Source organism: Nomascus leucogenys, chromosome 4 (genome assembly GCF_006542625.1).
Source record: "Nomascus leucogenys isolate Asia chromosome 4, Asia_NLE_v1, whole genome shotgun sequence".
Classification (NCBI taxonomy): domain Eukaryota; kingdom Metazoa; phylum Chordata; class Mammalia; order Primates; family Hylobatidae; genus Nomascus; species Nomascus leucogenys.
The window spans coordinates 1,814,104-1,958,282 of record NC_044384.1 but is presented as its reverse complement, the minus strand read 5'-3'; positions in this window follow the sequence as shown (position 1 = coordinate 1,958,282).

The window sequence follows — 144,179 nt, the reverse complement described above, 5'->3', positions numbered from 1 at the left end:
TAAAACATAAAGTACGTGACCGGGTCCTCGCGCCCTTGCAATTCCGCCGCAGTGATCGTCTTCACAAACTCTGTAAAAATAAGCACGCATGTGCCTTCATATTCCGAATGGTTCCTTCACTTCCTGTCTGTCAATCAGACCTCTTCAAAAACGCCCCTGCCCCCGCCCTCGTTCCTCATCTGGATTTGCCATTTGGTTTCTTTTCTTCACATTCCTCAAATAGCACAAGGCCACCTTCTGAAGGGCACTGAAGTATGTGTTTTACATCAAGGATCATGGCGCCCACTTGGTTTGGAACTTCCTTCTTTGTTCCACCTGTGATCCCGGAGTCATTCGATTGCTCAAAGAGTCATACAGTCATAGAGCTCACAGAAAACCTGTGACATTCCACTCAGACCTTCATTTCACAGATCTCTTAAACTCCGTGGCTTGCCCAGAACCACATAGCTGGGGAGGGGGCGGTAAGGACCCAGACCAGGGCCCCTTCTCCTCTCCAGGCCTCTCCCCTGCACCGCGAGCAGAGACTGACCTACTACTGTCTACTAAGGCTCTAACACCACCCACCACCAGTCAGAACAGGAGCAGAGCAGAGCTACCCCTTTGCCTTCACCTTATTAAAGGTAGTAGAAAAGAAAAGGTCTCCAGGACTCAGAAGTACTGTTAATGACACACCAATAGAGCAAATGCAAAACCATTAGATTTATACTGAAGCTGTTCTTTGGCTCGGATGTGATTCACTTGCTTGCCTTTGGGCAAACAGGCTGCTAATATCCTCCTAATCTCTAACAGGCATCCTACATGGTTCTACAGGGAGCAGTCGTCTGATTTTCAGCTTTGCAATGAATTTCTCCAAATATGGTTTAGTGTCAAAGAAAATTCCGGCTTTACTTTTTTAGAACAGGAGAGATGATATGACACAAACTCAGAAACGAAGAGTCTATGCTCACGGACCTGCCTGTCTGTACTGCACCATTTTCCCCTAGCTCTTAACTGATATCAAAACTGAACGTGAGGCATGACTTAGAAACCACGGAGGGGAAGGACAAAGATCTATTATACATATACACACCTCACACCAGTATTCCCAGCAAGGCCAGCATTGCTCTGATCCTGAATTAATGTATCACATTGAAAGGAGGAATGTAATAACAATATAAGTGTAATTTTACCACAAGATGCACTGACGTGACGAATGTTTTCAAAAGACACCTCTGTATGAAAGTATCTGTGCTACTATATCCTTGGTGGCATTGTTCTTGCCATGATTTGGCATATTTAAGACAAAGGTGTAAGGTCTTTTTCAGACAGCTACAATTTTTTTTTTTGTGAGATGGAGTTTTGCTCTTGTCCCCCAGGCTGGAGTGCAGTGCTGTAATCCCAGCTCACTACAACCTCTGCCTCCTGGGTTCAAGTGATTTTCTTCCTCAGCCACTCGGTTAGCTGGGACTACAGGCATGTGCTACCACACCCGGCTAATTTTGTATTTTCAGTAGAGATGGGGTTTCCCCATGTTGGTCAGGCTAGTCTTGAACTCCTGACCTCAGGTGATCCGCCCACCTCGGCCTCCCAAAGTCCTGGGATGACAGACGTGAACCACTGTGCCTGACCAGACAGCTGTAAGTTTAATCAGTTCACACAATGGAAAAGGTATCAGCTGGAGATGATAAAACACATGAAGATAGGGTTATCTAAATATTAAAATATTAACCCAAAACTTTAAAAACATTTATTTGGATGTATGTTCTTAGGGTACCTTTTAATCTTAAAAGCATTGCTTTAAATATGAACCCTCCTATTCCTACCCAAGTGAACCATTTCCTTCCCACTTCTATGAAGCATCATGCAGAAACATATTATATATTATTAATGACATAAACCTTATAAAATAATTTCAGATTAACACAGAAGATGAAGATTAATTTAATAGATATTCCTTATGTTCTTATTTAAAAATAATGAATGGTTAATATTTTAAAAGAATGAAATAATTTGCCTGTGGTCACTAATGAAATTAGATAATACATATATAATAATGCCTTTTACAATTTACACTGAAGGAAATAAATGTGCTTTGAAAAGTAAAGTCTGATAAAGACAGGCAAAGATAGAAGCCTGGTGTCTAGGTGAGAGATGGACTTAGACCAGCTGCAAACTTGGAGAACTCTGAAAATAAATTCTAAAGTTTTATTTTTTCTCATAATAATGAACTGCAGCTGTATTTTCAGTTGCACGGATTCTCTCGTTTCATTGATAAAAATGAGAAATGCGGCACTCTTGGCACCACAAAACCTTCTTCAACCCTGATACTCTTGCGTGGGTGAAGTCGTCTCTATTTATTTATGCTTTGTCCTGTTCCACAGGATGCATGAGAAAAGCACAGACTTTAAATCATTGCCTTCAACGCCCTCATTTTATAGCCAGGAAACAGACAAATGCAGGAGCAAAAATGGATAAGGGTTGGATGACTTAGTGGCAAAGTCAGATATAGCCAAGGGAATCTGATTTTAAGTTTGATATTTATTCCAGTTTTCCAGGCTGCCTTAATTATATCGCAGTAAGAGAAAAGAGGAAATTTTTCCTTCAATGATGTTTTTCTGAGAAAAGTGGGAGAGTTATACACTATTAAGCAGGATGTAATGAAATGAATGTTTGAAAAATGGGCAGCATGTTTAAATGACTCTTTGACCAGAGAGTCCTGACTTTCTCTATCAAATGGTTTGTTGGGCAACAATTGGTCCAAATATTTCAGGTGCTATAAACACAATCATAAAATTAGTTAATTCAAGTATCATGAACATCATCTTCTCAGCATCATTTGCTGGGTGGTTTTTGATGAGTTTTCTATGGGTTGTGATGATTTGCTGCTGCACTGTGATGTTTATGGGCTCAATAAAGGGAAGGTTCTAAAAAGATTATAGGCACTGAAAAAGGAAATATAACCTTTTCTTTGGGAGAATGGAGCAAAACCGACCAAACAGTTTTGGAATTTCTTGCCTGCCATGAAGAGGTGATGGTTCCCCATTGACATCCTTAGTTGTTTTATATCCTCAACAAAAGTCTTCAAGGGGCAGAATAAAAGTTCCAGATAGAAGACAAACTCTGTTCTGTTTTCAGCGGGAAGCTGATATATCTTGTCAGTTTGAGATCCATGAAGAAGAGTCCTTCATTGAGTAGACACAGAATTCTAACCGGCATATTTTGAGTTGACTGGGTGCCTCTGCAACCATCTAGCTCCTGAAAGCACCAATATCCTCTCTATTTTTAAAGTCCTCTCTGGATCATGAACATATGTATAGAGATTACAAAGAAGTATTGTTTAGAGTTTGATTGGTTCTAATTATGCAGACTGTAGAAGCCGAGTAGGGATTTGAGGATGTTTAGACCCAGGTGGTAACTCCCAAGCTTAGAAAAACATAACGCTCATGACTTTGACTTTGGTGTTTGGGAATTATTCTTCCTGGACTTCATGAGGATGAAAACAAGAAAACTTAAGAAATGAATTGTGTCAATGTTCGAGGTTGAGTATTTCAGTTTTGGTTTGTTTGTAAAGAGTTTTGCGGTTGAACTCCACCCTGGTTTCTCATCATAAATTATCTCCCAATGGGTGGAATGCGATGAAAGATCGCAGGTGATAGATTTTCCTTGTACCTGGCTGATGAAGCCTCTCCATTTGCATGGCTCTCTCCTCAATGACTTTCATGTGCTCTGCTCCAAGGCTGCGATTTCAGCTTTCTCCCTCCAGCAGCCGTACTGGCTGTGGAGTCCACGTGCAGCTCAGGGCTGTTTCCTATTCCCAGTTCTTTTGCGCAGCTCCTGTACTAATTTTTCAACTTGGTGCCAATGCTCTCCCCAGAGATATCTGGAATATTTTCAAGATTTTTAAATCAAATTGTGTTTCTTGCATTGATGGATTAAGTGGTTTGTTTAAACAGCACATTGCAAATTTTATTCTCCACCAGAACACTTAGGAAAGAATGTCCTCCTAAAATCAGTATACAAAGATTTGGTTTTGTTTATGATTAGCTAAATCAGAAAGTTTAAAAAGTACTAATGCAAAACTACTTTGTATGATGGAATAATGGTGGATCCATGTTATTGCACATTTGTGAACCCCATACAATATGCTGCAGCAGAAGCGAGCCCTCACGTCAGCTATGGATGCTGGGTGATGGGATCTGTCAGGGTGGGTCCATCCATGGCAGCCATAATGGTGGATCCATGTTATTACACATTTGTGGAACCCCATAGAATGTGCCGCAGCAGGAGTGAGCCCTCTTGTAAGCTGTGGACGCAGGGTGATGCCATCCATCAAGGTGGGTCCATCATGGCAGCCAGTGGTGCTGTTTTGGGAGGTGGATCATCAGGGAGCCTGTGCACCCTGGGGGATGGGGCCGTATGAAAGATATCTGTGCCCTCTGCTCCATTCTGCTGTGGACCTAAAACTTCTCTTTAAAAAAAGTCTTTTTTTTTTTTTTTGAGACAGGGTCTTACTCTGTTGTCCAGGCTGCAGTGCAATGATCCAGTCTTGGTTCACTGCAACCTCTGCTTCCCGAGTTCAAGTGATTCTCCTGCCTCAGCCTCCCAAGTATCTGGGACTACAGGCCTGCACCACCAAGCCCAGCTAATTATTTTGTATTTGTAATAGAGATGGGTTTTCACCATGTTGGCCAGGCTGGTCTTGAACTCCTGACCTCAAATGATCCCTCCGCCTTGGCCTCCCAAAGTGCTGGGATTACAGGCGTGAGCCATTATGCCCAGCTTAAGAAAAGTCTATTTTTAAAAGAACACTGACTTGAGAGAATGAAGGAATGAAATAGTTGGTTTGGTGGAGTCAACAGGCTCAGGACAAGGTAAAATGGATAAAGGAATATGGCACTGTTGCTGCAGCGTGAATGGCCGTGAACGGCGCATACACCAGCTGACGTGGTGTGGGCATCCCCAGCTGTGGCACCAGGGACAAGTGGAGAGCTAGTTTGTCCAGGATTGAAGTTTGACCAAAGAGTAGGAGATGCACAAGCCTGGAGGAAGATGAGAGTCGTTGCCTGGAGACAGCTGTAGCGACTGGCCTGGAATTGAGGATGGAAGTGGAGGGAGGGGTGGATCCTGTGGAGGCGAGGGGAAGTGGCGTGGTGGCTCGCTCCTCCTTCACCTGCACACCAGCCCTGTGCTTTCTGGATGTGTTTCCTAGAGCTGCTGTTACAAAGTAAAACAACATCAATTTCTTCTCTGAATTCTGGAGAAGTCCAAAATCGTGGTCCTGGCAGGGTGGGTTCCTTCTGGGAGGTCTGAGGGAAATCTGAGGCTTTTTCTCCTGCTTCAAGACTCCTGGCTGTCCTGGCATGACTTGGTCCCTATGGCTGCGTTACTCCAGTCGTGGCCTCTGTCTTGGCGTCACCTGCTCCGCGTGCATCTCAGTCGTGGCCTCTGTCTTGGCGTCACCTGCTCCATGTGTATCTCTGGGTGTCTTCTCTTCTTACAAGGACATCGGTCATGGGGTTCGGGGCCTGCCCTACTCCAGGATGCCCTTTTGAGGACATCTGAAAAGAGTCTTTCTCCAAATGAGGACCATTCGGAAGCTCCAGAATTCAGGAAAAGGAATGACGACTTTGTGTATGGATTTACAAGTGCCACTTCTGGAGTAGACAGGAATCTTCTCAGCCTCTTTCCCTGACACACATGAGATGCTCCCTACGTCATGCTCAGTGGATCCCTGGATGCACAGAAGGCCTCAGCTGGCTTTGCCAAACCTCACTCCTGAAGCTGGATGATGGGCGCCTTTCTTATTTTTAGAGGAGTCATTACTGTCTTTCAAGCTTTTCGAACATATTGTACAAGCTGTAAAATTAAATGTAAAGCTATAAATACATCAAGTAAGACATTGTAAGTATTTCATCAATTCTATGATACATTATTTTTTCCACATTTTAACCTTTCTGAAAAAAAGAAGGCTTCTCCCAGCCGCCAGCACCTCCAGGCACAGCAGTTTTCCCGACCCGGCGGTCGTGGCCCACACGTGCACCTGCCACTTGCCCTGAGCCCTGAACGTCATTGGCTTTATATACCCTGCATTTAATCAGGGTTTAAAATGTTCAATATGTCTTCATAAAAATTACAACCTGGCTGGGCATGGTGGCTCATGCCTGTAATCCCAGCACTTTGGGAGAGCAAGGAAGGCAGATCTCTTCAGGTCAGGAGTTCGAGACCAGCCTGGCCAACATGGTGAAACCCCATCTCTACCAAAAATATAAAAACTAGCCAGGCATGGTGGCAGGTGGCTGTAATCCCAGCTACTAAGGAGGCTGAGGCAGGAGAACCGCTTGAACCTGGGAGCTGGAGGTTGCAGTGAGCCGAGATCACAACACCGCACTCCAGCCTGAGCAACAGAGTGAGACTTGGTCTCAAAAAAAAAAAAAAAAAAAAAAAATACCATCGCAATTCATCCTTGAAACAGAAATGTATTGTGTACTAAGAGAAAATCTTGTTCAATTGTACAAGTGAATTTATACTCAGAGACAAATAAGGTAATTGATATTTTGAAGGAAGTATTTATTATTAAAAGACCATCTAGATTTTCTATTTCCTTACCGAGCAAATCACATGCTTCCTGGGACTGTGTAAGAAGAAAGACAACCACAAGTACACTAAGCTGTGCTCCCTGTGAAAATATTCTTCTCACTCCTGGGCAAGGCAAAGGAAGGCAGGGAAATTCACAAAATGCCTCCAAATAGGTGAAAGAACATTCCCGATGGGGAGACGGGTCCGGCGGACTCATGCGTCCACTAAGGTGTTGGAAGACAATTCCTCAGAAACTTCCCTCTGTCTTTGAACTGAGTGGCTTAAACTCTGGCGCCGTGTAATTCAGTTCACAGGATGCATTGTTTGAAGCTAGTGGAAAATGCTCACCAACCAGGTGCACCAGAACCTGTGGGATGCTGAGGCTGCAAGTGATTCAGAGAAGTCAGAGGCCAGATGTGAAAAAGGGTCGGGAGTCACTTCACTGTTCCATTTTCTCACCGTTATTCATTTCGCACACTCATTATCGTGCAATATGATCAATGTCTTTGTTTAAAAAAGACCAAAACAACTGTTTCAGTAAGTAAAAATAAAAAAATCATAATAGTAATTTCAGTGATTTTTGCCATACTTTTGTTGAATTCACAATATCTTTCTTTCTTAATGGTGCCAAAAACAATGGCAGACCTCACAATTCATAGCTCTATTTTATGAAACACAAGATATCTTCTGAGTTAGAATATTGAATAATGAATCTCTGTGCGATGTTGCTCTGTGAAGAATTCTACTCTCTAGAATATTTTTGTTATTGTTGTTTTTAACATTCACTTTTGCTCATTTCATGTCACAGAATACACACCAAAAAATCATTTAGATTCAAGTTCACACCGTAAGTTTATTCATAACCATTCATCCACGTGGGAGCAGACAGGAAGGGTGGACAGGGAACCAGGTGGCCCCATGGCCCGCCACGCTGACCCCGGAGAGATCAAGGCCATGGACAGGAGGAGCCTGCAGGGACAAGGCCTGCGTCAGCTAAGCCACGGCCACGTGCCCCGTTCAGATGGCACTCTGTGTTTCTCTGACGTGGTTGCTCCTGGCAGTGCCGGGCTTTAGGTGGGGGTGCAGGATGTTAACCAGAGAGACCATCCCCTGGGATTCAGCCGGGAACACCCGGAGCAAACAACAATTCCTGTCTCTGGAGGCAGTTCGAGTCACTGCAGCTGCGAAGGGGGCGGAGGGGGTGGCGGAGGCACCAGCACAGCCTGAGGAGGGGTCTCCCCTTTCACCTGCAGACGAGAGGAGCCAGCGCAGCCCCAGGAAGGAAAAGAGCTGGAGACGCTTCCTTCAGGAGGTCTTCGGCTCTTCACAGTCCAGCAATAGGCAGAGCCCTAGAGCTCACTGACAGGGTTCCTCCTCCCTCCCTCCCTTCCTCCTTCCCTTCCTCCTTCTTTCCCTCCCTACCTTCTTCTCATCCTTCCCTCCCTCCCTTCCCTTCTTCCTTCCCTCTTGCCTTCATTCCCTTCTTGTCCCTTCCTTTCTTCCTTCCCTACTTCCTCCCTTCTTCCCCTTCCCTTCCTTCCTTCCCCTTTCTTCCTTCTTCCCTTCTTCCTCCCTTTCTTCCCCTTCTTCCTCCTTTTTCCTTCTTCCCTTCTTCCTCCCTTTCTTCCTTCCATTCCCTTCTTCCTCCCTTTTTTTCCTTCCTTCCCTTTCTTCCTCCCTTTTCTTCCTTCCTTCCCCTTCTTCCTCCCTTTCTTCCTTCCTTCCCTTCTTCCTCCCTTTCTTCCCTTCCTTCCCTTCTTCCTCCCTTTCTTCCTTCCTTCCCTTCTTCCTCCCTTTCTTCCTTCCTTCCCTTCTTCCTCCCTTTCTTCCCTTCCTTCCCTTCTTCCTCCCTTTCTTCCTTCCTTCCCTTCTTCCTCCCTTTCTTCCTTCCTTCCCTTCTTCCTCCCTTTCTTCCTTCCTTCCCTTTCTTCTTCTTCTTCCTCCCTTTCTTTCTTCCTTCCCTTCTTCCTCCCTTTCTTCCTTCCTTCCCTTCTTCCTCCCTTTCTTTCCTTCCTTCCCTTCTTCCTCCCTTTCTTCCTTCCTTCCCTTCTTCCTCCCTTTCTTCCTTCCTTCCCTTCTTCCTCCCTTTCTTCCTTCCTTCCCTTCTTCCTCCCTTTCTTTCCTTCCTTCCCTTACTTCCTCCCTTTCTTCCTTCCTTCCCTTCTTCCTCCCTTTCTTCCTTCCTTCCCTTCTTCCTCCCTTTCTTCCTTCCTTCCCTTCTTCCCCCCCCTTTCTTCCTTCCTTCCCTTCTTCCTCCCTTTCTTCCTTCCTTCCCTTCTTCCTCCCTTTCTTTCTTCCTTCCCTTCTTCCTCCCTTTATTCCTTCCTTCCCTTCTTCCTCCTTCCTTCCTTCCTTTCCTTCCTGCTTTCTTTCTTTTTCTTCCTCCCTCCCTCCCTTTCTTACTTTCTGTACCTTCTCTCTCCCCACCCCTTTCTTACTTTCTTTTTGTTTTTAATGGGTCCTTTCACAGTGTAAATAAAAACAAAATCTATTAATGGGCCAAAATTTATATTTTTATACAAAGGATACATACAGTTTTCAATAGGCAATTCCCTAAAGCAAGTTTATGCTTCCCGAATCACCCCCAAGCAGCCCATGCCCACATCTGCCATTCCTGGGAGATGCCCCCAAATCCCTGTCTGTGCATCTTCTAGGTTTAGGATAGAATCTCACCCTATGTTTTCTTTTCAAGATGGTTTATCTTTGACTTGGAACCTGTGACCTTTTAATTCACATACAAATCCTCTTCCTCCTAGCGAACCAAAGCCAAGGCCACCCTCCTCTCCGCCTCTGGTGCTCCCAGCTGAGCTCTGCAGCTCCCTGCCGCTGGGTCTGAGCAGGGTTTGGGCACGTTTAGGTAGGGACCACATAGGGGATGGGGCATAAGAGTCAGCCTGGAAGCCAGGTGGCAGGGAGCTCAGACGCTGTCTCCTCCCCACAAAGCCAGGTGACGTGGTACGGGGAACAGTGGGGAATCCAGGGCAGAGGGAAGGATGCTAGACTCCACAGGAGCCAAGAGTGGTCGAGTCAGACCCTGCACTGGTTTTTGTGGAAAATATTCCTCTAAGAAAGGACCACGGGGTGCAAGGGGCGGAGGACAGCATCTCAGCGGAGAGCTGCAGCAGACCCTGTTTCCCAGGCCCTTCACCCACCTGAGGCCCAGAGAGGTGGCCCAGCAGCACTGCTGTTCCTGTATTCCAGTCTTCCGTCCGGCCCCAAGGTCCAGAGGAGAACCACAGCCCCATCCCAGGGCTGCACGAGAGGTTTTCGGGGCATGGGGGAGCTTTTCACGCAGCGATAGCACAGGGACACTGTCATGCTATTGAACATGGATTTCAGAGGCGTGAGCCGGCAATGGGGGCGTTCCTGTGTTTCCAAACAAGTTTCACGGCAAACCCCAGGCCTAGGTGCCTCACCTGAGGCTGTCAGCAGTGCTTCCACCTCCGTTCAGACCCAGCTCATCCTGGGGCCCTCTTCACTTGCTGTTTTTGCTAATGGTTTGGCTCTGCCCGCCCCATCCAGCATCCACACCCTCGAGCAGCTGATCTGTGTCACTTCCATCTGACCACACCTGTCCCCTCAAACAAAGCCCCACATCCTGCTGCAGTTAGAAAGGAGGCGGCATCTCTTTTCCCTAAAGCAGTCACTTCCCTAAACAAGTTGGCTTGCCCTGCATCCCAGGGACTTGCTCCTTCATAGAAATCCCTTCTATGTGACTCTTCCTAGGAAATTGGCTGTGAGCTGTGGGTGCCTGCATGGCCTCAGCCCTGCAAAGGCAGGTGTGCATTCCTGCCCACGGTGGGTGATGCTGCTTCCCTGGCAGTCACGCCGCCATGAGTAACCACCTGTGGAGAGTCCCTTTTCAGCACCCTTCTCTGTTGTCACCCTGCATAATCTCCGAGAACGCCCTAATTTCTCTCTTCTCTAAGCCTGCCATCAGGGCTGAGACAGGCTCATCCCTCTGAACAGATGAGATTAGTCGATCATGTAAAGTCAAAAGGGGGATTATGATGCTTGTAATACACTGAGTCAAATTAAATGCATTTTGTTTGCACATCAGAAGATCCTGTTGCTAGGCTTCTGTGTCTTCCACTGGGTATAATAAATTGCCAATAAAACACAAGTGTATGGGGGGAAAAAGCCCTCAAGCAGAGAGTAGGAACAAAGTAAAGATGGTGGTTGCTTTCTTTTTTTTTTCTTGTCTGTTCAACCTAGTCAATGAGATGCTTCATTCCAGCAGTGCCTCTCATTTTTAGTATCAACTGGGAACTAAAGACCAGAGAGCTCTGTTCTGGATGGCTGGTTCTGGCTTTCTGTCTCATGGTACTTCGCACTCAGCATCCTGTCTATATATGGCATGCGTCTAAAAACATCCGTCATTAGAGACCTGCAGAGACTGTTCGGAAGTTTGTTGGCCCACAAATATAGCATTCATCCCAGGATATTTATAACACCTCGTCTGCTCCTCTCTCAGCCACTCCTGTCTCTAAATGCTGTCTCCCATATTATCTGAATAAGATAAAATAAATCCCTTTCTTTGAAAATTCTAAGAATTCTCCAAGAAACGAGGAAGACCAGAGAATACTCCCAGGCAGGAGAGACCCTCCAGAAAATGTCTCAGGCTTATTCAACGCAGATCTTGGCACCGGTGAACATAGACAAAATCTTTACAAAGACATGTATTAGTAAACTTCATGTCTCTGATTTTTCAAATGTGACAAGGTCAGAGTCTGCATGGATGTGGATGGCCCCTGCTCAAACGTCCCACTCTGGCGTCCCCCGGCATCGCCCACATCCTCGGAAGCCCGACCATCCTCCAATATGGCCCTGGCCAGGTGTGGATGTGCTGTTGCACTTGACGGCTAATTACTTCTCCTGTCAGTGCCATCTTGGTGTGTTATCTAATGTGGTTCTTTCCAGGATGATACATCAAGTCTTTTGCTACAGTAATGGCAGGTAGCTTCTTGGAGAATTACATGAAACAAAAACCTTAATGAGGACTCCTGGCTTCCATTTGGAATGTCGAAAGGCAGGAAGCACCTCGTTCTTGCCACACAACAACAGCGATGGTGGGACATATGCGAAGTCACAACTTTTATTCTGAATCCATAAGAGAGCTGAGGGCAGAGGCAATCGATCAACTCGAAATCCAAGGAGCGACAGGCGCCTACAGGGAAAGACGGACACATTTCTCTTGCTGGCCAGGTGGATGGCAGCAGACAACCGCCAGGAGGGTTCAGCTATGTTGTTTACTGAACAGCTGAAAGCCATTTGTTGGCTGGCGGGGGTGCAGGAGCCCAGGGCTCTCTGGAACAGGGGGACTGCTCCCATCCATGGGCTCTTAACTATGTACCTCACTGGGTGTTCACAGAAACATTTGGCCAGCAGGAGTCCCAAGGCAGCATCCCTCAAGGTGCGTGTCGGGGGAGGAGGGGGTGGCAGGGACCAGCATCCACCGTGGGGAGTCCCATCTCTCCTTTGGGGCAAGGCCTTCAACCGCTGGGGAAGGCCACACACACGGTCCCTCTCTGGGGACTGAAAGAAGCTGATTGCAGATGGGAGAAGAGAAAACTTAGAACAAGCTACCCCCATTTAAAGCAAAAGCAGTAGCAGTGAATTATGCGTTTGTAGATATGTAAAAGTAAAATATATGAAAAAGTAACACAGAGGATTGATAGGAGGAACTGACTGCCAGGGGCGAGGAGGTCCACACATGTGGCAATGACACACTTTCAGGGGGCCTTAACCAGAGACCTGTGCTGCAAACACTAGAGCAAATAATGGAAACAGTATAAAATGAGATACAAACCATAAGCTAACAAAATAGCAGATTTTATGTAACCACATCAGTAATTACATTAAATTGAAGCAGGCTAAAGACATTGATTAATGGAGTTTATCATATTAGACAATGAGTAAGTCCTGACTGTATTCTGCCTACAAAAAATCCACTTTAAATATAAAGAAAAAGATAGGTTAAAAGTAAAAGGGTAGAAAATGATGTACTATGCAAGCACTAATTTAAAGAAAGCTGGAATCACTATATTAATTAATATCAGACACAGTAAATTTCAGGACAAGAATATTGCCAGAGCTAAAGAGGGGGATTACATGATGGTGAAGAGTCAATTCTCCAAGACAACAAATACAAATCCTGAATGTTTCTGAAGTTAAAATTCAAAGTTCAAAATGCTTATAGCAAAAACTGGTAGAACTGCAAAGAGAAATAGATAAATTCAAATTATCCTTGGAGATTTCAGCAGACCTTTCTCAGTAACTGGCAGATGTACTAAACAGAAAGTTAGAAAGGATAGAGAAAAACTGAACATCATCAACCCCAATAGAATTTAATAAACATTTGTAGAACACCCCAGTTAAGAACATACATATTCTTTTCATGTTCACACATTTACCAAGATAGACTATATTCTAGTTCTTCAAACAAGGCTTAATAAATTTAAAAGTATTTAAATCATATGATGTATGTATGTTCTTTGACCAAATGTAATTAAGTTATAAATCGGTATTCTCAAAAAAATGCTAAAATGTTTGCAAATTGAATGAAACACCGCTAAATAACCCATAGGTAAAAGAAGACATCATAAGGAAAATTAGAAATTATTTTGATCTAAATGAAAATAAAAACACAACATATCAAATTTCTGGGATGTTACTAAGGCATTACTCAGGGAGAAGTTGATATCAAAGTGCATTCACATTGGAAAAGAAGAGATGTTTCAAACCAGTCACCCCAGTGTACACCCTAAGAAACTGGAAAAGGGAAGCAAATAAAGTATGAAGTAAACAAAATAGTGGGAATGTAAAGATCAGCGAAAGCAAATAAAATAGAATAAAGGAAGGCAGTAAGGAAATAAGAAAAAAACCAAAGCTGATTCTTCAAGAAGATCACTAAACTTGTAGAATCCCTAGACAAAACAATTGGGAATAAAAGAGAAAGACAGAAATTACCAGTAGCAGATAATAGAGGTGGTTCTACAGGTACCCAAAGGAGAATAGGGGAACATTACAAACAACTCTATACCCATATATTTAACAAATTAGATAAGATGAACAACTTTCTTGAAGGACACATACTTCCAAATTTTTTGCAGGAAAAAAATTGAACAGATAACTTTAATAGCCCTATGTCCATTAACACAATTGAATTGTGATTTGGAACGTTCCCAGAAAGAAAATTCCAGGACCAGGTGGCTTCCTGGGTGAATTCCATCAAACATACAAGGAATAAATAACACCAGCTTTAGAGAATGTCTTCTAGAAAATCGAAGAGAAAGGAATATTTTTGTACTCGCTCTGTGAAGCCAGCTTTACTCTGATACCAAAACAAAGACATTACAAGAGAAGAAAACTATAGACCAATATTCCTTAATAACACAAATGTAAAAATTCTAAACAAAACCTTAGCAAATTGAATCTAAAAATGGATTGTATACAAAGATGAATAAGGCCACATGGTCGATTGGAGTTTTTCCCAAGAACGTAAGTTTTATTTAACATTTAAAGAGAAATCCAACATAATTCACCATATTAACAAAAAAAGAAAGAAAAGCAACATGGTTATCTCTATGGAAGCAAAAATATTATTTCACAAAATCTGATATCAATTCATGATGAAAAACTCTCAGCTATCCAGAAATAGAAGGGAACATCCTCAACCTGATAAAAGCATCTGTGGAAAACCTACGGCTGACATCATACTTCATGGTCAAAGACTGTTTATTTGTACGTGTTGGCAAGGGAAGGTTCATGGAAGATGGGCCAGGGAAGTCTAGACCTCGCAGTAATTATGCACTTGTGGCCATCTCATTTTACATCTGCATTTATATTGGGAAGGGCAGATCAACCAACCAGCTTTTGCTGATAAATGATCAACACGTTCATGTATTAGACCTACGAATTTGGGTCTTATTGGTTTATTTTTTAAACTGCATTCATCAGGACCATTTGTACATCCAAACTATGTTTAAAGAAAAGTAATTTGCCTTCAGAATAGCAGAGCAAACATAAGCATGATATGTCACTGCCAAATCGAACAAAAACCATCTTGATATACAAAGACCTCCTAATAAGCGGAGGGGCTTTCAGCTAAGTAAACAGCTTAAAAGACACGCTACAATAACGGGGAGATCGTGAGTTTTTTGGGGGACAGACAGTTGTATTCTCTTGAGCTATGGCTTCCTTGGTCTTAAAGCAGAATCAAAAAAGCTCAGCAGGGTTCTTGGGGCTGTCTGTAGAATTCTCAGCAAATGAGGGCTGATACTTTGGATATGGTTGGTAAGCATGGTCTGGCTTACTGTATGCCTGGGTGTGTCATATAGATGAACCCGATGTGAAGACAAGTTCTCTGAAAAGAAATGTGGAGGAAAGAAACTTTATTCAAGTGAACGGTTTGCAGACTGGGGAACCTTTGGTGTAGAGGTGCATTCCAGAGCAGACCAAAGGGAGGATCTGGCTTTTAAAGAGAAAGTTCTCACCCAGGTTCCCAATCAGGTCTGTTTATGTAAATGAAAGATTCAGCGTTGCTGAGTTTAGATCAGTCTAGGTAGCTGAGCTCTGGTTCACTGGGGCAGCTGAACTCTGACCAGTTGGTTTAGGTGAGTGCTGACAGTTCCCAAGTTGAACAAAGATGTGGGTTTTCAGGGAATTCAGCCTGTGTGACCTCCAGCCACCAAATGGCTGCTTGTCTCTATTTTAGATTTAGGTCCAGTTAGCCACTCGCCATCCATCTTGAAGGATCAGCTCTTTCGGGTTCACAATTGTTCACCAATTGTGGTGTGTGGTGTGTTTAAGAAAGCCCAAACATGTAAGTCTGAATTTTAAAAATTAATAAATTGGGAACGACCATTTACTTTACAAAAATGGCTTTTATAAGCATTGTTTAATCGTTGAGCAGTAAATCATGATTTGATTTTTATATATATACAAATTTTGAGAGATATATGAATCACACCAGAAGGGCTCATATCTGTAATGGAACTTTATATGAAAACTGTGTACTTGGTCATCAACCAGCAAATGAGTTGTATTGGCAAAGTCCTGTGAAACTTTGAATAGATCGATTTAAAAGTGGGACTTGTAGGGTGCTGTCCTTGTTAAAAAACAAGCAGACATCAGATAGAGGATGTCTTTCCTGACTGCCTCCTTCTCCTCAAAATCAGTGCCTGGAAGAAAGTTGTACCCTTTTCCGTTGACCCCCAGTGGCTACTGTGGTCATTGGGCATCAGGGCCATTCAGCGCAGATGACATGGAGGGGCTAAATAAAATTGCTCTCCCATGTCCCAGTTGCTTGGGACATGACTAACATTTTTTGGCAATTTCAGATTGACTGGTAGACAATGTTTTAGACACAATTTTCAATTCAGATTGCAGTCAACCCATTCAAAATACATGCAATAAGCAAGTACTCAGTTGAAATGGACAATTTCTAGTGCGTATTTTGCTAAATTGTGATCTTCGTTCCAGAGCATAACAGTTTTCTGTTATGGAGTGTGGCGGTCTCATTAATTTATGCTTAGAACTGCTCCTGACAGTGGATTCCCTTTGGCTTCCCTTCCCTTTGGCAAAGAACCTTTCATTGACTGTTTTAAGCTTTAAACAAAAACACTACCAAGGTAATGTGTGTCATCTACTCTGTACTCTCCACTGACCCCGTTTCTTATACTTTCTAGGGGGAATGAACCAAAGCAAAATTACAAAAGGGTCTCTATCAAGGCCGGGGTGGAGGGGGGACAAGAGAGAAAGAATAGCTTAGAAATTAAGTCCCTTCAAATTAATTTGTGCAGACACTTTGGCTTTGGATCAGATTATCAAAGTGTTTAGCACTTATGGCTCAGCTTCCAAAATATGCATGCCCAATTTAATTAGGGGTAATTTTCATTCATTACGCACTAAAGGCTGGTCAGGCTGCTGGTGGCCCAAAACTCTATTCTAACAGTGATATTATATGAAAAGCCCATAATGTCACTATGAGTTGACCCAAAGAAGAGCTGCCACCTAGGTAAGTGAGGAGACAGTCGCAGCCCCTCCCTGGCCAACCCATCCCTGGGCTGAAGAACGTAAACTGTTGGGATTGGATCTGACATCGCGAGTCAAGGCCACTGCATCCACAGTGCATGCATCTCTGTCGATTAGAGACCAAATCTGTGGCAGCGTGGATATTATTAGTCATCGGAGGGGGGTCATGAGATCCTTATATGATTCCAGAGTGGGGTACTGTGTTCATACATGTATGTGTGCATGCATGTGTGTGGTATTCGGCGTGTACACATGTATGTTTATGTTTATGTGTGGTAAGTATGTATTTTGTCGTGAGCGCATGTGTGTGTGGTGTGTAGGTGATGTGTGTGGTGTGTATGTGATGTGTGTGGTGTGTGGTGAGTGTACAGTGTGGTGTATCTGTACATGTGTTTTGTACATGTGTGTAGTATGGTGTATGTGGTGCATGAGCATGGGTGTATGGTATGTTTATGGTGTATGCCCATAAGTGTCTGTTCATGTGTGATGTGTATGCAGTGGTGATGTATCTGTGTGTGTTTTGTGTGTAGTGTAGTGTGTGTGTATGTTTGATGTGTGGTATATGTGTGGTGTGTGGTGTGTTTATCTGTACATGTGTGGTGTGTGGTATGCAGTGTGTGGTGTGTGTATCTGTACATGCATGTGACAGTTTGTACATGCATGTTGTGTGTGTAGTGTGTGTGATACATGATGTGTCTAGTGGTGTGTGTGTATGGCATGTGGCATGCATGTGCCTGTGGTGTGTGGTATGCACGTGGTGTGTGGTGTGCTTTGGTGTGTGGTGTGTGGCACATATGTGGTGTGTGGTATGTGTGTGGTGTGTGCATGTGCCCTGCTATGTGGTGTGTACTGTGTGAGTGTGTGGTGTTCATGTGAGGTGTGAGTGTATGTGTGTGGTGTGTGTATGTGTGTGGTGTATGGTGTGTGTGTGGTGTTCATGTGGTATGTGTGGTGTGTGGGGTGTGTGTGGTGTGTGGTGAATGTGCTGTGCATGTGCTGTGTGGTGTGTGTGGTGTGTGGTGTGTGTGTGGTGTGTGGTGTGTGTGTGGTGTTTGTGTGTGGTGTGTGTGTGGTGTTTGTGTGTGGTGTGTGTGTGGTGTGTGTGTGTGGTGTGTGTGTGGTGTGTGGTGTGTGGTGTGTGTGGTGTGTGTGTGTGGTGTGTGTGTGGTGTGTGGTGTGTGTGGTGTGTGTGGTGTGTGTGGTGTGTGGTGTGTGTGTGTGTGTGTGGTGTGTGGTGTGTGTGGTGTGTGGTGTGTGTGTGGTGTGTGGTGTGTGTGTGGTGTGTGTGGTGTGTGGTGTGTGTGTGGTGTGTGTGGTGTGTGGTGTGGTGTGTGGTGTGTGTGTGGTGTGTGGTGTGTGGTGTGTGTGGTGTGTGGTGGTGTGTGGTGTGTGTGGTGGTGTGTGGTGTGTGTGTGTGTGGTGTGTGGTGTGTGTGTGGTGTGTGTGTGGTGTGTGGTGTGTGGTGTGTGTGTGGTGTGTGTGGTGTGTGTGGTGGTGTGTGGTGTGTGTGTGTGTGTGGTGTGTGTGTGGTGTGTGGTGTGTGTGTGTGGTGTGTGTGTGGTGTGTGGTGTGGTGTGTGTGGTGTGTGTGGTGTGTGTGTGGTGTGTGTGTGGTGTGTGGTGTGTGTGGTGTGTGTGTGGTGTGTGGTGTGTGTGTGTGTGTGGTGTTCATGTGGTGTGTGTGTGTGTGTGTGTGTGTGGCGTGTGCCGTGCATGTGCGTCCCGTGGGCGGACGTGAGAGGAAGGGCAGCGGGAACCGCGGGCAGGCGGCCGGCAGAGAGGCCTGCGGAGGCGGTTGGGGGCATTCGCTGGAAACGGGCCCCTCTGAAGGGCGTGGGCAGCCGGTGCCTGCAGAGCGTGGGGAGCTGCGGCCGCGTCACCTGACACAGTTGGGCCGCGGTTTCTCTGGTCCAAAGAGCGGACCCGCGAGCAGTTTCCTGACAGGACTCGGCAACATCAGCGACAGCGGAGCCTGGTCTCAAAAGACCGACCAGGCGGCCCGAGAAGCAGGAAGGAGGCCGAGGCGCCGCGGGGACCCTGGCACCTGCCCCTGCCGCAGGAGGGGAAGCGAAGGGTGGACGTGGGGCGGAAGCTCGGGAGCGGCGGGGAGGCGGGAGTTGGCAGCTCCAGGCCGGCTCATGTGGAGGAGAGGGGGGGGCCCTTCCACGTGACTCCGAGGTTGGAGCCCCCCTGACTGGGGGGCGGACAGCAGGTGTTCACAGAAGGCAGGAAGAGCTGGAAGCTGGGGTGAGCCAGCCCGTGCGGGTTTCCGGGGGCTGTGCAGGTGGAACCATCTAGAAAGCTGAGGAGTCTCACACCCAGAGCGTTTTAGACCCAAAGTGGCCTTCATGGCTCCCACAGATCCCTTCAGGGTTTAGAAGACAGCAGCTCAGCAGAGTCCAATGCCTTCCCTTAGTCGTGCCAAGGGGGCAGCGCCAGGTCTCCTGGGTCAGAACCACGGGAAAGCCAAGGGCATTCTCAAGGCTGCCAGCCTCTGGGTGTCGCCTGGTTCAGCCACTTTCGGAGGAAGTCGGTGGGGGACAAGACCCATGTTGCAGATTCAGAAAAGGAAGGCAGAAGTGCCTGGGCGTGCGGGAAACGCAAAGACCTGCTGAACCAGTTCATTTCTAATCAAAAGGAGCGCTGGTGTGGGGTATGAAGGGCACGTCTTCATGCCGTGTCGGCATCTGCTATTAGAAAAACCTTGAGTTCTATTCCCACCTGTGAGTGAGAACATGCGGTGTTTGGTTTTTTGTCCTTGCGATAGTTTTGGCCACAGGAAGGGGAACATCACACACTGTGGCCTGTCCTGAGGTTGGGGGAGGGGGGAGGGATGGCATTAGGAGAAATACCTAATGTAAATGACGAGTTAACGGATTCAGCACACCAACATGGCACATGGATTCATACGTAACAAACCTGCACGTTGTGCACATGTACTGTAAAACTTAAAGTATAATTAAAAATATATATTATATATATATATATATATATATATATACATATATGAAAAACCTTGAGTTCTGTTTGGACAATGAAAATGTGGGACAAACTCGGGTGAAGAAATTCAGCCCAGCTCCCTCGTTTCACAGGAACATCCCAGAGTTCACAGCACAACCACTCCTCCTGCCTGATTACAATAGGTTGATCGGAGAAAGAAAAGGATGATTATCTCCAAAAAGGATTTGGTAGACAAAATCAGTTATTTAACAAGCCCATTCTTGCTAAAGCGCTGTCCATTTTACCCTGGAGAGCTTTGCAATAACGCTCTCGGGGAATTCCTTAGGACGATGGCTTTCCTGGGCACACGCTCACGTGCTAAGTAACTTGTCCAGGGAAACGCAGGGGGATAATGGCAAGGTCTGAACGAAGCTCCTTCTCCCTGGAGTTTTCCTCTAGTAGCTTAGTGTACTGAGCCAGAACGCTTCCCTGCATGAGTTTCTGGATTAAGAATTGATGGTGGGTGAAAGCGTTAGAATAAAATAATGCAATGCTGGAATACATTTTCTAAAGGCTACATTTCATTAAGCTTTAAAATCCAAAATGGAAAGCATCTAAAAATATATTGTTTGCTTGTTTAATTTTTTAATTTATATCTGACTTGAAACCAAATAATGACATTTTACTTTAGAAAATGAGATCCCCACCGCTCAGCACAGCTCCATTTACTGGGATGTTTCCATAGAGAGAGAAGGAAGACAGTGACCGCTGGCTTGTGAACCCGTTCACTCAGAAGTCACTGCCTGTGTGCGTTTGGGACACAGTCAGTCTGGCCTCAGATCTAGATACACTGTCACAGGGCTACCTGTGTTCAGAGCACAAATGTGTCACACTTCATGGCCGGCTTTGAGGGACACAGAGCCCAGTGTGACAATCTGGCTTTGGATTTATTAAATGGTGCATTTGTTTTCTTCCTTTAAGCCCCACTCGTCGGATGGTGTTGAGTATCTACTATGCACCAGCACTGAAACAGACACGGGGTCCGCGGTGCACCACAATGCACGTATGTCCTGGCCTCACCGCCACGCGTTTCTTCCTGCTTCCACACCAAAAGAATGCATCAGCGGGGCTCAGAACCGGACAGTGAGCCCAGCATTCCTGGGAGGGGGCTGGAGTGGCATCTGCGGGGAGAGAAGGAAGAGCTGTGTGCTGCTGGCCAGGACACCCTGCCGCCTGTGGGGCCCTCATGGCAGCCTGCAGGACTGGCCACGTTCTTTAGTGCTTTTTCTGTCCTGCTGTGAATTTAAAAAGAAAAAACAATGCATCTTTTTTTATGCTCTTCTCTTCAAGTCCTGAGTATCACAAAAAGTCCCTGACTCCCAACTTCAGACGAGGAGGTTAAGTGCTGATGAAGAGTGAGGTATTATCTTTGAGAAACAAGAAAATCCATGCTAAGAAAGTGAAGGTAATTGCTGCTGTCTGAGCATTCTTTTAATATTTTTTTCTTCTAATGGACGACTTAATATGCATTGCTTAGATCCTACAAAGTTAGTTAAAAGAGCAAAAAAATTCATCCAGTTGTGTGGCTATGGTAAGGTTAAGTTTTAATATTTCTCCTATACCTTCTGTGGGGAATAGATTCTGCTGTCTAGTCAACATCTTGACATATGAAATACATTTTTGAATAGTTTAAATGTGGAAAAATGACAAATCACGGTGAACAAAATCGAGTGCAGTTTTCAGAAGGCAGACTTCCGCATCTCTGCATTTCCAGTGCGGGATCTGTCTCTCTGTCGAACTCTCTGCTGGGTCATGAGGGTCAAACCAGAACTCAGCCCATCTGGACGAGCAAAGCCACGGAAGAGGCTCCAGCCGGTCTGTTCGGCTCTCCTCGTTCATAAACCATCTCTTAATCTTCTTTTTTTCTTTTGCAGACTGTAAACCAAAAGTGCTTTTGTCTTTTGCTAAATAAAATGCCACAAGGACACACAGATGGGAGTGGGGAGCAAAGCCGTGTGCAGGCGGCTCTTCACCTGAGCTCACTCCATGGGCGTCCCGAGACTGACCACATTGCTCCTCTGTCCTTGGTTAACGGGTGTCGGGGGCTCAGCCCCGCAGTCAAAGCTTCGTTTTGCCAAGGGCGTTTTCCCTTTGCAGGGGTGGGTATTTTGAATGTGCACACACAGCGGCAGGACACATACTTTAGATCACAACGGGATTAGCCAAAGGCGGCATCTTCACCGAGACGAAGCTTTGGAGTGGGGAGGTCTCCTCGCAGCCAGCCCTCATCCTCCATTCAAATCTGGTGCCGAGTTTATATTATGAATAAAAGGACCTAAGCTGCTTTTTCTAAAACTGCTAATAGCTTGTGTTTAAAACATTCCCTTTTTCAGCAGTTATATTTACTATTTTTATACTACACAATAGTCTAATTATTTGCTGTTGGCCAACAAATCATCTCAGAGTATGCATCTGTTTTAAGATAAACAAGGAAGAACAGACTTCCTGGTACTTTTAAGCACAAATGTTGCAGAACACAGAGGCTGGGCAGGTTTCCACTGATTACTGTACTGACGAATAATCTTTGGAAATTTTGAGCTTATAATCATGGCCAAATTGCTTAATTCATATGCAACATCGCTAAAGGAATTCAGTTTGGGGATTTATTTCCATTTAAATATTTAAAATTTGTTCTTTAATGTAGCTTCTTCTCCAGCCCCATAAAATTAACCAAATCACAGAATGATTTCTGAAAATAAGGTGGTAACAAAATCTGAGATTTAAAAACACAATTTCATTGTTAAAAATTCAGCACTGTAATTGTGCCTGCTTTGTGCAATAAGATGCATTTCTTCTTTTCCAATCTTTTTTTCTCTTTAATAAGTTTTCCAACATTTCATTTGGCTTGATCTTATTTTTAATATTTTTTACCCTTTCTCTCTAAAGAAAAAAAAAGGCGAGTGGATGTCGTGATGGGTGCAGTTATGTTGAATAATCGGATGGGAGGACGTGCCAGGCGATCTCCAGCCCCTGGGAGCCGGACGCCCACGCCTCCCTCTGCCTCGTTCTCACAGACACATTTGTGAGGTGATTAACTCAGGAATTCACGCTGCTCAAAGTAACTACAGTGGTGAGTGTTTTGACCGTTTTGATGTAGAAATCTAGGAAAACACCAGAAAAATCAGGGGCAGAGGCCCGAAATCCCTGGCAGGCTTTGGGCGGGTAATAAACACACGGCAGGCTATAAAAGCAGGTGATTTAAAGGAAGGCAAGTGTTTCAGCACAGCTGGTATTTTAAAATCTGACATTATTTTCAGTATTTATTTTAAATCTCAATGCTTAAATTGATTTAAGAAGGTCAAAGAATATGCTCCACTTTCCCTCTCACATGTAGAGAATCAGGATGACCCTCAAAAATAAAGAAAGGAAGAATTGCCATTCGTCGGCTTTGAAAAGAGGAAGAAAGTCACGTGCACCGTCCACAGAGGAATGAATGACACCCTGATTCTGAGCATCAAGGAAGCAGAAATGGGAAATAAAATCGATGCTGTATGTGAATTTTTTCCAGACAAGGTTGTCCCAGAACCAGGTCCTAACCCAGTCCCTTTGAGGCTGGCGGGCTTTACTGACTGCGGCTGCAGAAGCGCCTCGCGTTTCCTGGCTGTACTGTATGTAAACTGAGGTGTGCATTCTTACCGCTTGTCAAAACGATCCTGAAATCCCATTTTCCTTTAATAAAGTATAGTTTTGTCCTCCAGATGTATGCTTGAATAAGATGTCATACTCTGTTTTTGTTCCGGATTGCACCCTGCTGATGTTCTTAGGCAGCAAGAAAATTACCTTATTGAAACATATTGCTGGGAGTGACTACGGTGCCAAATTTTGCATTGGTATTACACACATGACATATTCAGAGACCTTTGAGTAAGACTATGAATATCAAGTGATTGAAAAGATTATACAGGCTCGGGTTTTTTTCTTGGGGTATAAAAGGTTGTGGTTCTGGATGAGTGTCTTTCAGATCAATATAATTATGTCATAAAAACATGTCACAAAAGAGTTTACTTCACAGCCTTTCACACTTGCCTGCCCTCACACCGCTCGGTATTCTGTGTGGAGTTGCCTCTGGTAGTGACAATCGTCCTGTGGGGGTACATGTTTGCAATTCCTGGTTTCCCATGCACACACGGGCCTTCTGGATTCCATCTATCGTCCAGTGAATAATTCCTGGCATCCAAGACTCAGTGGAGGTGTGGAGATGCCACCCCCCACCTCACACACACACACACACACACACACACCAAGGGAATATGTGGAAGTGTGGCTTACTGCTGCTTGAATAATCCTGAGGCAGCTAAAACTGTAGGTGAGAGGCTGAAAGAGAGGGTTGAGAGAGCTGGCTGTGGACTCTCTCTTCCCCTAGATTGACTTGGCCACACATGTGCTGATGTGAGACCCCAGGGTCGTTCCCCTCCTCCAACCAAACCCTCAAGGCCAGTCCCGGCGTCCTCCCCTGACAACATAGAGTTGCGTTGATCCCTGCTTCTGGCTCTGAAGAAGAGGCCTGTGAGCCATAGTGCCAGGAGTGAGTGTCCAGCGGGAAGGGGACACCAGGGAGAGGGGACCCTTGGAAGCAGCAAACAGGAGTTGGACAAGACTCACACTAATTTGTTCCTCTGGTCACTGACTACAGGTGCTCATTAGCCACGGTCTCAAGTTAAAATGAGATCATCTCATATTGGAAGTCATTCAATTCGTCAGTGGACGTCGAGCTCATGAACTCGAAAGTCTATTTTCTGGGCAAATATCTTGGCTTTTTTGCAGGGAAAACGGGGAGGGGTGACATTTTCACCTCAAGACAGAATGATTTTTCTTTTAAAAGAACACAAACACACAAATGCAAGCTGTCCTCCAACAATTTCCAGCTTCTTGGTCCATCTGAGTGGCACCCATCATATTCATTACTTAAAGAAGGAAGTGAAATATTTAGAACCAGAAGTGTCAGACCCAAACAGGGACTGCACTTCCTGCCCAGCCGCCACCTCGGTTTGGCAGCCACCCTCCTTCAGAACCCTCCTACTGTTGATTTCTAAACTGCCCCATGCTCAGAAATATGAAGGGACAGAGAACCTTCCAGAACTGGAACTCTCCTCACTTTCCAGAGGCAATTGAAACCCCAAATCATAGCTCTTGCACTTTGCCTCTTTTTGAAGAAGATTTTCACTTTCTCTCTTTCTATTATGTCTCTCTGTCTTTGTTCTCCTATTTCTATCTCATTTGTTTCCTTTTTTCATTATTTTTTGGTCACCAGGACTTGACTTCTCTGCCTCTCCTTCAGTGACCATTGTGAAGAGTGATGGGTGGCCAGCAGGGCCACTGTGTCTGGGAGAGGTACAGGAAACCCAGCCTCAGCCAAGCAGGCAGGACAGCACCTGCCATTTGAATGATGAGCAAAGAATTTTCCTTTTAGGAAAACAACCAGAATATTATTTAGATGCTCTGTGTTGCTTTTGTTCAACGCTTCGTTACCCCGTTAAACTAACCCACTAGAAAGGAAAGCTGTGATGAACACAGGAGTATTCCAAACACCCTAGTTCACCACCCAGCAATGGTCTCCTCCTGAGGCATCTTCCGGAACACGCCCTTCCTGTACATTGCTGGAAACATCATCCTCCTCTCCAGCAAGTCTTCACGTGGCATGAAATGCTCTTCCTCAGGACTCTTGCGTCACAATCTGTTCCGGTCACTTTTGCTCAAGCAGCTGTGAGCATGGGTGGTTTGAGGCCAGAGAGCAAAAGCTTGCTGGCACCCGGGCTCCCTGGACACCAGAATGCCCACGTGTGCATGAAGTTCGTCCCTCCACATAAATACCTTGACAATAGCATTCCCTTTCCCAGCACATGATTTTACGTATCCTGATTGAAATGATAGAGGAGCAAAGGCTGAACACAAGTGTGTAGCTCATTCATTGCAACATCGAGGGTCCACGTTGCCACCAGTGCGGAAATCCCTCCCCTCATAAAAGTGGATCCCTTCTTTGCCTTTCCGTCTTAGAAATGTGTACATCACGCAGGATTATCCGCTCCCTGTGTTTATTATTCCATTCTGATCACTTGATGGAAATGAAAGTCCTCTCCATTACTTCCTCTGTTTCTAAGTGATGAGTGCATTTCCTGGTGATTTTATTACATCGGTGTTTATAAAGGTAAATCTTTCCAGCAGATTCACTCCCCCAGAGGATGGATGTGTCCATCAGGGCCTTGCACGCGAGCCTGGCGGGGATAGAGATGGTATCGCCCGCTCACTTCCTCCTCCGGTGAGTGTTGACTTGGGTCCAGTGCCCATATACACATGGCAGGCATCATCTGTCCAGGTCTGGACCCTGAGCCAGCTGGAGGCTGGGAGTCCTGTGTGCCCTGCACAGTTCTGCGTACACAGTGCTCTCACCCTCTCCTTTACTTTTGTGGGTGATTTTTCCTCCAAACCCTGTGTGTGTTTCTCACTGTGTGATTAAACGTCCAGAACAGTGTTTATCCTCCCCTCCTGCAATATCCGGACTCACGGAAACCCGTCACAGGGCAGGGGCGTTTTAACAAATGCTCCTTGTGTCTGTGCTTTTAAAGTCACCCCTGCTCTTAACAGCTGCTTCGGCACCCCCTCTGCCCCTACGGTTGGGTCATAAATCACAGTGCCAGGCCAGCCCCTCTGTTTTGCTTCTGACTTGTGCTACAAGACGGTCATGAAGACACTCCACGCAGGTACTTCCCCAGCTTTCCCTTCCCTAGAAATGCGTCTTCGGAGATTTCAGCACTGGCGCGGGCCTGCTGTCACACTCCTGGAGCTGGCTTTGTGAACACTGTACACAGCTTTCAGAGTTGGTGGGGTCTTTCGCCACCCGTGGAAACAGGACGTGGTGCAGGTCACGGGTGCCAGCCCGAAATGTGAAGAGGGCGGTGTTGCTCAGATCAAGAGGGTCTCACACGTGCTGCTGGGGAGGGAGTGAGGGGGGAGGACCACCACGGAGAGCTTAGAGCTGCATATAGGGCTCGGGTGGGTGTCAGGGCGAGATTTCTGAGATAATAAGTCTCATTACACCTCCGAGGTTGGCTACCCAGAAACCCAGCTACCTTAGGGGGGTAAATATAATGTAAAGAGGAGAGGAGGCCAGTGCGGGGAAACGAAGGCTGCAGCTGTTTCCCAGCACAAAGGGTCCTGCGAGGGCACCCGCAGCCTCCCTCCAGAACGCAGCCGCTCTCCCGGGGACGGAAGGAAAGTTCAAGCACCGGGGCCCTCGCAGTGGGAGACCAGTCACATGGGCGGCATCATGAAATTTTACTGCAAAATATCCTTTTTTTCTTATTTGAAAAGACAAATTATTAGCATTTTTAAACAATTTCAATATGTTTAATGGCTGAAAGTTAAGCTCAAACTGTTCCGCTTACTGAATAAAGTGCTAGGTCTGTAAACAGGAATCTTAAGTTACCCCAAGAGTACACTCATTTTAAATTTTACTTGAAAGCGGGATGTACGTTTATTACAATTTCAAACAAAATGCTAATGCCATTAAACAAATGAGGTTTAGGCAAATTAACTGCATTTTAATATTCTGAAAGCCTATGATATAGGACATTGTGTTACGAAACATTGGCTAGAAGTATCAGTTGCAAGGGGATTTTCATTGCTGTGAATCTCAGGAGAATATTTGTAATTAGTATCATTTGCCTAATACTTCAGGTTAATTAGAATATTTAATTGAATAGCTGTAATCTTCAGAGATGACTATATTATGATCAAATTAGCACCATCCCCACGCACGCTGATCACAGGGCGGCAGCCTGCCTCACTTCTGCTAGCTATTCAGCCCTCTGGAGCGTTCAGCAACATAAGAAAAAATCTGTTTCTTACACTTTTGAATTTTAATGATCCATTTGAACTCTGCCATCAACATTTAATTATTCTAGAAAAAAAAAAGTCCCAACCATGACTCCCATATGGCATGTTGGCAAATACTCTTGCCCACAGTGGCGCCTGCACCTCTCCCTGGCAGCTCTGAGAAGAGATTTAACACAGCCTTTTTTCCCCCTGAATGCAAGGCCTTCTTTTTTAATAGTGTTTGCAAATACAGACCAGATGAAGCCTCACAGAAGAGGTTACTAGGATACTATTGAAGAGCTATTAGGAACAGATGAATTGAGTTTTAGAATGCGACAATGGGTTTAATCCTGTCATGTCTCTACTGGACTTTCTGTATGGTGTCCAGAAGGTCTGGGGAGTCAGGTGCCTGTTTGGCTGAACCCCGTTAGCCGGAAATGTCATATTTTTTTAAGACATGGAGGGGGGCAGCACTGGGGAGGTGTTTATATAAAAATCTTCATCCTGACTTGAGAGGTAGGGTCTGGACCCTCTTAAGTGGTAGGATTTCACCATATACACACGTCTTTCATATACACACGTCTGTACATGTCGGCATCCTGTACCCTCCAAACAGTTTGAGAATTAAAGGATCATCGTGGAGTGATTCAACAGCTGTGGAAATATATTTATGGCAGCAACTACAGTTTGTCAAAAACTCGGACTCAGTCCCAGTGACTTCGGTAGCCTATGGCTATCTTATGAGCACGTCATGAAATCTCGTGAAGGTGAAGCTTCCCCGGCTTGGATGTGTGGATGCAGAGACATTTCAGAGCCCCAGGAACTGCTTTCCCCAAGGACCAGGGCTCGGAAGTTCAGCTCCATGCAATAAGCCAAAAAAGGTTCAGAAGGAAATATGATTTAAATGTTGGGGAAGTGTCCCATGACATAGAGCCCCATTAGATTTCAGCCCTTTCAAATGGCTCATAGTGTAAGCACTAAGCCCCTTCACAGGGAAGGGGGTTTGCAGGGAAACTGGGAATGAGCAGATGAAGGAGGGATGGAATCAGCTGATATTTAACAAAACAATTTGTTTGCATGACCATTATTAGTTTTCTTCCTAGATAATCTTTTTCATCCTTTTTGCAAGAACTATATATCTTCAGAGAATTCCAGAGGACACCAAACACACACACACACACACACACACACACACGAAGGTGAGCTTTTAAAAATAGAGAGAATATTTTGCTTTAAAATTAACAGAAGAGCTGAAATTGAGAATTGATTTTAGCAGTGCTGGTAAATACCAGTGAGAGGAGTTAACCATGGGGAAATGTCACCTAGAGATTTGTGTCATGATTTGCTAACAAGAGTTACAATAGCAGCTTATGGTTCATGGCACTGGCAAAATGCAGTTTTATTGGCACATGAATGGTTGGCAATATGATAAATATGAACAGCAGTGGTCACTAATAGTGAGTAACATATTTACCCCAATTCTTGAAGGTGTTCTTCATTGATAATAGATATTATGGAGGGAAAAAAAGTACTAGCTGTAAAAGCTGGAACGTCTTGAAGGGAAGAGGATGCATGATACAGCATGAGTCAGAGAAAATCATCCAGGAGTGTGAAGAGCCTTAATTTGAATAGAGGCGGAATAAGCTTTTCGTAGTGAGAGGAATCTCTGCTGTGTGTGGGTCACTGCTGGTGTAGCCGGCTGAGGACACAGAATTAAAGGAGTGGCACTTCCACTCAGACACTGATTACCACCAATTTTATTCGTAGATCTCTTCCAAATAATGATTTAAAATCCATTCTTAAGCAGCCGTTTAAAAGTACCTTGAGAATACATTCTAATGGCTTAATGTGCTGCATAATTGAAGCTTTCTTGTATGAAATCTTGAAAAATTATTGACTACAGAAATTGTTCATGCCATGACAGAACGGAGTCTTGCATGATCTATAAATTTGAGCTTAAAATTTTTGTGTGCAAAACCAGTTCTACTTTTTGTGAGCTAGTGTTATATTTATATAGATATTTCAAAGTATTCATAGGTATATTTTAAATTTTTTTCCACTCCTGAGATTTGGTGAGCATCTGCTGAAACCCATTACAGGCAATCACTAATCTTGAGTAGCGACGCGGTGATGTACTGTCTTCTCAGTGGAGGTGCCCCCCACACATGCAAAATTCTTCCAGAATTAAAAAATCTGCTCCACTAATTGTGGAACAAATTCTCCACAACCCTCTTTGAGAATCCAGCTCTAAGTATTCTCCCATCTATTAAACAGATGGCAGATAAGATTGTAAACATATTTGCTTCATATTGAATAGATAGTTTCTGGCATAATACTAATTAACAAATTAAATGACTGACTTTCTGCATCACATTAGAGTTAAAACCACTTTGTAAGTTTGTCTTGGGTAGTTATTTACTTTGACAATAGCATGCAGTGAAACACCGTTAAATGTTTTCCCAGGAACATTATGCATTGAGCAGTTTTCTTTTTTAAAACTCCATATTTTATTATAATTCATTTGACTTTCATTACAGTCACTCATTACAAAATGTATGTGCATTTAATCCATCTCCGAGGGCTGCATATTTTCACATCCCATTCGCGATCATTGTGATTATGTCTTTGGTCTAGGCAAGGATGCGTGGAACAAGGCATTGCCTATTCTCGCTCCTCGTATTTTCGGTGGGAGTATGCAGGAAAGAGACTCCTAATGTACTGTAGTGGCAGCGAAGCTGTTGAGGAATGCTTCTGTTTAACTCATTTGGAAAGATAGCGTCTTGCTGTTCTGCAGCTTTGTGGATGCGAGTGACATCAGTCCAAGCCGATTAGACAAGGCTGCTGCTTGTTATTCAGAAACACCTGAAAAGGCTTAGCTAATTGCTGTTCATTCTGGGCCCTAATGAGCTCATCTACAAAATGAGAGCAAAAATTTACCCCCTCTTGTCATGGGAAGCACCTTGATCGTCAAATTTAAAAATGCATGGGAGAGGACTTTGGGAAGTGGATGTGTGGTTAGGGGCCCAGTAACATTAGATGATTGTACCACCTAGAGGTCTGCACTCCAGAGTGGAAAGAGTGGGGAGGAAGAAATGGAGCAAATTATCTAGAATAATCTACACACCTCAGTGCCCCTGTATTTTGTGGGAAATGAATTTCAGCCTGAATTATCCAGGAATTCAGGTTTCTTACCTCCATGTAGATAGTTTATATGCTTAGCCATAAAGAATATTTCTCTTTCTTTTTTTGGCACACTTTATAATAATTTAAAAAACAAACATTCATTTACAGAAAATAACCTGAGAAGTCCACATCTGGAGATAACTGCAAACAAGGGGCAAACCTGGGCAGAAGCATTCGGGCAAAAAGACCCAGGACAGGGGCCGCACTCACCATTACCCAAGTCACCCTTCTGGGCAGACTTGGCAAAGATTCACATTCAACCCGTTAAATCACCAGGTTGTTGATCAGCAGTAGGCTACCTCAATAAATGAGGTGCACACAACATTGGGCAAAAATAATGTGTTATATGATCAGCAAAATGTGGCTCCACACACAATGACCAGAGACCTTCAGTATAACCACAGCATTCACAAGGGCAAGTAAAGGTATCTCTCTCTGGAAGTCAGTGGTATCATTCAAGGCAGAATTTCCAGCAGTCTGTAAACAAGTGGAAATTGATGATGAATAGTTGGCTCAAGCAGAAAAGCAAATCCCAAATTATCTCATTTTCCTAACTTGTTCAAATTTCTGAAAGCAAGCAAAAAGATTTTACCCTCAGGTAATTCAAGGCAACACCCACCGTCCTGCGTGCCTGGAACCCAGATTCAACATCTGATATGCATTTGTATTTCCACTTTATGCTGCAGGTGTAGTGTGAAGAGTGGATCATATGAGGTTTGGGAATATTCTCAATCGAAGGTTGTTTTTCTTCCTGCCCTGTGTATGCCTCACTTGGTATGATGAAGCTGTGCTGGTTCAAGGGCTTCCTTCAGATGGCACCTTTGTAGACTGGAGAAAAATGGAAGCGATCCACCCAATGCATCACCTATACTTCAAGATCATGTGTATGAAACAACGTAAAAACACCTTTCAATGGAAAGTATTATTATTATTATTTGAGACTGAGTCTCACTCTGTCACCCAGGCTGGAGTGCAGTCGCATGATCTTGGCTCACTGCAACCTCTGCCTCCCAGGTTCCCCTTGCCTCAGCCTCCTAAGTAGCTGAGATTACAGGCACATGCCACCACACCTGGCTAATTTTTGTATTTTTAGTAGAGACGGGGTTTTCCTATGTTGGCCAGGTTGGTCTTGAACTCCTGACTTCAGGTGATCTGCCCGCCTTGGCCTCCCAAAGTGCTGAGATTACAGGCGTAAGCCACTGCACCCTGTCATGGAAATTATGATTGAATCATTTACATCTCATTATTCTTCTTTTCAATGCCAAATATTTTTAGAAAATATGCTATGTAAGTGATTACTTCAAAGAATAGACTGTCACATATTGAGATGAATATGGTCTCCCCATCTTTTGGAAAATTTTTTAGAAAGTGGGACACACTGTCCTGATTAGAACCCAGAGGAAGGGGCAGCCAAGTTTGCGTAGCAGAAAGAGGAGAATACGCCAATGCATCTGACCTCAAGAGGGGGAAGCGGTCACTGTAGGCAGGACACCTGTGATTTGGAATTCCCTGTTCTCTCCACAGCACCACATCAGTCTCTGTGGCATACATCATAATGTGGTGGAAAGGAAGGTATTTATCTGAAACTTGGATTTGAGTCTCAGCTTTAATGGGTGAAGTTTGGTAATTCATTCAGTAAACCTGACCCCAATATTCTGTACATGATGGAGAAGAGAATAAATGCTCTGCTTTCTTGGATAAAGTTATATATTGGAAAGTTCACCGTGTTTATCCATTTTTATCAATTAACAGTTTTTCTAATAAAATGTATCTTGAGTTTTGCTTTTTAAAGGGTGTATTTGTTAAAGGAACACATTTGTAAATGTGTGCAACCAAAGTTCCGAGAGATGATGTAATTCCCCATGGAGAGTGGACATAGTGAGACACTCGGAGTTGCTCAGGTAAGGTGGGTCAGATCTCCGCAGGGCAGCCTCCGTTCTTAATTTCATGCTGAAGAGTGTGCTTACAGAACTGCATTAATTTCCTTTTAATGTTGTTTTCTCGTAAAGTATGAGCAGGAAATGTGTGATGGTTTTGTTTGTTTGTTTTTTCTTAGAGTGGGGGATTGCACAGCAAGGACCGAACCAGGAGTTTAAAAAATCAAGCTTGCAGCCTGGCGCTGCCCTGATGCATGGTGTGCTCTTGAGTGAGTTATTAGTTCTTCCGGGAAGACCCAGTTAATTTATTAAATGAGAGGCCTGAACTCTGAACTAGATGATTTTTAAGGTCCATTCAACATACATTTTACATTTAAGAAATTGGAAAAGGTCATTTTCACAAAGCGGTAATAAGAGTGTTGAATGACAGGCTAAGCATCTGTGTCCATCCTGGATGTATTTGATTTCCTCTCTTGGACAAGTCAAGTATGCCTGTTGTAAGAAGCATTTAATTTCCTAGGGGTAAGAAGCACATTTTTATTTAAATATGGTACAGGAAAAATGTGATTTCCACAAGTGATCCTAGCTTTTCACACTTTATCCATTCTTTTCCTTTTGATAAAATCCACAGGAAAGATCTCAAATTCCCACATTGATGCAATCAGAAAATAAAATGCTAAAATGTTAAATCCACAAAGTAAAAAGTCAATGCACATAAAATCAAAAATTATATTTATGAACACAAGTTGTTTTGGCAAATAAACCATCTTTGATTAGGCAAGTCAAATATCCATCTTTATCTATCTATCTATCCATCTATCTATCTAGGTATCCATCCATCCATCTATCACCTATCTGTCTCTCTGTATTGCAGTCCATGCCCCAAGCAATCAGAATGTCTGAATTTATATTATTTCCAATAATTGTCTCAGCTTTATTTTAAGCACAATATGAAATATGAAAAGTCTGATACTTTGGCAAATGAAAAAACAAATGCAAACTTAGAAAAAAAAAATAGCTTTGAATCAAACACAGTGCTCCTACATGTGGACCATCAGTGGTGTCCTATATACATTTATTTATGAAGAATTCCTGAAAGCAATAAAAAAAATTCAGTAATAGGATTACCAATACTAATAATATTTTCAAATAATTCTCTAGCAATTTATAATGAAAATGATAAAACAAAGATTTATTAATTATTAGAGGTTAGAGTTGTCTTTCAAATAATATTGCACTTGCGTGGACAAGGGTTTAGGTTTATTTATGTTTTTGGTGGTTGTTGTTTTAACTAAAACAGTTTCTTCAGGATATCGAAGTGTGCTTAGAAGCCTACTTAATCTTCAAAAAATGATGAGGCAGATAACATGCTACCTTTGGGGAAATAATTGACAGTTAATCAAAACTTTGAGGGAAAAACTCAAGTAAAATATGTCTATCAACTTAACAAGTGATTTGTTCTACTCACAACAAGCTCTACACTTCCTACGTGGCATCAGTATGAAAATATCAGACGTCAGGTTTGAATATGTTATTAAAGATGACACTTAGGGACCCTAGAATTGTAAAAATGATTCACAATGCCTTTTAATTTAAAATGTATTTCCATGAAATCAGGGAAGATCTAAAATCTAAGTGAAATAAGAATGGGAGTGAACAATTCCTCATATTTATAGAGAGGAGGAAAGAGACATAATAATCCACAAATAGTCATCATTTTAATGATGGAATGACTGCTTTTGGACATTGAAGGGAGCAATATAATGATTATTGTATTGATTATTCCATAAAAATTTAAATAAGTCAAACTAAAATATAAATATATGATAAAAATTTAATTTGATAAAAAACTTTAATAATATAGAGATGTATAAAAATTAGATAATTTGGTTGTTTAGGTTGTTTGGGGATATTTGTTTGTTTAGGCTTGAAATAACTACCATTTTTCTGAGATCTACCCAGTAAACCAGATTGATTTAGCTTTACTCAAAACTGATTTAGCCAAGTCAGTTTCAATCATGGACTAAATAATCCTTTTGTTCTTAATTATCTTCTGCAATTTTCTGTAAGTCCATAATCTTTGTGTATTAAAAAACTGTACTTAAATTTTAAAAGAATGGAAACAACTGATCTCTTTAGTAAACTGATCTCTTTAGTAAAAAGTCAGTTCAGCCTCCCAGGCTTTCAGGTTTGGGATGCAATGCATGGTTATGCAGTTTGCACATTGCAACCCCGGCCGGGGTATGACTCACATGACGGCCTGTGGCGATGGCCCTTGAGGGTTGTTGAGACGAGGCCTGTGGTGCATGCTCACTCGCCCGTGAGGCTGATGATACAGGAGACATGAGACATTGAGACTCTTCATGGGTGCAGACACACAAGGAAGTAGCACAATGCCTTCTGCAGCCAGGCGACCAAACAGCTTCATGGCCCCTGAATTGCCTCCCTCAGGCACTTCCCCCAGGAGAGGATGCCCATCTGCTGCCCTCGATACTTGTCCCACCCATTGCAGCCTACCTTGGTTTTTACTTTCTTCCATTCGCACCCTTACACCCGCCTCACACCCCCCAGTGCCACCATTGACAGTGAGGGGCGGGAGAAGGAGTCCTGAATTGGAATGTGCAAAGATCACATGGAAGGAGAGGGAGCAAGAGAGTGGGGAGGCTCCAGGCTCTTTTTGGCAGCAGCTCACAATGGAACTAATACAATGAGAGTTCACTCATTACCTTAGGGACAGCACCAATCCATTCATGAGGGATCTATCCCATGGGCCAAAGACATCCTACTAGGTTCCAACTCCAATATTAGGGCTCACATTTCAACATGAGATTTGGAGGGTCTGCATCAATGTCTTTTGAGGTTCCTTTCAGTGAAGATGTGTTAAAATTTTATTGCTTTACAGATTACCATCTCAAAATCTAATGTAGAAATTATATAATAATAACCAAAAGCAACTGAGTCAATTTTGTGCAGGTCATTATTCATTTACATGAGTTCATTTTATTTATTCTTGAATAATTTGGTAACATGTCCATGGTACACTGGGCCTCATAGTGTATAAGAGAGGTAGGCTCTAGATCCAGGTCAGCTTGGTGCCAAAGTCTGCTCTCTTAACCAGTCCGTATGTTGCCTTGTGGGAGTGTTTGGGCAGTTGACTGTGATAGTAAAAGCTTGGTTTTATTTGGGATTGCTACACAAATATGTCAGGACTGACTGCCCATCAGTGATGGAATGCTGCAAAGCCAGGCCAAGATCTGGGAAGATGCCAGAGAAGAAGGAAGCAGGGGATTGGGGTAAGCAGGTTGTATGGGTCCATTCCCATGCTGCTATGAAGAACTGCCTGATATTAGATAATTTACAAAGGAAGGAGGTTTAATTGACACACAGTTCTGCATGGCTGGAGAGACCTCAGGAAACTTACAATCATGGCAGAAGGTGAAGGGGAAGCAAGGCATCTTCACAAGGCAGCAGGAAGCAGCAGTGCCAAGCAATGGGGGAAGAGCCCCCTCTAAAACCATCAGATCTCGTGGGAACTCTCTCGCTATCACTAGAACAGCATGGGAGAAACTGCTCTCAAGATTCAATTACCTGTACCTGGTTTCTCCCTTGAGGCAATTCAAGATGGGATTTGGGTGGGGATACAAAGCCTAACCATATTGCAGGTACTTGGAATCTTCTCTGAGACCCAGAGAAGTGTCACTCACTGCATAGGCCTGGGCAGACCCTTGTCTTTCTGACTCAAGCAACTGATTGTTATCTTGTCAATCCAAGTTCTCTCAACAGGTTTAGCTCATAGTGAACTTCTATTTGGAGGAGAAAGAAATTTCTCCACTCACAGACCTTGATTAACCCCCCATGAACAACTTACTGTAGCTTCTCATTTTCTCAAGTGTCAAGAAAAGGAAAGATTGGAATTTGGCCCAGATTTCCAAAAATTTTATTATGACCAACTTTGGATGATGAATATTTTAAAATTTTCAGAGGACAAATGCCAAGATACAATAATAAGTGAAGGTTGCAGTGCCAAAGAAATGTTGTATTTGTAAAGGCTTAGGTGGCATTTGCTCTCTAAATAATAAAAGAAATGGTGCCATCATCATGGGAGTGAAACTTCCACTTGAAAACTGTAGGCTGTGACAAATTTAACTTTTCTTATCAATGCTCTTTATTTCCCATTTGCCAAATGACCTTTATTTTAAATAATTATGATTTTATGCAATAGTTAACATTTAAATATTAAAGTAATAACTTATTACTTTAAAAAACAATAGTATCATTATCATCTTCACCATAATCTCCTTATCACTATAAAAATAGTCATAAATGAGGCAGTCACCCCAAATTTTCTTTTCATGCAACCATACTGTGTTCATTCTGAAAGAAACTGGAAGCATATCTAGTGCAGACATCTCATGATTAAAACTATAAATAATTTTTAAACGTTTTTTCTGAGTATGATTTAACATATAAGAATGGAAGAATTATTTATTTAATGACTACACGTTTCAATTTGTTCCTGTGATTTGAGGTTGTTTAAATTTATTGAATGTAACTGATCTTATAATAATGATCTATCCACCTACTCAGCTAGCTAAGTATAATTCCATATATTTAACTCTGTGTGTAGGTCTGAGCACTTCTTTAAAATAGATTACTGACACTGGAATTAATATGGAAACATGCAAGAATGCTGTTAAGCTGGGTGTATTAGTCCGTTCTCACACTGCTATGAAGAGATACCCAAGACCGAGTATACAAAAAAAGAGGTTTAATGGACTCACAGTTCCACATGGCTGGGGAGGCCTCACAATCATGGTGGAAGGTAAAAGAGAAGCAAAGTCATACGTTACATGGTGACAGACAAGACAGCCTGTGCAGGGGAACTCCCCTTTGTAAAACCATCGGATCTCATGAGACTTAGTATCAGAAGAACAGCATGGGAAAGACCAACCCCTATGATTCAATTACCTCCCACAGGTCCCTCTCACATCACATAGGGATTATAGAAGGTACAATTCAAACGAGATTTGGGTGGGGACACAGCCAAGCCATGTCATTGGGCTGGGTTTGGTTCATACCCACTAGTTACTACCGGATATTGCCTAAGTTTTATGTAGTATTAGACACATGGACAAAAATCAGAATGTCTACTTTAATAAGTGGACAGATCTAAAAAAAAAAATTTAAAAATGAGTCCTATGTAATTGTTGCAAACATTTCCAGAATTCCTATAACAAACACTTTCTATAAATCAGCATCCAGGGTGCTCCATGGTAAACTGGTGGAGCATGGGGACCTGACGTTGCACAGTTGAGTATCAGCTGTGAGGGGCTCCCATTTTCTCTTATGGTGTTGGGAGACATGACTGTCTTTCCTAGCTTGGTTTTCCTTCAAGTGGGAATATGGCCTGTGAGACGCAAAAACTGCTACACCACCCGTAGTCAGGAGCAGTGAGAAGCATGAGAAACTAGGGGTCAGGTGGATGCAGGTGTGGAAATCAGAAGCTGTGAGTAGTCTGAACTTCTTCTCTACAGTGGCTTTGTCAGTTACTGTATGTGATGAGTCTGTAGCTCTTTATTTACAATATTATTAGTTGCTAATGCTTGATTGTTTTGCAATAATCTTTTTGGAACCCAGAATTTTTAAAAGCACATATGTAATTTAAAAATCCAGTGCTTGGCTCACACCTGTAATCCCAGTACTTTGGGAGACTGAGCGAGGGGGATTATCTGAGGTCAAGAATTTGAGACCAGCCTGGCCAACCTATTGAAACCCTGTCTCTACTAAAAATACAAAAAAATAGCTGGGCATGGTGGCAGGCACCTGTAATCCCAGCTACTTGGGAGGCTGAGGAAAGAGAATCACTTGAACCCCAGAAGCAGAGGTTGCTGTGAGCCAAGATCGTGCCACTGCACTCCAGCCTGGGTGACAGAGCAAGACTCCATCTCAAAAAATAGATAAATAAAATAAAATAAAATAAAATAAAATAAAAATAAAAACCAGTGCTGACTTTCCAGTTTTCAAGAAATGCTATGATACATGTAATTTGCACAAAATATTTAACATAATTTACCATCTCCTATGGAGGCAACAGTGATACTTTCTTCACGCAAATCTGAAAACACAAATCTACTGAAACACTCTTAACCATCTTTCAAAAAAGCTAATTGTATAGGAAATAACTTGTGCCCAAAGGTAATGATTTACCCTATGCATCTGTGGACAGGATCTTTATATATTCTTCTATGTAGTGTGACTTTCCTTTCACATGAAATGATATTCTACTAAGTTAATTTCAGGCATTTTTAGTCCCTTTTTTGTATACATGAAAGTGGAGCCACAGTTGCTGGCTGGTTACAAAATCAACCTGCAAAGTCACCAGTGTTGTTATTGGTTTAAACAGAAAAAACAGTTGTTATCTTCAATAATGATCAACACGTTTATCCAATGTCTTTATTTTCTTTAATCCAAAACTTTAACTTCATCCTATTAAAAGTGAATGATGTGATGTTATTGTTAATGCTACAAATTTTGACAAAATTTTAACATTGATTATAAAATTATTTGCTTGGTGGTGATAATAAAAATGCAAATCTTGATGAAATGGGATTATGGTAAAAACAGTATTCTTACTAAATTATGAAATATTTGAAGCATTAATATGTATAAAATGGGTTGTGCCTGCATAATTCATGGTTGTGTTCACAGAAGGTAAGGTATTCTACTAATGGAAAGAGAAGTTACGGCTGTAAAAATTTAATGATATTTTATATTGTACAGAATAACTGAACTATAAATATTTTATAAAGAAATTAATATTAGATATAAAATAATATTTCAGCATAATAGTATAGACCAACTGTATGCACTTCCTATCATCGGACACAGTGCTTGTTTGATCATTAAAGGCTCTTCTGTATGTCAACCGAAGTGTCCTAAAATGATTTCAACTATTTAAAAAATAATTCCTCTAAACTATATTATATCTTGTGCAAAATTATTTAGAAATAGTTAATAAGACAATTTAACCAAAACTTTTCCAAAAACTTCAGCTCTTGAGCCACACTATTGCCTGGCTCCCAACTCACCTACTCCAAACAAACAAGCAACTTGTAAAGAAGTCATAGAAACATATCCCCAAAAAGCAAGGCAGAAGGCGAACAAATTAAATGCTGAGAACTCAAAGAGTGTAGAAGATTTAATTCTGAAACTAAGTAATTGCATTTGGAATAAATCAACTTTTAATAAATGCCTTCTGATGCATTTTCTGTAATAATTAGATTCAGTTATATTCTGGGAAGAAATGAAAGTGTAATGGCCTGTAATTGTACATCATCCAAATTTGGCAGAATTTACAAAGGAGTCATAGAACCTTAATTTCAGAGCTTTTATTATGTTTCATTATGTTTATTTTTTATTTTTCCTCCTGAATAGAAAGGGAAAGGCAGTAGCTGAGAAAATAGAGGCTTAAATATGTGTATATTTCAATATGAAAACATAAAATGGAGAATATCATTCATATAAGAGATTTTTTTCTGAACCTGTCATGCATCTCAGTATTTACAAAGAAACTCTCTTCTCAAAAAAAAGGTTGTTGAAAAAAAGCAATTGAAAATGTCAATAATTTCAAATTTATTAGTTGTAAAATTCAATCTTTGAAGAATGATTAAGAGATATTATATAAACATTCAAAGTAATAAGAAGTTGTAAAAACATTTTCAGAATAATAAGACTGGTAAAAAGACAGCGATGCCTTAGAAATGGATGGCAGTCATGGGCCTGTCATGACTCCATATGTAGTCATACCACTTAGGCTTATTTCATGTAGAAATAATTAATATGTAGAAGAATTTTGTACATTTTGCTATAATGTATACAGATATATGTAGTTTATATGTTTCAAAAGCTATTTTAGTCTTAACATAGTTTTTGAATTGAATTATGTTACAAGTTTATCCATAAAATTAAACCAAATAAATAAACACTTTAATGATGTAACTTGTTATTTTTATCCTTTCCTTTTACTCTGAAAAATATTGCTGATTGCATGATAAATTTCATGGTCTTATACCTTTATACCAGACCCTGTTGCAGCAATATGTTTAAAAGAAAGCACCCAGACTTGCGTGTTCAATTGGCATCTGGAGAGAAGCAAGAGACCTTGCTTCTATCCTGACCATGAGGATAGCCTGGACAAGCTATAAACCCATCAGAGGGCTGAAGGTGCATACTTCATGGACTTAAGTCTAGAAATTAGCCAGTCATTTCCAAGCAAGGAGAGAGCCTCAGCTCCTTCCACTTTTTGTGGAGCACCATATTGAAGGATTACGGAGAAACCAGTGGACTTTTAAACGGCTTTTGTTGGCTGTGTGTAGGCTAGAATGACAGTTCAAAATCCCAAGTCATCCTGAGTTACCTGCTTTCCAAAGGCGGGAGGAGTGCAGCAGAGACAGCTAAGCACAGGCGAGACAGCCAGAAACAGGACTGCAAGGAAAAGCAAACTCCCAGCAACCAACCACAACACAGCCTGTAAAGGAGAAAAAGGCCTCCTGTGATGCAGAAAGACACACCAGGACTTAAGAACAGAGACGCATTTATAGCTCGCCAATACTTAGAGCTCAAGGCTTACAGAAGGTAAATACCTGCCCTTTCCTCCAAAATGTCTGAAGTCACTGTTGATCAAAATCCAACTAGAGCTACAGCAAAGGAAAATGCCCAGTTTAACTGCAGATTAGGTGAACATGTGCCCCATATTATCAGCCTGACAGGAAAAGGGCATGCCACTTTCTAGGAAAATATTATTTATTTAAGTCTCTTCTGTTGTTTTATATACAATGTCTGGGACACAGTAAGAAATTAAAAGAAACAAGAAAAAGCAAGAAAATGTCACCCATGGTAAAGAGAGGAAGCAGTCAATAGAAGACGGAGAAGTCCAGGTATAGTATTATAAGTCATGAGCTTTAAAATTACTATGATATAGTGGAAAAGTTGGACAACATGAGTGAAAAGATAGAGAAGTTTACCAGGGAGATCAAAATGATCTCCCTACTAATCTTTAAAAAAAATAAAAACGAAACCTGAAGATGAGGCAATACAAACGATCCACACTAAATCACAAATAATAATAATAATGGCAAAAAAAGAGGTAATACAAACGATCCACACTAAATCACAAATAATAATAATAACAATGGCAAAAACAGTGATAACAAGATTGAGACTTGAGATTTGTGAGGCAGTATCACGTTAACATACACATAGTTGGAGATTCAGAAGAAAAAGAGTGGATAGAGCAGGAAAAAATCTATGAAAAGATAATGGCTATGATTTTTGAATACTGATGAAACAAATCAACCCAGTGATCCAGAAAATACATGAAACTCAGTAAAAAAATACAAATAAGGAAACCTATATCTGGGAAGACCATATTCAAACTGCTGAAAACCCAAGATAAATTAAAAATCTGAAAAGCAAAATAAACAATAATATAAAAGAAAACTGATTTTCAACCACAAAAATAAATGGAAGCAAGAAGATAATAGTTGATAATAGTTTGACAATTTTAAATGCTGAAAGACTAAAAATAAAGTAAAAAGAAAATTTACAAACCAAAATTCTACATCCATCAAAATGTTCTTCACAAAATAATTTTTTCAGGTGAAAGAAAATTGAGTTAATGGCCTGCAGACCTTCCTTACAAGAAATGGTAACATAAGTTCTTCAGACTGAAAAGAAATCACGCCAAACCTATAAGAAGAAACAGAACAAGAATGATAAATGTATTATTGTTCCTTTTACTTTCTTAATTTCTTTAAAAGACACATGATTCTTTAAAACAAAATTTAATGCCATATTGTGGGATTATTATATATTAACAAAAGAACAAAGGACATTGCGAAGTTTTACGTCGTATATGAAGCAGCACAATGATAAGCCCATGTATAGGAAGAAGGAAAAGAAGCATGTTGTAATCTACAGAAAAATTAATAGAAAAGTCATGTAAAGGCTTGTAGCTCAAAATTCAACATAAGAATTAAATAAAAGAGACTACTAAAAATATTCAATTATATTTCTACCAAAAAAAAGGGCAGGAAAAAAATGAAACAAACAAATACAAAGAGAGATGGCATGAATAGAAAACAAACATCAATATAAACGCCTAAACTTTCCCACATTAAATGTATATAAACTAAATAATGAAATTAAAAGGCAGAGAACTGTGCCCAGGTGAACTCACCTAGTTCTGAATTTACTCTTGAGAGGAAGATGTGCAACCAACTCTAAGTCAGAAGCTGACTATGTAACTGTGAGCTCTCCAGATTAACTTCTGTACTTACAACAATGATTATTAAAATAAGAGGAATAAAATGTGCTCATTTGAAGCTTCATATATATCTATATATAATTATTACTTTTTATATATATTTTTATTATACTTTAAGTTCTAGGGTACATGTGCACAACGTGCAGGTTTGTTACATATGTATACATGTGCCATGTTGGTGTGCTGCACCCATTAACTCGTCATTTATATTAGGTATATCTCCTAATGTTATCCCTCCCCCCTCCCCCCATCCCACAACAGGCCCCGGTGTGTGATGTTCCCCTTCCTGTGTCCAAGTGTTCTCATTGTTCAATTCCCACCTATGAGTGAGAACATGCAGTGTTTGACTTTTTGTCCTTGTGATAGTTTGCTGAGAATGATGGTTTCCAGCTTCATCCATGTAAACTCAACAGTTACAGCAGCAACTGTTCAGAAAGTAGTCCTACAAGCAGTTATTTTAAAGAAGGAAAGTGCACAGAATTGCAGCCACATAGAGATAAGGAAAGCAAGCATACTAAAAGATAGCTTGTTATTAGTTCCAGTTTCTCTACAGCTAATGTGCCTCCTCATTGCCTGCAGTCATGATGGACTGCTCCCTGGGCCCTGCCATCAGTAAGCCACGGTACCTTCCTCTTTACAACATTCTTGCTATCAGTGTCTCGCACCTGCAGGCTCTACACGTCTATCACCTCCAAGTCTCACTTTAGATGTTCTTTCATGTGGGAAGGAATTTTTTCACCCTAATATTTGGGTTGGATCCATTTCTAAAGTCCATCATGCCCCCCGTCATTTCTCTGTCATTGTTCCCATCATGTGGACTTTCCCTACTATATCTAATTTCCTACCATTTAATAGGAATCAATGGAATTCACTAGAAATTAATATCTGTAGGAAAGGAAATCCCTGTCTCTCTCTCTGTCCACACACATCTCTCTTCTTTAAAACTTACATGAAACATAAGACACAGTACCTATCCCATGAGGAGAACTCAACAAATGTTGGACAAATAATTGGTAGAGTAGAAAATATTATCAATATACATAATGGAAATAATTGATTAATATTTGTAGGAAAATAAGGAAGAACTCTTACAGAATTCAAAATAAATGAAAGACACATACAAGTTAAATGTTAAAAGAAAGCATAAAAAAATAGAGGAAAATCTGGGTGATTAGTTATGTGGCAATACATGAGAGTGGGTTTTTTTGTCCTTTATGCTTACGGTTTAAGTATAGTTTTACTCATTACAATTTTTCTAGCTTTCACAGTTAGCTCTGTCATCCACCTCATATCATTGGTATATGTGTGAAGAAGGGGAAGGCTTGATTGTTTTCCAATATCCAGTTCTTCAAGCACCAATTATCGAGGTTTTAAAAAAGTTTCACCTCTGATTTGCAGTGGAGCCTTTGCTGTAAATCAGGTAGCTGTACTCATGTGGGTTTTCTGACTCTATTCTAATTCCATTGGCATATTGTTTTCTCATAGGCCAATACCAAGCTGCCTTACCTACCAGAAATTTCATTAATTTATGCAATTTCATGGAGTCACTTGTCTTGTTTTTCCTTGTGAACACTACCTAAGTAATTCTTTGGTGCTGCATTTGTCTATAAATTTAGAATCAGTCTGTTCATTGCACAAAAAATACTGGAATATTGATTGATATTGTATTTAATGTATATCCAATTTGTAAAAAAAATGACATCTTAAAAATGTTGCTTATTAAAATTCTGAACATAGAATAGTCTCTATCTTTTAAGTCATCCTTAATTTCACTCAACAATGTTTTGGAGTTTCTAGTGTAGACATTTTCAAAACTTTGGTTATATTTATTCTAAGTACTTCTTTTTTTAAATTACATTATACATAATACTGTTTTTTCATTTTCTTTTATTTTTAAATGTTGGTAATATAGAGACACTTAACTGATTTTGGATATTGATTTCGTATTCAGGAAACCTTTAACTTATCATTTCTAAGTGTTTTTTATGGTTCTTTAGGTTTCTAGATACACAGTTATGACCGCTTAGGAGAAAGATGGTTTTATGTCTTTTGTTCCAGTGTTAACATCTTTTCTCTTTCTCCTTCTGTTTCTTTGTTACTGTGCTGGGATATCTACTACAACATTGAGCCTCAAACTGGATGCTCCAGTCCTCCTCCTGATCTCAGAGTGAAGGCATCCAGTATTTCACCAGAAACTGGATTACAGCTACAGCTTTTTCGTAGCTGTCATTCATCAGTTTGGGGAAGTACTTTACTATTTCCAGCTTCTGAGAGTTTATCATGAACAAGTGTTGAATTTTATCAAATGACTTTGGGCATCTAACAAGATGACTATATAGCTTATTTTCATCCCTTTAATGGAATAATTTACACTGGCTCATTTTAAAAGTAAATAAATGAAAAACAAAGTTATAGACCTCACTGTTGCCAAATTCAAGACTTACTAGATAGACACATTAATCAGGATAGTGTAATGAATGGTATAGTTGTAGATAAAAGACCAACAGAATAAAATGGATATTCATGACACATCATCAATGGCTTTTCGGCAAATGTGCCAAGATGATTCAAAGGGGAAATGAAAGTCTTTGGGGACAATTAGACTCATCAACAATCAGTTTAAACCACTGCATCTCTTCCTATACAAAAATTAATTTCTGGTAGGCCCAAACACAAAAGGTAGAACCAGAAACTTGAGATCGGCAAATATTTCTTAGAAGAAAACAAGCACTAATCATAAAAGGGGAAAAAAGGAAACATTAGATTTTATTAAAATACATCATTAAGAAAATGAATAAACAGGTTACAGATTGTAAAAAAAATTGCAAGCCAAATATTTAATCCAATATACTTTTATTGAGAATATATAAAAACTCTTAAATCAAAAATAGGAATACTCAATTAAAAAATATGTAACAAAAATATAACACAAAAGGAGATATAAGAATGTCCACTAGGTTTATGGGAAATATAAAGGAGATACTATTTCACACTTAGTAGAATGGCAAAAAAAAAATCAATAAAAACCAGAAAACCCAGACACATCTAATTTTGGAGAGGATGTGTGTTATGGATTGATGCCCTAACTCCTGAGAATGCAATTGTATTAGGAGGTAGTGCCTTCAAGAAGGTAATAAGGTAAAATAAAGTCATCAGGACGGGTCTTAATCCAGCATGACTGCTGTCTTTGTAGGGAAAGAGCACAGAGAAAAGGCCACAGAAAGACACAGCAAGAAGATGGCCATCTACAGGCCAAGGAGAGGCCTCAGGAGAAAGCAATCCTCATGACACCTTGGCCTTGGACTCCCAGCGTCCAGGTTGGAATAAAATCAATGTTGGCTGTTTTAAGCCACCGAGTCCATGTCTTTCATTATGGCAACCTGAGCCAACCAATACCTTGGGGAACAACTGGAACCATTGTGCATTGTTGGGGGAGTTAAAACAGCATAGTCCCCTGAAGACCCAGTGGCAGCTGTGTTTAAAGTTAAACATCCACTCTGTCTCAGCAATTCCACTGTGAGGAAATGCACTTATCCAACGGAAGCGAGCGCCCCGTCCCAAGAATGACATGGGAAATGGTGAATCGACACAGGCTCTTGATGCATGGAGTGTATAGGAAAGCGGCACACTCAACAGTGGAATGAAAGCTGGAAGAATGGGGAGTGCAAAAAACAGAAGAAATAAAAATCCATGTATCAGATGAATTTGCTCTGACTAGAGGGAAGGTACAGAAATAAACCTAAGCACGGACTGATATTTTCTAACTGGATGATGTCTTTCAGCCCCTCTGATTCCCCCCCTCCAATTACGTTTATATTTGTCAGAAATACAAAAATTGCTAGGAATGGCTATACTGGTGAAAGTTGTGATAAACTACTGTTTGTTTTGCCAAGGACGCTACTATTAGTGACATCAATTGACATTTGGGAGTGTTGCCCAGGCTGGTCTGGAACTCCTGAGCTCATGCAATCCACCTGCCTGGGCCTCTCAAAATGCTGGGATCACAGGCCTGAACCACCACGCCCAGACGATTGCTTTATTCGTTGTTGAATCCCACTACCTTGTACGTGATAGTGCTCATAAAGGTTTAATCTACCTGCTAGGATTCCACGGATCCTCACTCATTCCACCGTTGAGAGATTAAGGATAACACAAAGAACAATGTGCTAGGAGCAGGACCAAGCCAGGAATCCAGGTTTCCTAGGTCGGGGCGCTGCTCTAAGACTATGGGCAAATCAGTTAACCTCTTGGTCTCCGGAGTTTAAGCATAATGAGATTCCCTCAGGGGAATCCACGGTCCCTTCCGGTGAAGCCTCAGGTTCTTGCAGGGTTTATCTTGTTCCTCATCTTAAGGAGAAAGAAACTATTTCCAGATAAAGAGAATAAACTGGTTTGAGTCGTTACAGGTCTCCTACCTTAGTCATACTCACTGTAGACATTTATGTAAAACTGCATCTCAGATTGGCACCCAGAATACCGAAACACCTTAAAAAATTTCACCTGGAATTTTTAAATAGCACATCACTGAAGTGGAGATAGCAGAGGCCGTGTAACCGTTACCCACTGGCTTCTAAATCTCACATCTCTGATCTTTTGAAAGAAGCACATGAAACGTACAATAAGTGCTTTATTGCATAACCTCTCTGCCTCCTCCACGTTCCAACTTCAGAGGAGGCCTCTGCTGCTTACAGCAGCTTGAGTCTTGGAGACTCGATGGAGAGAGCCCAGGCTTCCCTAGATGGGAGCAGCTGTCTTGATTTTGCCTGTATTTGTGTGTGAGATTCAGACGAGCCTCCTCTCCACTGCTGTCACCGCCATATTGATCGCCAGACCGTCTCCCTGGACACCAGGTGGCCCGGTGCGCTGTCCCTGGCCCAGAGGGCTCCAGGGGTAGGAAGGCCACGGAGCAGCAGGGGCCCAGGGCTGGGGCGTGAGAGCACGTGCCGTCCGGGCACCTCAGGCCCTGGACTGTGGCGAGGATCAATGCACCAGCGGGAGCCTGCGTTTTATCTGTAATGTTTTTGAACATAAGTAGGAGTAAGGGCAGATTGAGGAGGAAAAAGGCGTTCTTGGGCTGCACTAGGGAGAATCATACTTGGGAAGCTAAGGGCTCAATTACGGCCCATTGTTCTTTGACAGCCTTTCCTCGCTTCCCCTCCCTTCCCCTCCCTTCACCTCCTTCTCTTCCTGACCTCCTTTGCCCTGGGACCTGTAACACCAAGGAGAATATTGCTGAAAGTCAATCACACATTTTCACATCATAAATGCAGCTGACCAGGAGACGTCCAGTGGCTTTGCAGCCCCACCAAGAATGATGAGCAATTCCTAGAACGTTATCTGAGACGCTCTGGTTTGCGAAAACAGCACAGTGTGCTCTGAAATCAAAACAGCATCGCCCCCGCATAAAGAGAGTAGGCGCCAGAGTGAGGGTGGGGGTGGGGGTGTGTTTAATCCGATTCTGCACATCTGTCTTGACACAGTTGGACTCCTTCACAAAAGTCACCCTAACTACCTTAACATATGTAGAACCAAATTAAAATTACTTTATCAATCTTGCATTTTCAGCTTTCCCGTCTTTGGGGTTATTTTCCATCCATGTGTTTCATTATTTCAGTAAAGTCATCTCATCTCCCTGAGAGAAATCAAACAGTAGAAGGCAAGTTACATGGCAGAGCTGCGGTGGGGGTGGAGGAGAGGGAAAGGGAATGTATAATTTAGAAGCATTTCAGGTTTTTGTGCACATTCTCTTCTTAATGTTCTGCGATTTTTTTTTTTTCTGAACATCTCTGGGCAACACTACCCTTTATTTAAAAAACTGTACACACCTCATTTTATTGAGAGTTCTGGAACCCAAGATAGGAATGTCACTTATGTGCATATTCTTATGCCAGCTTTCCTTCCCACATACCATTATGATAACTCTCCATCCCTGTGAATAACCAGGGGTCTCTCTTCCTTCTTTTTTTTTTTTTTTCTGCCTCTCGTTTTTAAATTCATTTTTTTTTTAAGGGAAGCCCATCAGACTGTTCTGCGATATTTTTGTAGTCAACCATTTTTTCTTTATCTTTTCTCAAATAATAGATTTTCCCTGAATTTGTTTCTTTCAATAAATTTCTTTTTGAGTTAAGATGGGATTTTGGAGTAGGGTGTAAAAAAGAATCTCTCTTTAAACGTTTAACATTATCTTTCAAAGCAGGGACACACCCCTAAAGTGATTTTGTGACATTTTCTGTCAGGTGCTTTTGCAACGTCTCCTTGGAATGGTCGGGTCCAGTCCATTCTGCTTCTGTTGAGCCACAGCAGGTGAATCCAGGCAAAATGGGAAGAAAAGGGCGCAAGCAAAGAACGCCAGAGGACGGCGGCGCCTGGAAGCATAAAACACAAACGGCACAGAAATGAAAAGGGGTGTCCCACTAGAATGTGGGTGCAAACTCACAGGAGTCATTTCACTGTGTCTTAAGCAGCTTATCCTTTAGGATACAGACGTTCACCGCTGTCTTTCTTAGTCTTTCCCATTGTTCAGGCTCACGTGAGGGTCTTTTTATTCCAAAAGCCCCTTTCATCACGTCAGGACACTACGTGGAGTGCAATCGAGGCATAAATAAATCAAATGCAAAGGTTCGTCACTGCACGGGCACGGGCCCCTCATGACCAACACCCTGAATCCAACACATGGATTTGATTCATCATCTGACATTTGAGTTTTCTTATCTTTCAGTGTAGATATTAAGATGCTCAAAAAATGTGAATGATAGCTGGCTATAATTAACCCCTAATTAATAATAGGGAGCTAAATAATAATTTTTAAACTTTTCAAATTGAAAGAAGCAACAAGAAAGGACAAGTAAGAATAAATGCTTTTTCTCATAGAAACATATTTTAATTTGGAACCCAATGACTTTCAAAATGTATTTTGTAAAGTTGCACCGCATGGCGTAATAAAAAGAAACTCCAAGTTCCTTTTATGTTAAGGGGATCACCCATCTCAGTTCACCCACAGAAGTCCAAATTGAGAGACACATGTTGGTAGATGTAGTGGTTGTTCATTTTCACTGCTGTGTTGTGTTCCATGAGTGAAAATGTCCCAGTTTCTTTATCTATAATCATGTGGGTCAACAGTTAAGCTTTTTCTTGTTTCATGCAATTCAAGCAATACTACTGTGTAGGCTACTGTACATGTGGAAGGGTGTACCCGTGCAAATATTTCTCTGGGATACAAGGGCAGAAAATAAGTTAGAGGATCATGAGAAATAGGCTAGAATGTTTCCAAATTGTTTCCAAAGTGATTATTCCAAATGACAGTCTCACCGGTAAAGCTTAAGTCTTCTCAAGGATCCATCCTCACCAACAAGTAGTATTGTCAGACTTTTTAACTTTTGCCAATCTGGTGGGTGCAAATGGCATCTCATTATTGTTTTAATTTGCATTTCTCAGATTACTAATGAGGTTAAGCATCTGTTCCTGTGTTTATTTGCCATATTTTTTCCTCTGCTGTGAACCTATTAGGTTGTTTGCCTTTTTATTACTGATTTGGAGAATTTTTAAAATATATTTTGGTGATTAATTCTTCGTTAGTTAAATTTTTTGCAAATCTCCACTCCCAGTATACAACTTATCTTCTCACTGTTTTCCTTGTGTAGTTTTGAGGCATAAAGGTTCTTAATTTAATTGAGTTGAGTTTCTTATTTTGTTTTCTTGTTATTTTTTTGCTTTGAGATTTATGTTTTCTGTGCCTATTTTAATAAATGTTTCCACACGTGAAGTTTGTAAAGTTACTGTACTGATTTTTCTTGTGACAGTCTTAAACTTTTGTGATTCCTATGGATGTTCTCCATACACTAGAATTGATCAGTATGAAGCGTTCTGGAATAAAATTTTAATTTTTCCCGTGGATATCCAATTTTCCCACAACAAGTTTTAAATAGTCAATTTTTACCTAACTCCCTTGTGATTCTACCTCTCTTCCATGCTAAAGCACACTTTTCAAAGAGTTAAAAGCAATTTTTATGCAACTATATAGTCAGCGTTTGTCAAAAGTGCAGTAAGTCTTTAAAAAAATTTTTTTTAGAGGCAGGGTCTCACTCTGTCACCCATGCTAGAGTGCAGTGGCACTATCACGGCTCACTGTAGCCTCAAACTTCTGGTCTCAAGTGATCCTCCTGTCTCAGCCTACCCAGTAGCTGGGACTACAGGCATGCGCTACCAAGCCCGGCTAATTCTTTGTTGTTTCTTTTTTCTAGCAATGGGGTCTCACTGTGTTGCCCAGGCTGGTCTTGATTACAGGTGTGAGACACCACACCTTGCAGAATGTAGTAAACCTTTGATGAGGAAGCCCATGAGATATCCAAGCTACAATTATTGATGCATAAAGATTAAGTATAATTACTAGTGTAAGATGGTTAAGTTAAATACAAAACTGGCTAGCATCTCAGAGGCCAATTAAACCTTAACCTTTGAAGTTACCTTCTCTACTGAACAGAAACTATTCACCTTTTCCCTGGACAACATCGTTTGCATTGTACTAATTTTCTGCAAGTACATGTCTCACTTTACAGGGCTTGGGGTTTGGGTCTTTATCAAGAAATGTGAGTCAAACTAAAATACGTTTTCCCAAGAGATTCCTGTGAGACGGGTTGGTTAGATGACTCTGGACCAGTGGTTCTCAAACTTTAGCAAGCATGAGAATCACTTAGAGGCCTTGTTAAAACGCAGGTGCTGGGCGCCACCTCAAGTTTCAAGTTTCAGATTCAGGTATGAGGCCCAAGAATCTGCATTCCTTACCTGTTTCCAGGTGAGGCGGATGCTGCTGGCCGGATGCACGTCCTGATAAGACTTTGTTAAGACCCAGAGCTATCCTTCCGTCTCATGTCCCACATTGAGGTAATATTTCTTAATATACACATCAAGTGTCCACACACGCATGAATCTCTGGTGTTTTACCCTCCGTTCCACTGATCTATGCCACAATGCCTGGTTACTACTGTTGTATTGTAAGTCTTGATACATGCCTAATGCATGAAATGCCCTCTTGTCTGTGTTGGCCAGTTTGCTGTAAGAGCGACTGGTTATCTGTGATTCTTTTTTCATATAGATTTTAGAGTCACCTTGGTAATGCCCATAACAAACCTTATTGATATTGTGAGTGAGTAGCACTACAAATTTTGATATATTTGGTAGAAATTGGTATTTTTTCTTCAACAATATTTCCATCTATAAATAAGACATATCCGTTCATTTATTTACCTGTTTGTTAAAGCCTTTTAATAAAGCTTTGTCAGTTTCTTTGCAACTTTTGCCCATTTTTTTTTAGTTTTATTCCTAGGTATTTTGTTTGGTTATATTAAAGAGTATCTTTTTATAAAGATCACATTGGAATATTTATTTTATTTTTATTTATTGTAAGAACTAGAATATTTAAACCTACTTCTAATTTTAACTTTTTGGCTTTTTCCTTTTTGTTTCTTTTTTACATAATATTCATTTGTTGCTTTCTTAATTTTTCTTTTTTTTAGTAAGGTGGAATTTATGCACTCTATTTTCTTTTAGGAGTAATGATAGACAATTAATTATGCCTAACACGGTGAAACCCTGTCTCTCCTAAAAATACAAAAAATTAGCTGGGTGTGGTGGCAGGCACCCATAGTCCCAGCTACTTGGGAGGCTGAGGCAGGAGAATGGCGTGAACCCGGGAGGCGGAGCTTGCAGTGAGCCGAGATTTCATCACTGCACGCCAGCCTGGGCGACAGAGTGAGACTCAGTCTCAAAAAAAAAAAAAAAAGAAAAGAAAAGAAAAGAAAGAAAATTGATCACGCATGTTTAACATTCCAAAACCTGAAGTTATTTTGCTCTTTTTTAGAACAATATAAGAATTTTAGAATTTATTTGCTATTATTACATAAATTGTATGTCTATCAAGTTTTATCACCACCCAAATTAAACATTTATTATTTTATATCACCAAAGCATATTTAAATGTGCACACATAATTACCATGTTTTAAAAACTCACTCCTTCTTACATTTGAGACATACCTTCAGTATTCCTGAAGAACATTGTTACAATTTTCCTCCGTGAGGAATTGTTAATAGTAAACTGTGGTGGCTGGGCACAGTGGCTCACGCCTGTAATCCCAGCACTTTGGGGGCCCAAGGAGGGTGGATCACGAGGTCAGGAGTTCGAGACCAGCCTGGCCAACATAGTGAAACCCCGTCTCTACTAAAAATACAAAAAAAAAAAAAATTAGCTGGACAGGTTCCCAGTTACTTGGGAGGCTGAGACAAACAGAATCACTTGAACCTGGGAAGCGGAGGTTGCAGTGAGCCAAGATCGCACCACTGCACTCCAGCCCAGGTGACAGTGTGAGACTCTGTCTCAAAAAAAAGAAAAAAGTAGTAAACTCTCTTAAGCTTATAGGTGGGTGATAAATGCTTGATTTTATTATTTCTATAGAATGACGGTTCTACTGGTTAGAAAATTCTAGGTTGACAGTTTTTTTGTTTTGTTTCTGTTTTTTTTTTTTTTTTTTTTAGCACGCTGAAGGCATCTGATTTCTCTCAGACTGTCTTTGGTATAATGCTGCATCACTATTGGTTTGTCTAGGTATGGATTTCTTTTTATTGATCCACTAGAGACACATGGGTTCTCCTGAATCTGAGGATTTTTGTTTTTCACCAATTCTGAAAATATTACTAGGCCTTATTACTTGGTACATTTTTATAAATTTTCTACAAGAACACTGATTAGAAATGATTAGTTAGCTCCATATCCTCTGCATCAATTGACATCTTATATATTCCCACCTTTCTACCTCTGTGCCGTAGTTTGAGTGATTTCTCCACCTCTATATTCCAGTTCACTAATTCTCTCTCCAATTGGGTCTAATGCACTGTTTAATATATCTGCTGAGTTTTAAATTTCAAGTATTACATGATTTTGGCTTAATGTAAACTTGTATTGTTTTTAAAATACATCTGTTATTTGGGTATTTTCTTATTTCTTTGCCATACCTTTTACCAACACCCTCCATAGTTTTAAAAATTAATAGACTTCATCCTGTAGAATAGTTTTAGGTGTACAAAAAATAATGAGCACAAAGTACAGAGTTCCCATATATGTTCTCCCCCAAACTATTTCCTCCTACTATTAACATCTTGTGATAGTGTGGTACAATTGTTGCAATAGATGAGCCAATACTGATACGTTATTATTAACTAATGTCCATAATTTACATTACGGTTCAATCTTAGTGGTGTACATTCTATAGATTTGACAGTTACATAATGACATGCATCCCTTTTCACAATATCACACAGAATGAGTTTACCGTCCAAAAGATGCTCCATGCTTCAGCCGTTCATCCCTCCTTTCCTCACAAACCCTTGACAATCACTGACCTTTTTACTATCTCCATGTTTTGTCTTTTCCAGAATGTCATAGAGTTAGAATCATACAATGTGTGGTCTTTTTAGACTGAATTATTTCACTTAGCAATATGCATTTACCTCTCCTCCATGTCTTCTCATAGTCAAATGGCTCACTTAGATTTATCAATAAATGATATTCCATTCTCTGGATGTACCACAATTTGTTTATTCATTCACCTGCTGAAGGGCATCTTCGTTACTTCTAAGTTTTGGCAATTATAAATAAAGCCGCCATAAGCATCTGTGTGCATATCCACGGACACAGAAACATGCATGGTTGTGAGCTTTCAACACTTTGGGGAAAATAACATGGAGAGTGACTGCTGGATTGTTTGACAAGACTATTTTTATCTTTGTAATAAATGACTAAATTGTTTTCTAAAGTGGCTGTATCATTTTGCATTCCCACCAGCAATGAATGAGGGCCCCTCTGGCTCCATATCCTTGCAAGTGTTTTACGTCGTTAGTGTTTTGGATTTTAGCCATTGTAATAGGTGTGTACTGGTATCTCATTGTAGTTTTAATCTGCATTTCCCTGAGGACATATGAGGCATAGCATCTTTTCATACACTTATTTGAAATTTGTGTCTCTTCTTTGGAGAGGTGTCTGTTCAGATCTTTTGCCCATTTTGCAATTGAGTTGTTCAGTTTCTTATTATTGAGTTTAAAGGGTTCTTTATATATTTTGGATAGCATTCCTTTATCATAGATATGCTTTGCAAAGCTTATCTTCCCGATGTGACTAGTCTTTTCTTTCTCTTAACAGCATCTTTCACAGAACATAGCTTATAATTTTAATGAAGTTGACTTATCCATGTTTCTTTTCATGAATTACATTTTTGGTGTTGTACCTAAAAAGTCATCACCAAACCCAAGGTCATCTGTTTTTTTCATATGTTGTCTTCTAGTTTTTCTGGGAGGGAAATATTCACTCTATATGTCTGGATTTTCCAGTATTGAGTATATATGAATATATACCCTGTATATATATATATATATATATATATATATATATATAAAAAATACACCCTGTATATATATATATACACCCTGTATACAGGGTGTATATATATATATACAGGGTGTATATATATATATATACAGGGTGTATTTTATATATATATATATATATATATATATATATACAGGGTATATATTCATATATACTCAATACTGTAGAATTGAGTATATATGAAAAAGATGCTCCATGAAATTTTATATATATATATATATATACACCCTGTATATATATATATATATATACCTACATCCATGCTATATATATATACACACATATGTGTATATATATGTATATATATATACACACATATGTATATATACATATGTGTATATATACATATACGTATACATATATACACATATGTATAGATTGATTCCATGTCCTTAGTATTGTAAATAGCACTGCAATGAACATGTGAGTACATGTGTCTTATTGCTAGAATGATTTATTTTCCTCTGGGTATATATCCAGTAGTGGGATATCTGGGTCAAATGGTAGTTCTGTTGTAAATTATTTGAAAACTCTCCAAACTGCTTTCCACAATGGCTGTACCAGGTTGCATTCCCAATAATAGTATGTAAGAATTCCACTCCATTTTTTTCTGCAGCCTTGCCAACATTTTCTTTGACGTTTTAATAATCACCCCTCTGGTAGGAAATGGTGTCTCACTGTGGTTTTGATTTGCATTTCGCTGATGGTCAGTAATGTTGAGCATTTTTTCTTGTTTTTTGGCCTCATGTATGTTTTCTTTTGAAAACTGTTCATGTCCTTTACCCACTTTTTAATAGGGTATCTTTTATTGTTTATTTGTTTAAGTCCCTTATAGATGCTGGATATTGAACCTTTGTCAGATGCGTATTTTGCAAAAATTTCTCCTATTCTGCAGATTTTTTGTTTATTCTGTTGATAGTTTATTTTGCTGTGCAGAAACTCTTTAGTTTGATTAGATCTCACTTGTCAAGGTTTGTTTTTGTTGTAAGTCCTGTTTTTGAGGACTTAGACAAAAATTATTTGCCAAAGCCTATGTTGAGAAGGAAATTTCCTAGATTATCTTCTAGAATTTTTATAGTTTGAGGTATTACATTTGAGTCCTTAATCCGTCGTGAGTTAATTTTTGTATATGGTGAGAGACCGTTCCATTCTTCTGTATATGGCTAGCCAGCTATCCCCGCACCATTTATTGAATAGGGAGTCATTTCCCCATTGCTTCTTTTTGTTAAATTTGTCAGAGATCAGATGGTTGTAGGTGTGCAGGTTTATTTCTGCATTCCCTATTCCATTCCACTGGTCTATAGGTCTGTTTTTGTCTCCGTACCGTTATGTTTTGCTTACTGTAGCCTCACAGTATAATTTGAAGTTGGACAATGTGATGTCTCTGGCTTTGTTCTTTCTGCTTTGGATTACTTTGTCTATTTGGGCTCTTTTGTGTTTCCAAATGAACTTTAGAATAGATTTTTATAATTCTGTGAAAAATGATGTTGATGTTTTGATAGAAATATTGCTGAGCCTATAAATCGCTTTGGGAAGCATGACCATTTTAACTATATTGATTCTTCCAGTCCATGAGCATAAAATATTTTTCCATTTATTTGTGTTGTCTCTGATTTCTTTCAGCAGCATATCGTAGTTCTCCTTCTAGAGGTCTTTCACCTCCTTGGTTAGATGAATTCCTTAGTATTTCATTTTCTTTGTGGCTATTGAAAATTGGATTGTGTTCTTGATTTGGTTATCAACTACAAAATTATTAATATATAAAATAGTATTAAATTATATAAAAAAGTATTAAATTAATATATGAAAATAGTATTAAAATTAAATAATACGTTGATTTTATATCTTGAAAATTTACTGAGTTTATGTATTAGTTTCAGGAGCCTTTTGGCAGAGTCTTTAGGGTTTTCTGTGTATAGAATCATATCATTGGCAAAGACAGATGGTTTGACTTCTTTTCCTATTTGGATGCCTTTTATTTCTTTCTCTTGCCTAATTGTTCTGGCTAGGACTTCCAGTACTATGTTGAATAGTAGTGGTTAGAGTGGGCATTCTTGTCTTGTTCCAGTTCTCAAGGGGACTGCTTCCAGCTTTTGCCCCTTCAGTATGATATTGGGTATGCGCATGTCATTAATGGCTCTATTTAGTTTGATGGCTGTATTCAATTTCCTAACTTGATGGTATTTTGCTCAGGTTTTCATTTTCTTCCTGACAGCAAAAAGAAAAGTCAGATGAATCACATTGCCCAGCTTCAAACTAAACCCTCACACCTTCAATGCCTAATACGTTCATGGTTTTTATCATTAAGGGATGTTGGATGTTATCAAAAGCTTTTTCTGTGTCTGTTAAGATGATCACGTGATTTTTGTTTTTGATTCTGTTTATGTCATGAATCACATTCATGGACGTGCAGTCTTTCATCCCAGAAATAAAGCCAAATTGATCGTGGTGAATCAAGTTTTTGATGTGCTACTCGATAGATTTGCTAGGATTTTGTTGAGGATTTTTGTAGCCATCTTCATCATAGTTACTGGTCCCAAGTTTTCTTTTTTCATTGTATTTCTGCCAGATTTTGGTATCAGGATGATGCTGGCTTCATAGAATGAAGGAGAAATTCATCCTCTTCAATTTTTGGGAAATGTTTCATTAGGATTGATATCAGTTCTTCTTTATGTGTCTGGTAGAATTTGGCTGTGAATCCATCTGGCCCAGGGCTCTTTTTGGTTGGTAGGTTTTTTTAGTACTGATTCAATTTCCTAATTTGCTGGTATTTTCTTCAGGTTTTCATTTTCTTCAAGGATTCAATCTTGGGAGGTTGTGTGTTTCTGGAAATTTATCCATTTCCTCTAGATTTTCTAGTTTGTGTGCATAGAGATGCTTTTAATAGTCTGATACTCTTTTATATTTTTTTGGGATAGGTTACAATGTCATCGTTATCATTTCTGATTGTGCTTCTTTCTATCTTCTTTTTTTTCTTTGTTAATCTACCTACTGGTCTATCAGTCTTGTTTATTCTTTCAAATAATAAATTCTTAGGTTCATTGATCTTTTGTATGGACTTTTGGTTCTTAATGTCTTTCAGTTCTTCTCTGATTTTAATTATTTCCTTTCTTCTACTAGCTTTGGTGTTGGATTATCCTTTTTTTCTTAGTTTCTCTAGTTGTCATGTTAGATTGTTAATTTGAGATCTTTCTACCTTCTTGATGAAGACATTGAGAGCTACAAGTTTTCTTCTTAATGCTGCTTTAGCTACATCCCAAAAGTAAAGGTAAGTTATGTCTCTGTTTTCCTTAATTTTAAGAATTTATTTTATTTCTTAATTTTGTTGTTTGCTCAAGAGTTATTCAGAAGCAAGTTGTTCCGTTTTCATATTTTTGTGTAGTTTTGAGAGATCTTCTTGGTATTGATATCTATTTATATTGCAGTGTGTTCCAAGAGTGTGGTTGGTATGATTTAAATTTTTTTGAATGTATTGAGACTTGCTTTATGGCTGAGCTTGTGGTTGACCTTAGAATATGTTCTGTGTGCAGACAAGAAGAATGTAAAATTTGTGGTTGTTGAGTGGAGTACTCTACAGATCTCAATTAGGTCCATTTGTTCAAGTCTTGAGTTTAAGATTCCATATGAATTTTAGGATGGATTTTTCTGTTTCTTACAAAACTGCTACTGGGACTTTGATCGGGATTGCATTAAATCTGCAGATCGCTTTGGGTAGTACTGACAGCAATAGCAAATCTGTCAATCCATGAACACAGTAAATCTTGCCATTTATTTATATATTATTTATTTCAGCAACACTTTTTAGTTTTTAGCATACAAGCCTTTTACCTCCTTGGTTGAGTTTATTCCTATTTTTTTATTTTGGATGCTATTATAAAATAATTTTTGTCTTATTTTCCTTTTTGTATCATACATTGTTAGCATATAGAAATGCAACAAATTTTTTGTGTTGATTTTATTGTATAACTTTGCTAATTTTGTCCATTGGTTCTAGCAAATTTCTGGTGTGTAGAATCTTTAGGGTTTTCCACACAGAATATCATATTGTCTGCAAATAGGTGATTTTACTTCAAACCATAGCATTTTTTAATGTTGGAGGATTTATAGTCCATGTGAATTAATAATAATTAAGATTTTTAAATTGATGTAAAGAAATATTTTTAAAAATTGATATAAAGAAATTTTGCCCTAACATTTGAATAATAAAATGTTTTAAAACCAAGATTACAAACTATCTTTGAAGCAATAAATAGAAGGACATTTAATACCAAGACAGGTGAGAACCATGAAACCTGCAGAGCCTTGCTATTGACTACAAAGAAGAAAAACTGAATAGTCTGTTTATTCCTCATGGAAATACCTTAGGAGGTGATATTAATAAAAATTTAAAAAACTGAAATCAATAAAAGTAAAAAATAAAATTAGTAAAATATATAGGAAAGTAAAATAGATAAACGTTTTATAAAAGGTGTTCCTTTGATAAGGCCATCGACATAATTAAAATGTACATCAATGCAATTAAAAAGCAAATTGGCACCCTTAAAACACAGAGACAAGATTAAACATACAAATGTGTTAAAATAATTTGAAACAACGATTAGGTGTAACGCTAGGAAAATAACCAAAAAAAAAAAAAAAAAGACCACACACACAGAAAAGTACATAATAATCTGGCAAACTGCACGTTATAAACATGATTCAAGAAGAACTAGAAAATTTCAACAGACCAATTACAAAAATAGATTGAAAAAGTGTTTACAGATTGGCCTTTTAAAAAGGTAACGTGTCAGATTGTTTCACATTTCTAGCAAATAACAGATAAATTGAATGTTATGTAAATTATTCAAGTAAATCCAAATAAATGAAATGCTTCCCAGATCATTTTATGAAGCCAGAACAAATTATTACCAAAACTTGATAAATCTGGACAATGAAAATTACAAAAAATTCTCAAATATTAATATAGTTCCAAAAATTAAAATAAAATATTAGTAAATAAAATCTAAAAATTTAAAGAATAATTCATTACAACCAAGTTAGATTTATTCCAGATATGTAGAAATGGTTAAAAATTATGAAATATAACAAAATAACTCATTGGCTCAATAAATAAAAGACTAAAATCTTCATATGAATTTTCAAAAATGATGCAAACATTTGATAAAATTAAAAATCAGTGCTGACTATGGGGAGTAAAAACTTCGGGAAAAATAGAAATTAGAGGAAACTATTTAAATATATAAAGTATGTTTAACAAGAGCCAATTGAATAAAGAAACTGTTCTAAATGTTGATTTGCTGAAGTCATTTACATTAAAATTAACAGCAGAAGAGGGATACCTCCCATTTGGAGGTTCCAGTTACTTCAATATAATAAAAATAAAAATTAATTACCTAAAACTATAATCATATCTACAGAAAATCCAAGTTAATCTAATATTTTTAAAGTGACCAAAATTATTTGTTAAATCATTTATGATTATATACAGAAGTTGATATAGAAACACTGAAAATATGTACATATTATTAAATAACATTGATAATTAAGAAAACAAAAAAGTTTAGAAATAAATGTAGTGATAACATTATCAAACGTGTACAAAGCCTCAGTGAAGAACCTGAAAGACACACAGTCACAGTACACGTAAAAAATAAAATAAAATAAATACATTGAATCGCACGGATTTAATTTTTTTAATGTCGCTTTCTGACTTGTTAAAGTGCAAAAATTAATAAAGTTCAAGCAATTTTAGCTAGATTCTCAAGTTTTAATTTAGCTGGAAAAAATTATCGTAGCCTTCACACAGAGGAATATGTATGTCTTAGGCTGTCAAGTGTACTTATGAAAAAGAAACAGCAGGCCAGGAGCCGTGGCTCACCCCTGTAATCCCAGCACTTTGGGAGGCCGAAGCAGGTGGATCACGAGGTCAGGAATTCAAGACCAGCCTGACCACACGGTGAAACCCCGTCTCTACTAAAAATACAAAAAAAATTATCCCGGCATGGTGTGCCCACCTGTATTCCTAGCTACTCAGGAGGCTGAGGCAGGAGAATCCCTTGAACTTGACAGACAAAGGTTGCAGTGAGCCGAGATTGTGCAATTGCACCCCAGTCTGGGCAACAGAGCGAGACTCTGTCTCAAAAAATAAAGAAAGAAAGAAAAAGAAAAAGAAACAGCAGAAATAACCTATCTGATCTGATGTTAAACTATCATAAAGCCACACTAATGAAGAGTTGAACCAGACACACAGGTCAATGTAAGAAAATAGGTAAGCAGTTAAAACTAATGTTAATGGAAATTAAATATGTGACAAGAGAGATATTACCTGAAGTCAGAAGGAGAAGTAGTCTATTTAAAAATTAGCAAAAATGAGTATGGATAAGGAAAAAAATAATTTGAACATTTCCATCATGACATATAATTGTAAAATGCTGATAATTTATAAATCTAGATATTTACTGCAATATTCCTGTACTTGATATGTCAAAAACAAATGAAAAAATAATAAACAATGAAACAAAAACCTGGAAACAAAGTGAATACTTTTCCTTGGAGAAAAAAAGTAAACTTAGTACAGCCATCCTTTGGAATTTCATGCAGACACTAAAAGAAATAATGCAGCAGTCTACCAGTTGCTTTGGGAAGATAAGGATAGGTTAAAAAAAATATGCAAACACATGTATAATATGGATCTAATTTTTTACAAAAGAATCAGTGACAATTGTTTTTGTTTGTGTGTGCACATTCTGATGTAAATATATACAAAGGCAAGTTACTAGGCATGCGCCACAATTTAAGTCCAGAAGTGAAAGAGCTTGACTGGGGAACACAGTGGTGGGTGTACTTTATAGAACCAAAACCAAGACCACCAAAGCTATCATCATGTCTGTACATGGTGTGTGGGTGTGTGTCATGATAAGGTAGATGAAAATCTGTTCAATAACCTGATAATGCTAACAAGGATGGGAATTCAGGTGGTTTTTACTTTTTCCTTACACAGTTCTGAAATTGTTGTAATCTATTACAACAGCATATATTTTAAAAACACTCTTAGTCTACGGTGGTTTTAGACTTACAGAAAAATTGTGAAGACAGTACAGAGATTTGCCACATAGCCCACATCCAGCTTCCTCTATGATTAACACCTTATCTTAGTATGATAAATCTGTTGTAGTTAATTAAGGAATCCAATGTGTTGTTATTAACTAAGGCCCACACTGTTCAGTACCTGCTGTTCTTTCTGCCCTAGGATCCCGTTACTGTTTGCTGTCATGTCTCCTTAGGCTTGTCTTGAATGTGGCAGCTTTTCAGACATATCTCTTTTATGTGTGTGGATTACAGAGTAGGTCTTTCATAGAATAAGCCTTGATAGTGATTTTTCTGATTTTTTTTCTCATGAGGAGGTTGGGGTTATGGGTTTGGGGAGGACCACGGAGGTAAAACACCATTCATGCCATACCATGTCCAGGTACATAGTCAACATGGCTTATTACTGTTGACCTTGACCTTGACCATCTGGCCGAGGGTGTGTCTGTCTGTCTTCTCCACTGAGAGTTATTCTTATTCTCCCCTTTCCATACTGTGCTCTTAAGGCAGAGTCACCACACGGTTAACACAGAACAAGGGAAGAGTTAGGCTCCAGCTCCTTGAGGAAGAAGTACCTACTTAAGAATTCTTCTGCATGGCAAAGCGATCTTTCCTCTCCATTTATATACTTATTTATTTAGATCAGTATGGACTCAAGGATATTAATTTGCACTCAATTATAATCTAATATAACTTTATCTATTGTTGCTCATATTATCCCGGTTTTGGACGTTAGGGGCATTTTCAGTTGCCTCTTGTGTCGCAATCATTATTTTTGCAGACTTTTTTTTTTCTAGCTCTGCAAGGTGCTCCAGGCTAACTTGTATATTTCCTGCCCCAGGACTCGCCATTTACCCACAGAGGCCTGGTTGCTTTTATGTGAGAATGGTATGAGAAACTGAAATCATGTTCCAGATTGCTTGGGGGTTCCTTGCTACTGCATTCTTATTGCTTCTCGCCCTCTCAGCAGACACAGGGAGGAAATACCTGTGTGTACACTAACCTGTGCACATTCACAAACCCACAAATGTTTCTGGATGTACCTGTCCATATCAATGCTCACCCGAATCAGAATTCATGCTGATGTGTCCATCTGCAATTCATACCATATGGAGCATTCTAGACTCTGCTTGTCTGTAACCTCCTACTTCAACACTAAGAAACCTTGCTTTGCTGTTCCCCATCTGTTACTTCACTGATCAATTCCAGCAATCCCAGTATATGTCTATAGCGGTATCAGAAGTGTCAACCCACAGTTCCAAAGGAAGCAGCATTATCAACTAGAGCACAGCTTATGTGCACGTGTGCCTGCCCTGGGTTCCACAGATTCCACTCATGTCCACAGTTACTTACGTCAGCACCTTCTTCTCCTATCCCTTTCAATTAGGTGGTTTCCTCTTTCTGTAATTTAGTTAAATTGTTTTTGTTATATTCTTAATTCTATCGTGGGATCCTAAACAATTTACATTTATTTGCCTACCTTAATGCTCACCGCTTGTGTTGTAAAGTCGTCATAGGTTCTACAAATCATAGTGACATTCCCCATTACAGTATCTTAGGGAATAGTTTCATTGCCCTAAACTATGCCCAGGGCTTCACCTAGTTAAGCCTCCCATGCTACCTTTTCTTCCCAGCAACCACCCATCTTTTGATCATTTCTATACTTGTGCCTATTCCAGAATGTCATATCACTGGAATCATGCGGTACATTTTCATGTCTTCAGATTGGCTTCCTTCACTTACCAGTATGCACAATATGAATTTGTGATACATGTCTGTCTTTTTGTGGTTTAAGAGCTCATTTTTCTTTATTGCAGGATTCTTTTCCATTGTGTGAATATGTCACTTTTTTATCCATTCACCTATCAAAGGACATCTTGTTTGATCCCATATTTTTACAATTATAAATGGCGCTGCTGTAACCATTTGCATTCAGGATTTTATTTCTGGATATAAAAACTTCAAAATAGTTGAGTAAATATCAGTGAGCATGATGTTGGGTCATATGGAAGATGACAGGTAGCTTTGTAAAACCTGCCAGCCTGTTTTTCAAAGTGTTTGGACCGTTTTATCTTCCCATCAGCAATGAACAAAAGCTCTTGTTGCCCTACGTCTTCACCAACACTTGCTATTGATCAGTTTATTTTTTTAGTTCAGCTGTTTATATATGTATAGTGGCACATGATTGTTATTTTAATTTGCAATTTCCTAATGTCAAATGACCATCTTTTCATGTGCTTATTTGCCATATGTATATCTTCTTTTAGAGATGTGTATTCCAATCTTTTGCCAATGTTTAAATTATATTTGTATTCTTATTCCCAAGTTTTAAGGTTGTCGTATATGCGAGTTCTTTATCAGATGTGTATTCTGAAAATATTTTCTCCCTATCTGCGGTGTCTATTTTGATTCTCTTAAAAATGTATTTGCTTAAGCAATGGCCAGATGTGGTGGCTCACGCCTGTAATCCCAGCCCTTTGGGAGGCCAAGGTGGGCAGATCACCTGAGGTCAGGAGTTCAAGACCAGCCTGGTCAACATGGCAAAACCCCATGTCTTCTAAAAATATGAAAATTAGCCAGGCGTGGTGATGCGTGCCTGTAATCCCAGCTACTTGGGAGGCTGAGGCAGGAAAATCACTTGAACCTGGGAGGTGGAGGTTGCAGTGATCCGAGATTACACCACTGCACTCCAGCCTGGGTGACAGAGCGAGACTCTGTCTCAAAACAATAAATAAATAAATGTATTTGCTTAAGAAGAAGTTTTGATTTTAGAAAATTCCAACATATCTGTAGAGTTAATTCGTGTGAAAAGTGTAATTTTTTTAATAGATGATGATCCTGATGGTATAGATGTCCAATTTTCCAGCACCATTTGTTGAAAACACTATCCTAACTTCATTGATCTGCCTATTTCTTGGTCAAAGATCAATTGTTTTTGTTATGTGGCTCTGTTTCTGAGTTTTAAATTCTATTCCATTGATATATTTGTCTATTCTTTTGCAAACCCCATGCTATTTTTATTACTGTAGCTTTATAGTAAGTCCTTACTATAATTGGGCAGTTCTCCAACTGTGTTCTTCATCAATATTGTGTGTCTTTTGTTTGGTGTATTTAGTCCATTCTCATTAAAGCCCATTACTGATATGAAATATAATTGGATTAATATCTACCATATCTGTAACTTTTTCTATTTGTATCATTAGTTCATTCTTTTTCCCCTCATTTTCTGCTTTATCTGCTAACTGAGCATTTTATATTTTTCTTAAATTTTCTCTCTTAGCTTATCAATTACATTTATTTATTTACAAAGTACTTAACTTAGAGTTTCCACTATCCATTTTTAAACCAATCTAAGCCTACCCTCCACTAACACAATGCCACCTCCCATGCAGTGCCATGTACCTTTCAAGAGTATCCCAAGTCCTCTCTTCCATCCCCTATGATTCTGCAGTCATTTATTTGTTATAGTTACTTAAACATGGCTAATATTATTACTTTAACAGTCATCTTTAAGAACAGTTAACAGTAAAAACAATAAAGTTTTATTGTACCTTCATTTATTACCTTCTTAAATCTTGGCTGTGGGCTTCCCTAAATACTCCTACTTAGAGAAATTCTGCATCTTGCTGCTCTTCTGGAGGGAATCCGTGGCTATCATATTGGAGCCCTGTGGTGTGCAGCAAGGTGCGAAGGAGGATTCCATAACTTCATAATATTCACGAGCTCCTCCCTCCATCTCACTCACACCCACTGAGGTGAGACAGAAAGGAAAGAGGGGGCTGAGATGAACTTTTCCTTCCTCCAGGTGGTTCAAATCTCTGGGTATATTCCACAAGGATTGCTCTTCCTCTCCTCTTGCCAGAGACACTAGAGCATCTTCCGCAGCTGGAGTTCCTAGAGATAAAACCCACAAAATTGTGGGCCCCCCTGAAGACTGTGACCTCTCAGAATCTCTTACTCTGATGCTAGTTCATAACCAGCTCCAGCAACACATCAAAATTTCCATTTAAATCTCCTGCCAGTTTGTGGCAGCAGCTGTTTCTGCTCCAGGTAAGCAGGTCTCAGCTGTGACTCTGTGGCTTGGCCCCTCAGCACTTCAGCATGGTAGTTTTCCCTCTGTCCTCAGTTCTCTGATATGTTTATAAAAGTTGTTGATTTTCTGTTTGATTTTTTCCCAGCACTGTCTTGTTACAGGAGAGCAGTAAAGACTTCTCTGATTTTAAATATTAGAGCTGAAACTGGAAGTTCCACATCTTCTTAGATAAAGAATAAAAGGAGTAAGTATTCATGAGGAAAACTGAAAACCCTACAGAGGGGATAAGTAAAATGTAATGAATTAAGGTCTTAGAAATGACCAAGAAGATGAAATCTAGGCAATGGGTTGAGGGATTAATTTTGTAAAATAGGAGAAAGGTTTCCTCATCAGGAAAGATTAACAAAGAAAGATAAATATAATGACAAGATTTGAGATATCTCATTTGGAATAGGTTTGATATTTTCAATAAAGCAGAAATCAAGTAGTTTGGATTAAAGTGGGTTTAGTAACTGGAGCAAAGTAGAAATTATTCTTAATAGAGGAATATAACAAAGAATGAATTAAAATGCTAATCTGTTTTTTCTGAGTAAGCAGGGAGAGGCCACCCGATGTTAAGGGATGTGTTTTCACACTGACGTTCACTGATCTCATCTCCTGACTTTCCCACATCGGGATTTGGAGGGAAGAAAGTGGATGGGTGCCTTCCCTTTGTGTGTGTCTGCATCCTAATCTCCCCTTTTTATGGGACGCCCTCCACATTGGATCGGGTTCAACCATAATGACCTCAATTTACCTTCACCCCTTGAAAGACCCTTCTAAATACAGTAACATTGGAAGTCAGAGCTTCCGCGTATGAATTGTGGGGGACGCGACCCAATCTACAATAGCAGGCAAGGTGAGTGGTGCCAGGATAGTGTGGGGCGCACCTGAGAAAGTGAAACGATGTCAGTAAGAGAAAAAGAAGCAAGACTCAGAGAGGCCAATCGCCTCTCCATGGAGAGGGTATGGAGACTGCAAGTCCAGAGTGAAGCCCAGGGCCCAATATTCACAAGACACTTGGTGCAAGTGGAGTAAACACTGACTCCCGACGACTCACCATTCAGACGGCTCGATGACACAAGGCTTTTCGTTCAGCGAGAGATGAACACGCTTCCTCTCGCTTGCTATTAGACCATGGACAGTTCTTGTTTCAGAAATAAAAAATGTTACTTGTGGTATGGCTGCTTGTGTTGAAGATTTCACCTTCTCTAAAAATGAATTTGGAAAAGTTCTCAGATTATCCACCTGGTTCTCTCATTGACAACTCCACAGAGCAGAACAATGGGTAAACTTTGGTTCCACTCCTGCCTCCTCTGAAACACTGGTGGGTGACTCCAGCCTCCCTAGCATGACTCTACCCTGAGTGCACAACAGGGGCCCTGACTCCCCATTACAGGCCCTGACTCCCCATTACGGGGCCCGGCTCCCCATTACAGTCCATCCTTAGAATCACTTCTGACACAACTGTCTTGAGACATCCCAATAAAAGAATCCCATGGGATCAATGCATTCATTCTAAGAGTCCTACCACACTACACAGAGCAGATCAGGGTTCTACCTACCCTAGCTGTTTCTGAACATAACCCCCACTGATTGTTGGAAATAATGACTTAGCCACATGCTACAAAATATTATTTCTGTGACTGTAACTTCTTAGGAAAATGTAGTTAGAATTAAAACAAAAATTATTGTGAGGGAGGAGTCCTCAAAGTGTTCCACTAAACTGTAGGTGAGCTAAAAAAAAGCCTGTGGGCGAATTGCCAGAGTATTCATGATAAAACCTACGTGGTTTTACCAGCACACTAGAATCAACTTGGGAGCATTAAAAAATAGGAGTTCTCGGACCTCAACTCAGAGCAATTGAATTAAAAGCTCTGGGGGTGAGGCCCAGGCATCTGTCTTTAGTGAAGTGCTCCTGAAGACTCAAAGGCACAGGAAGGGCTGAAGGCCCCAGCAGGAAGCAGAGAAACAGAAAATCAGAACACAGCTCGGGTGTGTGAGTCTGAGCCCAAATGCCCATGGGCTGACTGGGAATTACAGATCACTTAGAAAATGATGTCTTTGTGTAATCTGGGAAGATGAATTTTCTGTGAAGATTATTAGGGTTATTTCAAAGCAAATATTCCACCTATTTAACAGTATGAGCTATTCTTAGTCATGTCGTGATTACACTTCCATGCAAATAATTCATATGCTATTTAAACTTTGGCTGGGTGAGGTGGCTCACGCCTGTAATCCTAAGGTTTTGGGAGGCTGAGGGGGAGGATTGCTTGAGCCCAGGAGTCTGAGGCCAGCCTGGACAACATAGTGTGACTTCATCTCTACAAAAAAATTTTAAAAATTAGCCTGGTGTGATGGTTCACTCTTGTAGTCCCAGCTACTTGGGAGGCTGAGGCAGGAGAACGGCTTGACCCTGGAGGCAGAGCTGCCATTTTAAGCAAATGACTGAGCCTATTTTTTTTTTATTATTATACTTTAAGTTCTAGGGTACTTAAATGTTAGACCTAAAACCATAAAATCCCTAGAAGAAAACCTAGGCAATACCATTCAGGACATAGGCATGGGCAAGGACTTCATGACTAAAACACCAAAAGCAATGGCAACAAAAGCCAAAATTGACAAATGGGATCTAATTAACTAAAGAGCTTCTGCACAGCAAAAGAAACCACCATCAGAGTGAACAGGCAACCTACAGAATGGGAGAAATTTTTTGCAATCTACCCATCTGACAAAGGGCTAATATATCCAGAATCTACAAAGAACTTAAACAAATTTACAACAAAAAATCAACCCCATCAAAAAGTGGGCGAAGGATATGAACAGGCTGAGCCTATTTTAATCTCAGTTTGCTGACCCAATGTAGAAAGGCCTGCATGGCAGCTTTGCTTCTGTGTAAATAAGTGTGCAGAGGGGCACTTTATTTTCTTCTTATGTTGCTTCCATAGCATCGGCCGTTTCTGGCCCCTGATCACTTTCTCCTGATGGCCTGTCTTTAGCCCTCCTTCTGTGGCTGTGATTTTGGGCTTCCCAGGTATTTTCTAGGACTGGCTTTACGGTTGCTGATGTTCACACTGCATCCCCCAGGTCTATGGTTGTGATAATGTTTTACATAACTAGTAGACTAACATTGTTAAAGATCAATATACTAAAATATATGAAGAATACATAGAGAAAATACATAATTTCTTCTCTCAAGTTTTCTTTAATGCAGTCGGGGTTATACAATGCAATTGAAAGGAAATGATACAACTAGAGCTTAAGTTCCACATGAATTAAACACGGGAAGTCAGGAAAGGGGAACATGAGCTGTGGGCTAAAGAGATTATGGAAGACACCAAAGAAAGGTCGGAACTCTGGCTCTCTGTTGCTGTGTAGCAAAGCACCTCAAAGTCTTGAGGCTTGAACACCTTATTGTTAACCCTCACAGTCTGGAGATTGAGCAGGCTTGGTGCGGGTGTCGAACTTGGGGTCTCTGGAGCATTTGGGTCTCATAGTTCCTGCCTCTGAATTCCCTGGAATGCTGGTCTGGGTCGGCCCTCCAAGGTGCCCAGCTCAGGTCCTGGCAGCTGATGCTGGCTCCCACGGGGGCGCAGGTGGGACCGTCCACTGCAGGTCCACGTTGCCTCTCAATCAGTGGCTTCCCAGAGCCCAGCAGCTGCTTCTAAGAGCAATAGACCCAGAAGCAGAAAGTGGATGCTGGCCAAGCCAAGAAACTGGCACAGGATCTCTTCTTCCTTATGTTACTAACTATGCCTCCTTCATGCCCAGATTTAAGGGGAGGGCACACAGCCCCCACTGCCCCATGGTGACAATGCCAGAAAATCCCTTTGGCGACAATGCCAGAAAATGCTTGGCCATCTTTAGTCAACCTTAGAGCACTTGAAGGTAGTGGAAATGAAATCTGGGTGTTAGGAGGGAGTGTTCCCAGAGAGGACAACCTCTGCAGGGGGAGCTAGGAAGAGGGGACAGGCTGTTTCCAGTGTGCTTGGGACAGCAGGGTGGCTGGGGTGTAAGTTCCATTTTGCTAAAAGCATTGAACACCATGGTGAAGAGTAGGTGAGTGGAGTGCTTCCCAAACTATCCGTGGTAAAGGGCAGATTTTCCCTCAGTCCATCATTGATCGGCATCTTTGAAAACCAGGATGAAAATGATTTACTAGAGAAATAAAGTTAAAAAGGCATCAAATGTAAGCCTAGCTGTTTTCTTATTATTACATACGATGGACGTAAGACTGTTCTGTTGAATAGCTATAAAGGTTTCTAAATGTACTCTCAACATCTGCATTTTTTGGGTTTGCTGTTGGCTGGCAGCAAACATCTTGTCTTGAAGATGGGCTATAGACCATGGACCATCCTTTGAGTCACAGCTGGAAGAGCCAGACCCTAGAACTTCAAAGTGAGAATAATTACTTTAATTTTCAGGGGTTATGGGCATGTTTGTTTCTATTTGTTTATTTTCCTCCTTCTCACATTGGATTATAAGATCCTTGAGGGAAAGAATACATTCTGACTTTTAAAACTTCCTAAAATAGCTTATCTATGCAAGGCTGTTAAAAAGAAAAGGTCTTTACTTCAACAACACAGTGGAATTTCTTCCTGCAATGCAAGAAGTTTCAAAATATGCAAATCTATAAATGTGGTAAGCTATATTAACAGAATGAGAGACAAAAATCACACAATCAACTCATTAGATGCACAGAAAGCATTTGACAAAATTCATGATAAAATTTATGTAAAATCAGTCAACAAAAAGGTATGGAAAGCATCCATCATCACACAATAAAGGCCTTATATGTGGAGCCCATCGCTGACATCATACTCAATGGCAAAAAATTGAGAGCTTTTTCTCTAAGATCAGGAACAAGACAAGGATGCCTGCAGTCACCACTCTATTCAGCATACTACTGGAGGTCCTAGCTGGGGCAATTAGGCAAGTGAGAGAAATAAAGGGCATCCAAATAGGAAATGAAGAAGTGAAATTGCTGCTGTTTGCTGATGACATGATCTTATGTATAGAAAACCATAAAGATCCACCAAAAAACTGTTAAAACTAATAAAGGAATAAAGTTGCATGGCACAAAATCAATACACAAAAAAGCAGTAACATCCTTGTACACTAACAATAGAATATCTGAAAAAGAAATAAACAATAGTTTCAAAATTAAAATACTTACAAATACATGTTATCAAGGAAGTAAAAACCTGTACATTTAAAACTGTAAAACAGAGATGAAGTAAATTAAAGAGGACACCAGAAAATGGAAAGATATTCTATGTTCATGGATTGGAAGGATAAATACTGTTAAAATGTCCATTCTACCCAAAGCAATCTATAGATTCAATGCAATTCCTATCAAAATTCCAATTTCTTTTTTTTTATTATTTGTTTTGAGATGGAGTCTCGCTCTGTCACCCAGGCTGGAGTGCGGTGGCACAATCTCAGCTCACTGCAAGCTCCGCCTCCTGAGTTCATGCCATTCTCCAGCCTCAGCCTCCTGAGTAGCTGGGACTACAGGTGCCCACCAACACGCTCAGCTAATTTTTTGTTTTTGTATTTTTAGTAGAGATGGGGTTTCACCATGTTAACCAGGATGGTCTGACCTCGTGATCTGCCTGCCTTGGCCTCCCAAAGTACTGGGATTATAAGCGTGAGCCACTGCACCTGGCCCCAGTTTCATTTTTTACAGAAATAGAAAAACAATCCCAGAATTCATATGCAACCACACACAAACACACACAAAAACAAATAGCCAAGGCAATCTTGAGCAAAATGAACAGAGCTGCAGAGATCACACTACCTGATTACAAACTATATTACAAAGCTATAGTAATTTTAAACACATAGTACTGACATACAAATAAACACATCGACAAATGGAACAGAATAGAGAGCCCAGAAATGAACCCAAGCATTTATAGCCAACTGAGTTTTGACAAAGATGCCAAGAACATGCATTGGGAAAAGGACATTCTCTTCAATAAATGTGTTGGGAAAATTAGATATCCACATGCAGATAAGTGTACATTTCACACAATTCACAAAACTCAACTCAAAATGAATTCTAGATCTAAACGTAAGACCAGATACTGTAAAATCACTAGAAGAAAGTGCAGGTGAAAAACTGCGTGACATTTGTCTAGGCAATTTTTGGATTGGACTCCAAAAGCTCAAGCAACAAAAGCAAAAAAAAAAAAAAAAAAAACACAAATGGAATGACATCAAATTAAAATGTGTCTGCACAACAAATGAAACAACTAACATATTAAAGAGACAAGCTGGCCGGGGGCAGTGGCTCACGCCTGTAATCCCAGCACTTTGGGAGGCCAAGTTGGGCAGATCACAAGGTCAGGAGTTCGAGACCAGCCTGACCAACACGGTGAAACCCCGTCTCTACTAAAAATACAAAAATTAAAAATTAGCCAGGTGTGGTGGCACGTGCCTGTAATCCCAGCTACTTAGGAGGATGAGGCAGGAGAATCGATTGAACCTGGGAGGTGGAGTTTGCAGTGAGCCAAGATCGTGCCACTGCACTCCAGCCTGAGTGACAGAGCGAGACTCCATCTCAAAAAAAAAGAAAAGAAAAGAAAAGAAAATCTACAGATTGAGAGAAAATATTTGCAAGCCGTATATCTGATAAGAGATTAATGCAACACAACTTAAAAATGAACAGAAGACTTGACTAGACATTTCTTTTTTAAAAAGACACGCAGATAGGCTAAAGATATATGAAAAAATATTCAACATCACTAATCCTTAGGGAAGTGCAAGTCAAAACCATACGAAGAGATAGTCTCACATCCGTTACAACGGCTAATGCTGGAAAGATGAACAACAAGTGTTAGTGAGGATATGGAGAAAAGGGAAGCCTTGTGCACTGTTGGTGGGAATATAAATTAGCACGTCACTAGGAAAACTGTATAGAAATTCCTTTAAAAGTTAAACATAGAACTACCATGTGACCCAGCCATCCCACTTGTGGTTATACACCCAAAGCATCTGAAATCTGTATGTAGAAGAGTTACCTGCACGTCCATGTTTATGGCAGCATTATGTGCAGTAGCCAAGCCATGAAGTTAATCTAAGTGGCCATCAATGGATGAATTGGTGAAGAAAAAGCGGTGTATAAATACACAATGGAATAACACTTAGCCTTAAAAAGAAAGTCATTTTGTGATTTGCAACAATACGAACGAACCCAGAGGACATTACGCTAAGTGAAATAAGCTAGGCACAGAAAGACAAGTATTGCATGTTCTCACTCAGATGTGGAATCCCAAATAATTGAGCTCCTAGAAGTAGAAAGTAGAAAGATGGTTGCCAGACACTGTGGCCTGAGAGAAAGAGAGATGATTGCGGAAGGACACAATGTTTTAGCGACTTAGAGAAATCAATTCCTTGAGATCTCTTGCTCAGATCTCAAGAAATTTGGTGACTATAGATAAGAGTAGAGTATGGTATACACAGAACATCACTTTGTGCTCCATAAATATACGCAATTGTCATTTGTCAATTTACAATAAAAATACATTTTTGCTATTTTCTGTGAGATGACAGTCTTACTAATAAATTCTTGGGAGGATTTGAAGCTGCCATGCATTGATTCACGGCAATTTTCTGAGGAAAAAGTAATATTGAGAAACATAATCATCTTGAAGTCCAAAATTATGTTTGTGCCTGGAAAGTCAAGGTAGAAATCTCCTTTTCATTACGTGCTCTATTACCTGGTTGTCTTTCACTTTCATTAATGCAGCTGAAGGTTTGGGAACATTTTTATATTAGATGTGTCACTTATGCAACAATAAGTTTTCATGCCCTAAAAAAATGCAAAAGTCTTGAAAATAATAAGCACAACAGACAGAAGGTGTGTGAATCAGTTCCTTTTAGTGCAAAAACAAAGAGGCCTCAAGTACAACATACCGTGTGTGTGGTAAGATCTTTCCTTTTGAAGGATAAACAAATTGCCACAGTGTGTATCTCTGGGAGTTAGAAGGGGGAGAGGCTGGGAGTCGCCACACCCACCAGGTTCCATCCTTTTCAGTTGCTCCATTTTTTCCTTGTGTATCATAACACTTGGAGGAAGTCCCTCACTGAAGCCCGACTTCTTCCATCAGAAATATCGAGGTAGACCTCATTTATATGAACAAGTATTTAAACTTCGCACTTTACTTGGAGTTTAGAAATTTAGAATTACACATACAGTTCCAGCGTGGCTTTCGCCCAGTACATTGCATGTGTTATTTTCTCTACCTGTGCCAATTGCTACTGCACCTGTACACATAGATGGACGGTGGAGCCGTTGCCCCCTTAGCTCATGTGAGTGTTTCGTGAGGATGACCCTACCTGATTCTGGAAATGAGCATCCAAACAATAATTTTATACAAGCTTAGTGTTCTGTTTCCTCCTTCCCACACCTTTGCTCTCACCATCACTTTACTCCAAACACATTTGAGTTAAGATTGGGAGCTGACCTCCCCACTTCCTGCAGAGCTGACAGGATGGCAGCTGCTGCAGGCCACCCTCACCTGCCTGGGACAGAGCACCAGCAGCAGGAGGGAGGCACGGGCCATCACAAGGGGCCTCCCCTACGCGGCAAAGGGAGGCAAATCAGCATTGTGAACTGCGTGTTCAAACACCTGTTTCCTCTGCCTTTGGCAGCTCCGTGAGGAAACTCCTCTCAGTCTTGACCCAGGAGAGTGCCAGAATATCGTAGGCACTTAATTAATGTTTGCTGAACGAATGCATAAATTCATCACCACTGGTTCAACGGTGCAGACCTTCTCTTTTTGATCTGGGGTCCTTTGGAGCACTGGGCTGGGCCGAGTGACTGCTTTCCCCCCATCGTAGCCCCTCTGAGGGTTCGGCTGTGCTTTCGTCTGTGCCATGATTGCGAGAGCGTCTGACCCATTGCAGGAGGCTAGGAAGCATCACATGAGTGAATAAAGGAAGGTACATATACAGAGATGCGTACATGCACATACATGTGGGCATATGGGAAAAATGAATATTTACATGCAGACATGCAAACTAATCCACAGGAGAGAGTCTTAGTTTGTGTGCCTTCAGCATCTTGGCCTGTACCCCCACTGCCTTCCCACTATTCTGGGAGTTTGGGGAGAAATTTGCTGAGACCTGCTCCTTTGGGGATGTCTCGATCTAGCAGTTTGCTGTCACGTGGTAGGGCTTACAGAGATATGTTTCTGGAAAGAAGAAAAACAGAGCCTACGAATTCTTTCCTCAGCATCGGGGTATCTGTCCTCCTGCTCAACCTCTTCCTCCTCCTCCTCCACCTCTTCCTGTTCTTCCTCAAACATTTTTATAGTGGTAAAATACACATACCATAAATTTACCATTTTAACTGTTTTTAAGCGTGCATTTTACTGGCATTCAGTACATTCACATTTTTATGTAACCATCATCACTGTCTATCTCCAGAACTCTTCCATCTTCCCAAACCCAAACCCTGTCCCCATTAAACACTCTCCTCCCGTTCCCCCTTCGCTCATCCCCTGGCACCTGCCACTGGCTTTCTGTCTCTGTGAGTTTGGTTACACTCAGGTTGTCACGTTAGGGGAACAATGTGTATGCGCCCTGTGTCGGGCTCGCTGCACTCAGCACCATGCCCTCAGGCTCCTCCGTGCCGAGGCACGGGTGGGAATTCCCTTTCTTTTTAAGCTGAATGGCATCTCCTTGCATGGATGTACTACATTCCTTTGTTTTTCATTCATCAGTTGCTGGACTTTTAGGTTGTTTCTGCCTTTTGGCTGTTGTGAACAATTCTGCTCTGAACATCAGTGTACAATGATTTGTTCAAGTCCCTACTTTCAATTTCTCTGAGTATATACCCAAAAGTGAAACTGTGGGGCCATATGGCGATTCTACGCTTAACTTGTTGAGGAACCATGATACAATTTTCCTCACTGGAAACACATTCCCACTAGCAATGTGCACGTGTTCTAATTTCTCCACATTCTCTCCAACACTAGTTATTTTCTGTTTGTTTTGTTTTATAATGCCCATCCTAATGGGTGTGAGATGGTGTCTCATCCTAGTTTTGATTTGCATTTCCCTGATGAGAGAGATGGAGCCTGTTTTCGTGTTTATCATCCATTTGTGCATCCTCTTGGAGAAAGTCCCTTCATGTCCTTAGTCCTTTTCTAATTGAGTGTTTTGTTTTTGTTTTTGTTTTTCTTTTTTTTTTTTTTTTTTTTGCTGTTGCGTTCTATGAGTTCTTTATACATTCTGGATATTAATTTTGTATCAGATATATGATTTGCTAATATTTTCTCCCTTTCTGTGCCTTTTTCCTCTCTTGGTAGTGTCTTTTGGTGCATACATTTTTTAATTTCAATGAACTCCAATTTTTTCTTTCTTTGTCTCTGATGTTAGTGTCATATTTAAGAAATCGTTGCCAAAACCGATGTCATGAAGCTTTTGTCACTGATGTTAGTGTCATATTTAAGAAATCATTGCCAAACCCAATGTCATGAAGCTTTTGTCTCTGATGTTAGTGTCATATTTAAGAAATCATTGCCAAACCCAATGTCATGAAGCTTTTGTCTCTGATGTTAGTGTCATATTTAAGAAATCGTTGCCAAAACCAATGTTACGAACCTTTCCTACGATGTTTTCTTCTAAGAGTTTTATAGTCTTAGCTCTTACATTCAACGTTTGATCTGGGCTCCTCTTGACCATGAGGTCACATTTATTCTCCTAGCATCTTATCAGTGACACTGTGTTTTATAGAATCTGCTTTAGTGCTAGATGAATAGCTAATAGAACAGGGTCAGCCCCAAATTTCAGGCTATCCAACTACACTAGCTTGACTACAGCTGCGAATATCTCCCCAGAATAAACTTTACATTCCTTTGTTGATGTTCAGAGCAAGGAAGGCAGTGCTCGCTATTTTGCACTGTTTTTTTTTTCTTAGCTAATTTTGAAATACAAAACCATTTATTCTTCTGAATCTCTTCAAAACACTGATAACATCAACAGACAGTGTTAAATGGTAAAATTGCTCACCAAGGTATGTGTGGTGGCTTTTGCTGCGGTGTCCTTGCTCTGATGCTCTTTGAAGCATGCAGGGCATATTAAAGGTCTTCCTGGTGTATTGAGAAGAACAGCTATGGGACAAGGGGGCTATTTACTAGTGACTGGGGATATTGCCATACGTTTGCCCTGCTGGTGCCATTTGTCTAAAGTATCCTTGTTCCAATCCCATGCACAGAAGGCTCAAGCTGACTGTTCTTTGGGAGAGAACGCTACGTTGCAATAATGCTTAATTTGGGAAAAACTGCATTATGAATCAAGCACTGAGCAGTATGTGGGACATTTGGTTTTGAGTTGTGAACTTCCCTTCGCAATCCAGCATAATGTTGAAATGTCACCTAGGACTTATTTTGGCTAACACTGGAATTTCACTGTTTAAAACAGAAGATGTGGTATTTGGGCTGTAGCTCAGTTCCCTCAAACCTGAGCCAAAATCCAGCTCCAAAAAGATATCACTAGACTAACTAATTTAACAGGATCCTTTTGAGTCGCAATTGAAGAAGGGAAAATGTCCTAATTTCTGTAGTTATCACGACAACTGTCACTAGCAGTTGATCCGAAGCAGTGGTGGAGGCTGCAGTCCTGTTACACTCTAATCGCAATTCTGATGTTTCCATATATTGTAGTCTCTGTGTCACATACTTCCACAGCCAAAGTGCTCCATCAGCTACGCTTTGTTTAGAGGAACAAGCAGGAAATTAGAAATTAGCTTCATAATGGAACAGAAGACACTCCATCTCCCTGTCAGAGAGTGCTGCTTATCAGAATGCTTCGTGTACAATTAAGGCAGTCAATTCAGAAGGCATTCCGAATATTGTTGTTTAAAAGTATAAAGAAATTAACAAAACATGCATTGAGATGAGAGTGGTTCTGTCTTAGAGTAACGGGGGTTTTCTGCTTCCTTTTGTCTGCAGCTGGCCAGAGCTGTAGTCTCGAGTCCTCAAAGCGTAGTCCTCTTTCCAGCAGCAATCAGCCTCACCTGGGAGCCTGTCAGAAATACAGACTCCCAGGCCAGCCCCCAGATCCGTGTAATCAGCATTTGCATCTCCACAGACCCTCAGATGGTCTCCGTGCCCAGTACAGTCTGAGAGGCGCTGCCCTAAGTTCCTAGTGAAATTGGAGCCAGCACTGATAATGGCTGTGGTTCCCTCTGTGTGATCAGGAGCCCGTGCATCTGTGAATCCTCCTTGCTCAGAATTATTGACGGTCTTGTGTGTGCTGCCAGGGAGGAGGTGGGGCGCGCAGCAGCAGAGGAAAGCCTGGGATGGAGGAGGACACTTGACCTCACTTTCCTTTTTCAGAATCCTGGCAAGCAGGCGGGATGCGTCTTCACTCCGGTGCCAGGACCATGAATTTACAGGCAGGGCGCATAAAAAGCGAACCTTTTGATGACCCTCCCCGGTTTGCCGCTGGGCTGAGGGCGGTTGTTTCCTGCAACTTCCCTGATTAGCATGCATCAGGCGAGTCAGGGACCTGAGTGAAAACCTGCTCTTCCAACGCCGCTGTCAACGTCCTGCCCTTCGATAAATGATCCAGAGCTGCTGCTCGGCGTGGGGATGGGAATGTGCTCAGGCACTAAAACCACTGCTTGCATGACATCATTCCATATCAGATTACACTGTAATGTCAGGAATGTAATCATTAGCATTTAAACATGCATAAAATTTAATTAACCTACTTACCAGTTTGCTTAGAACTTTTGAAGGGCTACCTAGAGTCCTCTCTAAGCGTTTTATTACAGAGTTTTGGAAAGCTCACAAAAGAGAGAAGTTCACTGGGATTTTTCTCCCTAAAGCTGATGGGCCGTGACAGATGAGCAGATGACCCGAGTTAATTATTATTGAATTCGTTATTACTGCTTTGTTGTCACCCAGCTCAGCCAGGGTAAAATGATGACAGTAGGTATCTCATTAAAACAGCTGTTTCAATTATGTAGCGGCAAATATTTAAAAAGCGAGCCTTCCAAGTTTAAAGCCGTTAACAAAGTTTGTTTGTGCTTGTTGTGCCAAGTCGATCTGACCAAAAAGGAGGAGGAGGAGGAACGATGGGAGACGTTGATCAGCGCGGTGGCGCCAGAGGAGAGACCCCCCCACACCAGCCCACACCTGTCTGGTCTGGCCAACTGCAGGGGGTGGCAGAGGGCAGGGAACAGGGAGCAAAGGGCTTGGGTTTTCCCCACCATATCCCCATTTCAGGAGTCCATGTTAAATCTAGCTGTGTTTAAATCGCAAAGGAAAAGGGCTGTTTGCATGGATTTCTTTCCACCTACAAAACGGGATCTCAGCCAGTGTGCTTTACCATGATCACCTCACCTAGCTGAGACCCTTATGTAGGTATTCATCGGAATAAAGAAAAACTTCTCCCAGGTCCCCATTCAGGAAGAATGTCCTCACTGTCCGGTACTTGGAGTGACTTTGTATAGATGTTGGCTGTCTTTTATTAACACATATCTGCCATGAGAGCATTCGACTACAGATCAAGCCCTGATCATTTATCAGCGAATCTGATTTTTTTTCTACCGTCAATATGTTGCTGACTTACAATTGATGAAATTCAGCAAAACTGTCAAAAGTGGAAGTTTCCTGTTTTCTCACTGGAATTTTCCCCCGGTTTTATCACAAATGGCACATTCTCTCAATTCTGTGTTCAATGTTTTCCAGAGAGAGGACTCAGCTCTAGGCTGTCTCCTGGACTTATGATGTGTGTCCCTTCCCCTTGATGACCACATGACTCTGAGGCTGGAGTCCTCACACATGACCCTAATAAGTCCTGGGTCACGGATCACCATGCCAGCAATTAGTTTCAGGCTGGGAAAATGTGGGTTCACCAGCCATCAGGAGGTGGGCTTCATCCCACTCTAGTCACTAAGTGAAGGCACATTGGGGTTCATGAAAGAGCTGAAGCAGGGTTGCACAATCGTTCGGCCACTCCTGGGAAGACCCCGAAGGCTCAGACACCGGGGCTGAGCTTCCCTCCCTGTGCAAAGCGCAGCACATTTGAGATGAAGAGATCTGGGTCAGCGACCCTGGTGGCTGAGGAGGAATGGAGAGCTCTGAAGAAATAAACATCTTCTGGGAATTAGGGCGCAATTTGCGTTTGGAATTTGCCTGAGAAGAAACTGTTCAACTTCTGTCCATCCAGGATAATTAGGTAGAACATTTGCTTCAGATTTGCTTGTGAGCCCTCCTATCCCATGGGTTTGTTCACAGTTCCTAAGAATGTTGCTTCATAACCTTGCCTACTACTGTGAGACTAGTTGCTGATTTAAAATACGAAAAATAAATCAATCAACTAATATTCTCCTATAAGATGTCAGTCAACCCGTGTGACCAATGTAAAAATAAAACTGAGGCCCCATCAGGAAGGCACCGCAGCTGGAGGGGACAAATGCTTTTTGTATTTATGAAAGAAGAAAATGTTATCTGAATTCTCTAACAGTGAAAAAAGCCATTTGTGTAGTTCCTAAAATTAAAATTCTGACAGAGAACTTTAAATCAGAATAGTGAACATTTTGAAATTTACTTTTTTCTAGAGTTTCACATACATAAGGTGTGTCTAAGTTGACAGTGTAATATTAGAAACTCTTTAGAGAAAGGCTCTTCCCATCTTCCCCGTGGCCAATGTGGTAAGGATTTTTGTGTGTCTTATCGTCATCATATGGGCAGCTCGACAGGGAGGGAAGGGCCTGGAGGGGAGGGCTCTGTGGGGGACCCGACAAACCGCTTGGTGCGTCAGAACGGAGTGATTCCCAGAAACGAAAGGCTGCTTATCCCAGTGTGAGCTGGGGGGGCACGGGGAGGCCTTTGAGGCTTCACAGTGAAGGGTCGTATCTGTGCAGGAAGGAAAAGGGAGCTTGTTGAACTCTCTTTCCTTGTGATCTTCTTTACCACAGGAAGCCCCAGGAGAAAACCTGGCAGAGGTCTGTGTGGTTCTCCGCCTCTGGCAACGAGCATCCTCTGAAAAAGAGTCCGGCGCACAAAACAGGAGCCGACCTCCTGCAAACAGAAGGGAAAATCGTACGGGGGCCTTGTTTGCAATCTAATTTTCCCCAAAATATTTTAATTGTAAGTAATAGTCCCTTACATGTACCAGTTTAAGAAGCAGAAAGATGGCAGCAAGGGCTATACCTAATGCATTATTCTCAATGGGATTTATATCATAAATACATCTTAGAAATGTAGCTATATGTCCCTGAGAGAAAAGTTTTAAAACCATCTAACTTTTTAAGCATTAGTACCTTAATGTACTAAACAGTTTTAAAACCATCTAACTTTTTAAACATTAGTACTATGCATTCCAGGAATTTGAGTTACCAAGATTTCTATAATCATTGCATTAATATTATTAATCACCACAGTTCCTCTTGCAATACCTGGAAAAGTACTTATTTACTGTGTTATTGTGTGTTGGAGATTTACTGCATATCTTATTCTCTCCATCCCACACAACAGCCTTGCAAAGAGGCATCATTAGTCCTCAATAGAAGAATGAGGCCGGGAGAATGGGGTCAGTGGCCCCAGCTTCATTTCCACAGTCCTAGGGCGGCCGCAGCTGTCTAGGGCCCCCATCGTGTTCAGCCTGTGGTGGGAAGGCGCCACCGGACAGGCAGGGGTCCAGGGTGCCTCTCCAGGAGAGCTCCTCAGGGACCATGTGGTCTGTGCACACCTTCACCTTTGAGGTGCTGGCCAGGGAAGCAGCTGCACCTGCTAAACCCACCCAGATGCGTCACGTGACCCTAGGATCATGTCGGGACCCTGTGTCCAGAGTCACCAGCGGCTGTAAGTCAGCCCCTGACCTGCTGAAGCCGTCCACTGATGTGTGTCTCTTGCACCTCCAGCTTTGCTTCCAGCTGCAAGGGAACTTGGAAAACAGAGCACATGCTTCGCCCTGTCGGGGTGCCCCTCTCCTGAGTTTATGGCTCTGCTTCCCCCACCCCCAATTCCCATCCGGCCACACAGAACCACCACCACTGCCTCTTCACTCGTGCCTTCCTGAGAGGTTTGAGATTCTGTGGATGCCACTGTTTTCTTCATTCGGCTTTGGCACCCAAACAAAGGGAGCAGGTCAGGGAAGGAGGAAGAACAGCACGAGAACAGGCAGAGAGAAGCCAGGGCTGGCCTTCCCTTAGCGGACCTCCCTACAATATCTCAGCCACTCCTAGTCTTTGTCCCCCGATCCCTCTTGAATTGAATGAACTTGATTTGTGACAAAGTGTGACTACAGATGGAATGACTTTGGATGGAAGAAGGTGCACATTTTTAAGTATTTTGGGAGTCTATCAGAAGCAAAGCATAGGCGAAAAGATAGAGAAAAATTGGAAAGATCTGTGATAGAGCCACAATACAGCTGGGGTGCCTTCAGTACACGGCTGAGCAGGCGGCAGGTTCAGCTGGAGGCACACTTCATTTTTTCAGATCAAGGGATTGTTGGCATGAAATTTAATTTTGTTGAGAAATACAAGATTTCCAGGAAGACTTTGGGATTCTGTCATTACCGTGGCGTGTTGTCAGATGCAGCTGGATGGTAAGAATCTATGAAGTCAGCTTCATCACTTACATTGTAAAACAGTGAAAATAAGCACCACAGATTGGAGAAAAAATAACACTAACTTCTCTCTGGATTTACCTACACCATTAACATTGCAAACCAATAAACCACAGAGGAAATTCCAGAGTGTGAGGCCAGGTGAATCAAAGCTTCCAAAATGTCATCGGAACCCACGTGAGGTGGAGTTGACAAGTTCTGTGCATCTCTAGTTATCACTGTCACCATCCCCATTCACTTCCATCTCATCATCTGCTTAAGGGAGAGCAGCATGTTTTCATCTTTATGTTCCTGTCCTCATAGGTCCCCTCTTCCTCAGTGTGCTTTGGTCACAGAGAAGAAAATTATAAAATAGCATCCTGAAGGGACGTATGTCCAAAGATGTCAAGAACTAAACACTTAATGGAGAAACTACTGTACAGTAAGCATCAGACAAGAATTAGGAGAGTAACTGTCTTTTCAAAGCCGGTGACATTAATTGGAAAGTTGCAATAGGCTGTACCCTAAATCAACGTTCGACAAAGATCTCATCAGTTAGGGGTTTGCACATGGATAAAGGGCGTGATCCATGGACTGTACATGGTGCAAAATTCTTGCACAAACATGGGAACCTGAGGTCTGGAAGGCTCAAGGAGCAGCACCAGGCCACACAGCTGACATGCTCCCAAGAAGGACTGTCTGCCTCCGAATCATAGCTTCTCCATTTTGACTAAAGTATTTTTATATTTCACTATGATTCATGGTAAAAAGTCTTTGCAAATTTAAGGTAAACTCATTTTTTAAAGATCGAATTCCAAAGCACAAAGATGTACCAGAAGCAAGACGTACCAGAAACAAAACCCTTTTACCTTTTGGTAAACAAATAAAGCCAGTGTCTCCTGAGATAAGCAGAGGTGGTCGATCCTCACCAACAGATCAATCACCATCCCACATGGAGATGCACCTGAGAGTTTCCACTTTCTCAGGAAGGCCAGCTAAGTGGGATACCTCAGTTCCCCAAAACCTGGCCCTTCATCATGCCAGGAAGCTGACAGTTCCGCTGAAGAATGAAAATGGCAAAATGGTACATTGGGATCAGATTATCTTGTGAGAGCTCATTCCCTCTGCAAGACTGGCGATTTCCCATTCTTTATGAACTGGAACCTGGGAAACTGTTGACATTTGGTGGGATTTTTTTTTACCTTAATTCTGGAAAGTATTTCGTAGCTAAAAATTTGTTCACACATGTTATTTGTTTTTGTACACACAGAAAACTTAAGTTGTATTATTTCATTTCCCCCACCAGAAATGCAGATTCCAAAGACCAGAAGGGCAAAGGCTGGGGCCACACAGGTTGTGAGCAGGAGAATTAGTATTTCATTTCTAAGATGAAGCTGTTGTAACCTCCCTGGGAAATGTCACCCCATTTAACGTAGGTAGTGCAGTATTTGTGTGTATATATCTGCAATGAGTAATTCATCACCTGCCCAATTTGACATATTATTTGAGACAGGAAGACAGAATACTCTAACAATATAGAATAATCTATGTCTGGTATCATCATGGTTTTGGGGGAGAATCACTAGCTTCTCTCTCTCTCTCTCTATATATATATATATATATACACACACAAGTGTGGAAGTTTAATTACTTTGGTTTTTAAGTTTTTCTAATAAAGGAAACAGATAAGAAGCAAACCTAAAGCTTAAGAGGCTGCACTCAAAACGGTGTGGAAGAGAAAAATAACTCATTTCCTAAACGCATATCATATATAATAAAAAGGTTGTTCAAATATGTATTATGCTGCAACTCAGATTATTTTAATGGGAAAATGTTGGGGTAATAAATCAATGTTTCAATTTCACAGAAAATAGCTTTAATTGCACAGATATCATGTTATTCTAGTTACATTTATAGGAATCTGTGAAAAATAAAATGGTTTTTCTAATAGTTTGTTAGGCCGTTGTGAATCTTCAGTAAATGGATTTGACAAATGAGGAATTGGTAATCATTTTCTAAATACATGTGTCTCTGTTGGGATTCCTATTTAAGAACACATTGAAACATAGGAGGAGTTGAGGAATAAGAAGGCCGTATCTTTGTTTCAGATCACATCTACTGATTTGTGTTAAGCGAATAGAACTTTCAAGGGTGCCACGCCCGCATTTGCCCACGCATTGCTGCTTATGTCGGCTATTTATGGGGACAACCCACAAGACACTAAGTCCCTGGAAACCTGTGTTTCGTGGGGCTCTGCAGCTCCCATGTCTCTTAGTGGGAATGATTCTGGATGGCAGGAAAAGGTCCAACTAGTAGCCTTTCATTCTGAGGACTGTTCTTCTGGAAGCTTGTGGCTAGGCAACATCCCTGAAAGTACCCTTGACCTTTCCTACAGGGAAAACGCATCCCTGCGGATATTGTCTGAGCTAGAGATCATTGAAATTTAACCCATTAATTTCAATTGTCAAGAAGCAAACTAATGCATACTGTAACATATCATCTCAAATCAGGTTTCTAATAAGCTACAATAGTGACTAGGCATTAACATATCTATAAGGTTGTGACAGTTTATATAATTATGTCGTGTATTTAATCAAGAATAAGGGAAAGGTTTGGAGATTTTAGGAAGGCAATATTTGACAATTTTATCCATTTATCATGTGTTTGTTTGCTGAACCTTTTCAATCTACTCTCTATGCTCGAATTACTTACAGTTTCTCTTTGAAGGAGATTTTGTTTAGATTATATTTGCTCTTTCCCTGTGGGAGATTATCCAGCATTGCTTTATGGGTTGTGGTGGGGTTTTTTTGCCAGTAGAAGTAGGAGTAAACAATGTCATTAGGAAAAAATAATCAAACTATTGGTAGCAAAAGCAATGAACACATCAGAACGTAATGACGCTGCCTTCTACCTTCTGAGACTATGAGCTCAGGAATCACAGGGTCCTATGGACTCTTCCCCTTCTTAGTACACACATTGTTTTTCTCCTCTCCTGGAGACACACAGTTTAAGAACTCAGGGTGCCCTGTTCACGCAATGGGCTCCAAGCAACCTGAGATGCCTGTGCTGTTCTCTCCACCTCCTTCCTGCCCTCCCCACCTCCTGCTTAGTCCATTCTTTAATTATTATGTTAATGCTGTTCCATTTTTCAAAGGGATACTGCAGCTTAGTTTTCAAAAATTGCATAAAGAATTCCTACAGGAGAAAAAAGAAAAAGAAAATGAGTAACACATCGGACCCTTGAAGAGAAGTTACGGGAAGATTTTTAAAATTAGATATGAACTCAATTCCTTGATGACTTTTTCCTGGAGACAGATTCTGAGTTTCCAAATGCTGTACAGAGTATCTGTCAGCGCCCTGGTTTCTCTCCCTCACCTTCTACCTACTCAGTCATTTTTCACTTGGGATCCTTAGAAAAACTGACTCTTTGACTTCAGATTTTTCTAAACAACAAGAAAAAAATGATTAGTTATCAAATTTAAAAGACCTAATATAAAGACAATATTAAGATTACTAGAATCCAAATATTGCTAAAATTTTACAGCTATGTTTGCAAAAAGTAGCTGCAATATTTTACATTTTAAATCTAAGATCATCTATGACAACAATGAGCACATTTTCCAGGACACTGGGAGGCCCAGAAGCCCACATCCCTTCTGCCCCCTTGCAAACACTTGCTGCCTGAGAACAGGTGACGCAGCAGGCAGAGGAGTTGGGCTCTTGTCTGTCAGGCCTCTGGGACTGTCTTCTCCGTGCTACCTGGGGCATGACTGGGGCTGGGTTCCCATCTCCAAACCATACCTGTTCTTCCCTCCTTTCCTGTTGCTTGATGGCCATACGGTTATATAGGATGCTCTTGGTTTAATGACAGCTGAATCTTTGCCAAATTACCTATGTGCCAAATGCTAGGCTGTTATTTTTTTAAGTATGTACCATTACTATTGAGTCTAATGAGATTGCTTTCTTTGCCCCACTGACCATAGTTATTAATTGTTTAGCCTTTACATCCATGCAATTTTTCCCTATTAGTGCTTCTATTGTCTTCAACACACACACCTGAAATGTGTACATCATTTATATTTAAAATGTGACTGCAGACCTTGATTTCAAGTTGCATGTTTTATTGAGCACCTACTATTTACCAGCTTCTTTCATATGCTAAAATCTGCAGAGCAAGACACTCTTTGCTTTTGAGGGTAAAGGAAGGAAATAGGTGAGTACCTTAGCAGTAACCAGTCATGCTGAGACCTATTATTGAGACAAGGGACTAATTTTCATTTTGGTAAAGAGTTAAATCAGTAGGGAGCTGGTGAATTTCCCAGGCATTTTTAAGGAACGTAGAGGGGCCCAGGTACTGGGATGAGGCATGTGCAGGAGTCAGGGATAAACAAAGGACAGTTAGGTTCTCTCGGAAGCCCCTCTTTCCATAAAAAAGAACGCGAGATTTTTATTTGCACACTGTGCAGCAAGTACTGTAATATAGATGCTCAGGGCAGCAGGCGCTGTGATGCTCAGGTCCAAGATGCCCCAAAAATGGTATCCCGAGCCTCGGAGGACTCCCCCAAATGGCGCCCCTCAGAGGTGGCCCATGCTATGGTGAGCAGGCAGGCGCTGAGCTCCCCACCCCACTTGGAGTGATGAGCTACGCTGCTTCTTGGACACCCCTTGGTCCTAGCCTCCTTCTGACCAATGGTAAACATCTGTGAGACTGTAGCTGTGATTAGAGAGGCAGCCTGTGAGACTAACTGGCCCATACAGGGCTCAAACCCAGGGCTTGCTCTATCATCACTGGCTCCAGCCAAGCTAACAAGACACAGAAAACCAGCTGACGGCTTTATTCTACGGGACACGCTCAATGTGGGCTTTTTTTTTTTTTTTCCCTTCTCTTGCTTTACTTTTATTTCTGTGCGATTACCTGCTCCTCTGTGGTTTCTTTATTGATGTCCTGGTACTGACTTTTAGGCAATTGGAGGTTTGGGTTGAAGTCTTCTATTGGGATTATAAATATAACATCCACGCAGCTACCTATGAAATACAGCTGGATACATATGCACGTCTAGATAAATATCGTGGTCCCAAAGACAAGGACACCCCAAAGGCCGCACTGATTCACGGCTGCTCTGCAATTTGAGTGGCACTCGATAGAAATCATAGGCAAGCACAAATGTTGAAGAAAGAAGATAATACATGCAGGTTTGTCATGCATTTTGTAATTACCTTTGTATTCATCAAGGAGTCCTAGGAGCATGAGGGAGGAAGGAGGTGGTGGTGTTTTGGCCCCCGAAGAGTTTAAAACTATGGTGCATTGCATTACAGGATCCTATTAATAATTAAACTATCTGTCACTTACCAACAACATACATTCCAAATTAAATTTAAGCAAAAGGGAAAAAGAGATCATTTGGGACTGAATTAGTGGGCTTCAGAGAGAAATAAATAATAATCAAACATCTGTGTTCTAAATAGTACGTGCTTTATCAGACAAACAACTGTTACCGTCTCATTGTATAAAATTGCTTGGGGAAAACACGGTAACCGGCAGGCAAAGTCTCCATGAGGAAGGGGGGAGGTGAGAAAAAGTTCATTAATGAGTCAGAAAGTGATTGAAAGTTGCCGTGCTGTTCTATCAGCTTCTTTCTCAGCATCTTTGTTGGCAAACGAGAAGGTGTATTTCCTCAAGTGCACAATCCAGTGGGCAGTCCTACAGCCCCAGAAGATCTAAGCGGCCCAGTCCTGAGAAGGGCCCGGAATAAAAACACCCTGCCCAGATCCACAATTGCTGAGTTGCCTGGAAGCCAGTCAGTTGTGAAGGTACAGAATAGAATTCATTTTTTTTTTTTTTTTTTTTTTTTGCAGGGAAAGGAGAGAGAAGAGACACAGAATTAATAAATGAATGAGCAAAGAGGGAGAAATTAATACCCCTTCTACTCTGCCAAAGGTTCAGTGGAGGCCGACGCGGTCACCCAGCAGGCGCTGGAGAAGCAGCCACAGTAGACAGGTAGTGGGTGCTTATTAACTGGCTCCATATTCATAAAGGGGGAGCATTTTTCGCTCTGTCTTATTGCACGGACATTTAACTCTCCGTTGGGCGGCTGCCTCTGAGATCACCGGGGTAAATAAAGAAAGGAGCTGTTCTCATCCTATCTCGGTGGCTCTCTCCTCCCAAACGGCCTGAGTGTGTTTTTCTGGTCTGTGCTGGGGAAAGCTCCTGGAAGGAAAAAAAGAAAAAAAGAAAAACGCTGGTGAATAATTGGAAGCTCCCTGCAAACGCAGGCATGTGATCCCTGGGCGATAGGGAGGACCCCTCAGGGATGCCCAGCTCCTCATCCCCGCACTTTCTCAGCTGTCCCTGGCCTGCCTGGCTGGGAACGCTGGCCGCAGCATTCAGACACCTTTGGAGCAGGCGACTGTCTGTTTGTCTTCTCCTTAGGTAACTGTGTGAAAATATCCTATTCCAGCTGTAACACTTGTTTTACAAGAGCCCTGGTTTTGTCTGACACAATATGGAACAACATTTGTCATCCGTTATCAGGGGTGATATATTTGTTAGCCTGCAGAGAAACATCTGCTGCGCGCTAATCTCCAGTGTGCAGGCCAATATTCATAGGATACAGCTGCATAAAATCACGGCATTACACGGGGCCGTCCAGCCTGACATGAAGGCTCGCTGGCAGGCAGACAGAAACAGATTTTATTATCTCCCTTTTACATATTTATTTATGTCAAATATTTCTGAGAATCCATACATTAGCTCTCCTTTTATGCATTGTTGTTCAGCGGTGACAAGCCATCGACATCCAAATGAGAAATTTATGTTACGTATTAAATATGGACATCTGAATGATTATCAAATCTATAGAAGCCAAGCCCGGCCAATCACCCCTAAATAATGGATGAGAAGTAGATGTGACTCAATTTGTTCAGTGCGGAACCTTCGCGACCCTGCCTCGTGCTTCATCTCCACGGCCCTGTCATTATTTGCTTCTATTCATCTCACTTGGCATCACTCAATAAAATCTGCACATGATAAAGAGAATAACCTTGGTCAAGAGTGAGAACAGAGAAAAAAGATCATTTCCTCCAGTCCCAGGTAGGGACCTCCTGGTATCCGTTTGCCTTGGTGTGCACATCAATATATCAGGATGATAGAAGGTTCCGGAGCTTGTATACAGAAAGCAGAGAAGCATTCCGATGAGAACTCAGGACGACAGCTTCACTGTGCAGAGGGATGGCAGAGGGGGCTGCTCCACTCAGGGGTCTCATTTCTTTGATTATTTGCTGAGTTTAAAATATATAAATACACATACATATATATATATATATGATGGCTATGCTATATATGTGTATGTATTTATGAGGGATGAGTATATATAGTTACAAACAAATAAATATTACCTATACACACATATATAAAATTATATATTTGATTACATAATTATATATAATTGTATATTTATGTATAAATATATAAATGAAAATTAAATATATAAATATCTCATATATATATATATATATATATACACACACACACACACTCATTATGGTAAAGTTAGAGTAAAATAAACCAAATGCATTTGGTCACAGCTCTATGTTTTAGAATTGGGGTCACCAAAGGATGCAACACATATTCAACTGAATTTATGTTTTTTGAATGACTGCCTTAAATTATTCTTGATAATTCAGTGTGGATTTGGATCCTGGAAAGCTCCCCTGTCTTCCTGCTGCAACCCACCCTCCTACAGCAAATTGTTTTGTGTCTATGCAAGTAACCACGGCAGGGCTTGCAGCTTTAGGCATTGTGCTTTTACTTACTAAGTGTAATAGAGAGAGGAATACACAGCTCAGCCACTGGGGTTTCAGGAATTAGAGGCTGCTTTGTGGAAGAGACAGGGGCTCAACAGGAATTTGAAGGGCGGGTTTTGGTAAGCAGGCAGGAGTCCACATCTCAGGGCTTGACTCATCAGGTGAAGGTGGGGTAGAGCCAAGCACGTGCGGCGGCAGGAATGTGTTCTCTAACGTTGAACAAATAAACTAGAAATACCCTTACATAACCAAGTAGGAAGTTTTTATTTCCCATGAGAATGCAGAAGAAATAGCTGAAGTTTCTTTAGCAGTGCATACTAATGCGATATTTTTTAAAATGTTAATGTAAATATGTACAGAATTTATCCTGTACATATTAAATTAGAGTAATAAGCAGGACTGTCATTAAGCCAGAAATTAATAATAGAGTTGATGCATTCATTTCCTGATGTTGGTGTAAAAACATACCACAAATTTAGTGGTTTATGACAACACGCATTTATTATCTTACAGTTCTAGATCAGAGGTTCGAAGGGCTCTCATCTGCTAAAAGCAGGGTTTCTGCAGGGTGGCTTCCTTCCGGTGCCCTGGGGGAGAATCCATCCTGGAGTTTTCCAGCTTTGGTGGCCGCCCACACTCCTTGGCTCCTGGTCCACCTCCTTGGCTCCACCTCCAACGCCAGCAGGACCGGCCCGCCTCTCACACAGCGTCTCCCTAACACTGGCTCTCCTGCCTTTCTCCCCACATTGCAGGACCCCTGTCGTTACTTTGGAGCATCCGGGCCATCCTGGGAAACCTCTTTAGTGAAGCTCAGTTGATTGGCAACCTGGCTTCCCCCCACCTGTAACAGAACCACTCACAGCTTCCTGGGACTGGGACATGGATATCTCTGGGGACGAGTATTGTGCCAACCACAGAAAGAGAGAATAGAAAAGTAAAAAAAAAAATCAAAATAGAATGCAAAGGAAAGATTATGTCTTCCTTGGAAGGGAGAACATCGTACATTAATGAAGGAAAATGCAAAGATTTCAAGATGCACCACAGGGTAAACCACAGCAATAGGGGGAAGAGGATGTCAGAGGTTAGAGCCATGAGCCATTGATTCTCACATGTAATATAACAGTAGCAGTTTTGAGTGCTTGCTCTGTGCCGGCCACCATTTATGTAAATGACAGGTGCCATTTCGTTTGATTTAATTCAATTCCTACAACTCTCCATTACAGATTAAAAGGAAAACACCAAGGCTAAAGCATAGCACCAAAGCCTATGGACTTGGAAATGACGAAGTGAAGTCCATTCCGTCCTCTGATCTTTTTAAACTTCTATTGTCCTCAACTTCCTGGAATGTAGTCAGTAAACTGGATCTTACGACGTGTGGCCCTTAACTTAAGCTTCCTGGATAATGACCCGGAACACTGCCCGTTATTTTATCATAAGCATTCAAAATATCCTTTCATGGATGCTAACATTTTTGTAAGGCTTTAGATAAATTAGCATTTCGTAGCAGTAAGATTTTAAAATCAGTTTATTTTCCCATCTTGAATACGCTCAGCAAGATCCCTCCCTCGGTTTCTGCCTCTCTCATCTTCCCAAGAGGCTCCTCTGGCACTTTCAATAAGAAAATATTAAGCTCTTATATCAGTGAAATATGCATTGCTTTAAGTCTTGATTTTGTCACACTATGTTTTCTTAATAGAGATGTTTAAATAAATATAAAGATCGGTGACTTAAGCTCACTGAATTACTGGCCTTTCTATATTTCTAAGAACATATGATACTTTGGCCAACCTTAAGACGGGAAAGAAACGTGGACACTGACACCATTACTCTAAACATCTTATTATAGGTGAAAATCGCAGGTATTTCCAAAGGCACATAGGCCAAAACCTTGTGCCCGAGAAGTGCCAGCAGTGCATTTTCCCTTGGGTGCAGACTCAGAATAACTGTAGGTCCTCAGAACACAGAAGCCCAGGGCTTCCTAGGCTGAATCCTCCCGGGGCTCTATGGTAGAGTAGATTAGACCAGGAAGGAGCTAGAGATCTGGAAACAGCTCCATAACCCCACCCTTGGAGGACTCTATGCCTCCTGACCCCCATTGTTTTATGAAGGTGTTTGAGATGGCGGTGGTGACGTGGCAATGAGGCACACGCACCTCTCTGCAGGTGTCGAGGAAGGAGTGTGGAAGCTCAGAGGTCAGGAGGACACGCCTTCTGCGTGGACCCAGGATGCAGCTGGTGTAAGTTGGTAGGTGGGCCGCACTCCAGGCTGTTGGGGCCGAGGTTGTTGTGCTCGGGACCGTGCCAGGCCTTAGCCACACTGTGTGCACCATCATTCCCACGCACTGGGGCGCAGGTCTGTGGGCCGTTGCTTCTGCTTTGTGGAATCACTTGTTTGGCTCAGGAGCCCAGGGCAGGCTCAGGTTTCGTTCGCGTGAGCAGCTCCCACAAGTGCTTGGTAGCTGAGAGGGGCTGTACATTGGCCATTGCAGACAACGTTTCCCAGGCACGAGCCTGCTCACCTGCTCTCAGGAGGGGCCTCCTCACCTGGCGAGTAAGTCTCCTCTCATTTCAGACATCCACGTTGTTGCAGTTCCCTCTGTTCAGAAGACAGTCTATGCTTTAGGGGAACTTGTGAATTCGAAAAATCTCAGTATGTTTCACACAAAATGTTGATTTATTATCTTCCCCCAAAATTACAGTGACTTCAGGTGGAATCCAATTGAGATGCCCCAGTATGGATGTGGTCTTATTTCCTCCCCTGCACTGAGGGCTTAAAGGCAAAAGTGTTCTCACCTTTGACAGCAGTGTAACATGGAATAGCACACGACCTGAGGATTTACTATGCTTTTTTCATGCCCTTTGGAAAGGAATCCACACAGACATGGGGTGGTTTGATGAGAAATGTTTCATTAAATGAAGAAAGGTGGGGTCTCTCATCCTCTTTCTTTCTCGGTTCTCTCTGGTTCTTTTATGGTGCAATAAGTTGTTTGTCTTTGAGTGCCCAGAAGTGAGAATAAGGCGTGAGTACAGCAGAAATGTGGGCTCCAGCAAAACCATAGAAAGCTTGTGGACAGATTTGTGTTAAGGACTCATATGTTTATACTCCAGAAATGTTGAGAAAACCATTATTTTCAGGAAGAATAAATGAGTTGAGGAAAGCAGTAGAATTGAAGATGAGGAAAGGAAAAGAGGCGGTGTGAAAACTGCCAGAATGGAGAAGGTAGGTTTTTAACCGCGGAATAACAGACGCAAGCAAAGAGGGGGCTGGAAGGTCCAGAGCCGTTCATTTAATCCTGAAAGGGGAGGACAGCGGGAAAGACAGAGGGCTTCAAACCAAAGTGGTCCCCAAGTTTGCAGTAAAATTTGCAGTGGGTGTGCAGCCTTTAATTTGGCGAAGTGATTAAGCACACCCATGGAGGCGTCCCTAGGGCGTGGACTCCAACACCGACCTCTGATGGGTCTGACGGACAGAACTGGTGCAGCGGGAAAAGGGGAACGTTCTTATTTGACACTGGCAGGTGGTGGCCCTCGCCTGGGCTCTGGTCCAGCGGAAACACAACCTGCCTTCCATTGTCTGCTTCCCCAAAACACACCCCCGCATCCGTGAAGCTGTGTGTTTTTGTGTTACTACAGGGGCCGGCTGTGGAAATCCCACGCTCTAGACTGCGCCGGGCAGGCCCACCCCGGAGGCCGGTCCAGGAGCGCGGCTGCGGGCATCCCTGGCATCTGGAGCCGCCCTTGGCCTGGACGCTGCGGCTCCGCGATTGGCGCTGCGAGGCTGATGCTGGCAGTGAAGCGCCGGTGCCTGTTTGTCAACCCGGGATGGCGGCAGCTGCTTCACATCAGGAGGACGCGAGACAAAGGCAGGGTGGGTCCGGGCTCGGGAAGAAAAATCCTGTTTTGTCACAAGTTAAAATCAATTTCGATGATTCAAACCCTTGGAATGAAGAATTTGACGCTCCCACATAGCTCGTGAAAAATACAGTGTTTCCATCATGAGAAATTGATGCAATCAGCTCTAAAATTCCGCAGAGACACTGACCATCTTGGAAAATGCTTTCACTCAAAGGACTCTTCAACCAATACAGAAATCAAATAAAATAAACTTAAAATTAAAAAATAAAAACCCCAAACCCTACCGTATTGATCTAAGTCAAAATTTTCCTTTAATAAGTTCCAATTTTGTTTTTGGCTTCCTAGAGGAGAAAGGGATGTAGTCAGTGTTCTGTTTTTGTCATTATTTATAGACTGAGAGGATTTGGGGCACTGAGTTTTCTCTTCCTTCCATTATCTCACAGGGCTTAGCACACAGAGGCCCGAGCTGGCGGAGCTGATCTCAGGAGATGCTGGAAACGTTCGCATCGCCAGCAGCATGGGGGAAATCAAACTCAGTGGACCTTTGCAGTTCAAGTTATTATTTTGAAGGAAATAATGTGTGTTAAAAGAACATGTAGGATATTTTCTACTAATATAAGTTTGTCTGATAAAAGCTTTGCAGGGAAGCTGCATCCCACTGAGAAGAAGGCTTCTGCACCACACTCAGAGCCCTTGGATTTAGGCTGTTAAGGATCCAATTTTTTTAATGAACATTTAATTAATATTAATGTTGCACTAACAAAACACATTGATTAAATAACTCCTGTAATTCATTAACTATCTTGCTAGAAAGTGGCTAAATATACATACTGTGAAAAGCCCCTTGGAAGTTTCAAAAGTATGTAATTGTCAATTCAGAAAACTTGGTACGTTGGAAATATTTTCGCCAGCTCCGCAGGTCTGAGCCTATAAAATGCTCCCAGCTCTTACTCATCAGAAAGATCAATTTCAATGCCAGACCAAATATCAATTCTATGTCTTTTTTTTTTTTACCAGATATAATATACCATCTAATATGGATTAGGCAATTGTATTAATGAATACATTCTACATAATAAAATTAGCAAACAGACTCTTTTAAATCTCTATGACAACAGACTACATAAAGAGAAGAGCATGAGATATTTAGACAGAGTTCTCCTGCCTGCCTTTTGTTTCTGTGTAAGTGTATCTTCTAATGTCTTTGCAGAGAGTTTACACAGCAACTGTAGTTGAATACATGGGCAATTATTTTCAAACAGCAGGAAACATTTTAAGGCTGGTACTTCTGCTCCATGAAGTACTTCTGGGTACCCGTGGTCCAGTGGTGGATGGGGGCCCCACCTCGGGACAGCACCGCACACTCTGCTACACTCAGGGTGAACGCTGGAAAGGTCTGTAACTTCAACCACCCAACTATCAGGGTCCTCATGGGAGCGTCAGGATTGGGCAAATTATTTGCCTTTGTTGCATTCATTTTTGTTTATAAAATACTAATTACCTCTTTTATTGTTTGAAGAGATTAAAAGTTAATAGGAGAAACTAAATAAACAGAATGCCATTCTGCACAAACTATATAAGCTGGTAATTAATTTCTGGCCTCCTCTGAGCTAATTAACTCATATAAAGAAATGAAGTTAATGAACCATAATTCTAGTCATACAAGTGTAGATACAAGCAGTTTGACTTAATGAATTAATAAGATATTTACTTTCTTAGAGGTTTTTCAATTGTGTTCCTAATCTGAAGGCCCCTTTAATGCTCCTTTCTGGTTAAAATGTTTAATAAATGGCAGGGCAACCTGGTGATGGCGTTGGTGCGGTGGCTCTGTCACATGGCGAGAGCCAGAGCCAGAGCCCATGCCTCCGTGTTGCCTCCGGTCACCGCTGGCCTGTGCAGAGCCCAGTGTGACCCTCAGAGGGCATGTGACATGGAGGAGCTGCTTCCTCATGGGATCCGTCCCAGCTTCCTTGGGAAACCAAGGCCACCTGAAGCGCGTTCCTGTTCGTGGCCCACCCTGAGGTGCCAGCAGCACCTATTCACATGAGTCACGAAGGCTCCTCCCTCTGCTCGCATCTCCTACATCTGCATCCCCACTTTTGAAAAGAGTCTCATCTGAAGTCTGGATCAATAAACTGCCAATAAGCGGAAAACAGTCTTGCTTTTTGCCTTTTCCATGTTCAAGCCTTCTAATACTGGTGTTAAAATGGCATGAAGCATATTTCTTCAATATTTTGGGACTGAACTGAAAATGGCATCTGGAGTGACACTGTGAAAGGGTTAAATTGTTTACTAAATAAAGGCACCACCCAGGGCATGGAAAGGTGCATCCTTTATTTAAAATAATTTTTAAAGGAAATTATCTATCTTAAACTCCATACTTCCATTCACTTGCTTCCTAGAACTCAGGTGTTTTCAGGATAAGTATTTGGGGCCCAGGACTGGCACATGTTCCAGGCCACTCATTCTGCACAGTTTGAGGAATATGTTTATGGCACAATTTTGCACACTCTCATGTTGCCAGGCGTCTGGAGCTTGGGTTGAACAAGGACAGCAGCAAAGATGTGCTTTGCTTTACAGTGAGGTCTGTGTCATCCTTACTGACTAACAAGGAAGCCTGGAAGTCCTACCCTTAGCTACAGATGTTCACAAGAGCTTGTGTTCACTGTGGAAATACGGGGAAAAAGAAATTGAGAAGGGGCCAAGCATGGTGGCTCACGCCTGTAATCCCAGCACTTTGGGAGGCCAAGACGGGCGGATCATGAGGTCAGGAGATTGAGACCATCCTGGCTAACACAGTGAAACCCTGTCTCTGCTAAAAGTACAAAAAAATTAGCCGGGCATGATGGCGGGCACCTGTAGTCCCAGCTACTTGGGAGGCTGAGGCAGGAGAATGGTGTGAACCCAGGAGGCAGAGCTTGCAGTGAGCTGAGATTACACCACTGCACTCCAGCCTGGGTGACAGAGTGAGACTCCATCTCAAAAAAAAAAAAAAAAAGAAAAGAAATTGAGTAGGAAGAGAGAGTGTAGGAGAGTGTGCCCAACTTTTGAGGGTCATCATTAGATTTAATTTTCCCATCGCCATGGGCCAAATGCTGCCCACATCCTGCCACAGTAGATCTGAAGCTGAAATTTAGGGGTTAAGTGGGTGATCCGAGGTCACACAGCTGGTCACTGGGAGAACAAAATTTGAGCAGGGGTCATTTCTAAGCTGACGAGATGCATGTAACCACCGTCCTCTACTGCTTTCCTCTAGGCCAGTGGGCACCTCCGCCACCCAGGGCTGGCAGGGTTGGGTGGTCGCCTGTCTTCTTGGCACTGCCTGTGCCACTGCTCTGCCACCTACCCCTGGGCAGAGCAGAGGGAGCCTCTTCAACAGGCTCTCCATCCTACCTCATCCATCCCTCCCTACAGCCTGGAATTCAATAATGATTGTGGGAACAATAACAATGAAAGTGACGATGACAACAACGATGGCAGAACAAGGATGGCCGCAGTCCGTCAGATTCCCATGAGCACGTGTGCACCTGAGGGCACTGCCAGAGCAGGGGCACGCTTCAGAGGGGAAGGTCCTCAGGCCCAGGCTCCTGGGGATGGCGTGTGTCCTGGCTCCACCCTCTGCTGGTGGTGAGACCACACACACCGCAAGACCATGGACATCGCAAGACCACCCACGTGGTGAGACAAGGCAAGAGCATAAACATGGAGAGACCACAGATGTGGCGAGACCATGGACATGGTGAGACCACATGCAAGGCAAGACCACGGACATGGGGCCACCACAGGTGAAGTGAGACCACTGACACAGGAGATCATGGATGCAGGGAGATCACGGATGCGGTGGGATCATGGACACAAGACAGTGTGTGAGACAGTGGGGCTGCCAGCATGGCAAGGCCACCACCACAGGGAGATCAAGGACACGGTGAGGCCAGGGACACGGTGAGGCCAGAGATGTGGTGAGGCCAGGGACACACGTGCGAACCTCCCTGAACTCTGTGTGAGCATCTCGGGCCATGCAAGGAGACTGACGTGACAAAGCAGCCACTGCCAGAGGTGTGAGAAAGACAGAGGCCTAAGGACATCATACCCTCCTGAGTCTCCCCAGCCTTCTCTGCCTGCTCCGGACCTGACTTCCATCATAGCTGGAAATTGGGTTTGATGAGTTCAGTGTTTCTCGTTGGCCACAGAGCGTCTTCTAACTCAGGACTTAGTGCAGGCCCTTCTCAGCCTGGCTAGGGATGGAGCCCTAAGCCCTGCGTGAGGTGCTGTCTGGAATTTGGATGGACAGTGGCTTCTGGGCGATGTTTAGGGCCAGGCCACCGTGTGCAGATGCCCAGTCGTTACCCGGCACAGGTGAGGATGTAGAATTGTTTCTCATGACTCAACTGACATTTTGTCCTCAGCAGGCACAGGGCGCTCCTGATGGGACGTGAATCCGCCCCTGGGGAATCACCAGACTCTGAGACGGGGGTGGGGACCAGCGCTGTGCCAGCTCTATTGTCAGCGACCACCCTTCAACAGCCTGCACTGAGCACCTTCTCTCCCGCATTGGTCGCTCCTTCAGGCTGAACACTCTATCGGGGGCCTTCAATTAGCTTCCTGTGAGGCCACTTCTCCTCCGAGGTGAGTTTCAGGAATTCTCTAAAAGTGGGGGCCTTGCAGCCAGAGTGATGGGGTGCAGGTGGCCTTGCGCTGCGGGGACCAGTGCCTCTCGAGGCCACCTGTGCGCTGTGAAATCCAGAAGCTGGACACACCCAGGAGTGAGGGAGCCACCGGCCCTGTCAGGTGTCACGCTGAGATGCAGCTGCGCTGACTGGGTCCTCTCCTTTAAGTTTGTGACGGAAAATATGGATGTTCAGGATGTAGAACAGATTATACAGTTCTACGTTTTTCAAAATGGTAAATGCAAACTTTTATGGGCAAGGGCATATTTGTAATATTTGATTTCACAAAATTGTGTTTGAATAAGACTGCTCACTGGGGGACATGTGACAGTGTGTCTGGCTTGGCCACACACTCACTGCGGGGACAAGCAGCCTGTCGCCTCCGTTTCCACATTTGCGAAGTGGAGTCAATTTAGCGTATGGAGGAGGTTACCAGGAAGAGTGACTAATGTGTGCAAATCAGTTGGGTGACGCCCAGCCTTCAGGAGGCTCAGCAATCGCTCTTTCCTGTTTCAGAAATTCACACTCAAGAGCACACCTGCTGGGTGACAGAGTTTCTAAGACTGCCCCGTTTTCTCTATTTCTTGCCATCAGATGATTTCAATTTACAGAGATATAAATTATAAATATGGAGAAGGTGTTTTATCATCACTAAAACTGAAAATGCACATGAAGTTTTAGAACCCCCGGAAGATTGGGAATTGCCTCTGCAAACACCAGGCTCCCATGGCAGCTGATCTTTTGGGCTCTGCCTCTGACATCAGAGGAGACGTGAGAATTTTTCTTACCTCTCTTCAGGAGACAGCTGCACAAGTATCCACATTTAAAGATATGTGTGCAAAACCTCACCATTGCGCGAGGAGAATAATTTGTATTGTAAGCCAAGCAAATATGATTTTTGAGAGTCATAATGACTAAATACCAGTCGGAATAGTTATTATTAAAAAGTCGGCTGGGCACAGTGGCTCATGCCTGTAATCTCAGCACTTTGGGAGGCCAAGGTGGGCGGATCACTTGAGCTCAGGAATTCGAGACCAGCCTGGGCATTGTGAAACCCCATCTCTATAAAACTTTTTTAAAATATAGACAGGTATGGTGGTGCCTCCCTGTAGTCTCAGCCACTCAGAAGGCTGAGGCAGGAAGTTAGCTTGAGCTCAGGATGTGGAGGTTGCAGTGAGTTAAGATTGCACCAGTGCACTCCAGCCTGGGTGCCTGAGTGAGACCCTGTCTTAAAAAAAAAAAAAAAAAAAGTCAAAAAATAACGGATGCTGGCAAGGTGATAGAGAAAAGGGAATGTTTACACTGTTTACACTGTTGGTAGGAGTATAAATTAGCTCAACCCTTTTGGAAAGCAGTATGGAGATTCCTCAAAGAGCTAAAAGCAGAACAACCATTCCACCCAGCAATCCCATTACTGGGTATATACCCAGAGGAATATAAATCATTCTATCATAAAGACACATGCACAAATGTTCATTGCATCAGTATTCACTATAGCCAAGACATGAAATCAACCTAAATCCCCATCAGTGACAGACTGAATAAAGAAAATGTGGTACAAATATATCGTGGAATACTATGCAGCCATAAAAAAGAGCAAGAACATGTTTTTAGCAGAAACATAGATGGAACTGGAAGCCGTTATCTTCAGCAAACGTACACAGGAACAGAAAACCAAATACTGCGTGTTCTCACTTATAAGTGGGAGCTAAGTGATGAGAACTCATGAACACAAAGAAAGAAACAACAGACATTGGGATCCACTTAAGACTGGAGGGTTCGGGGCAGGGAGAGGAGCAGAAAAGATAACTATTAGGGAATGAGCTTAAATACTTGGGTGATGAAATAATCTGTACAACACACCCCCAACATGAGTTTACCTATGTAACGAACGTTCACATGTACCCCTGAACCTAAAATAAAAGTTAAGAAAAGAAAAGCTTGAATCTCAGTCCACACTGACTTTTATCATTTTGTCAGAAGAGAGATGAGAGCGCGAGAAAACAATCAACAACCAATAATAATGTATTGATTTACCAGAGATAATATTTTTCCTGTTCTATTATTTTAAAACATGCCATTAACTAAAGTGTAAGTGGCCTCCAACATAGACCTTTGCTCCCGAATTATAACCAGCTGATAAATTTTATTCCCATCCTCCGACTGAGAACAGGGCTAATGCAGACTCAGAAATGTATTTCATCTTGATTTAGTAAACGTCATTTATCTGTCTCCATCATTGACTCAGATGCTAAGAATACAGCTTTTCTTGGCCATTTTATCCTAATTGATGAGGTGGCCACGTGTGCACACGCTGAGGCTCCAAGATGGACTGTCCCTGGCTTTTGATCGACTGTGTATGAAGTCGGCTTTTGGAACTTATAACTGCCCTTCTCTGGCCACGGCAGCACTTGTTATTAATGAAAAGCATGACTATCAGCTACTGGAAAGCAATCTAATTAAACAGCAAGATTTTCATAAAATGAGTTTGAAATCAATTGGTCAATACAGAAGCCACTTAAGAAAATGTGTGTATGATGAACCGCGATTTAGCTGAAGAAGATGGTGAGCGTGTGTTCTCATCAGCTCAACAGTCTGCCTGCATCTTGAGTTCCCCTAACCATTGCTGGTAAAAGTTACATCTTTTACGTTCAGAATTCAGAGGATTTAGACAAATATCTTAGGCAGAATCATGGCCATCCTCTGAGCCCTAAAGGCATTTCAGATGCGTCCAAAGGGAGCAATATTCACCCAGCTCGGCTCCCGCACAAGGAGCCGGGTCCTCAGGAACCTTAAGCGGGAGAAACACTCAGCTTCAGACCTGCTCTGACTCAGAGACTGTCTGGTGAACCAGAGAACTGGGTTATTGGCATTTCCTATCTATACTTAACCATTTGTAAACCCTATACATATTTTCTGATAAGCTACTTTGTCCACAAGCAAAGACAAATGTCTTAGATATTTCCATTATGTTTACTTGGCCTCTTAAAATCAAGAACTCTTTATAAGAGGGAAGAAATTTATTAAAATCTTTTATGGTGCAAGATATAAATAACGCAGCCTGCAATCTATCTGCGTTGTGGAATCATGTTCTGCCTGGGGAGAGAGAGATGAGTAATTAAATGATTACATTCAATCCTAATATTTGATATTTGTTTGTCAATGTCTGCTTAGCTAGCCTCACCTAATGTATATATGTAAATCAATTTTATATGCAAACTTGGTTTATACAAAACTTTAAATATTGAGACATTTATACAATCTTAGTGAAAAAGTTCCTGCCAGGATTAATCTATAAATGAAGGGTATATTCTTGCAATATCTATAATTTTAATTTATAAAACAGCCACTTAGTTCTTATTCTAATCATCCTCTTATTATCATCTATGCTATCATCTTACCTGATCTGATCATCTTATTCAATCATCCTCTTCATCGGTGCCTGCTTCTATAGGACGAGGTTCTTTTCCTTCTATGGTGTTTATCACATCTATTCAGTGTGGGATTAAGATGTCAAGCTTTTCTTGGCAGGAGGCTTATAATATAGCCCCAAACATGAGTTTCCATCCTGCCCTGGCCCCAGCATGGGCTCCCAGAATTCAACAACCCTCTCCTGTTTGTCTCTTGATTCTCTCTGGAGAGACATCCTTCTCTTCCTTCATGCTTTTGTTAATGTCTGCGTATACATACACAGGTATATATAAATGCATGTATCACACATGTATGCCTACATACATCTTCTAAGTGTCTCATGCTAGCAGGTAATTCCAATGTTTACTTATTCTGCCTACAATGTGTTGACCTACAATGGGTGGGGTTTTCCTTTTTATGTCGATACATTTTATTAAATGAGAAGATATCTATAGTACAGAGGGTTTTCTTATGTGAACCTGATAGCTAGCACCTTAAAATATCACAAACTCTTACTGGATCTAGTTATTGCGTATAATCATTTTTCCAACAAACATTTCCTGAATGTCTGCTAGCCTTCAAGTACTGCATTTATCAAGTGATGAAATTAATCAGGTATTGATTAAATGCATTAATGTAAGGGAAGCACTTTGATCAGTCCTGGGATCATAGCAAGAAAAGAGAAGAGTCAACCCCTGTTGTTACTGTCGTTTTCATGTTGACGGGGACAACAATGCAAGATGCAGATGCTGTGAACCTGAGGCTGTCATAGCCTGCGGGTGGTGACACGAGAAACCCTTACAAAACACAATAGTAATTTTGATGATGAAGGAATTTAGGAGGGATTTCTACTCTGTCTAGAACATAGGGTAAAAGTTCCCAGAGATGCAGCATCTGAGCTGAGCCGTCCACGGTGGCCCAAACATCTCAGGCCGGCAGCAGGGCTGATGTGGGCCTGGGCTGGATCATGCACCAGGCAGCTGGGCTAGAGATCAAGGGTCAACATGGAGAGGGACTGGATGGGGGAATGGGCAGATCAGGCACCGTAAACAGTTTACATTTAATATCAGAGATTCGGTCATTTTCAAAGTGCATGTTTTTGGCCTTGGAATCCAAGCTCTTGATGAAACATCTAGCCTGCAGGACAGACGCAGACATCGCTACGTGAGAGGTGCAGGTTCATTGCTGGAGACAAACACGGGCTTGATGATTCCTTGGGAGTCTCCGCGTGGCACCCTCTCTTCTCCTGCTTCTGCAATGCGCGCTCCCTGAAGTCCCATTCTTGCTCGATGGCTTTCTTCCCATTTGGTCTCTAGGGGCAAGTCCAGCCAACTCCCTGGCTTCACAACCCCTGTCCTGCTGAGGGTTCCCGGCCACCCGCCCTTCTTGAGCCCCTGCCCCTGTCCAGCTGCTGCCGAATGTCCCACGGGGACCGCAGACGACACAGCAGCTCGCACCTTCCCGTGCGCTGCGCACACTCAGTGCACCCACATGCGTTCTGCCTCGTTTCATAGCTGAACACACAACCGTATCACCCATAAATACGAACGCAGTGCTTGACAGTATACTTTTGAGCTATAAAAACCTGCAGGACGGAGATGTAAATTTTTAAACGTATGAGCTTGAACCTGTGAACGGGCACCTTCTGCACGTGGAGGATGGACAGCCAAGTCCCGAGAGAAGGTCGGCAGTTCCCTCGGTTCCCTCTCGTAGGCGCGAAGCTCCACTCCTCGTCAGCTTGAAAATTCCCCATCGTCGCTTCCACTTTCCAAACAGAAACACACCTGTGAGGCTGTTTTTCATGTGCGATCGCCCCTTGAGCTGTCTGATTTATGGCCGGCCCTCATCCTTGGGAATAAACCAGCCCTCTGCACCTTCACTGAAACGTGGAAAATTTTGTTAGCAAGTGGGACTAGCTCCCCGCATGGGGAGTTTCTCTGTTTTCCGAGACGGCTTACTCGGCGCCTGGTGAGACGGTGCTTCTGTTTTTGTCTCTACTCCGTGTTCTGAGTGCACCGCATTTATTCCCAGATAGCGTTTCTACTTACAGTGGAGACAGGCGAATACTAAAACACAGCAGAAATATGACGAAACACCCTGTAATCTTGCTTCTTTTGAGTTCCTATCACTCACTTCAATCTATTCTAAAAATAAAGGACTTGTCAGGCCTAATGATAAGGGAGAGTTTTAGGGAAATAAAGAGAGCTGAACTGACACAGACATAATAATGTCAAGATATAAATCACAGAGTCCTTCTGCCATTTTCATTATCTGCCTCTGAGGATTACGGTGCTTGCTATAAATGAGACGCTATGGGGACTCTGCCTGTATATACCAGTCTAGAGGCAGGGTCAACAGTGGGCAGCTTTGCTTAAAGCCCAGCAGGCATTCTACATTTTAGTTTTGGGCATTTTGAAAAATTGCATTTGCTGTATTAATATCTATCTATTTATCTATTTTCTTTTAGGAAAGACAAACGGACTCAAATTAGAGTAACAATGAATCAAATTAGAGGAAAAATGAATTCTTAAGCAGATAAGAAAAAGCTTAAATACATCATGATTAAACCATATGTCTCACACCATCATCTCTTAAGTACTATAAATCTTTACAGATGTACAGATTTGTGGGTTCCAAAGTGCCCGTGAATCCTTCCTCTACTGTGACACTCATCCTTTCCTGAGGCTTTCAAAATGGAAAACGTTTATTTTCACGAATGTGAAAGTTTCTTTAGCAGAGTAACTTAAACAACACTCACCTGAAAGTTAGAGAATATTTTTTCCCTGTTTCATGTTTTCTTCCAGGAAATTAAACATATTTTGTGTTGGACTCAGCGCCTATTATGCCTTAGATTCCAGCAACCTAATTGTGAATAAACTTGATGAATGCTAAGTTTTTAAAAGTTATTATTTATTACATAGTTGAATCCTTCAGAATATATTTAAACCAAATTAGATTTATCAAAAAAGTTAAATAAATTTGAAATGTATATGAATCTGTGGTGGCATTAAAACTAATGAATATTTAGTTAGATAGCTTTGATACCAGTACAAGAATGTTTTAGCACCATAGTGGTTTAAATATTGAAAGAATTTTTTGAAAAGAAATGTGAACATTTTAGGAACATTAAGAAGTACTTATTTACTAATCGTCCTAATTCTGCAGTCTAGAGAGGATGTTTATTATAAGTAATTATGACTTGACCATATGTGTGCTTTAGCTACAATGATTGATCCTAAATAAGAGTTGCTGTATTTAAAAATAAATAAAACATAAAGTCTTTGCTTGTTCTGCTCTGGTCATCTCTCTCTCTTTATGCTTATTCATGTATGTCTGTTGCTTCATACACATGCACACACGTGCACACATGGAACACACACATGTGGACACACATGCACGCACACACATGCACACATACGCACCAGACAAGAGAAGTGTACACAGACCTGATTTTTCACTGTGATCCTTGAAATGTCTACCTCGGAGCTTTTCATATTCTAGGAACCCATAAATATTTCTGTTTCGAGTTGAATTAAAATTGATTCTGCTCTGTGTCTAATTTTGGCCTTGCTAAGTTAAGTCACTTAGCATGCAGGGCACTCCTGTGTTACTGGGCTGGCACCAATTTGTTGTTGACTGATTTACGCTAATTCAAACAGTTCATAATATGTCACAATTTTTCCAGGGGTTATAGAAGAGATGCTTCTGGGAGGCTTGCACAGCCACTGATAACTAGTACATTAGCCCTTGGGTTGTTTGCTCTTTTTGTTTCTGCAAAGGGGGAAAAAAAACACCAAAACACCTGGATATGTTTTTTAAAAAAACTTAGATATTTACACAAAAAGCAAATACATTTAAACACACACACAAACACACACGGGCACACACTCACATACCCTGCACACACCAACATACACAAACACACACACTACTATAACACACTCACACACATACACACACAAGCACATGTACACACCTGCACACATGCATCTGCTTATGTACTCACAGGCACACACCTCTCTACAAACTGGCGAGCTTCTGATTTTTATACACGGATTGAAATCGCTATGCAAGCCTAGAATGACAAAGTAAAAGCCATGATTTCACGTAGCATCAATTTCCAAGTAAGTCATCTCTCACACACACGATAACAAATAACCAAGATTTTGTTTGTCTGTTTTGCTTGATTAGACCCTTTCTTCCATTCCAAAATGATGGTTCCTTCCGTTGGTCTTAGTTATGAAGCATCATTGCTAGGTTCTTCCTTGGCTCAATCACACCTATTGATTTAATAAATGAATATGCACGTAGGGTCTCATAACAAGCCTAGCTGGTGAGATAATTAAAACGATGTAATCCTTTGCTAAGTTTCTGCATTCGGAAAGGAAAGGTGTGAAAATGCATGGGAAAACAAATTGTAAACAAATGACAAGACAATGTGTGACACTAAAAAAATGTTCTGTTTGTTCATTTTTGTCTAGAAAAACTTCTGTTCAGGAAGAAGAATAATTTTAATTTTGTGACAAGCACTTTTTAAAAGATGTGATTCTAGTTCGTAATTGCCAAAAAAATACATATTCCTCCCCTAGAGAGCTATGTCATGGGGAAACGTAGCAAGCTCATAATTGCCACTTGAACACCACGGCCACCACCTCTGTATGCTGCTGCCTTTCAAGGCCTGGATCGCTGATTTCTATCAGAAGCTGTTGCTCTTTCTTATCGAGGCTATGGGGCTAAATACAAAAACAGTTTTTTTTAAATTATGATATCAAAACTTTTAGCTAATTCAACAGTGAAGACAACTTTCACCAAAGCAATGCTTATCTCTTGACTTCTTAAAATCATTTAAAAATATATTCAGAAATCCTTTAAATGCAAATTTTAAAAGACATAGGACACAGACTGAATTTCCATGAGGTCCAGCCACTCTGGAATCCCCTGGAAAAATAATGCGATACACCAATATCAATAATATTTCTTAATGTTTTTATCACCGGTCATTTGTCAAAAGATTTCAAAGACGCTTTTGAATAAGTTATCACGAAATTTCAAAATTTATACATAAATACAAATTGTAACCCTCATATGTATTTTTCACTGGTGGTGTAGAATATTTAAATCTAGGAATTTTAAAAATAAGCATCTTGTCTTGCAAGCTGACATCCAAACCTCCTTCCCCGACCCACTGTCTGGTGATCTGTGGGCTGGAGGCTCAGCCACCTTCGTCAGGTTTAAACTACTACGGAGTCCTCTTATGGCTTGCTAGAAGCAGATTCACTTCCTACATTTAATAAAAGAGCCTGAATCCTGCTGTGAATGTATTTTATGAATTCATATGTTGTTTCTAAAACATTAGGAATTGCTAATAGTCATATAGCTCAGAGAGGTTGTGGGAGCTCATCGGGACACACAGCACCACAGTAGCAATCTGGAAAGACTTTAATTCTCCATGAATCTGTGAAGGAGAAGACGTAAGCCACTTGTTGGCTCCTGAAGGAAGGAGGGAAGCAGGAAGGGAGGCAGGGAAGGGAAACAGTGATGGGAAGAAGAAATTAAGTGGGTAGGGCAGGGGAAAGGGGGGCAAAGGAGCAAGCATGGCTCCGATCCGTCGTCCCCTCCCTGACGGGGCTCATAGCTCCATGTCAGAGCAGATAACAAGAGTCACAATGTAAAACTGCCCGACTTTTATTTCTGCCTTTCGAAGCTATTGGCTCCTTCACTAATAATCGGGATTTATTACCGGACCCATCTGCTGCCTCTACAAGGTCAAAAGGTAAACCGCAGGCACAGCTGATGTCACCATCAAGGTGGCTGGTCGCAAATGGAGCCTGACAAGTGTACTTTTAAGAGAATATTGTTGCCAGGGCTCTCTGGGCATGAAAGTCACACTGACGAAGAAAATAAACCTAAAATACGAAAAAGATGTTGAGTTTAACCCATTAATCCACATGATGGGGGCTGTCAGGGTCCGGTCTGTGTGGCAGCCAGAAAGGAGCACAGGCCTCTGAACCCATCTGTGTGGGTTCTGCACATTGGAGTCTCCCGAACCCCTGGAAACAGTCCCCAAAACATGTGCGTGCCATGGGGGGACAATGGGGAGGGAGACACTTGCAGGCACGTACTCTGACTTCCCAAGGCTACATGAGACTTGGGAAAGCATGGGTGTTCCTTTGCTTTCTGCTGTGGGTCAGGCCTTACTTCCTGGGAGGACTGTCTGTAGCAGAGCAGCTCAGCTTTGGACACTCTCCAGATATTCTGGCTTCTGCAAATGTTGGAAGACTGGGCAATTTTTGAGAGTGAATTTGTCCATATATTCGAAACTGTCAAAAGGATAGTTAAGGTTGCACATCAACGGCCAGACACTGTGGCTCACGCTTGTAATCCCAGCACTTTGAAAGGCTGAGGTGGTCGGATCACTTGAGCCCAGGAGTTTGAGACCAGCCTGGCCAACATGGCGAAACCCCATTTCTACTAAAAATACAAAAATTATACTGGCGTGGTGCCGTGGGTGCCTGTAATCCCAGCTACTCAGGAGGCTGAGGCAGGAGAATCGCTTGAACCAGGGAGGTGGAGGTTGCAGCGAGCCAACATTGTGCCACTGCACTCCAGCCTGGGTGACAGAGCGAGACTCCATCTCAAAAGAAAAAAATCATCCCAGATGATTTTGTTTGTGTGTATTCTCTATCCCTTTCCAGCCAGGAAGCTCCAATTTCCTTTTCATTTCCAGCTGAGAGTGAAAAGCAAAAAGTGGAAAGCACTTGGTGTCAGATACAGCTCTCTCTTTCCCAGCAGACATGGAGAACTTACCCTCCATCTCTTTCAGACCAAATTAGAGGCCAGCCTGGAGCTGCAGCCTTGTTCTCAGCTGGTGCTTCCTGGAGATTTTCTGCTCCCACAGAGCATCACCAGAAACAAGCCTGGATGGCCACACACCCATAAATTCTTACCCATCTTCTATTCTCTGGGGCAGTCATTGCTGGCATCATTTTCTTTTGTTTCCACTCTTCATTCCAGGAAATCAGCAGAGACAGGTGTTTGTTGGACATGTATAAAGGCTAAATCCCATGCACCCCAATAAAATAGAGGCCATGCTCTGTCCCTCAGGGTGACCTTGCCCTTCCTAGACCTTATGTCTTCAGGTGCTGATTTCATTGAAAGGCATCCCCCACCTGAGTGGTTATTAGAGTGTGGCACACTGGGCTGCCACTTGGTTGTGGCTAGTTACGACCTGCATTGTAGGATGACAGTGAGGGTAAACATCTGTCCTTAAAACGAGGAAATGAGGGAAAAACACCGGGTGACCAACAGTTGCTTGTACATGGCGTCAGCAACACGGGGCTGTTATAAAGATTAAATGAGATTATGCATAGAGGGTGCATAGCTCCATGCTTGGCACACCGCAAGCACCTGAGAAATGGCAGTGCCCATGCCAGGACCGTTTCAAGCTCTATACAATTTCCTAGATTGATCGCCCAGTTCTCAACACAGTTCTGTTTCACAAGATCAACAACGGTTAGTTTTGTCTTCCACTGTACCATTTGTGACTTGACTTTCCCTTATCTTGTTTCTCCTTGGACTTGTATCAAGAGAGATTTACAGAATGATTGATTTGAATTATTGCCAAGGTTGGTGGAAGGTCCTTTCATAGCTGCCTGGATGGGTGGCCTCATTCTGACCTTCTCCTTTGCCACCCCCTCACTGCCCTCCACAGACACCCCCACACACACACACACACACACACTGCCTGGGGACTTGCACAGGGTTTCAGGCTAAGGGCCCTAGTGAGTGCAGCTAATGCCCCAGAGCCCCCAGGATCCGATGGCTACAAATGAAGAGGTGAGGTGTGCCCTTTCCCCGGAAGTCAAGGGATAAGTGTCTTTAGCTTCACACTGCTAACAAGGACATACCCGAGACTGGGTAATTTATAAAGGAAATAGGTTTAATGGACTCACAGTTCCTCATGGCTGGGGAGACTTCACAATCATGGTGGAAGATGAAGGAAGAGCAAAGGCACACCTTACCTGGAGGCAGGCAAGAGAGTGTGTGCAGGGGAACTCCCATTTTTAAAACCATCAGATCTCATGAGACTTATATACCACCACTGGAACAGTGTGGAGGAAACTGCCCCCATGAGTCAATTATTTCCACCTGGCCCCATCTATGACACATGGGGGTTATTACAATTCACGGTGAGGTTTGGGAGGGGGCGCAGCCAAACCATATCACTTCTTCAGCTGACTTCTGGGTCGCTACTTATGATAAATTATCTTAGGAATTAAATACCAGTTTACGAATATTGCACCATTATGGCATTATCTTTTGCCAGCTTTCCTGCTCACCACTCTCTTGTCCTTTATTCCGAATGTGGACACATGGGTGGGAGGCATGCAAATCCGTGATGACATTTCTCAGTGTGTGGGGCCATCTTGGATCCTGGCAGTGGATGAGAAATGCGTGAAATGGCAAGGAATGGCGATGGTCAACTGAACAGTGCATGGTTGTCTGTGGGTTAAGGAAACGTGATGTCCGTGGATGTTGTTTGCTCTTTTCCAAAGGATACAAAAGCTTCTGTGAATACGGAACCACAATTTGACCTAAAGGCATGTCTGCACTCACAATAGAGTTTGTCATTTGCTGTCCTTTGATAATTCCATGTAAAAGACTATCTCACAGGTAGCCTAGAGATGTTTGACACAAAATCAAAAGATAAGGAAGGGCCACCCCAAAGAACTCAGGTATGAAGGAGCCACACCAGGAACCTTGCTGGTAGGTCCTGATGTGAATGGAAGTCAGCAACCAGTTCACGCCTCTCAAACCAAAACTGGAGACAGAACCAAAAACTGCTTCCTCTCATTCCTGATATAATTTTTCTGACAATATTCTAAAGCCCACAGAAACTTAGTCATTAAATTGCTCTTTCTCACACAAAATTTCCAAGTTTATTTTAGGGGAGATTAAACATTAATTGCATAGATATGTATAAACGTCATGTATATTTTAATATGTGTGTATATAATCATATATGACTTTAAATTTCACACATATATATGTCATTCTGCTGAGAATGGCCTAATTGAGGCACTTTGTGATGTATGTCAGTGGACATTAGTTGCCACATAGAATTTCCATACAGGAATTTTTTTTCTATTTATACCGTTTTCAAATGAATTCTTTTTATAGCACTCCTACATTTATACGTTATGTAAAATAAGTATCATGCCCCTTTTGTTGGATAGAAAAGGTACTGAATCCATCTTAGATTGCACAAGGCCCTGATTCAGACCCGGGGGTTAGAAGGGGCAGACCCATGGACATGGCAAGAGGCTTCAGATCCACCAGAGCCAAGGGGCTGTGGGACAGATGTGGACATCCCGGTAATGGCGATGCCTCAGAAGAGGTTCTGCAGTTCCCGACTTCATTTCTTTGACCTTTCCAAGGGCAGCAGCCAGTAGTTCCAATGGGTAATAGAGGCTTAGCCCAGAGAACGGAGACAGAGCTCAGAGCAGAATGCAGGGACAGGTTGCCTCCCACGCCGTCCACAGCCTCCCAAGCTCCCCGGGCTCCCCCGCGTCCCACACCATCCGCCCCAGCTCTCCTCACTGCCGGGCCCACAGAGCATCTCTTCAAACCCCTAGCTGCCTGCAATGACCCTCTCACCACCTTGGTGGAATGGGGGCTCACCAGGGAAACTAGCCAGTGGTTCAGTTTCTAATCCATGAAATTACACATTTTACATTCTTACGTTAGCAGACCTAGGTTCCATCTGCTGCACAAACGGGAAGCATCGTTTAGTTCTTGGTTACTTGTTCTATATAGAGCAGCTTTTATTTTTTCTAAATAACACAATGTATTTTGATGACCCTTAATCTATTATTCCAACTGAGTGACGTCTTAACGTTTGTGTTCCGTCCATAAAGAAAACGAGTAACTCTAACATGTGTGAACAAGAACAAGTAATATGTCTAAGCAGTGATACAATAACATATTTGAACAAAAGTAAAAATGGTCCAGATATTAATTTCTGAGATGGGGAATTCTGTTGGTTTTTGAAAGATCCCAGTATGTCAGAAAACAGGACTGCCAAGTTTTCAAGTTTTCATCCATTTTGTATGAACTTTACTGGAAAGCGGGACGGCTAAACTTAGTAGTAAGAAGGAGCTGACAACTGACAGAGACAAAAGTCTCTAGTGGAGACTTTTAATCCCCAATGAATCGGGCTAAGCACCAGCGTTTGTCATGCCCAAGTCTGCTATTCAACTTTCTTTTCTTTTTTCTTTTTTTTTTTTGAGATGGAGTCTCACTCTCTGCCACCCAGGCTGGAGTGCAGTGGCATGATCTCGGCTTACTGCAACCTCTGCCTCCTGGGTTCAAGAGATTCTCCTTCCTTGGCCTCCTGAGTAGCTGAGATTATAGGCATGTGCCACCTCGCCCAGCTAATTTTTGTATTTTTGGTAGAGATAGGGTTTCACTATATTGGTCAGGCTGGTCTCGAACTCCTGACAGGTGATCCACCTGCCTCTGCCTCCCAAAGTGTTCGGATTACAGGCATGAGCCACCGCACATGGCCTAAACTTTCAAGTTTAGAGGCAGAAAAGGTTTCTTGCTCTCTCTGCAACCAAGGAATGCACAGACCTGCACACACACTGGAGAAGGTGTTCAATGAGGGAACGCACACAGGGGAGGGAAAGCACGTGGATCGTTACTCTTCTCACAACCACAGCTCTTCCCTGCCTGTAAGTGCATGCATGTGACTTATTAACAAAGTGTAATTGTTTGTGATTCGGAGGCTCCTGGGTTCAAACCGCCTCATGTCTTTGTTCTTGTGTTTTATACTACGTGGGAGGATTTTGGATTTTTTCTTCCCAGTATGACGAGTGTTTTCTGTGCTCTTCCTGGAGTCTAACAGAAGAATCTCTCAAGTCTATTTGCTCTCCTTCCAACATGGCAAATATCAATTTAGCTAATGAGGCACAGGTGTAATTGTAGGCATTCCTTCAAGAATTCTTCAGCTATGAATCTGCCTCTGATTATGCAGTGCGGTTCCATAACTGCAGTTTGCTGGGAAAATTCACAGCTCCAGAGGTCCTCATGCCTGCGCTTCCCCGGTGTGGTGGGCACCTGGGCCGCGTGTTAGTACATTGAGATGCAGGAAATAAAAACAAGCCTAGCCCTGGGCTCGGGGCCCCTGCGCTGTGCTCCCGCTTTGCTCCGTTGTGTTGCTCTGTTTCAATCAGATACGGTTTCCACACTTGCAAAAAGCATTACTTTGAGAAGAAATGGCACAGTTGATCAATTTCTTTCCTCCCTATCAATCACTTAGGTGAGAGGGGACTGTCCTTCCTCCAGTTCTCCAGCCATGTGTGGTCTTGGTGCTGAATGTTGATGATTTGGTTTTGGGTGAATTCTAAACCATCGTTTTCAAGTAATTTCTGTATGAAACAGACACCTGCATTGCACCTCCACCCGTGGCTTGTGGGGGGAAAATACCAGATGGGTCAGATTCTGTGACTACCCACTGAGGTTTGAGCAGAACTGGAAGGCAGGTGGATTAAATCTGGGTGGTGACTCCAGCACATCTCTAATGAACACTTCTTAACATTTAATTTCAAAGGGCCTGGTGACCCTCGGATGTGTCGGTGTGGAGAAGAGATGGGTATCCATAGCCTTGATTAGGATCACATGCCAGTTACCCAGAAATATAACAGCTCAGCTTGAGTTTTAATTATTTAAAAGCATCACAACATATCAAAACACAGTGTCTGTTCTGTCTGTGATCAACTCATTATTCAACATAAAGACAAGAATAAAAAGTATTCTCTGAATCAGTGAAAATACGACATGGCTAACGTGTTACATATTATTTTATTATATTCAAAAGTTGAATTTGTAAAAGTTAATTTTATATTAAGTCATATTTGAAAGGAAAGGTCAAATTTGAAGGAAATGTAGATTTTTGTGGGTTTGGTGGTATTAACTGGAAAATATTGTTAAATAATATTGCAATAAAAGTAGCCCCATGTACCTACCTTCTTCTTTTTAGCCTCATTGAAGTACAAGTGGGCGAATAAAAATTCTATATATTTAAGGTATACAGTGATGTGATTTAATTCTACATTGTGAAATGATTATCACAATTGCTAATTAATTCATCCTTCGTCTCACAGGCACTTTTTTTTTTTTTTTTAATGAGGACGCTCAAAATCTGCTCTGTCATCAAACTTTAAGCACACAGCGTTGTGTTACTGCCGCCAGGCTGCACCTGAGGCCTCCAGAATGCACTCATCTTCAACTGGAAGTCTATGCCCTTTGACCGGCATCCGTCGGTTTCCCTGTTCCCAGCCCCAACTTTTTGATGTAGGACTAAGGCTTTTATTTTTCAAAGAAGTATCTTCAAATTAATTTATTGCATAAAGCACAGCTGCAATGCAGCCTCTGTCGCTTCCTCCTCTATATTCACACAGGAGAAAGGTCTCGAAAATTCAGCAAGCTGTGACTATCAGTGAGGATGTTCTATGGGAAAAAAAGAGCATTAATGAACCACCACGAGTCAGCCAAGTGTGCCTCAGTGAGGGCGGTGCTCTTCCCCAACTCGGATTTATTTATTTTTATAAAGTTAAATCGCTCCTTCAGTCACCCCTTTGGCAGAGCGATGCCGTCAACAACTTCATGGCAGCTTCGAGTCTTTATGTGAATGACACATATTATAAAACGGTCCTAATGAAACTGATGGGGACTCCATTTATTACCTTTAGTGTGGCAAATACATGTACGTGAAGTTGAAAATTTTATTATTTTAATGCTGTTAATAATATATCCCTAGTAGAATTACACATGCAAAATAAGAAGTGCCTTTGAAGCAGTAAGCCTATGCGTATTTCTGTGTAACATGGAGTAAAAATGGAGTAATGCGCTTACGATTTCTGAAAGTGTTACCTCCTTTTCAGTACTCGATTCCATCTCACAGTTCTTATTTTTCTGCCTGGGATCATATTACTTCCTTTTGCATTTTTTTCTTTTTTTTTTGGAAACAGAGTCTCACTCTATCACCCAGGCCAGAGTACAGTGGAGCGATCTCGGCTCACTACAACCTCCTCCTTCCAGGTTCAAGTGATTCTCCTACCTCAGCCTCCCAAATAGCTGGGATTACAGGCGCCCGCTACCACACCTGGCTAATATCTTTTGTATTTTTAGTAGAGATGGGGTTTCAGCATGTTGGCCAGGCTGGTCTCAGAAACTCCTGACCTCAAGTGACCCGCCCAACTTGGCTTCCCAAAGTTCTGGGATTATAGGTGTGAGCCACCATGCCCGGCCCCTTTTGCTTTTCTCACTGTGCAATTATGTTGGAAACAAGTTATCTTAGCTTTTGTTTAAAAATATCTTTCCCTTACCTTTATATTCAAAGGATAGTTTCCCCAGACTGCCTTGTGTGTTGGTTGATTGGTCGGTTGGTTTCAGCGTTACTGTTCTTTGCAGTCTTTATGGGCTTGCCGGTACTGGATTAGCTCTTCCTGTAGACAACAATAAAACCGATGTGTTTTCTTTCTCAAATGTTAGACAACAGGCAGCAGAGAGAACAGCAAAATCACGGAGTGAGGCTCTGAGGAGAGGATTTCCTAACCATACCCTGCAAGGTGAAGGCGAAGCACAGCATGGTGGATTCCCTGAGCTGAGGAGGGGAACAGAGTTTTGCGTGGGTGAAGAGGCTAGAATAGACGTACTGGGGTCAGCATGGAGAGGCCCCAGAGGTCTACGTGAGGTCCCCATGAGTCCTTAATGGAGGAGTTTTGTTGCATATGCGCAAGGGACTTTCTGAGGCTAGACAGAGCAGCTCCTCTTGGGGGGAAAGAGCAGATTGTGGAGTTGAGCAGGTGTGAAGGTGCTGATGTGCTGGTCTAGTCCGTGGGTGGACCTCATCCACACTTCGTAACACCAAGAATCCACTGGCAGAGTCCACGACTTAAAAGCAAGGATCATGTCCTAGAGAAAGGCCTATTTTATTCTACTTTAAATAGTCTGATGCTTCACTAGAATAAAAGAACATCCTGACAAGGACTACAAAATACACTGAGTTTGGAGGTTGAGACATGATGAGCTACAGGGGCTTGGAGAAACCTGGGTTTTCTGCAGGTCTGCCGTAACAGATTGTAAAACCATGTCTGCACAAATTTGTAGTGTTGTCAGTGATTAATCTGGGCAGTAAAACAGAAACAACACTCTTCAGAGAAACATAGCACGACCCAGAGTCTCCACAATATACAAAGTTTAATGCCAATGATAAAATCAAAACTCACTAGTCATAAAAAGGGCAAAAGAAATGTAACCCTTATTCAAGAAAAAAATAGTTTAAAAAACCCTGACACCCATATTGCTGATATCTTAGATTCCTGTGTCATCCCATTGCTTTGCATTCCAGCTTTAATTTTCTGTTGGGAAATCAGCCATCAGTATTATTGGTCCTTGAAAATAATGGGGTCTTCTGCTTTGTTTCCCTTTAAAATTTCCTTTTGGTCTTTGATTTTCAGCTATTTGCTCGTGATGTTCCACGTTCAAAATCAAACGTGGTTTTGTTTGATTAATCCTGCCTGTGACTCACTGAGTTTCTTGAATGTGTGGGTTAACGCCTTTAGCTAGTTTTTGAAATTCTTAAAAATTGCCTCTTCTAATATTACTGTCTCCTTCTGGGACTCCCATTACATGTGTGCCAGGCTGTTTTACCATCTTCTGCATGTGTCTTCTTCTCTTTCCTGTTCTTTCTATCCTTTGTTTTCTCTTAAAAAAAAGTCTGTGCTTTAACTTGCAAATTTTCGATTGACCTTTCTTCAAGAACGCTAACCCTGTTTCTTGCTATTTTGTCTTCTGAGGAACTCATTCAGATAATTCTTATTTTCTGTTATCCTACATATTTTTTCAATGTCTAGAGTATTTAATTCTTTTCTTCGGATTCCACTTTTCTGGATTTCTGTTAAAATTCTCTATCTTTTCATCCATTTTGCCCATGATTTTGTCAACTTTACTAGCGTGGTTACTTGAAAGTTCTTTCCCACTGACTTCTGCTGTCGGTTTTTTTGTTTGCTTTTTGTTTGTTTGTTCCTTATCATTTATACTTTCCTGAGTTTTCACATAGGTTGTTGTTTTTATTGTACACTGAATGTCACATGTGGAATATTTGCAGAAGTGGAATATGGTCCTACTCTCTCCCAGGGAAGAAATCCTCTCCTCTCTATTAGGCAGCTAGGGTGAAGGACTCTTTCCTGAAATACAGTGAAAAACTGGTCAGGATTGGGGACAGATTTTACTTTCAGTATCCTCAGCATTTAAAGACGGAGAAATTCATGTCTGCCGTTTGGGAGTTTGAGCTCAGCTATTCAGCCTTCTAGTCCATGAAACCTCTAAATATGAAAATGCCTAGGGGGGTTGGCTGTGTGCCTGAGGAAGACCCCTTCCCTCTAGTGGGTCTTGGTCTCCTATGCACTGTCCAACTGCAAGACTTCCCACCCTGTCTTTGGGACATTTCTGAGTAGCCCGTAGCACCCTGCAAGGCTCCAGATCTCAATACATGGCCTTGGAGTGGGGGACTGGCCGTGAGCTTGGGAGTCCCTGGGTTCCGCCCACCGTGTGGCCGCCACAGCCATGGAGAGTGTTCGCTCTACCTGCTTCTCTGTGCCTTGAAGAGTCCCTGCCCCAAAGCCCAGCCCAAGGCTTGGCCCCTGATCAGAAGCAGCACATTCCCCCAAGGAGGGTCTTTGATGTCTGTCTGAATGTGAGCACTGTGTCCGTTCCATCCCTGGTTGTGGCAGCAGGAGTGCTGGCTGGCAGAGGCAGAGCACTGCTCTATCCATTTATATTCTTCACTTTCCCAAGATGGCTATTCGGCATCTTTTACAGCTATCAAAAGCCACATTTTCATAAGATATATTTACATTTATGTGCTAACAAAATGATTTTCATATGAAACAAACATTGAGACACAGGAAATTGCCCTTTCAATGATGGGGTTTTCTTCTATTTGCATGTAACAGCTATTTTCTTAGTAATTTTAGCAGTTGTTCATTTTTCTTTTTTAAGTTCAGCTTAGGGAAGTAGTTCTCACATGTAATCCCAGAGATTTATTTGTAAACAACAACAAGAGAAAGCACAAATATTAACCCCTTGATGAAAACCCTTCTGTTGTTCTGCAATCCCTGAATTATAAAGTGGCAATCCTGAATGTGGCATCAATATTCTCTCATGTTCTAGCCCCAGACTCCTGTTTCCAGGGCTGTTTCTCTGCACTGCCTCACCGCAGTCTGAGCCTTTCCCGGATTTCGGTGCCGTTTTCCCCTCTATGCCCCTGTGCACGTTGCTGGCTGCACTCCGTGGCACTTCTCATTACTGTGTCCAATAAATTCTTATATGGTCTTAAGGTCAAGGTCAATGGCCCCTTCTCTGCAATGCATTTCCAGTTTAGACAACATCTAACCATTCTTTCTTCTGCCATTGAATTTCTGATATCCATTCCACTAGCAAATATGTGTTGACCTTCTTCAAATGGCACTGCTCAGGGTGGCGGGTCCAGGTGGGAACCACACTGATGTGGCCCTTTAGCTACCTGTGCTTATGTTCTAGGTTTACAGGAAATAAATAAGTAAACACACACAAATTCATGTGTAATAAGGTATATGAGGACAAATCAAGTAAAGAATGGAGTATTGAGGTTGCAAGCCATTTAAATAAGGTGATCAAGAATGCATTCCTTAAAAAGGTAAAATTTGAGCAGAGAATTGAATAACATGAACGAGTAAATTATCTGAAAACCCAAGGGAAAGCATTCCAGACAGAAGAAGTGGATGACAGAAACTTTCTGAGACTGAGACAGGAGTGAGCTGAGCAGGTGAAGGGGCAGATGAGAGGCCTACGGGGCTAAAGGGAGGAGGAGAAGGGGCAGGTGAGGGCCTATGGGGAGGGAGGAAGGAGGAGGAAGGAAGAGGAGGGTAGGGGAGGGGCCTATGAGGCCAGAGGGAGGAGGAGGAGGGCAGGTGTGGGGCTTATGGGGCCAGAAGGAGGGAGGGAAGTAGGGCAGGTGAGAGACCTATGGGGTGGAGAGAGGGAGAAGGAGGAGGGCAGGGGAGAGGCTTATGGGGAGGGAGAACAAGGAGCGGAAGATTAGGAGCCTATGGGGCTGGAAGGATGGAGGAGAAGGAGGGCAGGTGAGAGACTATGGGGCTGAGGGAGGTAGGAGGAGAGGGGACTGCATGGGGCAGGCCAGCAGATCTGGTTCCTGTGGATCTTGTGGGTGGGGTTAGGGCTCTCTGCGTTTCAGTTTAGAGGTTGGGGACTTATCACAGGCTTTGTGCACAGATGAAAAGTTACTTGTTTTGTGTTTGGAAAGGTCCATGTAGGGGAGAGAGGGTGGAATACATCAGCTATGGCACGGCATTATCATTACTGACCCAGCGATATGGTCAGCCCTCACTATCCATGGATTCTGACTTGTGAATTCACCTACTCACTAAAACCTACTTGTTACTCCAAAATCAACATGCACAGCACTTTTGTCGTCATTCACATATGTGCACAAAGAGATGAAAATCACCCAAAATGCACATTCTCAGCTGAGATCAAACAAGGCAAAGCTCTGCTTTCTTGTGCTGGCTGACACTGTAAACAAGTTTCTTTTTCATGGTCCAGTTATTTAGTGCTGTTAATACATTCTTGTGCTTCTTATTGGAGATGTTTTTGTTTAAACACCCCCAGGTGTGGTGTGGGAGCTTTGTCTGGTGTCCCAAGTGTAAGAGACCGTGACCTGCCTCACGGAGAAAACACGTGTGTCAGAGAAACTTCATTCAAGTGTGAGTTCAGTGTTAATGCATCAGCAATAGATATTAACTAAAGTGTCATCAAACAGAAACACACATTATACAAGGTTGTATATGGACTTATGGATAAAAACGTGGTGGCCATAGGCTCACAGGAACCTGACCCTCCACATCCCCTGGGAGCAGTGGCTCTGTACTTGCCACCTGAGTGTTCCCAGTGACTTTATAGAACACACCATGTGTAATGAGAATCAGTTTTACTCTCTATTTGCTCACAGGCCTGTGAGCTTTCACAGAGTCAGAAAATATTCTCATGCATCTTTGTACCCATAAAGCCCAGCATTGTCAAGGGAGGTTGAGTCAAGTAAAGAGGTTTTTCCACACCTGCAATCCCAGCACTCTGGGAGGCTGAGGTGGGAGAATGGCTTGAGCTCAGGAGTTTGAGGCCAGCCTGGGCAATATGGTGAAACCCCACATCTGGGGGTCTTTTCCCGTCTTTCAATCCTGCACTCTTTGGGAGGAATTGATTGTGTGCAGCCTATGCTTGGGGAGTGACGTTCACTTCACTGAGGTCAAAACATCCACATAAATTATTTGAAAATCTATTAGGGAGATTTGTTTATTCTCCTCATTCATGTATTCAATCCTTTATTTATATATGAGTGGACCGTGGATATTTATTTTCTGCCATGGCTTATAACCCAACACTAGTTTATTCCATTTCTCACATTGTTACAGTCTTGTTCTTTGAGAATGCTTCCTACTGGTTTCAGTGTCTCTCTGGCATGGCCCAGCATGCTGTTGTTTGTTTTTCTTTTATAGAACTTCCTTCAGCTCATCTTGTATATTTTCTGCCCAGTTTTATAACCTGCCATTTCTCCAAAGAGCCTTGGATTGTTTACTGGAGAACGGTGTTAGAACCAAGAGCAACCAAGAGCTGAGCATTAGGGGTGCTTTTTGTGACTGTGATGCCATTTCTTTTAGGCCCTCTCAGCTGACAGAGCAAGGAAATGTCTACCAAACCCTGTAGATTCACACACACATATGTATACATACGTTTCTAGACCTATATATCCATATCCATGTGAAGCTAAGCATGAGTTCTGTATCTATATAGCTGTATCTATGTGAAGCTAAGCATGAGTTCATACTGATGTCTCCAACCCTACTCCAGGGCCACAGGCACCATGCAGGCCTCCTGCTGCTCCTACCTCAGCAGTGAGAAGCTGCTGCCAGGATCTGTCGTCCGCGCATCTGACTGTCCAGTTCCAGCACACCTGCATCCTGGTTTCAGAGCTGCTAACCTGTACACCCACGAGAAACAACCTCATCAGCTACTATGCCGTGCTTGGACGCATTTACCTGTGTCTTTAGTCTCACAGACTAATATCTCAAAAGTCAGGTAGGTCAACATCATTTTTCTTCACTCCCTTTAGTGAGGTTGTTTCATTTATGTGTAATACACTCACACTTTTTTGTCAAATTTAGCATTCCTTCTTAGAAAACTTCAGCCAAACTCCTGAATGGCTTTTTTTTAATTTGCATACATTAATGTTCACACTTGTACTTCATAATTCTGTGGGTTTTGACAAATGAGCAGTGTCATGAATCTACAATCACAGTCTCAAACAGACTATTTTTAACACCCTAAATATTTCCCTGTACATCACATATCCAATCTCTCCTCCCTATGAACCCCCAGAAACCACTGGTCTCATTATTCTCTGTAGTTCAGCATTTTCAAATGTCATATAAATGAAATCGCACATTTAGACTGGCTCATTCACTTAGCACTGTGCTTTGAAGAGACATCCCTGTATTTTTGTGGCTTGACAGCTCATTACTTTTAGTCACTCTATGATATGGATGTAATGACAGTTTATTCATTGAGAGGCATCTTCATTGGTGCCAGTTTGGGTTATTATGAATTAAGTTATCATACTGATTTATATACATGTTTTTCATGTGGGTATACATTTTCAAATCAGCTAGGTAAATCCACAGAGGCTCAAATCCTATATCATATGGTAAGACTACATTTAGCTTGGTTGAAAGGTGCAAACTACTTCCCAGTGGCTGTGCCATTTTGTGTTTGCATCAGCAACACGTAAGGGTCCCCGTTGCTTTGCACTCTCACCAGCAGTTAGTACCGCCCACTTCCCAAATTTCAGCCATTCTGATGGGAGGGCAGTGGTGTCCTACTGTCATTGCAACTTTTATTTTTCCAAGGACACATGTTGTAAAGATCTTTTCTTACACCGATCATCCATGTGTCTTCTTTGCACTTCATATCTTTACCCATTTTTACATGGGTTTCTGTTTACTTATTGTTGAGTTTTAAATGTTCTTTGAAAAATTGTAGATACAAGTCTTTTATTAGATATGTGTTTTGCAAATGCTTTTTTCAGTTCCTTGGATTTTCTTTTTATTCTCTTGTTTCTTTCACAGAATATATCTTAATATATTCTAACTTAGCAATTTTTCTTTTATGGCTCGTGCTTCTGGTGTTATATCTAGAAATTGACCGCCAAACAAAAGTCATCTAGATTTTCTGATTTTTGAAGAAGTCTTGTAGTTTTGCATTTTATGTCTTAATCTATGATCCATTTTGAGTTAATTTGGGTGTGAGATGTAGTCAGTGTGTAGGTACAGTATTTTTTGCATGTGAATGTCCAATTGTTACAGCACCATTTGCTGAAAAGACTATCATAGCTCAATGAATTGCCTTTGCACCTTTGTCAAAAATCACTTGCCTGTATTTGTGTGGGTTTGTTTCTGGGCATTTTATTCCTTCTTTTTGATACATTTTTATTCTTTCATTGGTACCGCACAATCTTGATTAGTGTAGCTTTATAGTAACTCTTCAAGTCAGGTGATGTCAGTTCTCCAACTTTGTTATTTCCAGTTATTTCTATTTAGTATTGTGTTGACTATTCTAGGATTTTTTCTTTTTTATGTAAATTTTAGCATCATTTTGTCAATATTGACAAAATAATTTATGGGAATTTAGATTTTATCCCAATGAATCTATAGATCAAATTGTAGATAATTTTCATCTTGACATTGTTTTTTAAAAACTGCCATATAAATGTGTATATTTTGGGGGGTACCTGTGATATTTTGATACCTGTATAATGCGTAATGATATAATCATGGTAATTGGGATATCAATCACCCTCAACATTTCTCTTTGTGTTGGGAACACAACAATTCTTCTGCCTATTTTGACATGTACAATAAATTATTGTTAGCTATAATTTCTCTACCATGCTATTAAATACTAGAACTTATTCCTTCTCTCTAACTGTATTTTTGTGCCTCTTAACCAACTTCTCTCCATCCCTCCTTCTGCCTCCCACTCCCAACCTCTAGTGACCACCATTCTATTCTCTTCCCTTATGAGACCCACTTTTTTAGCTCTCATAGTTGAGTGAGAACATGTAATATTGCGTCTTTCTGTGTCTAGCTTACTTTATTTAACATAATGATTTCCACTTCCATCTATGTTGCTGCAAATGACAGGATTTCCTTTTTTATGGCTTAATAGTACTCCACTGTGTATACATGACACATTTTCTTTATCCATTCATCTGTCAATGGACATTTGGGTTGATTCCACAACGTGGCTGTTAGGACTAGTGCTGCAATACACATGGGAGTGCAGACATCTCTTTGATATACTAATTTTATTTTCTTTTGTATACATACACAGCAGTGGGATTGCTTGATCAAAGGATAGTTCTATTTTTAGTATTTTAGGAATCTCCATACTGTTTTCCAGAGTGGCTCTACTAATTTACCTTCCCACCCACACTGTGTGATCATTCCCCTTCCTATACATTCTTGCCTGTATTTATTATTCTTTGTCTTTTTGATAATAACCTTTTAAATGTGGTGAGATGAAATCTCACTATGGTTTTGATTTACATTTCCCTGATGATGGGTGATTTTGAGCCTCTGTCCATATACCTGTTGGCTACTGTGTGTCTTCTTTTGAGAAATGTCTATTCAGTTCTTTTGTCCATTTTTAAATCGGATTATTCGTTTCTTTGCTATTGAGTTGTTTGAGTTCCTTTTATATTCTGATTATTAATCGTTTGTCAGGTAGGTAGTTTGTGAATGTTTTCTCCCATTCTGTAGACCAGTGATATCCAGCCTCTTTGGCACTAAGGACTAGTTTTGTGGAAGACAATTTTTCCATGGACTGTGGGGAGAGGGAACGATGGTTTGGGGATGAAACTGTTCCACCTCAGATCATCAGGCATTAGATTCTCATAAGGAGCACTGAAGCTAGATCCCTGGCATGCACAGTTCACGATAGGGTTCGTGATCCTTTGAGAATTTAATGCTGGCACTGATCTCAGGGGGGGCAGAGGTCAGGTGGTAATGCTCACGCACCCACCACTCACCTCCTGCTGTGTGGCCCAGGTTCTAACAGGCCCTGGACTCATACTGGTTCACGCCCAGGAACTGGGGACCTGTGTGCTGTAGACAATATTTTCTCTTTGCTGTGCAAAAGCTTTTTAGCTTGTTGCAATCCCATTTCTCTATTTTTGCTTTTGTTACCTGTGCTTCTGAGGTCTTACCCAAAAAATCCTTCCCCAGGCAGTTGTCCTCAATGTTTCTTTTAGTAGTTTTATAGTTTCCCATCTTACATTTAAGTCTTTAATCCATTTTGAGTTCATCTTTGTCTATGGTGAAGGAGAGAGATCTAGTTCTATTCTTCTGTGTATGGACATTCCATTTTTCCAGCACTATTTATTAGAGTAGAGTCTTCTGGTCAATGAACACAGAATGTCTCTCTATTATTGAGATGTTTGTTGGTTTTAAATCCCTGTATTATACTTTTTCTCATAGAGATTCAGTACAGATTTTGTTAAATGTATAAATCTCTCTCCCTTTTCTTTCGATACTATTACAAATAGTATTGGTTTTTTTGTTTGTTTTGTTGTTTTGTTTCTTTGTAATTTCAAATTCCACTTGCTCATTGCTTGGATCTAGAAAAGCGATTGTCTTTTGTGTGCCCGACATCTTGCTAGGCTCACTCATTCATCTCAGCAGTGTTTTGTGGTTTGTGGTTGTTGATTCTTTATGGTTTTCCATAGAGATAATCATTTAATCTGTGAATAAAGGCCGCTTTATTTCTGCCTTTCCAAATTATGTACGTTTTATTTTGTTTTCTCAGCTGACTCTAGGTGAGAGTTCCAGCACAATGTTGAATGGGAATGGGGAGAGAGCTGAGAGCACATTCCTTTCTGTTCCCAGTCTTAGGAGGAAAGCATTCAGCCTCTTACCACTTAGTGTAGTGTTAGCTGCAGGTTTTCTGCATTTATCTTTTATTAAGGTAGCAGATTTCCCATCTCTTCCTAGTTCCTTGAGAATTATTATCATGAATAGCTGTTATATTTTTCCTATGCCTTTCCTGCATCAATTGGTATGATCGTATGTTTTCTCTTCTTTTGCCTGCTGATGTGGTACATTACGTTAATTGGTTTTTGGATGGTGAACCAGCCTTGAATACCAGAAATAAGTCCCATTTGATCATGGTGTATAAATCTTTTCATACTGTATTGGATTTTACTTGAAATTTGCATCTATGCTTCTGACAGATATTGATCTATAGTTTTTTTTATTTATCTGGTTTGGATATTTGGGGGTCTCATAGAATAAAGAGGGAAGTGTTTATTCTGTTTCTACTTTCTGGAAGGAATTGTGAAGAACTGATATCACTCTTCCTGAAGTGTTTGGTAGAACTCATTAGTAAATCATCATGGCTTCGTTCTTTCTTTCTTTGAAATAACTTTTGATTTTATTTTATAAAAAATATAAGGCTATTCCTGTTATCTGTTTGTCCCAGTGTGAATTTTGGTAGTTGATAGGGTTTTTTTTTTAAAGAATTGATCCATATCGTATCAGTTATCAAATTTGTGGGCATGAAGCTGTTTATATTATTCCTTTGTTATTCTTTATTCTTATTTTCTGAGACAGGGTCTGTCACCCAGGATGGAGTGCAGTGGCGTAGTCCATGGGGTCACGTGCAATGCTCTTATTTTCTGATATCGGCAATTTGTGTGTTCTCTCCCCTGCCCTCATGTTTCTAGGTTAGCCTGGTTCATCTTGTTTAAACACCAACTTTAGTATTTTGTTTTCATTGACTGTCTCTTTTGTATTCTTGTTTTTAATTTCATTGCTATCCGTTCTAATGTTTATTATTTCCTTTTATTTGCTTGGCCTAATTGCTCTTCTGTGTCTAGGTTTCTGAAGATAGATGCGCATTTTAAACATTGTAGATGTTTATTCTTTCCTACTGTATTCATGGAATGCTATTTACTTTGGTAATGAGTCTGGCTCTGGCTTTACCTGACACTTCTGCTGCTGCCCACACAGCGCAGGTGCTTCACATCCATGTGCCCCTCCCTCCCTCCCCACCACCTCATGGCCTGGCTGCATTCGATGTGCTTATTCATATGCAGCAAGCGCCCAATACATTATTACCACTACTGCCTTAAGCAAACAGCTTTTAGATGAGTTAAGAAAAAGAAAAATAGGCCAGGCACCATGGCTTACACCTGTAATCCCAGCACTTTGGGAGGCCAAGGCGGGAAGATTACCTGAGGTTAGCAGTTGGAGACCAGCCTGGCCAATATGGGGAAACCCTGTCTCTACTAAAAATACCAAAATTAGCTGGGCGTGGTGGCATGCACCTGTAATCCCAGCTACTTGGGAGGCTGAGGCAGGAGAATTGCTTGAACAGGGAGGTGAAGTTTGCAGTGAGACGAGATGGAGCCACTGCACTCCAGCCTGGCAACAGAGCAAGACTCCGTCTAAAAAAAAAAAAAAAAAAAAGAATAAGAAAAATAACATATTTTACTTCACCTTCATTTATTACTTCTCCAATACTCTCCTTTTGTTTATGTAGATACAAGTTTCTGACCCATATAATTTTCCCTCGGCTTGAAGATGCTTTGCTAGTGATTAATCACCCAAGTCCCTGTTTCACAAGTTCCTTTCTCTCCTTCACTCCCTACAGAGAGTTCTGATGGATACAGAATTCTAGGCTGATGGCATATTTCTTTCAACACACTAAATATTTCACTTCATTTTCTCCTCTATTGCATAATTCCTAATAAGAAGTTGGCTGTAATTCTTGTCTTTGTTCTTCTGCAGGTAATTTATTTTCCAAGATTTACTGTTTGTCACTGTTGTTCTATAATTTTATATGATCTGTATTAATGCTGACTGGTCTCTTCTGAGGCACCTGGATCTGTGGTTCTCTGACTGTCACTGATTTTGGAAAGTTCTAAACTACAGTTATTTTCAGTATTTCTTCTGCTTTGCTTCCTCTACTTCTTCTTGATTCCAATAATGTGCCTTTGTCCCTGGGATGTTTTGGTTGTGTATATATCGTTTTTCATAATTCCAACAGTCCTTGTTACAGTCTTTTGTTATAATGTTTGGGTACTTTAGGCCTCTGAAGCAGTCCTTGAGAAATAGTATTTCTGACCTTCTCCTTCTTCCTTTTACCTCCCCAAGGCAAGGCTCTAATCTGGTTGTGGATCAGAAGAGGCTCATTCCAGAGATGACGCTGCTCCATACTCTGAAGGAAGGTACAGTGCACAGAGACGCCAAGAAAAGTCTGAGCAGATGGGCCCTGTCGGGTTTAGATTATGGGCTTTTTGTCCAGGCACATTTCTACATGATTGTCAAACCTGCCTGTGTCATGAAGCCTCCACACAAACCCGAAAGGGCAGGGTTTAGGGAGCCTCTGGGTTGCTGAACACAAGGCATTTCCTAGAGGGTGACATCCAAGGATGGCATGGAAGTCCTCGGCGTCTTCCCCACATCTTGCCCTACTTGTCTCTTCCTCTGCATTTTTGCAATATCCTTAAATAAACCAGTAAACGCAGGTGTTTCCTTGAGGCCTGTGAGCCACTCCAGCAAATTTTTCAAACCCAAAGCAGGGGTTATGGGCGCCCCAACTTGAATTCAACTGGAGGCCTGGACTTCTGACTGGTGGAAAGTGTGGGGCAGGCTTCCAGGACTGGGGGCTCAATCTGTGGGATCCAACCCCACTGAAGCAGTGTCAGAACATGCAGTTGGGGTCTGCTGAAGAACTGGTTGCTTGATTCCTGATGGGGAGAAATCTCCGCATATTTTAGGATGACAGAAGTCTTTTGTGTTGATTGTCGTTTTGTCGGTGTGAGAGCAAACAGCAAACATGGCTTGAGTGTTCTTTGGAAAGAGCACCTTTTGATATTGTCTCACAGGACTTAAATTTCCGTTCTGAGGTTTCTGGTTTTTTTTCGGTTTGCATTTCTGTTTGGGGAGTTTCTTGCTACCTGTCGTCAAACTCAAACTCACTGATTCTTTTCTCGGCTGTGTGCAGTCTACTCATGTTTTCACAGTGTTTTTTTGTTTTGTTTTCCTTTTTTCATTATTATTTCTAACATTTTATTTTGATTTTTTTCTTAGACTCTTAAAAATTTCTTTAAAAGATTCATCTTTTTTTTTTTTTTTTTTTTTTGAGACAGAGTCTCGCTGTCGCCCATGCTGGAGTGCAGTGGCGTGATCTCGACTCACTGCAAGCTCCGCCTCCCGGGTTCACCCCATTCTCCTGCCTCAGCCTCTCCGAGTAGCTGGGACTACAGGTGCCCGCCACCTCACCCAGCTAATTTTTTGTATTTTTAGTAGAGACGGGGTTTCACCATGTTCGCCAGGATGGTGTCTATCTCCTGACCTTGTGATCCGCCTGCCTAGGCCTCCCAAAGTACTGGGATTACAGGTGTGAGCCACTGTGCCAGGCCAAAAGGTTCATCTTTGAGATCTTATTTTGTAGAGCTGATATGCCCCTCGATGTGATTTTAAATTATGTGACTCTGCCGGGAGCGGTAGCTCACACTTGTAATCCCAGCACTTTAGTAGGCCAAGGAGGGTGGATCACAAGGTCAGGAGATCGAGACTTTCCTGGCTAACACAGTGAAACCCCATCTCTGCTAAAAATACAAAAAATTAGCTGGGCGTGGTGGTGGGTGCCTATAGTCCCAGCTACTCCGGAGGCCAAGGGAGGAGAATGGCGTGAACCCAGGAGGCGGAGCTCGCAGTGAGCCGAGATCGTGGCACTGCACTCCAGCCTGGGCAACAGAGGAGACTCCATCTCAAAAAAAAAAAAAAAATTACGTCAATCACTCATAGACACTTGCACCTTCATTCACACTCACTGTTGCCATTTTCCTTACTTGTCTGTCAATATTGCTCCAAACATTATTTTCTTTCTCTGATTCATTATGAGTAATGCCCACTAACTGCTCCATGATTACATGACAGTTGTTCCACAGCTATATGGTTGATGATTTTGAATTCAGCAACAGGCTAATGTTATAGTTTTGAGACTATTTGGTGCTAAATCAGTGGTGAACAGCCATGCATCATTTAACCACGGGGATACAGTCTAAGAAATGCATTATTAGGCAACTTTTTGTCATTGTGTGAGCATTGCATAATGCACATACGCAAACCTAGATGGTGCAGCCTACCACAAACGTAAGCCGTATGGCGTGGCCTGTTGCTCCCAGCCTACAAACATGCACAGCTGTTACTGTGCTGAATACTGTGGGTGGGAGGAATGCAGGGGTATTTGTGGACCAAACAGCTAAACATAGAAAAGGTATCGTAAAGCTATGATATAAAAGATTTTAAAAATGATAAACTTGTTATAGGGCACTTAGCATGAGTGGAGTTCGCCAGGGTGGAAGCTGCTCTGGGGGAGTCATGAGTGAGTGGCGAGTGAATGTGAAGTTCTTAGAAGTCACTGGACACCGCTGTAGCCTCTCTAAGCACTGCACACTTAGGCTACACTACATTTTCTTTCTTCAATAATGAATTCACCTGAGCTTACTGTGACTTTGTTACCTTATAAACTTTTTTTTAAATTTTTGGCTCTTTTGTAATAGCACAGCTTAAAACACAAACACATTGTATAGCTCTGCAAAAATATTTTCTTTCTTTATTTCCTTATTCTATAGACTTTTTTCCATTTTTTAATTTCATTTTTTACTTTTTAAACTTCTTGTTAAAAACTAAGACTCAAGCACTCACATTGGCCTAGGTCTACGCAGGGTCAGGGTCATCAATATCACTGTCTTCCATCTCCGCATCTTGTCCCACTGGAAGGTCTTCACGGGCAGTAACATGCATGGAGCTGTCACCTCCTGTGACAACAATGCCTTCTTCTAGACACCTCCTGAAGGACCTGCCAGAGGCTGTTTTACAGTTAGCTTTTTTAAAAAGTAGAAATAACAATGAAAAGTACACTATAGTAAATACATAGACCAGTAGCATAGTCGTATATTATCATTATCAAGTATCATGTACTACACTTAATTATCCGTGCCAGACTTTTATATGACTGGCAGTGCCACCGCAAACATGTGACTCACGTGTTATGCTACAACGGACACCCCTAGGTGATAGGAATATCTCAGCTCCATTATAATTTTATGGGACCACTGTCATATACGTGATGGGAATGTCATATACGTGACGGGAACGTTATGTGGCGGTTGGCTGTCTTCTTTTACAAAGAGTTTTATAGCATGTTCGCATTAGTCTGTTTTCACACTGCTATAAAGAACTGCCCAAGACTGGGTAATTTATAAAGAAAGGAAGTTTAATTGGCTCACAGTTCCTCATGGTTGGGGAGGCCTCAGGAAACTTACAATTATGGCAGAAGGTGAAGCAACATGTCCTTCTTCACACGGCGGCAGGGAGAGAGAAGAGGGAAGGGAGAAGAGCCCCTTAGAAAACCATCAGATCTTATGAGAACTCACTCACTGTCATGAGAACAGCATGGGGGAAACCGCCCTCGTGATCTAATCACCTCCCACCAGGTCCCTTCCTCTACACATGGGGATTACAATTCAAGACGAGATTTGGGTGAGGACACAGAGCCAAACCATATGAATGTTCTAACTGGTTAACTTAATACATAACATATACACAACTGGTTTATTTATTCCTTAGAAGAGGCAGTGTAGACAGAGCCTAGGAACCCCTGCTGTGGAGCCAGAGAACCCTGAGTTTGAATCCAGGACCCTCCCTTTACCGGTGGCACCCTACATGGGTGATGGCACCCTACACAGGGTCAGGATCATCAATATCACTGTCTTTCACCTCCACCTTTTGTCCCACTGGAAGGTCTTCAGGAGCAGTATCACGCACGGAGCTATCACCTCCTGTGACAACAACGCCTTCTTCTGGACACCTCCTGAAGGACCTGCCTGAGGCTGTTTTATAGGTAACACACAGTTTACAGTGCCATCCGCATCACAGCTCTTTCCCTCAGCATCCTCATCTTGGTCCATGATGGTGATAACAGCCCCACATTTCAGGCTCATTAAGAAGAACAGGTCAGCTGGTGAAAATGCAGCGAAGTGTTGGTGAAAAAAGTGCCTGGCTCATAGTAAGTATTCGATATGTGCCATTTATTATTCATACTCATTCAGAGCAACCTAAATTAGGTCCGATTATTCAAATTTGCAAATGCACTTGGAATGGTGCCCACTTGACTTCTTAACTCGTAATAGTACCAGTACTGTAAAGATCATTTTATTTCTCCAACTTCACAATATTTTTGTTTGAAAAATGACGGGTTTTACTGATGTGTTACTGTGTCTTATTGAAGTTACTGGGACTTATTGGAAAGGTACTCACATTCAGGAAAGTTCCAGAGGGACTGTCATTACCTATCTGAAACGTTATCTCCTAAAGTTAACATGCTGGCTTTCTAAAGACAACTTTAGGAATAACCACTAATACTGATGGGGTTAAAATCAAGCCTACTCTAAATAGCATAATTCTTACCACTGAGGTTCACACTTAACATCCATTCCCGTAAATAATGGATCTTTTGTGCTGTAGTGCAAACTAGATGAAAAACCATCAACTATAACTTCCACACATCAAACCACATGAAATGATGTCCAGCAGTTTCTGATTTTATTGGTTTGCCTTAATCCTCAATTATTATTCTTTTTTCTTTTGAGACAGAGTCTCGCCCTGTTGTTCAGGCTGGAGTGCAGTGGCTCAATCTTGGCTTATTGCAAGCTCCACCTCTTGGGTTCAAGCAGTTCTCCTGTCTCAGCTTCCCAAGTAGCTGGGACTACAGGTACCCACCACCATGCCCAGCTAATTGTTTTATTTTTAGTAGAGATGAGATTTCACCATATTAGTCAGACTGGTCTCAAACTCCTGATCTCAGGTGATTTACCTGCCTTGGCCTCCCAAAGTGCTGGCATTACAGGCGTGAGCCACTGCCCATCCTAATCTCCAATATTAAAATATATGTAAATATGGAATATAGCTGGTAATAGCATTAAGGTCTAAACTATTGGAAATATGAACACTGTCATAATAATGTATGTAGATTTAAGTTTCTAGTCACTTTGCTTTCTCTGAAGTATTTCTGTCGATGAGAACAGAGAGCGTATGTGTTTACATTCTTTTCACAGCCCCTCAGCACAGGACGGCACCTGCCACAAGTAGATTCCTCTTTGTTGCTGTTTATTTTTGTTTTTGTTTTTCTTTGGAGACAGGTTCTTGCTGTGTCCCCCAAGCTGGAGTGCAGTAGTATGAGTGCGATCTTGGCTCACTGCAGCCTCAACCTCTGGGGCTCGAGTGATCCTCCCACCTCAGCCTCCCGAGTAGCTGGGACTCTGAGCACTCACTGCCACATCTGGCTAATTTTATTTTTATTTTAGGTAGAGATGGTGTTTCTTTATGTTGCCCAGGCTTGTCTTGAACTCCTGGGCTCAAGCGACCACCATGCCTCAACCTCCCAAAATGCTGGGATTATAGGCATAAGCCACTGCGCCCAGCCTTAGATTCTTTTTTTTTTGAGATGGAGTCTGGCTCTGTCTCCCAAGCTGCAGTACAGTGGCATGATCTCGGCTTACTGCAGCCTCCACCTCCCTGGTTCAAGCGATTCTCCTGCCTCAGCCTCCTGAGTAGCTGGGATTGCAGGTGCCCACCACCACATCTAGCTAATTTGTTTTTTTAGTAGAGATGGGGTTTCACTGTGTTGGTCAGGCTGGTCTCAAACTCCTGACCTCAGGTGATCTGCCCGCCTCAACCTCCCCAAGTGCTAGGATTACAGGCATGAGCTACAGCACCTGGCCCTGATTCTTAACAAATAAATTTTGAAATGAACTGAACAAAATTCGCTTTCCAACTAAATCTGGATTGTCATGGAATCCACATCTTATGCTTCAATATGAGGCCATTCTTCTGTAGATGTGGTATGTAGACTCACAATCAGAGCAGCAGAAGTATCAGTCCTGACTTGATTTTAAATAAGTAGAAGGTTTCAAGGAAAAAGCACGTTCTGACAGCTTCACCGTGTAGCCCTAAAACATGACAGCGCTCATCTCTGGACAGGAGGGCTGGTGGCCTCTGTTCGCACCCAGCGCCAGGCCTGTGCAGGTCCACACAGCCATTCTGCCCCCAGCTGCCATCCCGGACTGAGTTTTGTTGCTAACCCTTTCTCTCCTCAACGCTTGACACTTCCTCAGGCAGCAGAGACTTAGGAAAGAACTTTCTACCAGAAAATCCTGGGCTCGTGCTGAGCAGCCTCACCTGATTTTCTAGGAGCATTTCCAGGAAATTGCCAAGAGCTGCCTGGTCTCTGTTCCTTGCTGGCTTGCAGGCTCACCTGGGGGGAGCCCCGAGGGGTCTGAGGGAGTTGTCAGCTGGAGATGAAGACTCCGCGTGTCTTAGTTTTCTCTGAAGACCCACTTAGCTTACTGAGTCCTTTATTTTTTGAGCTAATTTGTTGGTATCTGCATCACAGAACACTGTTTTTCTGAGAAGGGTCCCTTGGAGCTCTTTCTGCCTGTGCCTTCAGTGAGGGAGCACAGCTGGCCTCAGGGAGGGAGCACAGATCATGCGGGCCTCCTCGTGGGTTTCTCAGGACACTGCCTCCCTCGGTGTGACGCCTCAGGTGCTGCCAGTGTCCCGTCTCTGCTGGTTGCCACATCTGTGACCTGGGTTAAGAGCCCTTCCCCTTCCTCAGGTGCTGCGGTGAGGATTACAGGTCCAGTGGGGACGCCTGGGCATGCTTCTCTCTTTCTTTAGATGCAGGAATTCAGGATGGGAGAAACTTCTTGTGCTGTCCGGCCACCTCCACACGCCTAGGAGATACCCGCCTGCCTGGCCCTCTCCCCTGTTAGGTGGACACCAGGTCTTCATGGCTTTGCATCCCCCCTGCATTCATGGAGGCCCCACTCCTGTGTGACTCCACTCCCAGTGGGCTGAGAGGGAGCCACTGCAGCAGTTCCAAGGATGTTAATTAAGCCTGGGACGGCCCTGGAGAGCCGTGGGCAGTGGCGCTGCTGTGGCTCAGAACAGTGCAGGGAAAGGGGAAAGCAGTGGCTCGCAGCATTTCAGAAAGAAGCCTTTCCCCACGTTTCACTGCGGGTCTGCACGTTTCCATCTTCTCTTTGATCGGCTGTGTTAGGAACACCCTTTGCTTCTCTTTGAGCTTTAGTCACCACGCCTCCCCTTCCACCTCACACCCCTTCCCGCAGCTGCCTGAACCCACCCAGGCCTGGGCGACATGCACACCTTCCGAAAAGAATATAACTGCCGATTCGACTATTTATTTCCTTTTAATGTGTCAATAAAACAGTAATTACATTTCATTTGTGTTTAGAGTTATAATTGGATAGAAGCACAAGTTCAATTGGTGGAACCAAACTCACAGATTCAACCCAAAAACAAAAACAGTGAAAATCAACAGTTTCTTAATACAAAGCTAACTTGTCAGGTGTTTTTTAAACATATCAAGAATTTTGTTTGGAAAATTAATCAGCTGAGGGCTCCAGATAATTCTTGACCACGCAGCTACATCAAGGCTCTAGGAGTTCCTGCAACAGGGGCCAGAGCAGGTGCGGTGCCCAGCGGGCTTCTGTGTGGTGCCGGTCCCAGCTCCCGGCAGCCACACAGGCTGACCTGAAGGGTAAAGAAACAGATTTCCACTTTGAAGGCTTCTAAATGATGCCACCAAACTCTCCTTGCTGGCTCTGAATTTCCAGTCAGTCATTCTGGCCTTTTTAAGCGACTCCATGAGATGAACTGAATGAGGAGGAATGAGGGAGAACTTTCACCTTTTCATTTGAAGAAATAAGAAATACATTGTCCACAAATTTAATTTTCAGAATCTTTTCCTCCATAACATCAATTATTTATGCTCAGTGAAAGAAGAGCAGATGCACAGAATTGCTTGGATATTGGTTATTTTTGTTTAAATTATTTTCATTATTTATATTTTGGCCCTATATTTTTGTGGCACTCTATTTTTTCACTATTTCTCCTTATCCACACAACACAAAGTATGTATCATCTGTTTCTCACATTTTTTATTTGTTTTTTACACATATGGGTTTATTGTGTTCACAGTAATAAGCTGTTTTTAAAAACTGAAAACATTTTACTAATTACTGAAAGAGGGAAATAAATACAGTACCAAGAAAATGTCATTTAAAATATTACATCTGTTTTCTATTTTTAAACCTTCATTACTTCCAATTCAACCCTCTAATCACAACTTACACTGCATATTAATTGTTGAACCAGATTTATCAGAAACTGTCTTTTATATAACATCATCCAAAAGATAATTCTAGAGAAGGCTGTAAAACAGATGATCGCAATGCTCCCTCTCCCAACAGATGCACTGTAATGACACAGATATTGTTCTTATTAAATACTCTTTTTCTAATCCATGTGATTCTCTCTTATCTCTTAAATGTCGTTTGTAGCACATTTTTCCGGGCTAATGAAATGCCATGTGCTTCTGCAGGCATAAGACAATATTTGTGCTAATAACGATGATAGTCCGACATGCTTCGTTCAATATTTGAGGATAGGAGTGAAGGTTCAAGCCCTAAAGAAATGGTATTTTTTATGGTTGTTTGCCTTTTTAAAATTTTTCATGTGCGGCCTGGAAGGGAAATTATACCTGCACCCACACTGAAAAGGAGGGGTTCGAAGTTATCAGTGTAAATGGGAATATAACCCAGAATCATGAGTTAAAATATATTAGACCAGAAACAATGCCGAGCTAAGAAAGAAACATGTAGAATATGAGATATTGGTTTTTAATATTGTTGGGTGAACATCCCAAGTATCTAATAAAAATCTTCAAAGCCTGAAACTCGGAAAACTTCCTTTATGACCAAATATGCAAAAAGTTGTATATAATTTCAAGTTGACAGACCCTCTGAAATTCATCTACCAGTCCTATAAACCCCATGTCAATTATATTAGATACACAGCTATCTAATGAAAATTCTTCACATATGGTATCTAGCTGAGAGCTCATTGCATCTGCCAGAATACTTTCAATGGGAGTCCTGAAACAATCTGACTCTGAAATAAATTAATCTTCTGCCTCTTTTCTGAACTTTCCATTTGTTCTTAGCATCTTCACATTTCCTGATTTTTTAAAAAGATTTTTTAAGTCTGTTATGCATATTTAAGGTATATAACACCACGCTGTGGGATACAGATGTATCATTAAATGGTTACTACAGTGAAACTAATTAATAAGTCTGTCATTTCACATGGTTGCCATTTCCCCCTCCTGTGGCAAAAGCAGCCATCATTTACTCATTTCACAAAAGTCCTGAGTGCAACGCACGATTATCAACCACAGGCCGCATGTTGGTCATTATATCCTGGGACACGTTCATCCATCATATCTGCTACTTTACTCCTCCGTCCTGTGGAATATGCAGGTCTAGGACTTTCCACCCATCCAGGACAGAATAACAGGGACCAGACTTACCCTCCCCACTCAAACAACTGAAATGTTGATCAGAACATAGAAAACATAAATACATGTTTTTCAAACTTTGAAAATACATGAAGTACCAGGCAGTGCAGAGCAGTGATCCTTGAGTGAATGAGCCATAAATGAGGCAACCCCTCCAAAAAAATTACCCCAGCTTAGGGCCTGAAGAGAGTCTTGGGACAGAACTACAGGGAGGGGCTGGACAGATCCCGGACTCTCTTCGGGTGAGCTGAAGAGCTCTGGAGGAAGAAGGCGGGAGCAGCAGGAACGGGTGGAATGGAAAGGCGAGTCCAGAGGGCACTCTCAGGTCCCCTGCCGAGGGCTGACCAGCATGAACAGGTGGGGAGAATGCTGGGCTTGGGGCGGAGCCCCTAGAAGGAGCCTGCAGAACAGTGACTGCAGCAGCAGAGGGTGTGGGAGACCTGCCGTCCCACCGGCTGCAGGGAGAAGCCTGGCAATAGCCCTGGTTTCAGGCTGAATACTCTGAAGTGAGGATTTCCACAATGAGGACAAGCCAGCTCCACTGTGAAGGCTGCACCAGAATTGCCTATTTCACACAACACCACACTGTTTTGATGCCTGTGTCTTTATAATTATTGACATCAGGCAGTTTCAATCTTCTGATTTTGTTCTTTTAAAAAATTGTTTTCTCTATGTTTGGTACTTTGCATTTTTATATTTATTTTATAATCAGTTTGTCCATTTTACACACACAAAAAAATACCTGCTGGAGTTTTGATTGGAATTGCACTGAATTTATTACATATTGCTGTAACTTTCTTTGTTATATAATCTGACAATTTCTGTTATTTAACTACAGTTTTTAAACCATTTGCATTTAATGTGGTGAGTTTGTCTACCATACTGCAGTTTATTTTATATTTGTCCCATCTTTCCTCTGATTCCTTTTTCCTTTTTTCCCTGCCTTCTTTTGAATGTATTGTATATTTTTAAATAATGTCATGTTATCTTTTGGGGGGCTTATTTGCTATATCTCCTTTTTAAATTTTTACTGTAGAATTTATATTTTTAAACACTTTTTAGTCTAGAATTAAGAAATACTAGTCCACCTGACATGTGGTATGAAATACGAGCTACTTCCATTTCTCCTCTTTTGGCCTTTGTGTGGGTGCTGTCGTAAATTTTACCTCTTCAAATTTGATTTGGTGTAAACTCCACAGTGTGTTTTTCAGCTTTGAGTTATTTGTTACCTTTTTAAAACATTTTTACAGATATAATTTTGAAATGTTTGTATTTACATATGTATTTATCATTATAGATATCCTTCATGTCTTTGCGTAGATCCCGATTTTCATCTGGTAACATGTTCTTTTTGCCTGAAGGAGATTTTAAGCATTTCTTAATGTGCTGGTTAAGTGTTTCTGTTCCTAAAAAAGTTTTATCACATCTTCATTTTTGAAAAATATTTTAATAATATTAAAGTAGAGAATCCAGAAATAAACCAATAGATACATGGCCAATTTGTTATTGACAAAAATGCCACAGCATTTAATAAACAAATGATAAGCTTTCAGCAACTATGATGTGACCCTCAGACATCCATCTGCATGACAATTAACATGCACCTGATCTGACACCATATAAAACATTTAGTTCAAAATGGATCACAGACCTAAATGTATGAGCTAATACTGTAACACGTCTTCAAGAAAACACAGGTGATAATGTTAGTACCATTGGATTTTCAGGGAGCTTTCTTAAAACAAAAAATAATAATAAAATACAAAAGAAAAAAGTGATCAATTGGACTTCTTAGAAACATAAACCTATTTTACTTTAAATGACACTGATACAGTAATTGAAAGGCTGACATACACTGGGGAATACATTTGCACTATATATCTGACAAATAACTTGTATCTAGAATATATGAATAACTGTTACAATCAATAATAAGACAGCCTAATTAAATAACAGACAGAACTTTGAACAGACACTTCAGGAAACACTTCATAAAAGCTTTCTGAACATCATTACTTGTTAGGCAAATCCACAATAAGATACCGCTACACTAGAATGCCTAAAGTTAAAAACTCCAACCAAACTAAGTCTTGGCGAGGATACGTAGCAACTGGAACTCACCCACTGCTTTGAGAATGTAAAGTGGTTTGACCACTTTTGAGAACAGTTTGGAACCCCTTCCCCGGGTGAGTGAATGGACATCTGAGGTACATCCATGCAACGGAACATTATTCAGTGACTAACAGAAGTGAGTCCTGGAGCCATGAAGAGACATGAAGGGATGTAGCGCAACTCACTAAGAAAGGAAGCGGGTCTGAAAAGGCTCCACACTGCGTGATCTCCATGATACCGCATTTTAGAAAAAGCCACAGTGTGAAGACAGTCAAATATCAGTTGTGCAGGAGTTCAGGGGGAGAGAAGGGCAAATAGGTGGAGCACATGGAAATTTTTTTTTTTTTTTTGATGGAGTCTTGCTCTGTCACCCAGGATGGAGTGCAATGGCATGATCTCGGCTCACTGCAACCTCTGCCTCTCGGGTTCAATCAATTCTCCTTCCTCAGCCTCCTGAGAAGCTGGGATCACAGGTGCCCACCACCACACCTGGCTAATTTTTGTATTTTTAATAGAGATGGGTTTTCACCATGTTAGCCAGGCTGGTCTCGAACTCCTGACCTCAGGTGATCCACCCTCCTCAGCCTCCCAAAGTGCTGGGATTACAGGCCTGAGCCACCACACCCAACCCCACATGGGAATTTTAGGGAGTGAAATCACCCATACTACAGTGGCAGACACGTGACATGGCACATTTGTCAAAACCCACTGAGTGTACAACACCAGGAGTGAACTTAATGTCAACCACAGACTTTAGTTAGTATCCGTATTGGTTCATCACTTATAAATATAGGACAACAGTTCATGATGTTAATGATACAGAAAACTGGGAGGAAAGAGGGAGTACATGGCAACAATGTACTTTCTGCTTAATGTTGCTGTAAAGCTAAAACTTCCTTAAAAATAAATTGTATTAGAAGTTTGGCAATTTTATAAAGTATTCAGCATACACCGACCATATGGCAGCCATTCCATTCTCAGGGGGTTACCTGGAGAAAGTGAAACGTGTTCACAGAAAGACTTACACATTCATGCCAAACCCAGCTTTATTGGTAATAACCCCAAACTAGAAAGACCAAAACTGGAAATGTCAACAGGTGAGTGAACATCATTTAGACATAATATCTGTATGGTGGAATTCAACCTACCCATGAAAAGAAATGAACTATTAACAATGTAGCAACGTAGATACATCTCCAAATAATCGTACTGCTTGAAATAATCCACACACTAAGGGGCATACACTGCATGATTCCATTTGCATACAATTAAATTGTACACTTTAAATTGGTGAATTGTACAGCATGTGTATGTATCTCAATAAAGCATTTAGAAACAAACTTTCTACCTTTGCTTTAACATCAGCCTTAACTGCATGACAGCAAAACTCACCACGTCTGCACCCTGCAAGGACGCCCTGGGTACCCGCTCTTCCCACTGGCTGAAACTCACCACGTCTGCACCCACCCTGGGAGGACGCCCTGGGTACCTGCTCTTCCCACTGGCTGAAACTCACCACGTCTACACCCACCCTGCGAGGACGCCCTGGGTACCTGCTCTTCCCACTGGCTGAAACTCACCAGGTCTGCACCCACCCTAGGAGGACGCCCTGGGTACCTGCTCTTCCCACTGGCTGAAACTCACCACGTCTGCACCCACCCTGGGAGGACGCCCTGGGTACCTGCTCTTCCCACTGGCTGAAACTCACCAGGTCTGCACCCACCCTGGAGGACGCCCTGGGTACCTGCTCTTCCCACTGGCTGAAACTCACCACGTCTACACCCACCCTGCGAGGACGCCCTGGGTACCTGCTCTTCCCCCTGGCTGTCTTGGCCCCTTGCACACTGGCCCATTGTTTAAGATCCAGTGGAAATGCCACCTTCATGGTGAAGCCTCAAATAGAAATTATTTACTCCCCTCACCCAAATCAAAACATTCTCTTTATATCAGTGGTCCCCAACATTTTTGGCACCAGGGACTGGTTTCATGGAAGACAGTTTTTCCACAGTCAGGGTTGAGGGTGGTTTCAGGATGATTCAAACCCATTACATTTATTGTGTACTTTCTTTCTATTATTATTACATTGTAATATGTAATGAAATAATTATACAACTCACCATAATGTAGAATCAGTGGGAGCCCTGAGCTTGTTTTCCTCCAACTAAGCGGTCCCATCTGGGGGTGATGGGAGACAGTGACGGATCATCAAGCATTAGATTCTCATGAGGAGCTCGCAGCCTAGATCCCTCACATGCACAGTTCACAACAGGGTTCACGTTCCTATGAGAATCCAATGCCACTACTGATATGACAGGAGGTGGAGCCCAGGCAGTAATGAGAGTGATGGGGAGCAGCTGTAAATACAGATGAAGCTTTGCTTGCTCACCCACCACTCACCTCCTGCTGTGCTGTGCAGCTCCGTTTCTGACAGGCCTCGGACAAGTACCATAGCCTGGGGTGTTGGACCCCCATTTTATACTTTTAATTTTACTTATTAGCATACTATACAATATTTGGAGGTTTCTTTGATAGCACAACCTATCAGACACAGCATTGACTGAAGAACCCTCTACGTTCTTCCTGAGTATTCTCTTTGTACACATGTAGGGAGTCATGAGGATTTAAGAAAGTCTCCCTTACGTGTCCAGATCCCCAGAATCTGCAGGTCAGTGAAGGGCAAATGCACCAGCCTGCCCTCCCCACAGCCTCACCCCAGACACTGCCTGCCACTGCAGGAAGGCCCTACCGTGTCTGTAGGTCTTTTTGCTAGTACCTAGCAGAGTAGCTTGCATATAAAAAGTAATAAAAAGGTGCAAAATTGAATGTAATTTTCATGATATGAATACTTTGCTTCTGTTTTTTAAACAAATATTCCAAAATATCAACAGTAATAAGAAACACTGCAGAGACCATTCTAGTTCTTTCAGCAAATCACTTTTTCTTCATCCCAGACCTAAACAAATAATTATAACTTTTTATATTTAGGCATGTTCTATTTTCATGTATCATTCTTAATACACTAATAAGGTCTATACAGGCAATTTTAAAATCTAGAACTGTTGTTTGTGGTGTTAGCCACCTCCAGACCGTGGCTATCGGCAAATTGAATGAGCTGGTCTTGGTTCATTTCTAAATAATTCATATATATTTTTACTAAGACAGGGCTAAGAATATAGCTCAAAGGAAGAAAATTAGCGCCTCCTCCTAAAATGGCCAAAAATCATTAATGAATACACTCCAGGTGGCTTAGCCATCGAGGAGCCTCTTCTGAACACAAGCAGCCGAGGTTGTAAGAGCGAACGCAGGCCACGTGCAGCTGGAGGAGCCCACGTGTCCCGCCGTCGCCTTCAGCTCATCCTCCACCTCTCCAAACACAGATTTCATTGAGCAATAAAAAGGAGGGGAAATGAAACTTAATTCATTTATTATTGAAAGCAAAAGAGCAGAGCAATTGAATCAAAACAAGATGATTAATACGTTTGCTTCACTTAAGACTTATAAACTGCTGTTGTGCTCAGCTGTTTTTATTTACGATGAATGTCGTCCCATACTTGCTTTGAAGTTGAAGAAGTTGGGAAAATAGAAATGACAAGGCATTTTGAAAAAATAAAAGAACAAAGAATATATTAGCGTTCTATCTTCTTGAGCTTTTAGTGAATTACATTGCTCCAGGTTGATTTTTTTTTTATAGGAATTAGAAAAATAGTGATTTCCTCTGTGATTTCCTCCCCTGGACCTGGCCTGCTGCAGGCTTGGCACCTCTGTCTCTTCAGGTCCTGTTTCAAGCCTGAACATGCGCAGCAAGCTGCCTTGGGGGAGGATTCCTGAGCAGTCAGGGCCGGGAACCTGGGGAGAAGGCCAGGAGTGCAGAAGGTGCTGCAGGGACCCACGGGGAGCCAAGCAGCGCATCTGTGGGGCGGGAAACTGAACCAGGAAGCTTGAGCGTGGAGAGTTTGCGGCAGCAGAGTTGGCACACAACTCCCTGCACTACCACCCATGGCCCATCCTACGGTGACAAACAGCTTCCCACCTCGAGGCCGCAGCTCTGCATTATGTGACAGTGCAGAGGTTGCCATTGTTAAAATCAAGGGGAAAAGGAGACAATGAACCAGTGAAAATTATCAAAGAAATAAAGTTAGAAAATCTCCAAGAACCATAGAGACCACACAGGCAGAGCAGCTACCCAGGAAATAGAATTTTACACGGCGTCCACAGAGCCTTTCATCCAGGGAGGGTGAGAGGGTCCTGAAAACTTCTGGAGAATAAGGGTGAGGTGTTAGAAGGGCATCAGATCTCTCCAAAGGATCACAGGACACTGAACAACACAGAGCAATCCTTCAGAATTATCAAGGAAAAATTATTTAAACCTTAGAATTTTATACCCAGACCAAGTATGAATATGGGATAAGGACACTTTGAAGACCTGTAAGGACTAAATAAACTCCTGTACAACTCTGCAGGAAACACAAACAGAGAAAACAGTGTGGCTAAGAAACACCGGGTTTTTATATGAAAATTAACTCAAGGTGGATTAAAGACTTAAATATAAAATACAGAACCATAAAACCTCTAGAAGAAAATCCAGGCAATACCATTCAGGACATAGGCGTGGGCAAAGATTTCATGATGAAAACACCAAAAGCAACTGCAACAAAAGCAAAAACTGACAAATAGCATCCAATTAAACTAAAGAGCTTCTGCACAGCAAAAGAAACTACCATCAGAGTGAACAGAAAACCTACAGAATTGGAGAAAAATT